A 144,179-nucleotide genomic window follows, 5' to 3' on the forward strand; every position below is an offset into this window, starting at 1 on the left:
TGTATCACATAGGAGATTCTGATAAGAGCCCACCAAAGGCATATTTGTCTCCACATAATCACAACACCTGAGAGGTGTACCCCAGAACCTCTTGCAATGTGACACTATGATGCAATTAAGGATAAGCTCATGCAAATATGTTGTCTGCAGATTGCACCCCACCATTGAAAGGGATAATGGGGTCCACATTGTGTCCCACTTTGATTGTGCCTTTATAAATATTTCTTATAATACTACTTGGGTTGCTTCTCCCCTTAATCTTCGTTCCCTACTGCAATGAAGTGCCCAGTACTTGTAAGAGATTTAGCTGACATTTATGTTTTCATTTATTATTACATTCATACCCCCAACTTTTCTCTAGGAGCTCAAGGTGGTGTACGCGATTCTCCCTCTTCACATTTTATCCTCAACAACACCCCTGTGAGGTAGGATAGGTTGCGAGACGGTGACTGGCCCAAGGTCTCCCGGTGAGGTGAGTGGGGGGGGATTATTTGCACCCCTGTCTCCCAAGTCCTCGTCCAGGGCTCTAGCCACTACACCACACCAGCTCTCTTCATTCTTTACGGCCCTCCTTTCTCCCTGACCTCTCCGTGAGCTCCTCACGGGCTTAGAATGCCCTGCTGGATTAGACCAAAGGTCTGTCTAGTTCAACTTCCACTTTCCAATTGTTTGGTGCTGGAGGAGACTCTTGAGAGTCCCATGGACTGCAAGAAGATCAAACCTATCCATTTTTAAGGAAATCAGCCCTGAGTGCTCACTGGAAGGACAGATCCTGAAGTTGAGGCTCCAATACTTTGGCCACCTCATGAGAAGAGAAGACTTCCTGGAAAAGACCCTGATATTGGGAAAGATGGAGGGCACAAGGAAAAGGGGACAACAGAGGACGAGATGGCTGGACAGTGTTCTTGAAGTGAGTAACATGAGTTTGACCAACTGCGGGAGGCAGTGGAAGACAGGAGTGCCTGGCATGCTCTGGTCCATGGGGTCACGAAGAGTCAGACACGACTAAACAACTAAACAACAACAAGGTGCCTAGGAAGAATGAAGAGTTCCCTCCCGTTGATTGTCTCCAACAACTTGTATTCAAAGGTCCACTGCCTTAGTGTTAGTAATTGCACTGTATTTGTTAGAAAATGTATTTTACAAAGAATAAATTGTGTGTTACTTTTTTAAAAAAATATTTATATTTTTCATATATATTTATATTTTTCATTTCATGGATTTTACAATCATTTCTACATTTCAAAACTTGACTTCCTTCCCCTTCTTTCTGTGGTTCCTTACATTTATTTTTAATATATTCTGCATCTCTACATTAACTTATTTATTTATCTTCTTTATGTATATATACTCTGATGTAGCTGCAGGTTATAACAATAATCCTACCAGTGTTTACAATTTATCTGTAAATATTCAATAAACCATTTACATTCTTTTATAAATATTTGTTATCTTGATTTCTTATTCTTCCAGTAAGTTTCACCATTTCTGCATGTTCCATAGGTTTTTGTATCCATTCTTCCTTTTCTGGGACTGCTGCTTCTTTCCATTTTGGTGCAAGTAACATTCTTGCCGCTGTAGTTGCATAAATGAATAAATTTCTATACCATTTAGGTAGTTCTATCCCTATAATTCCCAAGAGAAAGGCTTCTGGGTTGTTGTTTTTTTTACTAACGTTATTTTAAACATTCTTTTCATTTCATTGTATATCATTTCCCAGTAAGCCTTAAAGGTAAAGGTAAAGGTAAAGGACCCCTGACAGTTAAGTCCAGTTACAAACGACTCTGGGGTTGCAGCACTCATCTTGCTTTACTAGTCCAGGGAGCCAACGTTTGTCCGCAGACAGTTTTTCCGGGTCTGCTTCTGGAAACACCATTTACCTTCCCACCAGAGCAGTACCTATTGATCTACTTGCACTTTGACATGCTTTCAAACTGCTAGGTTGGCAGGAGCAGGAGCAGGGACCGAACAACGGGAGCTCACCCCATCGCGGGGATTCGAACCGCCGACCTTCCGATCGGCAAGCCCAAGGCTAAGTGGTTTAACCCACAGTGCCACCCGTGTCCCTAGTAAGCCTTAACCTTACTACAAATAATAAATTGTATTGGGAAAAAGAAAACCTATGTAATATAATGTAACAACTGCAAAATCTCATGACTCCAATTAAGGTCACCGGAATGCGGAATCATTGCCTTATCAATTGGTTAACTCGCTATAAAAGTGAGCCTGTGTGTGTCTTCAGTAAGGATAGGAGGGTTGGTTGGTTGTTTTGCCATTGTTTTGCTCAGTGTGGAGATGCTGTGTCTGGAGGATTGGGTGAAGACAGACAAGCTAGAATGTATTGACTGTTTTGAAGGACTTTTAGAAGCTAGAAGACCCTCTCTTGGGCTCAAGGGAGAGAAACGCATTGTATTGGACTTGATATGCATCAATGCTATTGCTTGTTAATAGTTGCCAACCTGCAAGTAAAGAGTTATCTTCAAAGTCTTGTGTGGGATGTAATCCATTGGTACAGTCAAGTGCAATATTCCTTATTTTCCTAGAGTGGGCACACGCAGGGGGACATCCAGTCAGTCTAACTTCCTGTTCCACTGGTCTGGAGCATCTTCCCCCTGCATGTGACCTGGGAGATGGGTGTGGGTCTGGCTGACTCCATAAAAGAGCCGAGTCACACAGCCATTTTCTCACTTATTGTTTTTCTCATCTTGCTTGCTGATCTTTTGCTGCCATGCTGCTCTCCTGCAGCCATTTCGTTGTCTTAATGTAATTTTGCTTAATATAATTTTGCCAGCAGCACATGAGTTCAGTCTCCATATGAAATGAACTCACAGTTTGTGTAACCACTAAGTAAAGCCTGCCTTTCAGGGATCAAATCGTGAACTGAAATGTGAGTAAACTTTTTGCTACTTTACTCAGAAAGACTCTTGTCTCTTTATGCCATTAAGAGGGATCAAAAGGGGACACCAGAGATAAACTCAACTAAGAGATTCAAACAAATCTTCAAACTAGCTTCCAGCTATATTGAGGGGAATTTGCTCTGCTACATCACTTACAAGCGTGAGTGAAGAAAGGATAATGCTTATCCAATATATGCTTCCCTACTATCTTTAACATTCCCACACATGGAGTCTACTTCATCACTAGGGCTTTGAACATGAAGCTACTGCATTGTTCTGCATGGCTCAGAAAAATAGCCATCCCTCAGAACCAGGAGATCTCATTTATCCTGCAAAATAGAAACGTAAGCCTTCCCTGATGCAGATGGATAATAGCTTATCTATAGTGAGGTCCCAACTGAAGGGAGATTGGAACTTTGGCCTGCAGCTCATGTTCTTAAAACCGACTTGTAAGAAAAATGGGGGACGGGGAGTAAAGCCAGAGTCTGGAGTTCTATATATTTTGGCTGCAGCACAGCTGCTCTAAGTGCATGCACTGGGGTCTATGGCACACACATGGACCGCCACGAGAGTTCAAGGCTGCTGTGCTTTAATCGGTGGCGACGGATGCTCTGGACACTTGCATTGCAAGCCCCCTATGTGGGAGACAACAGCTGCCTCCACTCATGGAGTAAAAAATAATAAGATTTTGTACAATTATTTTAGAAGCCCCTGACAGGCATCCAAACAGAACAAGGGGGTGATTTCACATACTGTGTGCCGTAACCTTATCCACTCAAGTTTGAAAACGAATGGGCTTTCCGTGTAAATCCACAAGACAGACAGTGTGGCCTAGTGGATGATGTCAGGCTTGAACTGTAAAGCCAAATGTGAAGCTCACTGGGTTTCTTTGGGCCAGTCACTTCTTCTTCAGGGGTCTCTCATAGCCAAGTAAGATTGTCTTCCACAAACACTGCTTTAGCAGTGAGTCCTTGGGTGACTTTGGAGGCCAGTTCTGGATCCACACGTCTTTCCACAGTGGGGACATAGGTTTCTGGGCAGGAGTTGATTATGGTGAGGGTTTGCCAAATATGCCTTCCTCTTAGCACATTTCTCCATTTCGTCCTAAGTTCGAGCATCTTCAAAGTCCATGACACCTTTGGTAAAGGCTGTTCTCCAATTGGAGCGCTTGCAGGCCAGTGTTTCCCAGTTGTTGGTGTTTATACTACATTTTTAAAGATTTGCCTTGAGAGACCTTTTTAAACCTCTTTAAACCTCTATTGTTGACCACCAGCATTACACTTTCCATTTTTAAATTCAGAATAGAGTAGTTGCTTTGGAAAACGATAATCAGGCATCCACACAACATGACCAGTCCAACAAAACTGATGTTGGAGAATCATTGCTTTGACACTGGTGATCTTTGCTTCTTCCAGTACACTGACATTAATTCGCCTGTCTTCCCAAGTGATGTGTAAAATTTTCTGGAGACACCATTGATGGACTCTTCAACATTGTTGAAAGGATAAAATGGGGAAGCCCATGTATCCTGTCCTAGTGACTAGACCAGGGGGTATCTAGTGTGCTGCCCACCGGGTGTTGTTAGCGCTTTTCCACACTTGTGCTTGTCCCACACCTATAAAGCACAGGCCTGAGATGTTTCCCTCTTGTTGAGCCAATTTCCCAGAAAAACTCAATTGGAGCAAATGTCAATCTGCAGAAAACCTGACTGGTGTTTGCTCTGATTCAGTGGTAAAGAGCAAGTTTGGGGACAATGGGTGGGACAAGTGGTAAAAAAGGAAAAGGTAAAGGACCCCTGGACCGTTAAGTCCAGTCAAAGGCTACTATGGGGTTGCGGCACTCATCTCGCTTCCAGCCCGAGGGAGCTGGCGTTTGTTCACAGACAGCTTTCCAGGTCATGTGGCCAGCAGGACTAAACCACTTCTGGTGCAACAGGACACTGTGACAGAAGCCAGAGTGCACGGAAATGCCATTTACCTTCCTGCCACAGTGGTACCTATTCATCTACTTACACTGGTGTGCTTTCAAACTGCTATGTTAGCAGGAGCTGGGACAGAGCAACGGGAGCTCACCCCCTCATGGGGATTCGAACCGCCAACCTTATGATCTGCAAGCCCAAGGGGCTCAGTGGTTTAGACCACAGTGCCACCCACTCCTGGGACAAGTGGGTGTGTGGATGAGCCCTTAGACCCCAACTCCCATTAACCAAGCCTGTTTAGGATGAGGATGCATTTAAACCTGAAGAAATAATGAAATTACCCCTTGCTTGTGACAATCAGGCAGCCAGAAAAAGCCTGCTCTATGTTTACATAAATGGTAAGTTCCTTGTTTTCTCTCCTGAAATATATTTTATGTTTCTTTTCTTTTTTAACTTGGTAAAATAACATTTTCCCCCTTGCCTGGTGTGCAGCTGCCCTGGCTTCTTTTGTTGTTGCTATGTTGTCTGTTTGGTGTCCGGTTTCTGGTTCACGTTGCCAGGCCAAGATTGTCTTTACTTCGTTACTACTGCTGCTTGTGTGAGTCATGGCAAGAATATGTCAGGAATGGGTTTCAGAGGCAGATTATCATTAATAGACATTTTTCTGCCTGCAGTGTGGTGCACGCATACCGCCACCCAAAGCGAATCAAGGTTGCCATCACCCCAGGTCCACGGAACCACAGAGTTCAGTCGCTGTGACTGCTTGCTACATTCAGCAGCAAGCAGCAATCGGTGCCGGATTTACGTATAAGCTAAACAAGCTATATATAGCTTAGGGCCCCACTCTCTTGGGGACCCCCCAAAAATTTAAAGGGGAAAAAACTGGATATACATTTCCAAAATATAAGATAAAAAACAAATAAAATTAAACCTGCATACAGCAACAGTGTTTTGTGTTGTGTAGGCTCCTGTGATGTAAGTAATGGGCCCGCCTGCTAGCCTGCTCCCTAAAATATCACTGGTTTGCTCATTTCTATATATAGGGTGCCTACATTCTGCATTTACAAATGGCTTTAGATACCTATGGGACGTGTGTGGCGCTGTGGTCTAAACCACAGAGCCTAGGGCTTGCCGATCAGAAGGTTAGCGGTTTGAATCCCCGCGATGGGGTGAGCTCCCATTGCTCGGTCCCAGCTTCTGCCAACCTGGCAGTTTGAAAGCACGTCAAAGTGCAAGGAGATAAATAGGTACTGCTCCGGTGGGAAGGTAAACGGCATTTCCGTGTGCTGCTCTGGTTTGCCAGAAGAGGCTTAGTCATGCTGGCCACATGACCTGGAAGCTGTCTGCGGACAAAAGCCGGATCCCTTGGCCAGTAAAGCAAGATGAGCGCCTCAACCCCAGTGTTGTCCGTGACTGGACTTAACGGTCAGGGGTCCCTTTACCTTTACGATACCGATTAGGTCCATAAATTACCATATAGCATATATTCAACACCAAAAACAATGTCAATTTGTAGTTGACACAGGTCAGCTGGGCATATAAAGTGCCCCATTACCTTCAGTAGCTTAGGGCCTCATCGAACCTAAATCCGGCTCTGCTCAGGGGCCTCTTGCAGAGGTGGTTTTAGGGTAGCACGATTGGTTCAACTGCACCAGGTGCTGCAACATGACGTGGACCACAGCACGAGAGGTGGAGGGAGGCTGCTGGAGCATAGCTGTCAACTTACAGATTTGAAAATAAGGGGCCTTGAAAATATGGGATCAGCAGCCAAAATAAGGGATTTTAGTCAACCAACCCCTTTCCTTTCCCCCATAACAGTCAATCAAAGGAGCCTCCAAAACAAATCCAAAAGCCCCCCTCCCACGAGATCGCTGCCCGCCATTGTACTCAACCAGCTCCTCTCCTCTCCCCCCACCATGTACCCCCGCCCCAGAAAGAGCTTTTCCCCGGCAAGGGTGAGTGGGCCATCGATGACGTATCCATCCAATTCCAAGCACAGGTATGTTCAACTTCTGAGCCCCTCTGAGCCAAAGGCAGAAAGCCCAGCCAGCAGCCAAACAAAGCCTCAAGCGGTGGTTCCCACAGCACAGCAACCCAGCAAAGGGGATGCAGCAAGGAAAACCACTGTCACCTCTCCGCTGGGAAGCGCTGAGCAAAGGCGAGTCCCCAGGCAACGCGGCCGATTTGATCGGCACAAGGCATGCAAGCTCCACCCCCCCATCGTTCTTAGACTCCTTATTGGGTGAGCAACGCAGCCAAGCAACACAGTTGGAGCCTCCCTCCTCCCTGGCCGGCAGGGAGGGAGGGAGAGGAGTCACTTCCTTTGAAACCCGGGAAATTTAAGGGACATCATCAATAAGGGGCAGCAGCGGGACATGGAGCTGGGATAAGGGAGTTTCCCGCCAAATAAAGGACGGTTAACAGCTATGTGCCGGAGTTCAGCCTTGCGCATGGCGCTGCTGAAATTTGAGAGCCCAAAGTCCGCTTCTGAGTCTTGTAAGTGCGTTCAAGCCAACACACTTGCAAATCCCCTTTCAGACCTTGTAGACAACTTGGAGGAGGATATGTGTGCAGCTCCACACACCTGAAATGCCTTGCTTTTTGTGACGCCTGAGTAGGGCTTCAGAGAGGTAGCAAAATCGTCGCCTAGGTTCTGTTGCTTTAGATTGCAAATGGGCAACGGCATTTGATAAAATGTCACCCTACCTCTCAACTAACCAACCATTAATCCACATTTTCCACATAGAAAACTAGCAGGTTAGGGAGAAGGGTTGCCATACTTTGAAGAGCAAAAAAAGAGGACAACACTGGGCAATTTCTAACTACAGATTGCTATGATGGCTCTCATTTTAAATACCCCTAACTATATGTAGGCTATAGAAGCTGTGATATATTGCTTAATAGCAGTGCTCTTAACTTTCAACGAGAAAATAATAATAATACATGTTGCTCCCTCGCTTGCCACATGAAAGTATTTGGGCTCATGTTCACATCTTTGTGAACATAACTGCACACAGAACAATTTATTAAACTGTTTAACATGTACATTCCATTCATGAAAAATGGCGAGGAGTGGGAGCACGACACATGGGGCTTTTAAAATGGTTTTTGTTTTTTAAAAAATCTTGGGTTACTGTAAACAACAAAAAACAACATCAAAAACCCCCAGACATTTTGCCAAAAATTAAAATCTGCCCGGAAAGAAATTTTAATCTTGAAAAATCGGACATGTCCTGGAAAAGGAGGACATATGGCAACCTTAGCTAGCCTTTGCCCTCACACGGCTGATTTCTTCATGCAGAGAGTTTGCTTGAATGGAGGACATTAAATATTCCTGCATTGGAGGGGGTTGGAGTAGATGACCGTGGGGTCCCTTCCAACTCTACAATCGTATGATTCTATGAAGAACATTCTGCCATATGATTCCTTTGCTGGTCTTCAGGTCCTGGCAAATGCAGTCCACTCTGTGCTGTGAATGCATTTAATAATAATAATAATATAATAATGATTTATTATTTATTCCCCACCCATCTGGTTGGGTTTCCCCAGTCACTCTGGGCGACTTCAAACAGAGTCTTGTGCCCTATTGACTTTTTAAGTTGCTTTAAATAATAATAATAATAATAATAATAATAATAATAATAATAATAATAATAATAATAATAATATATTATTTATACCCTGCCCGTCTGGTTGGGTTTCCCTAGCCACTCTTGGCGGTCTTAAACAAAATATTAAAAATACAATAAAACATCAAACTTTAAAAACTTCCCTAAACAGGGCTGCCTTCAGATGTCTTCCAAAAGTCAGATAGTTGTCTATTTCCTTGACATCTGATGCAAGGATGCTCCACAGGGTGGGCGCCACCACCGAGAAGGCCCTCTGCCTGGTTTCCTGTAACTTTGCTTCTTGCAGTGAGGGAACCGCCAGAAGGCCCTCGGCGCTGGATCTCAGTGTCCGGGCAGAACGATGGAGGTGGAGACACTCCTTCAGATATACTGGACCGAGGCCATTTAGGGCTTTATAGGTCAGCACCAACACTTTGAATTGTGCTTGGAAACGTACTGGGAGCCAATGTAGGTCTTTCACGACCAGTGTTATGTGGTCTCGGTGGCCACTCCCAGTCACCAGTCTGGCTGCTGCATTCTGGATTATTTGTCCAGTCCAAATAGACTGATAATGCTAGTAAGGAACATAAGTAAGAAACCCTTTCAAAGAAGAACCAGAATAAAAACTTTCCAGAATTATCCATGAATGGACATTTTGCTTCTTTGATGACCATCAAGCAGTATTTCAGGGAGTCAACTTCAGTCTCCTGGCTTAACACTGCCTTTGCTGACATTGTTTATGTGTTCCTTGATAAACAGAAGGAGGACTTGGCTTTATGTGGGTGTCAGGGACCCTGTTTTAAGTAAACCATGAGTCTCCAGTGGAGGTTATTTCGAGTTTCCAGCAGAGCTGGACCCCTGGCCTTGTCAAAGTTTCATCATCAACTTCAAAGCCACTTTGTTTTCTAGCAGAAGGAGCCGGGCATTTGTCATTTATGATGACTGCCTTGTATCAAGAAACGGGCTCAAGATGGATTTAAAAAAATTAAGCCATCAGCTGTAGTCTTTCAAAGCACATACAGAAAACTGGAAATTGGAGCGTGTGTGTGTATAAATTAGGACTGCAATATTTTGTTGGAACAAGGCATAGATGAAGAAACTAAAGCTTTAGGCCGGGAGAAGCCAATAGTTCTAGAAGTTGCCGGACTACAAGTCCCATCATCCCTGACCATTGGCCATTCTGGCTGGGGCTGATGGGAATTGGAGGCCAGCCACATCTGGAGAGTACCTATTTATCTACTTGCACTTTGACGCACTTTCGAACTGCTAGGTTGGCAGGAGCAGGGACCAAACAACGGGAGCTGACCTTCTGATCAGCAAGTCCTAGGCTCTGTGGTTTAACCCACAGAGCCACTCGCGTCCCTTATTCAGGTATAGGCAGCCTTGAAATCTTAATCCATTCTAAAATGGTTCACTAATTCAGTAACTAAAGATCTTATCAGAAGCTTTCAAAGATCCTAGAACAGCCTTGGCCGCTTTAAACCAAGGAGCCCACCCTGTAAAAATCAGCAATGAGGATCAAGTGCTGAGTTTTTGCTGCCCTCCAGTGGCGCTGCAGTGCAAATATACAAGCTGTAACAATTTTACTACAGTGGTACCTCAGGTTAAGTACTTAATTTGTTCTGGAGGTCCATTCTTAACTTGAAACTGTTCTTAACCTGAAGCACCACTTTAGCTAATGGGGCCTCCTGCTGCTGAAGTGCCGCCAGAGCATGATTTCTGTTCTCATCCTGAAGCAAAGTTCTTAACCCGAGGTACTATTTCTGGGTTAGTGGAGTCTGTAACCTGAAGCGTATGTAACCCGAGATACCACTGTGCTACATTTTTTTTAAGATTTGCCTTGAGATAGTCTTTAAACCTCTTTTGTTGACCACCAGCACAATGCTTTCCATTTTTAAGTTTGTAATAGAGTAGTTGCTTTGGAAAACGATAATCAGGCATCCGCACAACATGACCAGTCCAACAAAGTTGGTGTTGAAGAATCATTGCCAACACTGGTGATCTTTGCTTCTTCCAGTACACTGATATTAGTTCGCCTGTCTTCCCAAATGATGTGTAAATTTTTCTGGAGACACCGTTGATGGAATCTTTCGAGGAGTTGGAGATGGCGTTTATAAGTTGTCCATGTTTCACAAGCATATAGTAACGTTGGTAGTACAACAGCTTTGTAAGCAAGCATTTTGGTTTCCCTGCGAATGTCCCGGTCCTCAAACACTCTGCACTTCAATCAGGAGAAAGCCACACTCGCAGAGCTCAGGCAATGCTGGATTTTGGCATCAGTGTTGGCCCTTGCGGAAAGGTAGGAGAAGTGATCGACATTTTCCAAGGTTGGTTAAACCACAGAGCCTAGGACTTGCCGATCAGAAGGTCAGTGTTTCGAATCCCCGCGTCAGGCTGAGCTCCCATTGCTTGGTCCCTGCTCCTGCCAACCTAGCAGTTCAAAATCACGTCAAAGTGCAGGTAGATAAATAGGTACCACTCCGGCGGGAAGGTAAACGGCGTTTCTGTGCACTGCTCTGGTTCGCCAGAAGCGGCTTAGTCATGCTGGCCACATGACCTGGAAGCTGTACGCCGGCTCCCTCGGACAATAAAGCGTGATGAGCGCCGCAACCCCTGAGTTGGTCACGACTGGACTTAATGGTCAGGGGTCCCTTTACCATTACCTACCATTGAGTTGGATTTGTGGTGCTGCAGAGGGGTCTTTTTTGTACTTGTTGGTGCAGCACTTTGGTTTTTTGGATGTTGAGTGATAGGCCAAGCTTTTCGTAAGCTTCTGCAAAGATATTTAGGATGGTTTGGAGGTCATCCTCTGAGCATGCACACACTATGTTGTCATCAGCATACTGAAGCTCTATGATGGAAGTTACGGTAACCTTACTATTTGCTTTCAGCTTGCTCAGATTGAAGAGCATTATAGCCCAGTAATGATAGTGAAAAATAGACGCAAACTTAAATTATTTTGTAGGAATACTATTATTATTTTTTTGAGAGAGAGTAATTTGACTAGGGCCTTCTTGGTGGTGGCACCAGCCCTGTGGAATGCCATCCCACCAGATGTCAAAGAGAAAAACAACTACCTGATTTTTAGAAGACATCTGAAGGCAGCCCTGTTTAGGGAAGCTTTTTGTTGAAAGCCGCCCAGAGTGGCCGGGGAAACCCAGCCAGATGGGCGGGGTATAATTAATTAATTAATCAATCAATTAATTAATTAATTATTACAGTGGTACCTCTGGTTACAAACTTAATTCGTTCCGGAGGTCCGTTCTTAACCTGAAACTGTTCTTAACCTGAGGCACCACTTTAGCTAATGGGGCTTCCCGTTGCCGCCACGCCGCCGCTGCCCAATTTCTGTTCTCATCCTGGGGCATCCTAAGTTCTTAACCTGGGTTACTACTTCTGGGTTGGCAGAGTCTGCAACCCGAGGTGTTTGTAACCCGAGGTACCACTGTATTATTATTATTATTATTATTATTATTATTATTATTATTATTATGCTGGATGTCATATACAGCCATTATGCCTTGTAGCCATTGAAAGCCTTATCATTCATGGGTTTGTCTAATCCCCTTTTAAAGCCATCTAAGCCGGTGGCCACTGCCACATCTTGCAATAGCAAACTCCGTAGTTTAAACCATGCACTCTATAAAACAAGTATTTCTACTTGCCTGTCCTGAATCTCCCACCTTCAGCTTCATTGAGTGACTCCTGGTTCTAGTATTAGGCAAGAGCCCTATTCACTTTCCCCTCCAGGCAGAATTGTATGTACAACAACAACAACAACAACAACAACAACAATAATAATAATAATTTATTATTTGTACCCCGCTCATCTTGCTGGGTTTCCCCAGCCACTCTGGGCGGCTTCCACAAAGACCAAAAATACACTAAGATGTCATACATTAAAAACTTCCCTGAATGCCGGGTAGTTGTTTATCTCTTTGACATCTGCTGGGAGGGTGTTCCACAGGGCGGGTGCCACTACAGAGAAGGCCCTCTGCCTGGTTCCCTGTAGCTTTGCTTCTCGCAGTGAGGGAACCGCCAGAAGGCCCTCAGCGCTGGACCTCAGTGTCTGGGCAAAATGATGGGGGTGGAGACTCTCCTATCATGTCTCCCACCTTCTGTGCCTCTCGCACTGCCCCAAAAATCCACAGTTAGAGGCAGCAATGCTTCTGGACTTCCATCCTCCCATTTGTGGGTGCTATTATTAATCATTTCCTCCCACATATTTTATGATACTCCAAATCCTTTACCTCTTCCATTATGTCCAGAATTCAGCCTTAAACTACAAGTGATATTCCAATCCTACTAACAATTTTAACTGTTTACAATTTTCCCAATTCCTTGTTAAAGTTCTGGTCTTCCCGATTTCTGACTTTTCTGGTCATTTTAGCGATTTCAGCATAGTCCATTAACTTCACCTGCCATTCTTCTCTGGTAGGAACTTTATCTTCTTTCCATTTCTGGGCCAGTAACATCTGTGCAGCCGTGATCGTGTACATAAATAGTCTTTTCTGCTCCTTTGGGATTTTGGCACCTAGAATTCCTAAAAGGAAGGCTTCAGGCTTTTTTTTAAAGCAAAGGTTGTGTCAGGGAACTGACAGCGGCTCAAAGGGGAGAGATAGAAGGGGAGTTGTGTTACAGGGAGCCTCCAAAAATCTTGCAAAGCAGTTCCTCTTCCGGCGAGGAGGAAAGCCCCACCTCCAGGGGAGAAGAGGTGCAAGGACCAGAGGGTGCTAGGAAGAGCCTTAACACCGAGCCTGAGCAAGCCGGAGAGGCGGGAAGCACACCCTTGCCAATGCCCATCCTGTGCAGTAGTCTGAGGTGCAGGGAGGGGCAGAAAAGGTTGGGGGTGACAAGACTTTTATGTTGGGGGAGGTACAAAAACAGACCACTCCCAGATACTACTAGCGATTGAGCCAGACATGAACTTATGACGCTCTTCACTGTAAATAAGGTAAAGGTAAAGGGACCCCTGACCATTAGGTCCAGTTGTAACCGACTCTGGGGTTGCGGCGCTCATCTCGCTTTATACAGAGGGAGCCGGCGTACAGCTTCCGGGTCATGTGGCCAGCATGACTAAGCCGCTTCTGGTGAACCAGAGCAGCACACGGAAACACTGTTTACCTTCCCGCCGGAGTGGTACCTATTTATCTACTTGCACTTTGATGTGCTTTCGAACTGCTAGATTGGCAGGAGCAGGGACCGAGCAACGGGAGCTCACCCTGTTGCAGGGATTCGAACCGCCAACCTTCTGATTGGCAAGTCCTAGTCTCTGTGGTTTAAGCCACAGTGCCACCTGCGTCCCTCACTGTAAATAGTTTACACCAAAATAATGCCTATAAAAGACAGGTCGGAGTCTCGAGCAACCGCAACAGCACCTGACAGGTTGTTTTAAACATTTTTTTCAACTCATTATATATCATTTCCCCAAATCGTTTTCTACCTTATAATTCCACCACATATGGTAAAAGATGCCTTCTTTTTCCTTACATTTCCAGCGTACATTTGAGCATGTTTTGTACATTTTTGCTAATTTACTAGGAGTTAAATACCACCAGTACATCATTTTCATATAATTTTCTTTCAGCGTATAACATGCCTCTGAATCCCAGTTTCTGGAGGCCACAGGAAGGGAGAGATGCGCTTGCACTCAGATCTTGCTTGCAGGTTTCCCGTGGGCATCTGCTTGGCCACTTTGAGAAGAGGATGCAGGAATGGATGGACCACTGACCTGATCCTACAGGCTCTTCTTAAGTTCAACTTATGAGCCATTTGTGGCTGGCTAAACCTCACATTATATTCTTAGCTTGCTCCTAGTGACCAGGTCATATGAGGTTCCATCATCGCAGGGCGTGTCCCTCCACAAATGATTTGAGTGATGGTGCATCCAAACATGATCCAGGGCCATGGGAGACCACCCATTCTCCATTTGGAAATGCATACCAAAGAAAAACAGCCAACCGTAGACTCAGTGGTAATATCAATCCACACTTAGTTCTTAATTGAGTACAGATGCACAAACAAACTCTACCCGGGACCTTCCCTTGCCAGGCCATTCCTGAAAATCCCAACCCATCTTTCAAAACGTCTCCCCATTGTTGTTATGGGACCTGCCCGAGAACTGGTGAAGCTTCCAGAAGGCTTGTATCTGGGGCCATATCAATCAAAAGTTCAAACTGAACCCAGCCTTCTGTTAGCAGCAATTTTCTCTTGCAGCGTAGGGACTTGCCCTTTCAATGAAAAGCTTTGTGGATCACAAAGTCAACCAGCAGATGTCAGCATCAGTATAGAGATTTCAGCTGGGAGTTCCAGCAAGGAAGAGAGGTTTAATATTCAGTGTGTCGCTTTTACTGTTTAGCCTGAACAAGGAATCAATTGTTTGGTGAAAGACAACATGTCAATACTGATGGAGTTGGGAAATCAAAGCTAGAAAACGAAAACGAAAACATATACATCCAGCAAACTGTGTGATGCAGGGGTGAGATGAGGCAAGAAGAATCCACTGGGATTTCTGCTGATGATCGCTAAATGATAAATGTTCTGGCCATAGTTCAGAGGTGGGTCTCATATTTTCTAAGCATAAGGTTGCAGGTTCAACTACAGCATCTCCATGTGTAAAAGGATCTTGGGTATCAGGGCTAGGAGAGACTTTGGGGCCTTTGGAGAGATTCTTCTCCAGGCAGTGTACCTCCAGATACTAGATGCTGGACAAAATCAGCAGAGAAGGGCAAGAAGAGCTCAAGAACGCCTGATTTGCACACAGAAGGTCTCAGGTTTAATCTGTGGCATATCCAGTTGAGAGGTTCAGGTAGCAGGTGATGGGAAAGACCTCTGCCCCCAATTCTAGAGAGGTGTTGTCTCCCATCAGCAAAGAGCAATGCTGGCGAAATGGACCCAAGGTCTTGCGTCAGCTTTGTGTGTTCAGAGAAATCGAAGTGTTCTGTTTCACTTTCATTACAGCGAAGAGCGATTCAGGAAAGCTCAGGCTGGCTATAAAAAGACCTAACACTTGTGTCACTTTGAGATTGCTCTTTTGACTTGGCAGAGGTCTCCTTAGCTACTCAAAGCCTAGCAGCTGGCTCATGGCCTTTGTTAGTGGCTGATCTCATTGTACTCGCTCCCAGGCAGGTGTCCGCATAACATAAGCCAGCCTCGCCACCAACAGCTTTCTTAAAATGCTTCTGTGGCAATGGCCTGATGAGAAAACCAACTCCTGCTGGAAAAACAGAGGCAGACAAAGAAAGTTCTTTTGTTGATGGGAGAAATAAATGGCTTTTTGGTCAGAGAAGATGGGAGACGATCACAAATGGTGGATTGGAAGCCAATCTCCTTCCTTCCTTCCTTCCTTCCTTCCTTCCTTCCTTCCTTCCTTCCTTCCTTCCTTCCTTCCTTCCTTCCTTTTATTTAGTTGTTTTTATTAGTAACTCTTAGAAATAATCTATCTTGTAATTAATGTAATGACACCTGTAATGTGGAATTAACTATGGTAACTATGGATATATAACAGATGGATTATGGTAAAAGATGGAGAAAATTTAATCTTAAATATGAAATCCATGGAGGGAAGGAGTTCCGAAGGTTCAAAATAACTTTTTACTTTAATGTTTGAAATGGTCAAAGTTAAAATGTATAAAATTGTGTAAAACCAATTACAAAACTATAATAAAAAAGAAAAAGAAATAATCTATCTTGGATCGATAGATCAAACTGATAGCTGTTTTTCAAAGGGAATCTTCAATCCACCCAGAGGACTTCGCAGCAGTCTGGTGGAAGTGTTCAGTAGTACCTTGGTTGTTAAACTTAATCCATTCCGGGAATCCGTTCTACTCCTAGAATGGTTCAAAAACCAAGGCGCACCTTCCGATTGGCTGCAGGAGCTTCCTGCACTCAATCGGAAGCTGTGTTGAACGTTCAGCCTCCGGAAAACGTTTGCAGACCGGAACACTCACTTCCAGGTTTGCGGTGTTCAGGAGCCGATTTGTTCGGGAGCCAAGCCGTTTGACAACCAAGGTACCACTAAACATGAACAGACAGTCATTTGGGGCTCTTTTCCTTTTAAAATACGAGTGAATTTGGCAGAATCTACAATATCCTGGTCACATTGTGTTCCTTGCTTTCCTAATTGTGGCAGGTCTGTGGACAGTTTCCCCTTTGAAAGAACATATTTCTGTTGTGCAATCTCCCTGCTCTCTCTCCCCCCCCCCTCCAAAAGCTCAACAACTGAAGAAATATTGGTTTCTTAATTTTGGGTCCAAAAAAAGGGTGTCATTTTATACACAGAAAAATACAGTACTCCCAATTCTATTATCCTCTAAACATTTGAGCCAGATTCTGCCTAGGTGCTGCTGGTCCCCAGAGTAAGGGCAGGGTTAGATACAGCGAGGAAGCTGATCCCCCCCCCTTTGGAACAGATTTCAGTGGGACGTGACAGTCTGTTGTTATCTGTTTTTTTCAGAGCAAAACAGCTTGTCCTTTCTAAGTATTTGTATTTGCTTCAGCAATGCTCACCATCCCAGGCAATGATGATTTATTAGCGTCCAGAAAGAATAAGGTCGATCAAAGGCTGGGAACACAGCCCAGCACAACACACCCTTCAATCTGGTAATCAAACTCCCCTTTGCAAAATATATAAATTTTGGAGTGACTGCAGCACACTTGAAAGCAAGCAAGATCTGGTCCTGCCAGGCCCGCCAGTTTCAGTCGCAGGCAACCCATCCTGCCTTTATAGCCAGCTTCACATCAAAGTGCCTCTGGATGTTTCATTAAGATTCCTGTTTGGCAACTCGCACAAACCCTTAAAGCAGAGACAGTCAATGTGGCACCCTGCAGATGTTGTTGAACAACAACTCCAATCATCCTTGGCTGTGCTGCCTGGGGCTGATGGGATTTGTAGTCTAACAGTCACCTTGGCTACCTCTGCTCTAAGGCACAGGTGGGCAACGTGTGGCTATTGCGCCATTTGACGTGCTCCCCAAAATCTCCTTAAGTTGCCTCATTCTTTCACCCCATCAGAATTCCTGTTCGTATCCTCCTTATTTTTCACATATTTTAATTTGTGTGTCCCCCCCCCCCTTCCCCAGCCCTTTCTATATAGTTTCAGAATAATTTTGATTGTTTGGGCATTTTGTCTGATAAAAAATGCATTTTTTAAAAAAAGCATTTTCTTAATTGCAAAAATAAGAAAGCTTTGGTACCAGCTGTCTGAAAATGGCCGCTTACACATTTTCGAACATTTTGGAACAGTTTGGAAGCTGAACGGGCTTCTGGAATGGATTTCATTTGAGAACCGAGGTACCACTGTATAGCAGACCTGAGTTATCTCAATTTGTATGGCTGCTGCTGGCATGAAAACAAAATATGCTCTTTCTCCCTCGGCAGCAGTTTCTGACCAGCAGTTTCTTTACAGCTATCGATCTTCTAGTTGCATGACTCATTTCTCTTTTTTGGGTGGGGGGGGGATGGAGTTACAAGCCTGGTGGATCAGGGGAATGCTGTGGACATAGTGTATCTTGATTTCAGTAAAGCTCTTGATGAATTCCCCCATGATATTTTTTGCTCCTTGCAAAGCTGGTAAAATGTGGGTTGAATGAGATAACTGTTAGGCAGATTTGTAGCTGCTTGACTGGCTGAACCCAAGGAGTACTTATTAATGGTTCCTCATCATCCTGGAAAAAGTGACAATTGGGGTGCCACAGGGTTCTGCCAAACTGGGAGGGGTAGCTAATGCTGCAGAGGACAGAATCAGAATTCAAAATGATCTTAACAGATGGGAAAAGTGGGCCCAAGCTAAGAAAATGAATTTCAACAGGGAAAAATGTAAGCTTTTGCACTTAGACAGGAAGAACCACCCGCACAAATATAAGATGGGGGACATCTGGCTTACTAGCAGTACATGTGAAAAGGTTCTAGGGGTCTTGATGGAACACAAGCTTAACAAAAGTCAAGAGTGTGATGCAGCAGCAAAAAAAGCCAATGCTTCAATAGAAGTTTAGTTTCCAGATCAAGGGAAGTAATAGTATCACTAATACCACTCTATTCTGCCTTGGTCAGAATACCACTCTTAGACCTGTCAAGTGTCCCTATTTTCCAGGGATGCCCCTGATTTAGAGAAGCCATTCAAGTTTCTTATTTGATCCAGGAATGTCCCACTTTTCATTAGGTTGTCCCTATTTTCATTGGAGAAATGTTGGAGGGTATGGAGTTATGCAACCCCCAAGCCCTCTGAAGACAATCCTGTATAGGGAAGGAAGGTTTTTTTTAAAAAAAAGTTTCATGTTTTATTATGTTTCTATACATGTTGGAAGCTGCCCAGAGTTAGACGTGTGGGGTATGAATAGTAAAATTATCATTATGGAATGGGACTTCTTTATTTTAATCAGAGTACAGTGGTGCCTCGCAAGACAAAATTAATCTGTTCCGTGAGTCTCTTCGTCTAGCGGTTTTTTCATCTTGCGAAGCAAGCCCATTGACGGATTAGCGGATTAGCGCTATTAGCGGCTTTTGGCGGCTTTTAGCGGCTTATCAGCTTATCGGATCAGCTGATAAGCGGCTTAGCGGCTTAGAAAAAGGGGGTGAAAGGAAAAAAAAACCCCGCAGGAACTCGCAATACATTTTCGTCTTGCGAAGCAAGCCCATAGGAGATTCGTTTTGCGAAGCACCTCCAAAACGGAAAACTCTTTCGTCTAGCGGGTTTTCCGTCTTGCGAGGCATTCGTCTTGCGGGGCACCACTGTAATGTTGGAGAGTGTGCATTCTGTTCTGCCTCTGCGTAAGGGCAGTAGGGCAGCACCATGAGAGAGGGCCTTTTCTGTAGTGGCTCCCCATTTGTGGAATGCTCTCCCCAAGGAAGCCTGCCTGGTGCCATATTTTTAGGCACCAGGCAAAAATGTTTCTCTATAACCAGGCCTTTGACTGATTAACAGCCTTTTAAACCTACATGGGTGGCGCTGTGGGTTAAACCACAGAGCCTAGGGCTTGCCGATCAGAAGATCGGCGGTTCGAATCCCTGGATGGGGTGAGCTCCCGTTGCTCGGTCCCTGCTCCTGCCAACCTAGCAGTTCGAAAGCACCTCAAAGTGCAGGTAGATAAATAGGAAGGTAAATGGTGTTTCCGTGCGCTGCTCTGGTTTGCCAGAAGCGGCTTAGTCATGCTGGCCACATGGCCCGGAAGCTGTACTCCGGCTCCCTCAGCCAATAAAGCGAGATGAGCACTGCAACCCCAGAGTCGGCCACGACTGGACCTAATGGTCAGGGGTCCCTTTACCTTTCATGAATCTGTTTTGGTTTGTTTTGGTTTCGTTATGTATTTCATGTTCTCGTTTTGCATTTTCATGTTGCGAACTGCCCTGGATGAAAGGCCGGGACTTTTTCCTTTTTGTTCAGCCAGAACTGGCACCTCTCAGGTGGGCGCCATTGCCCTTCTAAGAGAACAAGGGCGCGTTCTGGCACCTATTTTTCTAGAAAAAAGAGCATCATGAAAGGCGGTATACAAATTTAATAAATACAAATGAAACATGAAAGAAGAACACTGAGTTTGTCGGCTCTTGGCCACAGCAGAGGCCGTGCATTTTCTGTCGCCCTGGCTCCAGCTATTATATTAGAAAGGCATCGAGGGCATTGTCTGCTGCCGAATGTTTGCTTAGAAGGAATTCTAAAGGGATTTGTGTTCTCTTGTTTCATGAGCCCCCACGTTTTGATATTGACCTAAGTGGAAGCACAGCAGCTGGTCCTGTCCATCACTGCAAGCAAGTGTGAGGATTCCTGATTATACTTAGTACCCACAGCAGGGACAGTGGCTGAGAGGGACGTTGCAGCAATCCGTGCTTCAGTGGGAAGCCGCCACGAAGGAATATGCCTGCCTTTGGCTGAAGGAGACATATCCCTTTCTCCCTCCTGGATTAATCATGAAAGACGCTCTCAACATTCCACTGGTCCATTTCTTCACTCTTGCGGCCTTCAGCTTGGCTGAGAAATCTCCTAAAGGTTGGTATAAGCAAATGTCCATCTTCTATTTTCTTTGCCCCCAGTTTTATACTTGCTCCGAAGCCTGTGATCGATATACAAGCAGCAGAAATTTTCACGAGGGAACTCCTTTCTCCCAGCACTGTACCTGCGATTGTCTTCGAAGGAGAACCGGTGTCTCTTTTGTGTTTACAAAACTGCCGTATCAGTGGCGCTGTGATGGAGGAAGGAATTTCTCTGGGCTATTTGCGTGGGAAGGCTGCTTATCCTCCGTATCGTGTTAAACACAAGTGATAAGACAGAAACCTTTTTCCTGTGCTGGAATATGCTCCAGCTAACAATCCTTTGAGACTAAGTCCCACTGAACTCTGTACGACTTGTAAGTAAATAGATAAGACCATCAGGCTGCATGAGATAAATCTTCAGAAGTGTGCCAGATAGGAAGATATAGGGATGCTTGAGGAATTTGATCTTTGCCCATTCAGTGCAAGCTAACTGATGTGATTTGTATCTCCCAGACCAAGGTGTGGATTAGAATTTAACACTGCAATTCTATGCTTGTTTGTAAGCCCTACTGTGTTCAATAGGGCTTTCCTCTAGTTAAATTTGCACAGGACTGTAGCCTCATCTGTTTATCCCCTGACTTTGGCACTCCTTGCATGATTCAGCTAAAAACAAAACAAAACAAAACAAAATACGTCAAATATTTATCCCAAAAGCCCATATAGAAATCACATTCAGAGCGAATACACATTTTAAAAGATGCATTGAAATACAGATCGATAGACAGATCTTCTCATATGGCTATATATGTTTCATGCACACAGATCCAAATATTCATTGCAGCCTTCTGAACAGTTAACAGCATTCAATTTCAGTCGGACCTATTCCTGCTTTATACCGTATTTTTCCATGTATAAGATGCCCCCTATTTTGGGGGACTCCAAATTAAGAAAACACCCCTCAGCTCTACCCATGTATAAGACGAGCCCCAATTTTAAACCTATTTTTTTTGGTAAATGCACGTAAAAGTCTTATGCACGGAAAAATACGGTATGTTTTAAATCTACCTATGCATTTGAGGATGTGTAACTATATCTCTTAAATATATGCAATTGCATAGAGTGTCATACCTCTATGGCGCATGATCCAGTTTAAACTTTGACGGACTTCAGTTTTTAATTTTCAGACTTCAGTTTGTAAATGATGACTTCAGCTGACATTTTACAGATCTGTTTAGGGCCCAAGTGACACATTTCTGGAGGTTTGGTGATCCTCCCCCCCATTGTTCTCTATTTTTTAAAGGCAACTCTGAGAGAGGTTGACATTGAAGAAGGAGGGCAAGTCATAGAAAAGGAGGCTGCTTAACTTTCTGTCTGTTCAGCACCTTTTGCATGTCGAGGACTCCTAAGACACCTCTGAATAAAAACACGGTCCACACATCCTTTTTGTTTTGGTTTTTGGCATAATTTTGGCCACAACTTTATTGAATTACAGTATGTGAGTGGTTGCTTAGGCATTGGTTAGCGACTATCTGTTACCACTTGGAGGTAGGAACAGAACGGACAACTGCACCCCTGTGGAAGTCAGTAAGGGAAAACAATTTTGGGGAGGGAATAAAGCTGGGCACCAGGCTCTCCCCTCTCCCCAAATGCTCCCAGGGCTCTTGCATGGCCCTAGCACCTTGCCAGGGGTTCGAACAAAAGCATGGCGAGCCCCTGGATTCCTTTAATGGGATACCCTTGCAGCACCAACCAAAAATTAAACAATGCCTAACCACAACCTTGTAGGGGTGTGGGTGACGCTGTGGGTTAAACCACAGAGCCTAGGACTTGCCGATCAGAAGGTCGGTGGTTTGAATCCCCGCGATGGGGTGAGTTCCCATTGTTCGGTCCCTGCTCCTGCCAACCTAGCAGTTCGAAATCACGTCAAAGTGCAAGTAGATTGTGGGAAGGTAAACGGCGTTTCCATGCACTGCTCTGGTTCGCCAGAAGCGGCTTAGTCATGCTGGCCACATGACCCGGAAGCTGTATGCCGGCTCCCTCGGCCAATAAAGCAAGATGAGCACCGCAACCCCAGAGTCGGTCACGACTAGACCTAATGGTCAGGGGTCCCTTTACCTTTACCATTAACTGCAACCTTTCAAGTTGTTATGATTTGCTACACAGTAAGCAAAACTGAAATGGCACCAGCCAATCAGCCAAATGGTAAAATTCCTACCAGGCCCCTGTTCCAAAGCAAATGACCCCATGACAGGCATAGCAAGGTCAGCGCGAACAAACCCTAAATAAAGTGAGGTTGGGCAGTAATCTGATGTGTGCAGCGAAAAGAGGAAGCTCAACGCTGCGCGCAGGGAACATATATAGCACCCCCATCAATCAAATAAAATTGCAACAATAAATTTCCCCCAGCAACAATTGAAGGTGTCCAATCAAATTCGTGGCCATCCAAACTAACCCGCTCAGCAACAGGGGATGTCATGGTTGCTCCCACCACAACACGTGCTCTCCATGAAGGAGAACCTGCTTTGTCTGTTCAACACCGTCCCCATATTCGACTCCCCATGGCTTTCTCCCCTGTGAGAGAGAAATTTGGAGAGCCTGTACCTTTCCCTACATAGCTGAGAAAGCAGATTGACAGGTGAACTTTTGGGTGGACATATAGCAGAAAGGGGACGCGGGTGGCGCTGTGGGTTAAACCAGAGAGTTTAAACCAGAGAGAACCCCAGAGTTGGTCACGACTGGACCTAATGGTCAGGGGTCCCTTTACCTTTACCTATAGCAGAAAGGGAAAGAGTTAGCAGCCACTTTTCTGCTCTTGGTTACTGCCTGCCAAGCTATGATTTTCATTTAAAAATTCCCCAAAGCACTGGGTGAAGCAGATACTCAATTGCACGTAGCACAGAGGTTGGCCGCTAAGACCATGGGTTGTGCAAACAGTTTTTATCAGTTCAGGATGAACACTACTTATAAATTACTTTTCACATGGTGGTGGGAGGGGGGGAAATGTGCTGGGAGGAAGATTTACACAAATATTTCAAAGAAGTGTTTGTATGAACTTAATTAAAATACTGGCGGTAAGATTGTGCCCACAATCCAACTGCATAATGCTGTCAACAGCTTTTGTAAATAGAAGAGGCTGAGTCACAAGTTGAAAACATTAGCTCCTAATTAGCTGCCTGGCCCACGAAAACTGGTGCCATGGCAGATTTTGTTGTCTAAGCGTGAAGAAAGAAAGAGTTGTATCCAGCTAAATCATTGTGCATAAGGAACAACTTCCATGGGTACAGCAGAGGAGAAAATCCACTTTGAGTGTGGAAATGATTTAGTAGCTGGATGCAACCCCCCAAAATGGATGGCATTCTTTCCTTAACTCTGCACGAAGGAATCGTGATCTCTCAAAGAAACACCCACACTTGAATTATTATTTTTCTTGAGAAAGCCAAAGGATGTCAGGCTTATGTGGATCATCATGTGTCACACAAGACTTTTAAGATGCAAACAAGCTGTCAAGAAAACCCTAGGAATGTCTTTTTTTTTTTGCAAAAAATTGGCTCAGTACAGAGCTCCAGTGAGAGAATGACTATTAGATCCCACATACCCTCCAACATTTATCCGATGAAAATAGGAACATCCTATTGTGGTTCGAGGACCCGATCCCTGCGTAATGGAATGAAAACACGAGGACACGTGATATAAGGTTAATGGGCAAGAAAAGGCCACAACTTTATTGATTACAGCAAGTGAAAAGGTATTGGCTTAGGCATTGGATTACGTCAGCTGACTCCACCCCCTCAGAGAGGGGTGAGTCTAAAACAGGGGGGTTTATTCACCAGTAGGTGGAGCCTGTTGATGCTAATCCAACTATAAGCTCTCCCCTGATGTCACCGAGGGTCGTGCCATGGCCTCCCGCCAAGCAGGCATCGGACAGAATACACGACCGCCGGATTCTTTTAACGGAATACCCAAAATTGAAGGCGCAGGCGATGGCCACACCTAGCCCTTCCACACACCACAAACACATTATTCCAATGCCTAACCTACCCACCAATACCACGAAAGTTGTGACGATTGCTACGAGGTAGGCGAAAAAACCAAAAAGCCTAATGCTAAATGGAGAAATTCCTACCAGGCCCCCTGGACAACCAGGGTGACCAACCTAAGGTCCATAGCAAGGCCAAAAGAAAACTGAGACCCTGAGCTCTAAGGGAGTGGAGGGTGGGTGACTCGCGACGGGACGACGAAAAGTGAGGCTGGAAGGCTGGTGCCACAGCAATTTAGGCTGCTAAACACGCCCCCTTGCAGTGGGCGTGGGCGCCAGCCAGGTTAGTGGTAGGCAGGGGGCTAACGCCTCCTGCTTGAGGCAGAGTCCGGCTCCCGACCACAACCACTCCCCTCTCTTGCAGGAGGAGTCTTTCAATAATAATAATAATAATAATAATAATAATAATAATAATAATAATACAGTCAGACCTCCGAACTTGAACGTAATCCATTCCGGAAGACCGTTCGACTTCCAAAATGTTCGAGTTCCAAGGCACGGCTTCCGATTGGTTGCAAGAGCTTCTGCACTCAAGCGGAAGCTGCATCAGACGTTCGAGTTCTGAGGAATGTTTGAAAACTAGAACGCTTATTTCTGGCTTTTCGGGGTTCGGGAACTGAAACGTTTGGCAACGGAGGCGTTCAAGTTACGAGGTTTGACTGTAAATAATACAGTGATACCTCTACTTACAAACTTAATTCGTTCCGGAGGTCCGTTCTTAACCTGAAACTGTCCTTAACTAGAGGAGCGCTTTCGCTAATGGGGCTTCTTGCTGCCGCTGTGCCGCCAGCACACGATTTCCATTCTCATCCTGGGGCAAAGTTCTCAACTCGAGGTAACCCTTCCAGGTTAGCGGAGTTTGTAACCTGAGGTATTTGTAACTTGAGGTACAGTACCACTGTAACAACAACAACAACAACAACAACAACAACAACAACAACAACAACAACAACACCCACCTAACTGGGTTGCCCCAGCCACTCTGGGAGGCTTTCAACATATATAAAAACATAATAAAACATTAAACAGTAAAAAAACCAGTTCCCTCTGCATGGCTGCTTCAGATGTCTTCTGAAGGTTGAATAGTTACATATCTCCTTGGCTTGGGGGCTGCATAACTCCATACTCTCTAACACTGATGAAAATTGGGGCGTCCTAAGGGAAAAGGACATTCTAGGATCAGATCAGAAAGTGAGACGGTTTCTGTAAATCTGGGACTGTCCCTGGAAAATAAGGACACTTGGAAGGTCTGGATCTCAAGGACCATCATGTGATCTGTTCCCTATGGCTGAAAACCTGAGTAGCGGTGGGTCGATCTCACCTACCGCAACCCCTGCTGAGTGGCGCTTAGAAAACCAAGCAACCGTCCCCCAAAATAATAAATAAAATCCAAAATTGCTCAGTCAGTTTCAAGGCATTCCCAGACCCAGTTCAGATGACGTCTTGTTTCTAAAGGATGTTCATCAGGATTGTGGCAGGATCTGGCTTCCTCTCCAAGTGTGCCCTGAAACACCCTTCCCTGACTGTTGCTGTATTGTCAGCTGATGCTGAGACTTTGGTGACGATGGTGGCAGCAAAGGAGCGTCTCTCTTCTCCCTTTTTGCCCACTCGCTTTCATTTTTAATGGTGGCAGGGAGACAGGAAGAGGCAGCCCTCCTGCCATTGCATAAATAAATGGGTGGGAGGAGAAGGGACATTCAAAGGGGAAGGGAGTTCTCCAGCTTGGATTACAATCCAAGCCAGAGAAGAACTTTCAAGGGGGAGGGTGACCCAGTTCAGAATATTGGTGCGCTTTATGGTGCGCTATATTTGTATCCTGAACTAGGTCTCTGGCAGGGCCGTCTTAAGCATATCTGGCGCCGTGGTGCAAAGCTCCCTCCAATGCCCCCCCCCCGTTTCCCAGAGTTGTCGACCTTTTTTTTAAGGACAGCACTGCCGGTGGGCAGTGGCTGGAGGGTGGTGGGCAGGGGCTGGATGCGGCGGCTCCCAGCTCAGCTGGCTGCTTCGTGCCACGGTGGCCACGGCAGACAGAGGCTCTGGGTGCGGTGCTGCTTCAGCACAGCATGGCAGAGGCGGGCAAGGGTGGCAAGCTGATGCCAGGAGGCACCACGTCCAGCCTCCACCTCTTCCCTGGCGCCCTCCAGAACTTGGTGCCCTGGTGCCCCACGCCACTAGCCTTTATGGGTAAGATGCCCCTGGTCCCTGGGACATTTTGCAACAACATCCCTGGCAATGACAAGGAGCTGCAGTTCCCAGCCTACTCCTGCTGAGCAAACCTGCAAGTTATGCCTTTGCAATCACATATTTTGCGCTCTTCTTTTATATATACATATAATTTTTTATTGGTTTTACATAAACTTTATACATTTTAACTTTAACCATTTCAAAACATTAAAATAAAATGGTTATATCGAACCTTCGGACCTCCCCCCCCCCATCGGAATCTCCGTTACGACCGAGCTGATAAAGCTCATCCTCCGGTCGAGTCCTTCGGAATCCCCTCCGACAATAATTAACTACCTGAGCCTTTGATGAGGCCTCCAGGCATGTTCCCATTACGCAGGGAATCAAAGCAGCAGAAGTGATGAGATTTATGGCTACATCGCTAAGAGTTTTATGGCTAGCTACGCAGACAGAAAAGCAACCATCCTCTCTCTGTGAGAGCAGAGAACAACCGAAACAAACAAAGGAACAGGAAACCAGTAACATCACATCCGTCTCCTGTCTTCCATGAGACTTCCAGCAGTCTGGAATGCAAAACAGAGTCTTGTGACTCCAAAGCACTGCACAGTGGCAAACAAACTAACACCTCCATGGGTTTCCTTTTCCAAAGAAAATATATTCTTTCTCCTTTTCTGCACCTTTTACCATTATCCATCTGTTATATATTTAAAGTTTCCAAAGTTCATTTCACATTACAAGTGTCATTATATCCCTGTCAATGATTTTAACTGTTTACGATATACAATATATGATATACGATATATATGATATACGATTTACAATATCTTTATTGTCATTGTCCCATGGAGAACAATGAAATTGAAAAACTACATAAAACTACATAAAAACTACATAAAACATTCAAAAATGTTTACAGTGGTCTTTTAAGTATATTAAAAATTATTCCAGTCTTTTAAAAATACTTGATCTTCCTGGTTTCTGATCTGTCCCATCGGTCTCTCCATTTCTGCATACTCCATCAGTTTAGTCTGCCATTCTTCTCTGGTCAGCACTTCTCTCTCCTTCCATCTCTGGGCTAGAAGCATTCTCGCTGCTGTCGTTGCATACATAAACAGTCTCTTGTCTTCTTTTGGTATCTCTTCACCTATTATACCTAGCAAAAAAGCTTCTGGGGTTTTTTAAACAAAAGTTTTATTTATTTTTCTAAAAAAAATAAAATATTGACAATTTTCACATAACAAATTATTCAAACAAATCATCTTCATTATTCCCCCCCATTTTTCCCTCCCACCTCCCCAACAAACCCTCCCTCCCTCCCCCCTACGACTTCCCCCAGCTCCTCTTTCTGATTTCTCAACCAATTTTAACTTCTGCATATTATAAAATTGTATACATCCTTATATTATCTATCTACAGTGGTGCCCTGCAAGACGAATGCCTCGCAAGACGGAAAACTCGCTAGACGAAAGAGTTTTCCGTTTTGGAGGTGCTTCGCAAAACAAATCTCCTATGGGCTTGCTTCGCAAGACGAAAATGTCTTGCGAGTTCCTGCGGTTTTTTTTCCTTCCCCCCTTTTTCTAAGCCGCTAAGCCGCTTATCAGCTGATCCGATAAGCTGATAAGCCGCTAAAAGCCGCTAATAGCGCTAATCCGCTAATCTGTCAATGGGCTTGCTTCACAAGATGAAAAAACCGCTAGACGAAGAGAATCACAGAACGGATTCTTTTCGTCTTGCAAGGCACCACTGTACTATGTTAAGCCTCAATAAATTTGTGTATGTTTATTCAAAACCTGCCAAGGAGTCCAACTAAACAAAAGTTTTCTTAAACATTTTCTTTAACTCATTGTGTATCATTTCCCAGAAGCCTTTTACCACTCTACAAGACCACCAAATATGGTAAAAGGTACCCTCTTTCCCTTTACATTTCCAACACAGATTTGAACTAGTTCTATACATTTTCACAATTTTACTCGGTGTTAGGTACCAACGGTACATCATTTTCATATAGTTTTCCTTCAACGAACAGCCTGCTATATTCATGTTACTTTTTTAGTGGCAATCTTTAAAAACAAATCCTCATTGTTATGTACTGAAGTTCTCACCCTGCGCCAGCAGGGGAATACTATGGATAGTTTTCACTCAGGTCCACATATGGAAATAAGGGATCAAAAGTGACGTTCAGTGGATTGGATAGTTACAGAAAGTTGTTACAGTTATGTTGTACTGGAGCTCTATATAAGCAGGCTGGCTGAACCCTTCAGTTCAGTTCGGTTCTGGCCTGTGAATAAACAAGAGCTGTTTGAAGAATCGCTGTGTCGTCTGATATGTTCACCCACAATTTAGCACTCATTACTGAGGATTTCATTAGTGGGATCTCAGGTGGAAGCTGGAGACCCAAACCAGCATGTTACTAGACCCATTTGAATGCATGCCAGGGAACAGATAAAACTGAGAAAAAATCCAACCGTTAGGTTCGACCATCCCTGATCCAGGTCTCATCCATGCTTAGGGCTTTCTAAGAGACTGGTGTTTTGACTCTCAAGCGTAAACTTGCCTCACTCATGATGCCCATTTGGTAATTTATCTGTAAGGAGGGCAGTGTTTTAGCATCCTTGGATGGTCAGGGGATTCTCCCATCTGCTTGTAGCATTCTCTGTTGTGTGCTGTAGAGAAAGTGCAAAACGGATCTGTCAGCAATATCTAATTCACCCGGCACTGGTTGGATGTCTTTGGCAAACATACATTGAAAGAATTGTTTGCTGTGTGCCTTCGTACACCAAGAAAAGGAAAAAGAATTCGCAGGAGGCGCCCTTTTGATCTCCATTAATCATAACTTTGTGACAAGATATAAAAGTATTTACAGTTCTCCAAGGCCTTGGATTAAACAGGGTGTTATATATATATATATATGTATTTGTCAGCTGTCTCACAAAATCTGCTACACCTCCAAAGAAAAAGAAGCGAAGTATGCCCTGTATTTGGGAAAGGGGGGAGAAAGTCAACTTTGTTTGCATTTTAACGAGAAAGTACCTCATTTGAACCTTGCAAAATGGAATACAACTACCTGTCAAGTAAGAAATTCTCCTAATTTTCTGGTGCAGTTCTCTGACCAAATAATGTAAATACAGGAAGGTTTACATAAAATTGCCCCCATTCAAGGAAATATCACTAGAGCGCATCATATTAGGGAAAAACACTAGGCAAAAAATGTGCATATTATTAGTCAAAACAGCATAAAATGGATTATTAGGAGATGTTTGCATCAAAATGCTGATGCCAGTTCTTATCTCTGAAGTTCTAAATGGCCTAGGCCTAGGGGGCATCTTCTGCCGCAGTAGATTCATCTTCTACACTTAATATTTTTTAAATGAGGTCTTGCTCATTTCTTCCATTTTAGGTTTTGCACACATCAGCAATTAACTGAGAATGGCATTGCAAAATTTGGAGGAGTGCCAGTTTCAGAGAAGTGTGGTTTTTGAAGGATGGCTGTCTTTCAATTCATACATTGCTTTGTAAAGTGTGCATTGGGTAGGATTGCCTTTAAAACTGAACTGAATGGGGGGGCACCGGGGGCGCATTGGAAGATGGCCGACAATACCATCTCTCCGGCTCACACAAGGTAATTAAGAGGCTGATATGGGAGTATGCAGCTTCCCTTGTTGTCCCAAGAACATGGGGAACACTGCCTTGCCTGCTGTAGCCATAAATCACCCCCGGATTCGAAAGAAGAGGGTGAGGCTACTAAGCACAAAGCCCTTGTGTGGGTCCGGCTCTTCCGGACGCTGTCTCTGATCGTGCACTGGCTGCAGCAGCTTGAAATAAACAATTAGAAAGAAGCAAATGCACATGTTTCAAGTGAAGAACGGGAGTGAAGACTGCTAATTGAAGTGACCTCTGTGAAAGTAGAGTGACGGGTTGGATTTAACGGAATATAGCATGAAGAAGATACATCAAAGGTTCAGTATGTCGGAGCGGGACTGGATGGGGGAAAAAACTTTTTTCCTTTTCTTCTACGTGATTAACCAATAACCCCTCCCCAAGAAAGAACCGTCGCATAACTGACCTAAGCAGGATGATTAAAAACTGTGTGGAAATGAATTACTAACCAAAAGTTTGGCTTATGGAGATCGAGAAAAGAACAAGGGCTTTTGATGACGCAGCAATAAAAAGGGAGTCGCCATCTTGGCAGGTTCTGTCAAAAGATTGATGATCGGGAGGAGGAAGCTTTGTTTTCATATTGGCTTTCTAGCAGAACCTCCTCAGAGGACTGAGAAAGGGAGTGACAGACCTGTGAAAATTTAACGAGTAGACGGTAAGAGTGTTTTTCTTTATGGAAGTGATGAAATACGGTAGCTGTCTGAATATAACTCTTGGACGAATAGAAAAACCCACACAGGATTATAAATTTGTTTCAGCCCGCTTGTGGAGACTATCAGAGGTCACAAAGACAAAGAGAAAGGAAAAATATATGAAAATAACAAGAAGAGATGTGAAAAACAACAAGAAAGGATTGGATAGAATTGTGAACATTATTTGGACAGATTTGTGGACATTAAAGCAGCAGCAACAAGAGGATTGGATCCCTTTCAGAACTTGAAATATGAGTACCCCCAACAAAAAATTTAAAATTCGGCTTTGTAATTTGGAATTTATGTGATTTGATTTGATTGGTCTGTTAATAAAAAATATTTTTTTTAAAAAAAATAAAACTGAACTGAACGGAATTTCTCCCTCATCCCAAATTACCTGATTGTCTCTTCATTGTCCTTTATCTTGATAACTTTCAGTTGGGTGTAACTGGTTTTGTCTTCTAATTTGCCCTGAGGGCTTGCTTTGTGCATAAAAGACAGGTATATTTCTTTTGAGTGAACTCAAGAGTCTACCATGAACGTGACTAGTGTTCTTAAGCCATCTTTCTTTTTCCTCCTTCTGTTTGCAGCGCCCATCATCGCTGCTTCTCTTGAAACAGTGGATGCCCAAGTCGAAGAGGTGGCCATCTTTGAGTGTGTAGTCGAGGCTTATCCTCAGGCAGAGATCACATGGACTCGCAATAACATTCCCATCAGGTAAAAATTACATGGGCAAAAGATGTTGGCATCGCCACAAATGAATTAGCGAAAACCGATGCAAAAATACTGTTATAGATTTAAGGAGGCGATCCCTCCCTAAATCCTAGAAATTAATAAATGCTAGGATTTGGGTTATTTGGGATATGAAAGCAGAATGCAAGCTGCAGAGGAAATCCTGGCCTAGCTTATGCAAAACAACATGACTGAGCTACAGTGATCAAAAGAACAATCCATTAACAATACGAGAGAACTCCTTCTCCCTTGCCCGGAGCATAGCTGTCAACTTTTCTCTTTTTTCGTGAGGAATCCTATTCGGAATAAGGGAATTTCCCTTAAAAAGGGGGAAAAGTTGATAGCTATAGCCCTGGGGTGTGAACCGAGAGTGGGGATTTGGAAGGTTGCCAGGGTAAGTGCTCTGGGAGCAAGGGTGGCTGAGAGGAAGGAGGAGGAAGAAGAGCTGAGAGCCATCTTGGGCAGGTTGGCTGAAGGGTGCCTGCACTGCTTTGCGGGTTACCAGCACCTCTTGAAAGGACTATGGTGTAAGATCTGGACTCCTTCCAAATAAAATAAATATTTTATTCATTCATTCAATTTATACACCACCCTATGCCCGGAGGTCTCAGGGCGGTTCACAAACAAGACCACAACATATAACATCAAACCAAAAACAATAACTCAATTAACGCCCCCCCCCCCAAAAAAGAGCCACATTCTAAAAGGAGATTTGATGTCAATAAGATCAACCACAGGCCTGGTTAAAAAGGAATGTTTTTGCCTGGCGCCTAAAGGTGTGTATTGAAGGTGCCAGGCGAACTTCCCTGGGGAGAGCATTCCACAGACGGGGAGCCACTGCAGAGAAGGCCCCGTTCTCGTGTTGCCACCCTCCGGACATCTCGAGGAGGAGGCACATGAAGGAGGACCTCAGAAGGCGATCTCAGGGTCCAGGTAGGTTCACATGGAAACAGGAGGTCCTTGAGGTATTGCGGTCCTGAGCCATTTAAGGTTTCATAGGTCAAAGCCAGCACTTTGAATTGGGTGAATAAACCATTTTTTCTTCATCCCACAACGGTCTCTGCCGTGTCTTCAGTTCTTCAAAGGAGCACAGATCCAGTGTGATTACCTGGGACCCCATGGGTTCTTGCCACTGCAACAGAGAGAGGCAGGCACCCAACATTTGTAACCAACTTAAGCTCCACAGCTATTTTTCTGCCAGTTATTACTCCCCATCCTAAGTTTGTATTTGCTGGTGCCGCACATTAATTTCCACACATTTTTGAAAAAAAGAAAATAGGTGTACGCCTATTTCACATATCTGAATGTGATAAGCCCACATTTCACAACAAGTGAATAAGCTCAGGTCTGTAATGCGCATCTTTTAAAATGCCCCCTTTAATGCACTTAAATGTATTTTTCAGGTTCTTTGACACACGGTATAGCATAGAGAAAAATGGGCAGCTCCTGACGATTCTGAGTGTGGAGGAAAGTGATGATGGAGTCTATTGCTGCACTGCAAACAATGGCGTAGGGGTACCGGCAGAAAGATGTGGGGCATTGCAGGTGAAAATGAGTGAGTATACACACCCCATACTGAACGTAAAGTTGGTTTTGTCCTCACATGGAAAAGAAAACAGGGCACAATATATTATTTGCCTTAATACTATATGGACTCAACTACACTAGTAAAAAAAGAAGAAGTTATAAATGTGTTATAACACCGTGACACTGGAGGGCACTGTGAAATTTTCCATTGTGAGCTTTAAAACGTTTTTCCCCCAGAGCGTTTTTTTATAGCTGTGTAGATGCAGCCTTTGTTTCAGTCTCTTTCTGCCCTTGTGATTTGGGACATGGTTATGAATTGCTCATAGCTGTGGCAGTTGCCTCATGAGACACCCAACTTCAGGGATGCGTAGTCAGGATAACTTACAGTGAGCCAGTGTGGTGTAGTGGTTAAGAGCGGTAGTCTCATAATCTGGTGAACTGGGTTTGATTTCCGGCTCCTCCACATGCAGCTGCTGGGTGACCTTGGGCCAGTCACACTTCTCTGAAGTCTCTTAGCCTCACTCACCTCACAGAGTGTTTGTTGTGGGGGAGGAAGGGAAAGGAGGGTCTGGAATGCTTTCTAAAGGCACCGTGCCAGCCAGCTGCCATTCCGGTTTTGCCTCCTTGTCTCCCATTATTTCCCAACTTTTCCCTCATCTGCCTCTGAGCTGCGACCTCCCACAAACCCCTGTTGTAAATCTATACTGTCTCCCTCTTCCTCCTCCCTGGAAGAGTCAGCCTGGGGAGGCGGTCTCCACCATTCCTCCCCTGCCCAGTCCCTGACAGGGGTTTAGGGAAACCTTTGTTTCTGCTCTGAACTATAAGAAAGTGAATATACCTATAGCACAAATAGTGAGAGGAAAACAGGGCTGTTGTCTCCCCCACCCTCCTTTTTATAGTCTTACTTGACTTTTGAATATGTGGCAGCTATCGCTATCTCCATCTCATTTTGACCTTTTTTGTTTTAGAACCCAAAATAACCCGCCCACCTTCCAATGTGAAAGTAATAGAAGGTCTAAAGGCTGTTCTTCCATGCACTACGATGGGGAACCCCAAACCTTCAGTATCGTGGATCAAAGGAGAAAATGTTATAAAGGTGAGCAACCCATTTCAGGTGTGAGTGGTGGCTCTGGGTTCAAAATACCCTTATTGACCCATCGTCTGAAAGCTCCTTAGCCCTGGAGTAAAACAAATCCCTTCCTTTCTCACTCTGGGCCTTTTTTTGTGGCAGGAAAATGCTCGGATTGCTATTCTTGAATCAGGCAACTTGAGGATTCATAATGTTCGAAGAGAAGACAGTGGCCACTATTGGTGTATGGCAAAGAACAGCCTTGGGACGGCGTACTCAAAGCCTGTAACTTTGGAAGTGGAAGGTGAGTGATCCATCATCATCATCATCATCATCATCATCATCATCATAAATTTTTAATTATACCCCGCTCAGAGCGGCTAACAACAAATCAACAAATTTAAAACACTTTAAAATACTTAATTATAAAAGCAGCATAAAATACAGTATAAAAACATGAATAACATTAAAATTCAAAAATCAAAAATCAGTTAGATAATCCCCAGGGCTAGCTAGCTGAGTTGGTCCTACTTGGGCCAGCGAGGAGGCCAGGGGAGAATTAGCTGTGGGGTCTCAGAGTGGGTGATATTCATAAAAGGGGAGGGGGAGGGAAGGGAAGGGAAATAAAAGATTAGGCTGAATTCAAATAAAAGGCCAGGTGGAATAACTCTGTCTTACAGGCCCAACGGAAGGAGATTAAATCCTGAAGGGCCCTAGTCTCATGGGACAGAGCATTCCACCAGGTCAGAGCCATCACTGAAAAGGTGGTGGAGGATAATCTGACTTCCTTAGGGCCCGGGACCTCTAAACTATGATTATTCATGGACCTTAAGGTCCACCTATAGACTCAACTTTGGATCCAATGTCCATTTGGAAGAAAGACCTTGGGATATTGAGCCTAAAGACTAGCCTAGTTTTCAGGAGGGAACTGAAAGTGAACCACTCAGTCTATTCTGGGAAGCTCAGCTTTGTTACTATGGAAATTCTGAATAAAGAAACTTTTCTAGGAACATACATTTGGGGATTCCTCTCATGCCATTGCTACTAGCAGGGTGTAAATTAGAGCCGTTCTAAGATATTTTGGGGTGATGGGTAACATCCGAATGGAGTCTTCTGTGAAGGTGCCAGAGAATGAGATCACTTCGATTCCACTGATATGTTGCCTTTCTGACAAGGCACTCGAGGCAGATAAGCAGTTTTGTAATATGAAAATAAACAAATGCTGCAAATGATAGAACAACAGAGGTGTCTCGGGCTGACAAATGGTCTCTTGAGGAGCTCGTGACACAAGGTCCCTGGCTTGAACCTCTTCATTTTTGCACTCTTGCAGGGCACACAGGTTTTAGGTACCCTAGGAAAGGTAGGGGAGAAGGTACCTCAACAGTTATCTCAATAGTTCCGTCAAGAAGTTATGGCATGTACACGCTGCCCCAGATTCCCTAATTTCTGCCTTCCTTCAGAAATTATATGGTTACTGTCAGCCCTGAAGCTGCTCCACCTTTGCTTCCAGGAACATCTACAACATGGGTGGGGAAATCTGTGGCCTTCCTGAAATGTAGCTGGAACAGAACTCCCATAATCCCTGCCCACTGTCCCTGCTTGTCTGGGCTAATAGTAGTTGGAGTTATGCAGACAGTTGGAGTTCTACAGGTTCCCCATCCTAATCTAGATCTTCCAGCCACGTGGACTAGACCATACTAGCAGCCCATCCTTCTACGTCACTAACATGCCACATAATCATATTAGCAATGATACGTAATCACACGGTCTGAAAAGAACTGAATATGCTGTGAGACGCGGGTGGCGCTGTGGTCTAAACCACTGAGCCTAGGGCTTGCCGATCAGAAAGTCGGCGGTTCGAACCCCCGTGACAGGGTGAGCTCCTGTTGCTCGGTCCCTGCTCCTGCCAACCTAGCAGTTCGAAAGCACGTCAAAGTGCAAGTAGATAAATACGTACCGCTCCGGCGGGAAGGTAAACGGCGTTTCCGTGTGCTGCTCTGGTTCGCCAGAAGCGGCTTAGTCATGCTGGCCACATGTCTGCGGACAAACGCCGGTTCCCACGGCCAGTAAAGATGAGCGCTGCAACCCCAGAGTCGTCTGCGACTGGACCTAATGGTCAAGGGTCCCTTTACCTTTTATGCTGTGAGAACAATCACAGAGATAGAAGCAAACACACCTTATGGGTAATGTATAAGTGGAACCAGAATCAGCAATTTCTCGGCAGTAGCCATTGGCTTTTATCTCTCTAAATGAGCCTTCATGTCCTCAATCCAATATTAATTGGCAGAACTTTCTGACTGTAGCTGGGGAGGAAGCATTTTGAGGTCCATCTTGGGCACTCTGTCATGTTGGACCCCTGGCAACTACAGTGGGACCTTGGTTCTTGAACTTAATCCGTTCTGGGAGTCCGTTCAACTCCTGAAACCATTCAAAAACCAAGGTTGGGCTTCCGATTGGCTGCAGGAACTTCCTGCACTCAAGCGGAAGCCACATTGGACCATTGCAGAGAGGCCTGGCATCGTTCAGCCCCTCACAATTAGGGGTCTCAACTCCTTTCCCCCATACTTTGGGGGGGAGGTGAAGTAAGGTGACTTCAGCCGCATAGGAGCTGGAGCCTATGATCACCACCCAACCAACCAACCACGACTGCTCTCAGTCTTCTCTTCTTCAGGCTTAACATAGATATGCCTACATTTACAAAAATAAGAAAGTTTTTATTTTTATGGTACTTCCAGCTGTGACTACTTTCCCCTGTGCATAAGCATTCATATTTGATAATGAGTATACCAACTAACCTTGCCCATCTCTCTTTAATACTTTCCTATAGATTTTTATTATTATTTGAAGTTGGCAGCACTTTTACAACAATTTATTTGCTTCTAAATGTACAAAATATTCAAATTCTGAACACTATGTCCTTGATACATTCCTCCCCTGCACTTAAATGATTTCTTAATTTATAAAACTGCCACTAATGGGGACGGTCTGCTTCAAAATAATCTCTTTAATTCACTCCGATTAATGCACAGACTGTTCTGCTCTATGTTGCAAAATCATACAAATATGACGCTTCACTTGAAGGGTTTATCTGCTTGCAGTACTGGAATACTCATTCTAAATAAACAATGACAAAAGGGATACAGACTAAAGGCCTTAAAAGTCTTCTGCAGATGTTCCAAACTTGCATTGCTTCCCCCCTTAAGGAATTATGATATTTTAACACAGCTTCTGTTTTAATTCTGCCTCCTATCAAAATTAAGCATTGCACTTAAGATGCGGTCATGGCAGTAAGTAATTTGGTAGGTTTTTTTAAAAAAAAATGAATATATAAATTGTGACATATGCAGGGCTTGTTTGTTTGGAGAACTTGGAACATTCATCTCTTTTATCAATTTCTTTGTTGTGCAGCTCTTAATGAGAGAAATGCAACAGACGGAGGTATTTTCAGACCATGTGTGCTGTGTTTTAGTGTTTATAGCATTAATGATCTTTGCAGTGGCAATATTCCAACCCATCAACTCTGTTTGGTTGATGACACTAACAACAGCTCAATGGAACTGATGGAGGAAAGAGAACATAGGAGAAATCTGGCATGGGCGAATCTTGCAAGTCACTGTCTACTCGGTAGAACTCCATTAATCAAACACGATTTAATCTAAACACCACATTGCACAAGTTCATTCTGTGCATTCACTGTGTATTCACCCCACAGAGCAGTATAAATGTAACCTCGCGTGGCTGCCATACCCATTTATCCAAATTTCCAATTATCTGAAGAATTTGGAAGTCAGCCAGGATAAATGGCTGTGCGTACCTCATTGGGAAACGGCTCCCTCTCGCACACGCAATCTGCATGGTTTAACAAAGTGCATGTCTTAAACAGGGGGCTTTGTAACAATTATGGTGATGCATGTGGGTGTCACGAAGTTGTGGCAGTCTCAGAACCTCACGGTCATCCGCAGGACTGTGCTCTCCACATTACAAAATCCAGAGAAACTAGAGAACTTGTTGGGCTCAGTCCAGCATGTAGCAAAAGGCAAAGTCTGTGTGAAAAGGACTTGATATGTGGGCATGCATGATGGCACCTAAATGACTTCAGCAGATCTATTCTGGAAAACAGCCACACAAGAAATATGTAAAATAACTAAGCAAATATTAGACATCGGCCCTACTAAACATCTTCCAAGACAACAATGCCCATTTACACCACAAAGAACTCATAATCCACCTACTTTCAGCAGCCAGAAACACCATAACCAGACACTGGAGAGACCTGTCAGGAGTAAGCATGGACCAATGGTACCAAATAATATGGGAAACAGCCCTACTAGAAAAATTAACCAATAAACTGAAACTGACACGGAGACAAACAGAAGAAGACGCCTTTACCCAATTATGGCTCCCCTTTATCACATACACAGCCCAACAGGACAATGACAATAATCCACCAACAGCATACGAATCAATATGGCTAACCTGATCCAAAACACCCACCCACCCCACTCACACACAAAAACAAACAATCACACCCTAGGCCAACCCCAACCTCTCTCACCACCAAAGGAACACAAGTGAACAGCACAAGCAACGCTGACACCAAACCCTACATACATTAAGCATAACAGAAACATCGCCATCCGACCCCACCCCCACCCATCTTCCCTCCCTCCAGCCCTTCTTTTTTTTCCCCTCCCCCTAATGTCTCAACAAATGAAACGGATTTGTAAAAATGTTACACGGAAAAAATATGAGAGACATTACACTTACTTCTGTAAAACAAGAAAATCTTTAATAAAAATTTTTTAAAGAACAAGAAAAAAGCAGATCTCGAAAGCTAAACACCCCCCCCCCCGCTTAATCATTAGTCCTTGGCAGGGGACATGCAAGAACTGCAACCTTCACAATGAAGCTCAGAGAAAGGAGAAGGTCCTTTAGCTTCCCGGTCTCTTCTCTGGACCACGACCAGGTCTCTTGACTGTTGTGTTTCTTCTCATGCACCCAAGTCGGCCCCAAATTCCTTGCTTAGGGGAGTTAGATAAATGTCCGCATTAAACTTGAGGGCATGTCGCTTCTCAAGTTGTCCAATGTGTATCTCCAAACCCTCATTTGCTGTGTTAACAGAATGTTGGGCTTGGAACAGGGGGAGGTTTTTTGTATGTGGAAGTTGGCAGTGAGAGGGTACTTAATATTTCCCACGCGAGCCAGTTCTCCCCCCGAAAGGGCTGCATCTGGTTATTTTTGCCCCCTCAGCTGGCTTGAGTTCAGTGCTGGAGACCAGTAAGGAAAAATAAATCCATACAGCCTGGGGTGTATTTGCAGGGGAGAATAATTAGTGTTGGTGGAAACTGGTATCCCCTAATGTGCACTGGTGCTTTCTTTGTCCAAGGAGATCCTTGGAAGACTATGATGGTATATAAATGTCATAAATAAATTAAATGTTATTGGAGAGACGAGGAAAACACAGTGGTTCATCTCCTTTTGTTGCTGTGTCTGTGGTACCTGGGGAACAAATGAATTTTTGCTTTCGATCAGAGTGAGATTTCAGGCCCAGCCTGTGTCTTTGGCCTCCAACAGATGATGGGCCCAATCCACCGAGCCCTTCTTTTACGAAAGCCTTTCCCTGCCTCCACTTCTTTTAGCAGGAGGCTTCCAGATTGACTGTGTGAACTTCACAAGTTACTAGGCAATAACTTAGTAGATAGGTAGCCCCTTGCCTTTTCCTGTAAGACCTATTACAGTCGTTAAGAGTCGTCAAGAGGCTCTCTCAGCTATCTGCCTATCTCCCATTCCCACCACCCTTCTGAGTAACACCCCTCCCCACCTTCTCACTATATAGAAGGATCTGGCAACTTCTGTTTCAGTGTATCTGAAGAAGTGTGCATGCACACGAAAGCTCATACCAAGAACTAACTTAGTTGGTCTTTAAGGTGCTACTGGAAGGAATTTTTTTATTTTGACTAGGCAATAACTTGATCTCCTGTCCTGATTCACTTAAGACTTTGGGGCCCCATCAAAACTTTGCAGTGATGGTTGTTGTTGCCATTTTAATTATTCTTTACTATTTCCCTGAAGCATATGGATGGAGATGCAGAATGCTGTTGGGGTTTTTAGTCAGCCCTGTAATATTTGCCGCGGCAAACTTTACAAAGGACAGAGTGCGGAGAATTAAACAAAGGGACTTTAAAGCTTTGTGCTTTAAAGTTTTGTGTCTGAACATTATTATTATTATTATTATTATTATTATTATTATTATTATTATTATTATTATTATTTTCCCAACGTGGCGTATTGGTTAGAGCAGGGGTAAAGGTAAAGGGACCCCTGACCATTAGGTCCAGTCATGACCAACTCTGGGGTTGAGGTGCTCATCTCGCTTTATTGGCCGAGGGAGCCGGCGTACAGCTTCCAGGTCATGTGGCCAGCATGACTAAGCCGCTTCTAGCGAACCAGAGCAGCACACGGAAACACCATTTACCTTCCCACCGGAGCGGTGCCTATTTATCTACTTGCACTTTGACGTGCTTTCAAACTGCTAGGTTGGCAGGAGCAGGGACAGAGCAACGGGAGCTCACCCTGTTGCGGGGATTCGAACCACCGACCTTCTGATCGGCAAAGCCCTAGGCTCTGTGGTTTAACCCACAGCGCCACCCGCGTCCCATGGTGGTATATAAATGTTATAAATAAATTAAATGATAATAATAACTTCCCCACGGAAGCCCGCTCTTTAATGCTGAATCAGAGCAAACGGGCAATCCACGAAAACCCGAATTGCTACAGTGTTAAAGAGTAGGTTTTCCTAGGGAAAGGCGCAGGGCAAAACAAACAACCAAACAAACAACCAACAGCAATGCTCGGACTCAGAGCTTTAAAGTGCAAACCTGTGCCTAGAAACCGCAGGGCCAAAGGGATGAATGGATAAGTCCAGAGTCCTGAGACATCTTTGAAACAATTATTACGGTGTACTATTTCCTGGACTTGAGTCATCAGATGCTCTCGACAGCTGAGCCAACAGACTTGGCTTACCTTTAACTTTATACATGCGGCTAAAGGCTCCTTTACGTGCACAGAACAAGGTCTGGCATGAAAAGAACTTCCTCCCTCATTTCCTTAGGAAGGTAATTCGAACACATCTTATCCTTCCATGCACTTGCCTTTAGGGATTTGCTGCTGCGAATATAGAAATGAGTTGTTGTATTACATGGGTTTTGTATAGGGACGCCAGACAAAAATTCTTCACATTTTGTTTCGGTCTCTGTATTATGGATGTGTCTAAAGAGGTTTCTTCTGATATAATCTACTGGTGGAATACATGCAGTATGATTCCCCACCACCACCGCTGCTAAATGAATCTGCAACCTATTTGATTTACAGGGGGTGGCTTGATTCTGTAAGGCAGGGAAGGGGAATGTCTGTTCCTCCAGATCAGGGCAGTCCAACACACATCCCGAGGGCCACATGTGGCCCTTGGGGCCTTTTCTGGCAGCCCTCTTTGCCTGCTCAAGCAGTAAAAGTTGTAAAAAGAATAATAGAATCATAGAGTTAGATGACCCCAAGAATCATCGAGTCCAGCCGCTTGCAATGCAGGAATACACAGCTGTCCCATATGGAAATCAAACTTGCAACCTTATCAACACCAGGCTCCCACTGGCTGAGTTATCCAGGCATGATCGGGGATGCAATTTGTATAATTTATTCATCCAACAGAAGCCAGCTTTTTGACACAAACCTTTATTTTAGCATGTTACATAGTTTTGGTATTTCTTTTGTAGGGTATGCATAATTCTGTGTACAGGACTGTAGAAAACACAAACACACACACACACACAGAGCGGACCCTCCGGTTACATAACTTTCAGGCTACAAATGCGGCAAACCCGGAAGTGTATTCTTCTGGGTTTTGCCACATGCGCATGTGCAGAAGCACTCTATCATGCGTGCACAGAAGCAGGCCTTTGGTTATGGATTTTTCAGGGTGCGCACAGACCCCCAGAATGAATTATATCCGTAACCAAAGGGTCTACTGTATATGCGCAAAAGTACAACAAACTGACATCTTGGTAGTGGCGCCCTCCCTGTGGATGAATGCTCTCCTATCAGATGTCAAAGAGATAAGCAACTGTTTAACTTTTAGAAGACATCTGAAGGCAGCCCTGTTTAGGGAAGTTTTTAATGGTTGATGTTGTATTGTGTCTTTATTATTTTGTTGGGAACTGCCCACAGTGGTTGGGGAAACCCAGTCAAATGGGTGGCATATAAATATTATGATGATGATGATGATGATGATGCTTTTTTTTGCCTTCAGTAATGATTTGGATTTACCTTGGATTAGCTTGACTTTCAGCTGTTTGATGAGCTTTCCGACAGAGAAATCCCCAGAGTTTTGACCAGTGGCTGACCATGAATATTAACCACAACTTTGTCTTCTTCCATATACAGTTTTCGCCCGAATCCTGAAAGCCCCTGAATCCTACAATGTCAGCTTTGGCTCTGTGGTGACGCTGCGATGTGCAGCAACAGGCATTCCAACCCCTACGGTGACATGGCTTGAAAATGGAAAAGCCGTAAGTGTCTTTGCAGTTGCTGGGAACATGTGTGATTCTTCAGCTGAGGTCTGCAGGCCACATGCTGTCAGCTGGACCTTGAGGAGGCCGGGGAGTAAAAAAGGAAACATGCAAGAAAATGCCAAAGGCTTTTGCAAAGTAAATAGCAATGCTGAATGAAAACTCAACTCTTTCTACCTTCCAACGGAGCTAGACTGAATGATCAGCCCTGTATCAGTTTTGACTGACACGTAACTAGTTGATGTGAAGCATGCACAAACCTGGAATAATAATACTAGTACTAATTATTTAAAAATTTTCCAATAGCACCTTAGAGACCAACTAAGTTTGTTCTGGGTGTAAGCATGCACACAAAAGCTTATACCCAGAACAAACTTAGTTGGTCTCTAAGGTGCTACTGGACAATTTTATTTATTTATTTCGACTGCGTCAGACCAACACAGCTACCTATGAGAATCTATAATACTTCTTCTTCTTCTTTTTTTTTTTAATTATTATTATTATTAGGTTTCCCCAGCCACTCTGGGTGGCTTACAGCATATATAAAAACACAGCCAAATATCGAACATTAAAAACAGGGCTGCCTTCAGATGTCTTCTAAAAGTTGTGTAGCTCTTTATCTCCTTGACATTTGAATGTCTCTCACACTTTCATTCATGCTTCTTTTTCATTCATCTTGCTTGTTCAGTGCAGCCGCATACCCTCCAACATTTCTCCAATGAAAACTTGGGATGTCCTATTTCATAATAAGAATAATTTTATTATTTATAACTCGCCCATCTGACTGGGTTTCCCTAGCCACCCTGGGCGGCTTCCAGCATATATAAAAACATTTTTTTTAAAATAAAATTTTAAAAAACTTCACTATACTGGGCTGCCTTCAGATGGCTTCTAAAGGTTGTATAGTTCCGTATCTCCTTGGCTCTGGGGTCACATAACTCCATGCCCTCCAGTGTTTCTCTGATGAAAACAGGGACGTCCTAAGGAAAAGCGGGACATTCTGGGATCAAATCAGAAACTGGGAAACAGCTTCTGTAAATCTGGGGCTGACCCTGGAAAATAGGGACACTTGGAGGGTCTGCGAGCCGGATAGTTTTGCAGCAGCTACAATGCAGGAAAATATGTGAAAATATGTGACTCGCCCAAAACAAGAACTAAGAAAACGGTCCTCAAGACATCAGAGGTTATGAATTATTAGGCTAAGACAAAATAAATGGAGGTCTAGAAAGAGTCACTGCAAGGTGAGGTGTGCTCACAGTTTTAACTCAGGGGGTTTCCCAGTTTAGCCAGTAGAACATGAGATCCTTACTCAAGTATGAGGCTTTTCCATTTTCCTTTGACCTTGCAGAGAAAACATTTGGTCGGTTGAGGAATCAAAAATGGTTTCAGGTCGGCCTTCCTGTGCTGATCTATGTACGTGCTTGGTTGGTACGTTTATGGACATTTATTATATATGTAAGACTTTAAAATTCTTATCACAGCACGAACATAAGCCACACGCAAATATAAGCCGCACCTTTAAAATTGAAGTGGGAAAAAGAAAAAAATAAGAAAAAAATGACCAAATATAATTATCTGGGCCTGGCTCCCAGGGAGGAGAGTCTGCAACTGGGCATGCAAACATACGCCCTTTGTTAGCGATGCTCTGGCTCAAGTGCTGATCATTCTGTAGCTGAAACTGCACCACCCACCCAGAAGAGTGCAGAAGTACAAACAATCACTGAGGGAGGGGTAACCCCATGAGAATATACTCAGGGGACACAGAATAAAGGTAAAGGTAAAGGGACCCCTGACCATTAGGTCCAGTCGTGGCCGACTCTGGGGTTGCAGCGCTCATCTCGCTTTATTGGCCGAGAGAGGCAGCGTACAGCTTCCGGGTCATGTGGCCAGCATGACTAAGCCACTTCTGGCGAACCAGAGCAGTGCACGGAAACGCCGTTTACCTTCCCGCTGGAGCGGTACCTATTTATCTACTTGCGCTTTGACGTGCTTTTGAACTGCTAGGTTGGCAGGAGCAGGGACCGAGCAACGGGAGCTCACCCCACCGCGGGGATTCGAACCGCCAACCTTCTGATCAGCAAGTCCTAGGCTCTGTGGTTTAACCCACAGCGCCACCCGCATCCCTAGAATACACACAGAATACCGTGTGTCTATTGGAGGTGGGGAAATAGAAAATGAGATTGATGGGGATTGAATGGAATGAAAGTGAACATGTCTGGCTGGAACTCTGAACAGGAGCACTTTGCCCTGCAATCTTTTGTTGCAGGCCCCACTTGCCCTTCCCTAATTTTGTTGAACTTTGTTATCAGTTACAAGACATTGCTCTCTCTCTCTCTCTCTTGAAGGAATGCTATGAACTGAGAGCATGGGGACCCGCGATAGGGAAGTATCAGCTTTCCCGCCAAAGTTCCGCTCTCTGCATTCTTTTCGTCAGTGGAATGGGTGTAAAACTGGATCTGAATTTGTAGCCTAAATATATACTTGATCTTGTCTCAAGTTTAATTCCTAAATTGATTTATTTTTATTTTTTAAAGGATTAAAAAAAGGCGATTTCTTGAGAGTGAGTGACAGGATTTTTGTACGAAATAAATTGTCATAATTTACCAGGGTCTCACATTTCACGTTGAAAAGCTGCCCGGACTTAAAAATGCAGTCCCTTGCAATGTTCACGATGTTTCCTGCAGCTATTTTCTCCTCGTTTCCACGGTGCAAATGGCAAAGAGTGCAGCGATTAACTGTCTTTCAAGCTGGTCTGAAGTTAGCTGTGCCAAGGCAGTAAGGGATTGTTATTACCTAATGGGAGCTTGGCGACAGAGCTTACCCCTAGAACTGAAGCTCTTTTCAATTCTCCCTGCGTTTATTTCCCTGTCCCTGTGAGTTATATCAGCGAACGTGGCAAGGAAAATCTCCTTGGCTGTGTGGTCCAGGCTAAGAGCGAAGCCTTCTGACTCAGCCTTCCGAGTTCTCACATTTCCTTTCCAAAATCTGCAGCCAGGACGGAAAGCCACACACACACAAATTTCCCTGACTTGACAGGGTCCCTGTAAGACGAAGAGGAACAGAAGGGAAAGGAAGTTTGAGGGGCCATGTTGGCGCTACCAACTGCCCATTCTTAGGTGTTAAAAAAAAGAAGGGCCAAAGCCCAGAAATTATCACACTGCAGAATAGAGGTTTTAAAGGTCAGAAGTAAAATCTCTCACTGCCTCCATCTCTTCCCCTTCTATTTGCCAGGAGGTGATGGGACCAGTGGCCATGATGTTAGTTTTTTTGATGTTGAGCTTCAGACCATATTTTGCGCTCTCCTCTTTCACCCTCATTAAAAGGTTCTTTAATTCCTCCTCACTTTCTGCCATCAAGGTTGTGTCATCTGCATATCTGATGTTGTTAATATTTCTTCCGGCAATCTTAATTCCGGCTAGGGATTCATCCAGCCCAGCCTTTCGCATGATGAATTCTGCATATAAGTTAAATAAGCAGGGAGACAATATACAGCCTTGTCATACTCTTTTCCCAATTTTGAACAAATCAGTTGGCACGACTAAAAGACTAAACAACAACAACAAGGTCAGAAGGCCTATACCTCCATTGCTCCCTCTGATTATTCTATACCCAATTCTCTCTCTCTCATCATTTTTATTTGATTTTACAATGACCACTCCCCACATTAAATGGGGGGCACCCTTTGCTTTTCCGGGTCTCCTTCAAAGGTAGCCCCACATAGAGCGCATTGCAGTAGTCCAAGCGGGAGATAACCAGAACATGCACCACTCTGGCATGAACCCAAAGATATGAGGGCCATCTTCAAATATCTTAAGGGCTGTCCCATGGAAGATGGAGCAAGCTTGTTTTCTCCTGCTCTGGAGGATAGAACTCAAACCCATGGCTTCAAGTTGCAAGAAAGGAGATTCTGACTAAACATCAGGAAGAACTTTCTGACAGTAAGAGCTGTTTGACAGAGGAACAGTCTCCCTTCGGAGGTGGTGGACTCTCCTTCCTTGAAGGTTTTTAAGTAGCAGTTGGATAGACATCTGGATGCGTTATCTGATATTTCTGCATTGCAGGGGGTTGGGCTAGATGATCCTTGGTGTCCCTTGCAACTCTATGATTCTGTAAATCTGGATCTGGTCCACATTGTCATATGTTGTCATAAGCGTGGAGGAAAACCTTAAATGCGTTGCCGAGTTCAGCAGAGTTCCCAAAAATAGACCAGAGGCAATAGCCATAGCTGTCAACGTTTCCCTTTTTTAAAGGGAAATTCCCTTATTCCGAATAGGATTCCTCACAAGAAAAGGGAAAAGTTTACAGCTATGGCAATAGTACTTCATTCAACAGAGCTTTACTTGTGCTGAAGGCAAATGTAGTGTAATGGTTATCAAAGCCAATACAATGAGGTTTGGCTCAGTCCATACAAAATCCAGTTGCAGCATTTATAAACTTAACTCATAATAAGACTAAACCTTAGCACTAAGCATCCTATGTACAGAAACAGAAACACCACACCAGAAAGAAGAGAGAGAGAAGAGAAAAGGTAAAACCCCAGGCTCCTTCTGGCCTATATTTATAGTCACCATGACCTTAATTGGGAGAAAACTAATTCAAAGCAGCTGTACTCAGCTTCTCTGAAGGTATAACCCAAACAATCATTAGCCCTTCTGCCCCTGCTTCTCTCATACAGAGAAACTTTTAGTAGCTTCTAGAATTAATCAGAATAGGAAAGCATAGGAAAGATCTTTACACATGAGATCAATACTTTCTGCACTAAGAAATGCAATCTGACACACATGTCTCGCTGAAAGTGCATCATTGACCTCCTCCTTGACTGCAGGGAAATCTGCCTTTATCCTATCGCAAATAAGGAAAAACAGTTTAAACCTGGGACTTTATTAAATCTGCTGCATTTCCCTCTGACACTATAACACCTCAATGAACTCAAGCAGAACTGGGTTCATGACCTTGAGGAAATTGCTTCTGCACACTAAATCCAGAGAAGTGATTTCTGACTAAAAGAAAGACTTGGTTAAATATTTTGATCAACGAAATATTTAGACAGAAACGAGAAACCTGACAACCTGTGGATTAATTGACACCGGCCCTTTTTCACCAGACCAACTTCTGGCTTGTTCTTGTATTTGTACAAGCATGCCTATTAATGTAGGAAATATGTGCTCCTAATGAAAGCGAACAAGTGACTCTAAATGCTGGTGTGAATCAGAGCAGGCTATAAAATATCAGCGTTAAATCCCTGGCTCTTCAACACCTTCTCCCTTATTCGTTTCCTAGGCAAGAGAGCCACATTAATGTACTAATATTACAGGTTTAAATCATTGGTCCCAACCTTGCAGTCCATGTCCCCCCTTTGCAAGCAGGTTGGTTATTTATAATTAAAAACAGTCATAATCTACCATGATACATATGAAGGGACCACGAGAGTAATCTAGTCTGAACCCCAGCAATGCAGGAATCTTTTACCCAACACGAGACTCAAACCCACGACCTTGAGATTAAGAGTCTTGTGCCCTATTGACTGAGCTATCCCTTATTAAGTTGCTTCTTAAATAATAATAATAATTTATTATTTATACCCCGCCCACCTGGCTGGGTTTCCCCAGCCACTCTGGGTGGTTTCCAACAAAATATTAAAAATACAATAAAACACCCCGGCCATAATAGGTGGCGATTTTAATGCCCGCACAGCAGCAAATTGGGACTCGCTGACCAAAGCCAAATGGTGGGTTACCCCAAACCTTGATAATTATGATCTGGAACATATCATGAGGAGAACTTCTAAAGACCAACGAGTTAATGAGGCTGGAGTACTCCTCTACCAAATGGCCATCCGTTTAAATCTGGTCCCCCTAAATGGCACATGCCTCCCTGATATTCCAGGGGATTTCACTCACCTGAGTGTTAAATCAAACAGCGTCCTCGATTACCTGCTGGTCTCCAGTGATCTACTTAAGTGTATTTCCACCTTTAAGATCGAGAATGTACAATCTAGTGATCATCTTCCCCTTGTAGCCAAGCTTTCCTTGAATTGGCAGTCGGAGGCCTATAGACATGCAACCCAGATGGTAACCGACGTATCTCTCCAAGTAAGAGGAATCAAATGGTCGGAGACCCAGGCTCAAAGGTATCAGGAATTCTTTCAAAAAGAAATCCTCGGGCCCCATCCCTACATAGGCTCTGCCTCAGACGAGCATAGCATAGTGTTGAAACGCTTCCACCATCATACGACTGATCTTACGTCCTTCTTCAGGTTACCACCCAAAATATTAAATCGAAACGAGTATACTTACGGTGCCCCCTGGTATAACTCTCAGTGCAAACAAGCAAGACAGTGCCTTCGTGCTATATATAATGTATATAAGACCTCCGATGCATCTACTCTGCCAGCTAGTTATGCACAAGCCAAGCAAGTTTACAAACGCACGCAGAAAATTGCCAAACGTGAGTGGCAACATAATCGCTGGCAGGCCTTGATTACTGCTTCAAAATCACATAGATCCAGGGAATTCTGGTCTCTGATTAACAGAAGGGTGAGGAAATACCCAAGGGCAGTCATCCCTGCACCGACATGGGAATTGTTCCTGAAGAAATGTTTCTCACAGGCAGATGCTCCCTCCGACCATCTGATGCATCTGTTTTCCCACCTACCTATTTGGCCTCCCACCGATCCTGACGAAATAGCCAAGCTAATAGCCCAGCTGAAATCGGGCAAAGCCCCAGGGCCCGACCTGATCCCTGCTGAAGCCATCAAACTACACCCAAAATGGTGGGCTGGCATCTTGGCCAAAACCTTCGACGCAATCAACGCTTCTGGTCTCATCCCCAAAATATGGAAGGAGGCCATTATAGTACCAATTCATAAAAAAGGTTCTCCAATGGAGCCGGAAAATTACCGTAACATCAGCCTCCTTTCGATCATAGGGAAAATTTATGCCAGCTTTCTGCTGACGAAACTATTGCGATGGGTAGATGAGACTAACCAGATTGGCCACGAACAAGCAGGGTTCAGAATTAAACGCTCTACAACTGATCATGCGATAGTTCTTTACCATCTGGCACGGAAGTACTCCTCCCCTCCCCGGGGCTACCTGTGTGCTGCCTTCTTAGATCTTAAGGCAGCCTTTGACAGCGTTCCTAGAAATATTCTTTGGGAGAAACTTGCGAAACAGGGCATCGATAGAAGACTCTTATGGCTTATAAGTCAGCTCCACGAAGGTACCCTTGCCAGAGTGAGACTTACTCCTGCGGGCGACCTCACAAATTCGATACCAATAAACAAGGGAGTGCGCCAAGGATGTATATTGGCTCCCTGCCTATTCAATCTATTCATCAGCGACATGCGAGCACCCCTAGTCAACTCATCTCCAAGTATACATGCGCCTAGACTAGCGGATTACCGCTGTCCACTCCTTTTATATGCGGACGACGCGGTAATTCTATCTTATACACGTGTTGGACTAACCAGAGCTCTGAAGATCTTTGCCACGTATTGTCAACTCAACCAATTAACCATCAATCATGCTAAATCTAAGATTCTGATTTTCGCCAGAAGTCGGAGATTATACGAATGGAAGCTTGGTAGAGCAAAAATAGAGCAAGTCCTAAAATTTCAATACCTAGGAGTTATTTTTCAATACAATTTGGGGTGGAAAGCACATATTCAACACCTACTTAACAAGGCCAAAACTCTGTCATATGCGCTCCTCCGATTTTTCTTTTCGGATGGAGCTTTGCATGTTCCCTCGGCCCTAAAGGTGTTCAAGGCAAAAGTGGTTCCCGTGCTTGCTTATGCTGCCCCGCTCTGGGCCGTGATGACAGACCTTGCTCCTCTTGAGACTCTGCAAAACCAATTCCTACGTCGGCTCCTAATGCTCCCCCTGTGCGTAAGCAACGCAGCCATGCGACTAGAATTGAAGATCGCATCCTTAGAAACTTGCCTGTGGAAGCAAGTCTTCAATTATTGGTTATCATTGTGGCATAGATTACCAGACCATTACCTTGTCCAATGCTTATGGCGAGATGAATTCTCCAGCCTTTGGACTAGTAGAATTCATGCCAAACTCCTGAGCTATGGAATCTCTCCCTTAGATTCCCTAAAACTAGATCAAATCACTGCTCAAAGACTGATCCGCCAAAGACTGGATGACATCGATTTACAGAGAAATTATACGATGGGGGGAGGTGTTTGTTCGCCCCAGAACATTGGTATCACTTTAACTTACTGCGTTCCATCATACCTCTCCTCCCTTTCGACTGTTGCCCATAGGCTGGCCTTCACCAAAGCGAGGTTTAACGTTTTTCCCTCCAATGTCCTGAGACATAGATTCTCAAAGGGCCAAGCCTCCGCCATGTGCGAATGTGATAAGGAGACGCCGGAGTCGCTTCAGCACATTATGTTCACTTGCCCCTTATTCAAGGTGCCACGGGCAAATTTGTTGGGATCAATCATACAGAAACTAGAGGGTACCCCACCAAAATTCCACCTTGCCCAAATCTTGCAGGATAAGGATACCCATACGACCCTGAAAGTGGCTAGGTTCCTGGTCGCTGTCCTTACCCAAAAGCATTGCCAAGGAGCACCACAAGCTAATTAAGGCGTAGTATGCCATTCCATCTTATAGTATTTTATTGTTATAGTAGTGTTTTAGCGGCTGTTTTTCCCCACGTGCACAGGCTGTTATTTATGTCTTGTTTTTATCTGTATGGGCCTACGGCCGTAATAAATTATTATTATTATAAACATCAAACTTTAAAAGCTTCCCTAAACAGGGCTGCCTTCAGATGTCTTCCAAAAGTCAGATAGTTGTCTATTTCCTTGACATTTGATGGGAGGGCGTTCCACAGGGAGGGCACCACTACTGAGAAGGCCTTCTGCCTGGTTCCCTCAGGCTGAACGATGGGGGTGGAGACGCTCCTTCAGGTCTACTGGGCTGAGGCTGTTTAGGGCTTTAAAGGTCAGCACCAACACTTTGAATTGTGCTCGGAGCCAATGTAGGTCTTTCAGGACCTCAGAAGATGATCTCAGGGACCGTGTAGGTTCATAGGGGAAGAGGCGGTCCTTGAGGTATTGTGGTCCTGAGCCATTCAAGACTTCATAGGTCAAAACCAGCACTTTGAATTGGGCCCGGAAACTAATTGGTAGCCAGTGCAGTCGGACCAGGATCGGTGTAATATGCTGAAACCGTCTTGCTCTGGTGAGCAACCTGGCCGCTGAATTCTGCACCAGCTACACTTGTTTTGCTTCTGTATTCTGATGACCTGTGGTTTTTACGCAATACATCTGAACCGTCGCTCATTTGTCTTAGGTCTCAGCAGGATCCATCGTAGAAACCGTCAAAGACAGAGTGATCGATTCCAGGTTGCAAGTCTACGTCACCCGGCCGGGTTTGTTCACCTGCATAGCAACGAATAAGCACAGCGAGACTTATGGCACAGCAAAAGCCGCAGCCACTATCAACGTATCAGGTATGCTTTTAGAGAAAGAGGCACTTGTGGGGGAATCAAATGTACTTCAACTTCTGTGTGGAGTTTTGCTCACACACAGAGAGAGACGTCATAGAAAGTTGAAGGGCTTGGCTTCCTTGTAATTTGCAGCAGGATAAATTTGATCTAGGAGTGCACCTCATTCCCGGCTGTTTCTTCCTATATTATTACACTTCAGAGTTTGGCACAGCTATAATTTCCGACATATTTGCTGCCGTCCTGGTTACGGTGTCCCAAGACACTCTGTAAACTCATCCAGGAGAAGGAAGTGAGGAAGCACTATATTAATATCACCTAACAGCCATGTGAAAATAGTTCAGGGAGGCATGAACATCTTGAGTATTACTTACATGAACCGGGGACAGGTTGGTCCCAAAGGAAAGTACAGTGGTACCTCAGGTTAAGTACTTAATTCGTTCCGGAGGTCTGTTCTTAATCTGAAACTGTTCTTAATCTGAAGCATCACTTTAGCTAATAGGGCCTCCTGCTGCTGCCATGCCGCCGGAGCATGATTTCTGTTCTCATCCTGAAGCAAAGTTCTTAACCTGAGGTAATATTTCTGAGTTAGCGGAGGCTGTAACCAGAAGCGTATGTAACCTGAAGCGTATGTAACCTGAGGTACCACTGTATATGGAATACCAAAGTGTTCAGGAAAAATGTTGTTGTCTCCCCCCCCCCCGCCGTTTCCCATTCTGCTCATAATGTGTACAACACGACAAGGTGCAAAAATCACGCCGAGATTACTTTGATCTTGTGTGTGGTCTTCATTTATTTATTATTTGTACTTCGCTAAATGCTCCCAGTAACACACACACACCCCTGCCCCCCCCCCGCAAATGCCACAATTCAAGTTAAGGCCGAATAAAATAATGAAATAAAACCAACATCAAAATGACCTGGCAGAGCTGCAGAGCACAGCAATGCGGGGGCAGAGAAGACATCCTCTTGACCAAAGGCCTGGCTAAAGAGGTGTGTCTTGACCAGTCCCTGAAAAGCATGCAGTGATGGTGCAAGACACACCTCAGAGGGAAGGGCAGTCTACAACTTGGAGGGGCCACCACAGAGAAGGCTGCGCCTGCTCAAACCCACAGAGCATGGCAGCATCAATAGCTGGGCCTCCTCTGCTGACCCATGCAGCTCAGCTCAGGGCGCCACATCAGATAGTTTTCTGAAAAGTGATAAAACATGACGACTTGTATAGCTCCCCTAACTTCCGCCGGGAGCAGTGAGGCAGCAGAGAGGTGGGCAAGGTGCAAATGTATCGCCCTGACCTCCCTGCTGGTGAGGAACGGGAAGGTAGCATAGTGCCAGGGCCATCTTAAGCATATCTGGTGCTATGGTTCAAAGCCCCCTCCTCTCGCCCCCCCCCCCGTTTCCCAGAATTGTTGAACTTTTCCTAAGCCTTTGCGGGTATCGCTCTCCTCCTGCAGAGGCAAGCTGCACACCCGCCAGCCATATGGTTGATGGGGCACAGCTGGCAGGCATGCAGGGAAAGGGGAGGCTGCTGGCAAAGCCGCACAGCTCCCCCACTCGCTGCGGAGCCCCTGAGAGGCCAGCGCCCTGGCACAACGTGCCAGTAAGCCCACTAGGAAAGACGGCTCGGCATAGTGCCTTCACCGCCCATGGCAGGCTGCAACCCTAGACACATTTACTTGGGACACGGGTGGCGCTGTGGGTTAAACCACAGAGCCTAGGACTTTCCAATCAGAAGGTCGGTGGTTCAAATCCCTGCGACGGGGTGAGCTCCCAGTGTGGTGTAGTGGTTAAGAGCGGTAGTCTTTTAATCTGGGGAACCGGGTTCACGTCTCCGCTCCTCCACATGCAGCTGCTGGGTGACCTTGGGCTAGTCACACTTCTTTGAAGTCTCTCAGCCCCACTCACCTCACAGAGTGTTTGTTGTGGGGGAGGAAGGGAAAGGAGAATGTTAGCTGCTTTGAGACTCCTTAAAGGGAGGGAAAGGTGGGATATCAAATCCAAACTCTTCTTCTTCTTCTTCTCCTCCCGTTGCTTGGTCCCTGCTCCTGCCAACCTAGCAGTTCGAAAGCAGACCAAAGTGCAAGTAGATAAATAGGTACCACTTCAGCGGGAAGGTAAACAATGTTTCCATGCACTGCTCTGGTTCGCCAGAAGCAGCATAGTCCTGCTGGCCACATGTCCCGGAAGCTGTACACCGGCTCCCTCGCCCAATAAAGTGAGATGAGCACCGCAACCCCAGAGTTGGTCACGACTGGACCTTTACCTTAAGTACCATCAAACTTAACGTGGAGTTACTTCTGAGTAGATGTGGAGAGAACCGGGCTGTTTAAAGCCTTGTTGATGTCCAGTACCACCCCTTATCTGGTCTGCTTTAAACCAGGCAAGGCTAATGATGTCTGTATTCTCTGCCCCTTTCTCCCAAAACTGATGTGGGAGACAGACAATCGGATCCCTTTGTGGATTTTCCGATTTGCTCAGCGGGCATCACACAAACTGTCGTGGAAGTGAACTGAAGGGGGAAATAGACATACAGAAAATGCTTTGGGAGGATTTTTTGTTTTTGCCCCTATGGGACTCCTCATCCAGCTAGAGATCTGTTTCGGAAGCTTGCTTCTGTGCCTCTATTCCTGTAACCAAATCAGGAGAACAATTTCTTCAGAGGGCAGGGGTAAAACTAGGCTTCATTTCACCCAAGTGAAAGACCCAGTTTGACTCATGATTTATGTATAAGCTAAGCAAGCTATAGCTTAGGGCCCCACTCTCTTGGGAGGACCAAAAAAATTTAAAGGAAAAAAACCTGGATGTATATTTCCAAAATATAAGTTAAAAAACAAATAAAATAAAACCTACCTACAGCAACAGTGTTTTGTGTTGTATAGGCTCCTATGATGTAGGTCAGGCATAGGCAAACTCCGGCCCTCCAGATGTTTGGGACTCCAATTCCCATCATCCATGACCACTGGTCCTGTTAGCTAGGGATAATGGGAATTGTAGTCCCAAACATCTGGAGGGCCGGAGTTTGTCTACACCTGATGTAAGTAATGGGCCACATCTGCTAGCCTGCTCCCTATAATATCACTGGTTTGCTCATTTCTATATATAGGATGCCTACATTCTGCATGGACTGGTTGCATGGCAACATGGGCAAATGGCTTGAGATAACTATTAGGTCCATAAATTACCATATAGCATATATTCAACACAAAAAACACTGACAATTTGTTGTTGACAAAGCACAGCTGGACATCAAAAGGGCCCCATTACCTTCAGTAGCTTTGGGCCTCATCAAACCGAAATCCGGCCCTGCTCACATACACTGCACATTTGCGTACACAGGCAGGAGCCTCAATGGTGCCCCTCTAAAGGTTTCACCCAGGGCATAAAAACCCGGCTAGCCCCCCTGCCCTCCCTCTCCCCAGCTACGGCACTACCAGAAGTTATTTTTATTCTCTTCTCTCTCCCTAAGAACTTAAAAGAAAAACGCTATAGAGCTCTTCTAAGCTTTATTTGTGTAAAGATGCAAATCTATTTTGAGTATAGCACAAACAGCCCTTGCCATTTCATCTCTCTTTTTCTCTCTTTCCTCCTCTCGCTCCCTCCAACGCAACTGTCTTCTTCGGATGGACCTCACTCTTGCGCCATTAGAATGGAGGTAAGGGTCACCTGGGGATGGATTTTGTGTGACAAAAGATTGTGTGACACGACCAGGGCAGATGGAACCACCTGCTAAGCAGGTCACAGACCTTTTCCTGCTGGGGTAGAAATTAAGGATATTGGAAGCTGCCTTTCACGGAGTCAGACCTTTGGTTCCTCTAGCACACGGGTAGGCAAACTAAGGCCTGGGGGCCAGATCCGGTCCAATCGCCTTCTGGCCTGTGGACGGTCCAGGAATCAGCATGTTTTTACATGAGTAGAATGTGTGCTTTTATTTAAAATGCATCTCTGGGTTATTTGTGGGGCATAGGAATTCATTCATTCCCCCCCCCCCAAAATATAGTCTGGCCCCCAACAAGGTCTGAGGGACAGTGGACCGACCCCCTGCTGAAAAAGTTTGCTGACCCCTGCCACATCATTGGCTCCATTGACAGGCTCACCATGATTTCAGACAGGTTCCCCTCCTTGGATGATGCTAGGAGTGCTCTACCCATTAGATGTTTCTGGAAAATGTGCGGCTGCTCTTAAAAGCAACAGCCACAATCTCCTTCTCATCTCCCGTCTGAAATGCCTGATGTGAAACCATCCCATGGTGAGTTACCCCACTCAGGGGCGTAGCAAGGGGGATGCAGTAGGTGCGGCCCGCCCATAGCTGTCAACTTTTCCCTTTACTTGAGAGGAATCCTATTCGGAATAAGGGAATTTCCTCTTTAAAAAAAGGGAAATGTTGACAGCTATGGGCCCGCCCCAGGTGTCCCCACTGAGGGGGGGGGTGACAAAATGGCGGGCGGCACCAACCACTGGGCCTGTGCAGCGCACCCGAGCCAAGGGTCTTGGGCACCCGCAGGCTCCACTCTGTCTCTCCGCTGCCTCCCAACTAGCTGTAGGGCGGCTGAGGCCCCGTGGCATGCCCCGTCCCTAAGGGCACCGCGTGCCCCATCCCTATGGGTGCTGTGCGCCCCACCCCTATAGGCAGTTCGCCCTGGCCCTGGGCGCACCACCACAGGTGCCAGAGAGGATTCCTCCGCCGCTGACCCCACTCTTGCTAACAGCAGTCTGTGGAGTGAAGGGTTTTAGGGTGTGACGAATTATAGGGAGCAGTGGAAAGGTGAAATTCCCATCACCACTTGGCAAAGGGAGGAAATGAGAAGCTTGCAAAGTGTTACAATGCACTAGGCTTTAAGTTACTGATTGGTATTCTCTCATTGGAGTTTATCTTTGCAAACTCCTTCTAAGCCTCTTAAACCAACAGCGTTTGGAAGGATGGCAGGGATTAGGTTCCCTTTGGTTTCGAGCTAATATGCTTCAATTGTTATAGCAACCCATTGCTGTTGTTGGAGAATACAAGTCAAGCCAGCGTCAAATGTATTTGTTTTTAGCCGTAAGCTATTGCAGAGCTCTGGATAAAAGCAGAGGTAAGAATCAAAGTAAAACAAATACAGAATCCGACCAAAATAAAAACGAAAACACCAGCATTGCAAGACCTACTCTTGATACAGAGACCCAAAATGAAATGGCACCAGATTAATCAAACCATATGGATCTTGACAATATCTAAGCACATTTCAGTCACAGCCAGGGCAAAAGTTGTGGATTGTGTGCCTCTTTTCAGTGCAAAGATGGTATGGGATCTCCTAGCAAGGACTGTATGAAGAATTTGACTGGATCTAAAAAAAGGGAAACACATTTTTCAGTCTCAGGTTGATAATGTCAGAAAAGACTAAGATGCAACCTTAGTGTTGGCCAAAATAAAGTAATTATTCATCTCTTACCTTTTTTAAAAAATCCAGCTTTGTAATTGCTGCCCTAAAACTGATAGAACAAAAGCAAATAATTCATGGAAAAGCCTTCAGGATGAATCATCTTTCTAATCTTCCGAAAGCATGTCATTTGTTTAACTGAACTTGACTGGATCTATTCCATTAAACAAACATTTAAGAGCATGTCTTCAGGAATTTTCAGTTACATAAACCAACAAGTTGAAAAAACTATTAAGTACACACTTTGTTCTGCCTAAAATATGCCGACTTGAGGCCTTAAATAAAACTCAAGACATGCTGTTACGAATACTTAGGATGGCTGTAAAGATCTTATTCTGAAAAGATTCAAAGTTGATAGATCCATGTCGTTTTACCAGCACACCATTCTTGTTGGCATTTAAAATTTAGGCAACATATTGTTACAATGATTTTTTATATTATTATTAAGCCACACTTCTATTACAGAACAAGGTACTACAGTGTAAAAGGGATGTTCAAAACCAGGCAGAAACACCAGTAAAATTACCGTAATTTTCGCTCCATAACACGCACTTTTTTGCTCCTAGAAAGTAAGGGAAAATGCCTGTGCGTGTTACGGAGCGAATGCACTCGACCGGAGCCATGGCTGCCGTCAATCAAGCAAAGGAGCCGCTTGCAGGGCTTTGCACGGCTCTAGCTTTGCTTGCTTTACAGCCAGGAGGAGGGGGAGGAGCTGAGGAGGAGGGAGGGAAGGAGAGCCATGCCAGCAAAGCGGGCAGCAGCCGCTTACACGCGAGGAGGGACAGACGGGAGCCATAGCGAGCCGGAAAAAGCGCCGCGTAGCCAGCAACAGCTGCTGCAGCCTCAGCTAGCAAAGGTCCGTGCGCTCTCTAAACGGAGCAATGAGGCTGCAGAGGGACGGCAGGCACAGGAGGGCTCTGAGCCACGAGCGCAGTGAAAATCAGTAAAAAAGTTTTTTAAAAGGCTGCTGGGGACAGGAGGGCACGGGATGAGGGAGAGGGGGAAATTACAATTCTCCCAAGCGTCTCAGCTGATCCGCTGAGCAGGACTTGGGTTGCAGGGGATTTGCCATTAGCTGCGTAAAGCAGCAAAGAGGGAGAGAAGGAGGAAAGCGGGAGAGGAAAGGAGCTGCTTACACTGCTGTAAGTGGCTGCTGTCCGGTTGGCTCCTTTAAAGCAACAGTGCTCTTTCCCTCCCCCCTCCCCGCTCAGCTCTCCGAAAAGCTCCTTCTCCACCCACCCCACGCGAGCTCCTTTTCCCCTTAGACCCCTCTCCTTCATCATTAGCCGCATCCTTCTCCACCCACCCCACGCGTGTTGCTTGTCCCCTTAGACCCCTCTCCTGCATTATTAGCCACATCCTTCTCCACCCACCCCACGCGTGTTCCTTGTCCCCTTAGACCCCTCTCCTGCATTATTAGCCACATCCTTCTCCACCCACCCCACGCGTGTTCCTTGTCCCCTCTCCTGCATTATTAGCCACATCCTTCTCCACCCACCCCACGCGTGTTCCTTGTCCCCTTAGACCCCTCTCCTGCATCATTAGCCACATCCTTCTCCACCCACCCCACGCGTGTTCCTTGTCCCCTTAGACCCCTCTCCTGCATTATTAGCCACATCCTTCTCCACCCACCCCACGCGTGTTCCTTGTCCCCTTAGACCCCTCACCTGCATCATTAGCCACATCCTTCTCCACCCACCCCACGCGTGTTCCTTGTCCCCTTAGACCCCTCTCCTGCATTATTAGCCACATCCTTCTGAACACACCCCACACGTGTTCCTTGTCCCCTTAGACCCCTCTCCTGCATTATTAGCCACATCCTTCTCCACCCACCCCACGCGTGTTCCTTCTCCCTTTAATACTTTTCCTTCCCTCCCCACTTAAAATGTGGTTACAAAGCATGGATCCACATGGATCCTCAGGATTTTTGCACTGGGTCACCCCAAGTTCACCATCAGATCATATAGCATATGCATCGCTACAGCCTGCACCAAAACACACCCACACACCCACTGTTTCATGGGGCTGCAATGGCGCAAAAACATGGTTACAAAGCATGGATCCACATGGATCCTCAGGATTTTTGCATTGGGCTACCCCAAACTCACCGTCAGATCACGTCTGTGGCCACAGCATGAACCACAAAAATCATACATCCACTGTTTCGTTTAGAATATTTTTTTCTTGTTTTCCTCCTCTAAGAACTATGTGCGTGTTATGGTCAGGTGCGTGTTATAGAGCGAAAAATACGGTAATTCAATGAATGCAAGCGCTGCATTTGTGTGCATGTATCATTCATGAAAAGGGACTGAGCTACACACAGGAGAAACATTAATCTTGGCTCGTCTGCTATGTCCACGGGGACATTGCACTGCTATCAGGTTACTGTCGTGATGAATCACTTCCTTTTCTGCAAACACGAGCAAAATTTTTTAATCCAACCCTGATCGTATCCCAGAAGAAATGGAGTCAAGGGAGAACGTTGCAACCTTGGTATGGAATGCTGAAAGAGAGAGAGGGAGAGAAAAAAAATCAGTGTCCCTACAGCTGGGAAGCATATTTACACATATTGAGTGTTGGGGAAACCTTGAGTCATCTTGTCAGTGGCAGGCAGCTCACATCCTTCAAGCAAGTAAGTTGGTGATGGAAATCAGCCGAGGGAAGGAAATTTTTTAACAGAGGTGCAGATAGCTCCTTTGGCATTTCCTAATATTTGGGACTGATATAAACTGAACTCTGTGACCCTTGTGTGATGATGATGATGATGATGATGATGATGATGATGATGATAATAATAATAATAATAATAATAATAATTTATTTATACCCTGCCCACCTGGCTGGGCTTCCCCAGCCACTCTGGGGGCATCCAACAAATATTAAAATACAGTAATGCATCAAACATTAAAAGCTTCACTAAACTGGGCTGCCTTCAAATCCCTTCTAAAAGTCTGGTACAGTGGTACCTCGGGTTAAGAACTTAATTCGTTCTGGAGGTCCGTTCTTAACCTGAAACTGTTCTTAACCTGAAGTACCACTTTAGCTAATGGGGCCTCCCACTGCCGCCGCACCGCCAGAGCATGATTTCTGCTCTCATCCTGAAGCAAAGTTCTTAACCCAAGGTACTATTTCTGGGTTAACAGAGTCTGTAACCTGAAACATCTGTAACCTGAGGTACCACTGTAGTTGTTTATCTCTTTCACATCTGATGGCAGGGTGTTCCACAGAGCGGGTGTCACTACCAGGAAGGCCTGGTTCCCTGTAACTTGGCTTCTCGCAGTGAGGGAACCGCCAGAAGGCCCTTGGCGCTGGACCTCAGTGTCTGGGCAGAACGATGTGGGTCAAGACAGAACGAACAGCAATCATGCTTCTAGTTAAGTATGATCCTCCTGGCTTTTCTTTCATGTTGAGTTGGCGAGGCAATGAAGAGACCCATCTTTGAATTTCCATTTTCAACACTCCCTTGCTCTATAACCAGTTAGGCTTCAGAATGCCTTTTCTCTTCCTCTTTGCCTTAGAAACAGCCTCTCCCATTAGCCTTCACACATACAAGTAACATGCTGAGAGTGGAAGGGGCTTACCTGTGCTGGCCCCGCCCACTCCCAAAGTCACTGTCCTTGCTGGCTTCACCATCAGCAATAAAATAAAATAAAATGTACCGAAGATAGAGGTAAAAACGTAACTATAGCAAATAAATTTTGGGGCTTTACGTCAATAATCAAATAATAGATCTTATTCTAATTGCCCCTACTAAAAACTTTGCAGTTTTTGCTGTCACCTGATCATCTTGATCTGCCAAGAGAAAGGACACCGTGACAGTGGTTGAGCAACCCAGCATGGACCACAGTAGAGGGGTAATAGCCTCACTCCTCAAATCTTTATAAAGACTGCAAGCCAGAAGGACATTAGCCACAGACTCAGTACTGCCAGCTCCACAGGGACATAACCGTTTTTCCAGTGGAATTTTTTGAAATTGACCCTCAAGTACAGCCGAAGGCAGTATATTCAATCTTGCGAAAGTGAAAACGCGTCTGTATTTTGGAATTGTTAAATTTTGCAAATAGGGTGACAAAGTGTCAAAATGACTAGGTGGAAAATAATCATACCATGGACAAAATTTCCTTATTGTGGCCAGATTATTCTGTCACTCGATATCATAGACATAGGCTCTGTCTGGTTAAATTATTTGCTTTACGGAAGCCCGGTGTTACTAACTGTTGTGGTGATCAACCAGAAAAGTAAAGCTTTCGGCTGACAATTTTAGTCCAAGTGCTCTCATGACAATCTTGCAATACTAAGGGTGGTAGGCCAGTGGGGTTTAAATTTAGGCGAAGCCAATAATTAAATGTCCTACGCCAAGTCTGTAATTCAACAGAGGTGAGATTAGTCTCCAAGTACAAGGAAGCATTTGGAATGGAACAGAAGCATTTGGATGGAGCATGAAAAAATTGCCTTAGGAACTTAGACTAAACCCATGAGGCCAGGGCCCTGCAGGATTTAATTTCCTTTCTCAGGGCCTTTAAGACAGAGATATTCTGCCTAGCTTTCAATTTGGACTTAGCCTGATCTCCCCCCCCCTTCCTTCCCTCCCCTCCCCTTTTTATGAAGATTACCCGCTCTGGGATCCCACAGCTAATTCTCCCCTGGTCTCCTCACTGGCCCAAATAGGACTAATTTAGCCAGCTAGCCCTGGTGATCATCTAATGTTTATTGGATGGATTTCCCCCCTAAATTGATTTTTGAATTCTGAATTTATTGTTATTCACGGTTTTTACTGTAATTTATGCTGGTTTTTTTGTTGCATCAATTAAGTGTTTTAAAGTTGTTGTTAGCCGCCCTGAGACCGGTTTTCTGAACCGGGAAGGGCGGGGTATAATATAAAAAAATATTATTATTTATTATTAAACAGCTTCTGTAGATCCAAAGGGAATGCCTGTCCAGATCTGAGCCCCATATAATAACTGTTCTAGGGGTTTAGCTTTAAACACTTCAAGTGCTGATGGTATAGTCTGCAGATTTGTCTGCACGATTTGTCAACACTCAGAAATCCCCCCGTGTGTGTTTTTCTCTTCCCCATCAGACTCTACAAGGGTGATACAGGCTACTGCAGCACATACCGTGGAGAGGTGTGTAGCTCTCTGTTGGCCAAGGACGCCTTCGTTTTCTTCAACGCCTCCTATGGAGACCCAGAGGAGACCCAAGAACTGCTTGTCCGCACAGCGTGGGCTGAGTTGAAAACAGTGAGTCCCTTTTGCCGCCCAGCCGCTGAGTCCCTGCTGTGTCATTACATCTTCCAGGAGTGCAATCCCTCCAGGATCGGAGCTGCTCCAAAACCTGTTTGCAGGTAACACAAGTGAGCAAAACAAACAAACCTGATCCTCATCCCGCCCCCCAAAATTTCACCGCATCCTGCAGGAAAGGGTAGGGTACGCATGGAGAAATACAAAGAAAAATGTCGTATTTTGGATATTACATTCCAAATTATATTTTGGAATTCCAATTATATTTTTCCCCAATGCGAGTTGGGGAAAAATTTCCCCCTCAAATGTGAGTTGCTTTGAAATCAGATTATTTATTAATTGGCTATTGGCGTTGACGATGACTGCTGTGTATAAATATTGCTATGATTGTGCCTAAGTAGATGTGGAACAGGAAGTTAAGTTTTAATCATTAGTACTATCCATTATTGGAGACAAATTGCAGACATTGTATGCTAGACATTCCTGAGCATTTGGCAAGGATTGGCTTGGGGTCTGTTTCATTCCCACCACCCACCACCCCTGCCTGGAATGCTGCAAGTATCCTCAGCTAATTAGGGGATCAGGCCCAACGAACCGCATTGGCTTGGGTTACTTTGGTCATTATTCCAGATCAAATGCACATTTCATGACTGCGTTTCTTATGGCATTGATCCAAAGTGCTCAAAAGATCGAATCTGCTCTGTGGCATTTCTAGTTGCTTTCCTCTGGGCCTCCCCATCCACAACTGCTGTCATGTCATATCACAGACCGCTTTTGCCAATCCCCAGGGGTTCCCAAAGTTATTTGCTATTCAGGAACCATCCTGAAGCGAGAGCCTTGCTGGGCGTGCCGTACTTGGAACCAATCAGAGAGCTCCTTGGATCCCAGCCAGCAAACCCTTTCATCCAATGAATATATGCGTTGACTCATAGGTCATTCTGAAAACGTTAAGCCTTCCTAAATCCATCCTAAAGCAGGGCTTTCTCCCCAGAGGCTTGCATGGGGCTGACCAGCCGCTGCTACCACCACCTGTTACTTCGAGTGAGAAGTGTGGCTTTGTGTTTTGTTTATAAGAGCATTTATCGGGTCATTTTTAGATGTGACCTCCAATAAATAAATAAACAGTCCTGTGCAATTCATTCTTTCCATCTAACTCTGATTTCCCCAAATAAAGTGGGCAACCAGCAAGCCCTTGTTTTCATAGGAAAGCAATGAACCTGCCAGTGCTCCTTGCTATCGATAGAAATCAACCTATATTCTTTCGTCGTTGTTAGTTAATGGTTGGTGTATAGCTATTGCCTGGTAGGGAGCCAGTCGCTAGCATGTAGTGAAGAACTGGAAGCTGTTCTCTTGTATGAACTTCCTGAGTTATAACAGCCATGGGGCTTGTACCTGACTGTTTGCTATAAAGTGGGGATGGGATGGGTTGGGAGAGTGGGGAAGGAGGGAGTAAGTTGAGTAAATCCAGATATGGACTCTTCCATACTGTTCCATAGCGATTACCCATGGAGGCCTGGTTCACTTGCTACTTTCAACCATGGTTAACATCTAGCCATGGTTGGCTTCCGGTTCCTGTCTGCCTTAATGGAGGCACCTCCCATGACAGCGGGAGATCATTGGCAAAGAAAAAACAAGGATGATTGAGGGTAATTATCCTTGCAAATTCCCCCCAGGGACAGGGGGGATGGGCTCCACTTGCGGTTCGTCTCAGTACCTGGCTGTCGCTCTGGCATGGAATGCGAGAGGCAGGGAGGCGCTGAGTGCAAAAGCACTTCGCCTGCCAATAACCCCCCAACGCCGCCATTAAGAAGCAGAGGTTCTTCTGTTAATTAGAGATTAATTTAGCCATGGTTTAACATGAAGGATGCTGGTGCATTCAGCTGAAAAATCCCTGCTTCACTCCGTCACTGACCCAAACCTGGGTTGGCGGTTTGTGGCTTTCCAAAAAAATCGCGAGTAATAGCCAAGGTTTGTCGTAGCCTAACGCTCATGGTTTGTTGCTGGAAATAAACCCAAAAGCTGGGTTTGGACCAAGTGATATGCCGATGCTTCTGGTTTGCTGCTCCCAGTTCATCAGGACCAAGAACAAAGAGGGGGCTTTTGAGCAGTGCTCACCAGCCCTGCTCATTCTCATTTATAATTTCTCATGTCAACATGCCAGAGACTGTTCTGGAAACCAGTTGGTCTCAACCAAAGCCACACTGTCTCTCCCTCTCCCTCTGCTTTAGACAGACACTTTCTCAGGGACTGTCTAAACGGGCTTTGTTTTTGAGTTTTGTTTTTAATGTCAAACCAGAATTTCAGGAGAAGCACCATAATGTTCTGTGCTACTGCCAAATCTTATCCTGAGAATGGAATTTTAATTTCTTTAAAGAAGAAAGTCCTATGTGAATATGCTTACAAAATCACAGGACAAAACCTGTTAAACTTACGTGGGAAGTCTTTCCTTAAAGAGAAAGAAGCGCAGAAAACCAAGGAAATATTCAAACTATATTCTTGTCTGATCTGTGGAGAGGGCCTGGTGGCGTCAAATGCTTCTGGTAACGTTTCAATGACGCATAGAGTACCCAAATGCATCACATGCCAGAAGCAACTTCCATTGAAATCAATGGTAAAAGAGTAGGGCAATGGCAGTGTCTGGCCAGATACTTAGCTAGCATTAAAAAAAACACCGGCGAAGCTGGCCAAAATGTATAGATTAAAGAATAAGACATGCTGGAAATGTGGCGAAGTGGGGGGAGACCTGTATCATATGTGGTGGTTATGCAGCAAGGTGAAGGCCTTTTGGGAATCAATTTATAATGAGCTTAAAAAAATATTAAAATATACCTTTCCCAAGAGACCTGAGGCCTTTCTGTTGGGTATAATGGGCAAAGAAATAAAAAGCGAGGACAAATTAATATTCCTCTACGCCACCACAGCCGCAAGAATTCTGCTGGCACAAAATTGGAAGTCGGAGGCTATACCTGGCATAAGCGATTGGCAGATTAAAATGGTAAATTACGCCGAGCTGGATAGACTAACAGGCAGGTTACGTGACCAAGATGAACAGAAATTCAAGAAAAATTGGAGTAAATTTTGGAATTATATTGGAACAGATTTATAAGATGATCTGGCGGGGAGAGAAAAACTCTATCAGCGACAATCTTAAGATTAAAAATAAATACGCAACCATGGAATTTATTAGAAACCTACCAAAAGGGTGGAGGGAAGTCAAAGATCTGACAGACTACAAAACAGTTTCTATCTTTATGAATTTTTATGTTTAATTTTTGTGTGTATAAAATGGGAAATGGGAACAACAACTTATGTAATGGTTAATTTGCTTGATATGTAAACTTGTTTGTTTATTTATCTTTTTTGTTTTTTACTAAATACGAATAAAAATTTAATGCAAAAAAAAAAAAAACAGAATTAATGTAATCTGTACTGATTTACGCCACATGACGACTTTCTTGTATGCTGCTGGCTGTCCATAGTTAGGGTAATATTGTCGCCGTCAGATCATTGACTGTGCATTCTGCTGTTGTTTGTGAAACACTCTAGAGAGCACTGCCTTGCTGTAAAGGATCTCTACTGCTTTAAAGAATGGCTTTCGATGGAAGAAAATGCCCGCAAAGGAATCTATAAGCCTGGATTGATGTTGCTTACCCTTCCCAAGTGCAACAGTCTTCCCAGCATACAGCAGGACCCCAATACTTGCACGAGGATCCCACAGTTTGGTAAGCAGTTCAATAAGTAGCCTGTTGTCTCAACAAATTTATGTGGTGTAAACTTTATATTTTTCCCCCCTGAAGTTTTTTTTAAAAGTTTTCCGAAATCTCACACAAACATTTCAATACATAATAAAAACGTTTTTTACTCCTCACCCCCTTTCTCATCGTGTTTTAATAGATGTCTTCTATCTATTAAACCTTAACAAAATTCCTATCATCTTCAATCCCTTTTGTTGCTCATAATTCAAATCCTGCTCGCCTGCTCATCATATAATATTATTTCTTTAAATAATCCAAAAAGGATTTCCATTCTTCCACAAAAACTTCGCCATTAGGTTCTCTTATTTTAGCGGCTAACTTTGCCAGTTCTGCATGATTCTTTGACTTGCTTGTCCAATCTTCTTTAGTGGGTATTTCTGCTTCTTTCCAATTTTGTGCGTAGAGATTCCTACCTGCACTTGTAACATATGTAAACAACTTAATCATCTTTTGGGGGACTTCTGTCCCTATAATCCCTAAGAGAAAAGCTTCAGGGTTGTTGTTGTTGTTTACCTCATCATATATAATCCCCTGCAATGTCCTTGTTTTCTTACAAGTCCACCACATATGAAAATAGGATCCATCTATATGGATGACAATAGAGATGGTGTTGGACTTTCGGAGGAAGAGAGGGGAACTAGCCCCGTTGTATATCAGGGGGAGTTGTGCGGAGAGAGTCTCCTCCTTTAAATTTCTGGGAGTTTACCTTAGTGAAGACCTTACTTGGAGAAACAATAGAACTCAGGTGGTTAGGAAGGCCCAACAGAGACTCCATTTCCTCAGGGTCTTGTGAAAGAACAATGTTAAACAACAATTGATGACCTCCTTCTACCGGTCCACAGTAGAAAGTGTCCTCTCATATTGTATCACAGTGTGGTACGTTGGCTTGAAAGCCACGGACAGAAAGTCTCTACAGAGGGTGGGGAACACAGCTCATGATATCATGGGCTGTCCCTTGAGTCCGCTAGATGACATCACAAGGGATCGTTGCCTTAGGAGAGCGAGAAAAATTCTCAGGGACGATTCACACCCTGGCCAGCACCTCTTTAATCTTCTACCCTCGGGCAGGAGATATAGAAGTATAGTCAGTCATCCCAACAGGCTAAAAAACAGTTTCTTTCCGTGGGCTGTTAGGCTGTTGAACGGAAGATAATATAGTGCAACTGACTTTCAGGGTTGGTGTGTTGTGCGACAAGCACACAGAGGGCAATGAGATTGGGTGTTTTTTGGGGGGGGAGGAAGGCTTGGTTAATTTCATTGTACACAGGTTGTACACTGACAATAAAGGTATTATTATTATTATTATTATTATTATTATTATTATTATTCCAGCAGTTATTTAGGAACCTCCTTATACCTTTTAGCTAATTTATTAGGTGTTCATGGGGTGTAAACTTTAAACTGAAGCTGAATGCTGCAACCCCTCTAGAGTTGCTATCTTAGCTACCATCCTGGAGAACTTGCCTGGAGTTCCTTCCCGGTTTGCTTTGGGAAGCAAGACTGCTTTTGCTCCAGAGCAGGCAGGAAGCGCAGGAGTGTCAGAATCTCAATGCCTTTAACAGCATTGCTTGCTAACTCTTCTGGGCCAGGAACCTGTCAAAACTAGCCCTGCTCCACCCTCCTGTGAAATAACCTAAATTTTAGCATGTAGCATGTGAATGTGTTTGAGCCACCTTTAATCTAGGGGCTCCGTGACCTTTAGCAACAGCTTGACACACGGAAATCAGAAAATCTTCATGACATGGAAATGTACATCAGACTTTGCAAATGTCTTCAGCATTAGCTGAAGGCACAGCTGTAGCAAGTGTCTGAAAACTGCTGAAACTGGCAACCCCCTAAGCAGAGCATGCGGGTGGGGTGGGGGGGTGGACAGTGCTAACACCGCCAGACAGTGACATTTCAAAATCTTTCTGATACAAATTGATGACATCTTTGTGTCTTTTTCCTTCCTCAGAGCTTAAAAAGGAGGATATAACAAGTGAGTGGCTCTCTTTGGAATCTGCACTTTACCGGAAATGTTTTGTGGTTGTTGTTGTTCTTTTAATTTATCAAACTTTCTGCAGTAACGGTAAATTGGGATGAAACAGGACAATAATAGGGGAATGGTGTTTTGATGACGACGTGGTGCAAAAAAACGTGCATGCCTCGACAGTGCCAAGCACTTTATAAGCTGCTGTGTGGAAGCACCCAGTGTTGCACTAATATAATGAGAATTATTATATAGCCTGGTGTTTTGTTATATTCATATTTATTAAATTTGTGTACTGCCCTATACCCACAGATCTCATATGACTGTAGGGCATTAAATTTGATTCCATGCCAGCAACCATGTTTCTGTGCTATATTTTTGGATGCGGTCGAAGACTTAAAGGGTGATAAGGAGGCTGCTGAAATGGGTATTTGTGGCATTTGGCAGGCGGGCAGGGGAACAGAACATAAGCAGAGCTTTGCTGGATCAGGCCAAAGGTCCATGTAGACCCTCTTCTCACAGTGGCCAACCTTGTTGTGCCTGTGGGAACCCTGCGAGCAGGAGCTGAATACTAAAGCACTCACCTTTACCAGACTCATGCTGACATTTCCCGACTCGGCTACTCCTAAAAAGCTCCTGAAATATAGGGCCCTCTTACAGGACTATAATATTGAGTTGAAGGGAGTTTTTAAAGACACAGAACGAAAACAACTACTGCCAAATTTGTCGTATTTCTGGACTGACCCCGGGCAATCAATGTCCTCTTTGTTGGAGGGTCCTTGCCCTAGGCCCGTGGTTCATTTGGCAGGGCCGTTAAGGATGGATACGTGCGGTGCACCCAGCCGTAACACTCCCTTGGAGTGGAAAACCTTAGAGCAAAAAGGCCAGCTACATAAAGAACGCCAGCCCAATCTAGATAAGTCAAAGACAGGACACTCCAGTAGCCCCTTGGTTGATCTTGAAATTCACCATCCATTACCCCGGCTGGAACCCGATCAGCCATCACCAAGTGACGCTCCTCCCAAGGGAAACGTGACACACCTTTACCTGTGATTTCCAGTGACTGGTAAAAGGACATTCTAAGATGTTCAGCCCAGTTGTTGTCCATCAGGAGGGCATCGAGATAGGGGCATGGCCTTCTGTTCAGCCCAGTGGGATGTGGCACCTTGCTTTACGATTCCGTTTTCCTCTGTTTCTCTTCAGCAACTTGTTACAAAGGCAATGGGTTAACCTATGAGGGTCCTGTCAACGTCACAACCTCTGGGATTCCCTGTCAGAAGTGGAATGAACAGGTAAGAAGGTTTATTTGAAGCTGGAGGGCGGTGATGGTTTAAAGCAGACGAGGCAGAGTCCAGTTGGAAATCACCAGAACTCATCAGTTCTGGGATCTGTCAAGTGGGCGCCATTGCCATTATAAGAGAACAAGGAAGACGTTCATGGTGAGTTCTGGCACCTCTTTTTCTAGAAAAATAGCACTGACTTGAGGTATACCTGGGAGCCAGTGGTACAAATCACTTCCATGGAAGCAGGTCCCATCGTCAACCAGTCCGTCAGACATTTGATTATTGTTTTTCAAGATGCCAACAGAATTTAACTCACTCTGAAAAAGCATTTGTTTTCATTATTCCTTGTCACCAGGTACCCCATTCACACCGGAAAACCCCTCTGGCTTTCCCGGAGCTGTCCAATGCAGAAAACTATTGCCGCAATCCAGGGGGTGAAAATGCACGGCCCTGGTGTTACACGAGGGACTCATCTGTGAAATGGGAATACTGCAACGTGCCTCATTGTGGAGATGGTGAGAAACCATAATGTACAGTTTATAGCAAAAGGTGCCGCTTGGGTGTTGATCTTATTACGCATTGGTCCAGTCATTTTCATTTCATTTCTTTATTTATTGAAATGCATTTCTGAACTGCTTAATGTTGAGAAATCTTTAAACCAGTAGCCCCGGAAGCTGCAGATGCGTTGCTTCAGAATGTTTAGCACTGCGTATTTTTTCTACAATATGTGGTGCGTCCAGTTTTAGCTGGCTTGTTTTGAATCAATAAATTGTGCTGAGAGATGTGGCAGGGGTGCCGTAGATCTGAGCTGCGTAGCGCTATTGATAGCTTTGAGCCAGTCTGCCAGATATTGGAATGCAGAACCACAAATCTGTCTCCCCGTCTATTTCTGATGTTGAGGCTGTCAGCACCGTTACTCATGTCGCCAAAATTGCACCACCTGCATGCACACACTGGAGGCCTCAGCAGGCTTAGGGGAACTCCAGAGTTTGCAGAAGTACAGAAAATCTATAAGAGGGCAAATACCTAAGTGGGGGAGAACCCCCAAAACGGTCCAGTGAGCATTCAATGTGCTCAATAACCATGGAATGTTGACTGACTCAATGAACCTTGTGGTCCCTTCCAACTTTACAGTTTTATGATTCTATGACAGCTGCAGCAGGAAAACTGATGGGTTTTAGTTTTGTTTTTTTAAGAATGGAATGGTGTGTAGTTTCTGGGACCCTGAACATTAACATTTACACACTGCAACATTTTAGTTTGCAAGAAAAGATACCGTAAAGGAGAAACTGCTCAAGATTTAGAAAGATTATAGGGTTTAGCAGATTATAGTCTCTTATCTATTACATTTCTAGCCTTCTTGCTAATTCACGATTCCATATATATATATATATATATATATATATATATATATATATATAATCACACTGTTCAATGAGAAATAGGCCCCATCATTAGAGAAGATTGGAAAACGTTTATTGAATATATGGGGGGGGGATTGTGTATACCTGAAAACTTTGGCAGCATTAAGATAAATTCAACAGTGTAAATAAGTTTTGATGGATGCAATAATGAAATACTGAATGGTTTAGCTTTTGTAAAATATGTAGGGATTTAGGGTATGCAAAATGAACCTGGAAAGAGAAGAAAGGAAGTCATTGATATTTTAAGGATGTTTAAATAAATATTTTAAATTTTAAAACAGCAAATTTAATAAAAATCATATACACAAGAAATAGGACCCATCTGCACTATAAACACACCCTCCAACATTTCTCTGATGGAAATAGGGATGTCCTATTCCATAATGAGAATAATTTTATTATTTATACCCCGCCCATCCAGCTGGGTTGCCCCAGCCACTCTGGGTGGCTTCCAACATATATAAAAACATTTTGTTGTTTAGTCGTTTAGTCGTGTCCAACTCTTCGTGACCCCATGGACCAGAGCATGCCAGGCACTCCTGTCTTCCACTGCCTCCCACAGTTTGGTCAAACTCATGCTGGTAGCTTTGAGAACACTGTCCAATCATCTCGTCCTCTGTCGTTCCCTTCTCCTTGTGCCCTCCATCTTCCCCAACATCAGGGTCTTTTCCAGAGAGTCTTCTCTTCTCATGAGGTGGCCATAATAATACATTTAAAAAACCTTCCCTATACAGGGCTGACTTCAGATATCTTCTAAAGGTGGTATAGTTACTTATCTCCTTGGCTCAAGGGTTGCTAAACTCTATACCCTCCAACATTTCTCCAGTGAAAATAGGGACGCCCTAAGGAAAAGCGGGACATTCCAGGATTGAATCAGAAATTGGGACGGCTCCTGTAAATCCGGGACTGTCCCTGGGAAATAGGGACACTTGGAGGGTCTGTATGCAGGGTTCCCTGAGAAGAGGAATTAACCATTAAACCACCCTGGGAATTGTCACTCTTTGATGGGAATAGGGGTCTCCTCATTGATAGAATACATGTATAAAAGCTATGTCTGTGCTAACTTAAAGGTAAAGGTAAAGGGACCCCTGACCATTAGGTCCAGTCGTGGCTGACTCTGGGGTTGCGGCGCTCATCTCGCTTTACTGGCTGAGGGTGCCGGTGTACAGTTTCCGGTTCATGTGGCCAGCATGACTAAGCCGCTTCTGGCAAACCAGAGCAGCGCATGGAAACACCGTTTACCTTCCCGCCTATTTATCTACTTGCACTTTGATGTGCTTTCGAACTGCTAGGTTGGCAGGAGCTGGGACTGAGCAACAGGAGCTCACCCCATCATGGGGATTCGAACTGCCAACCTTCTGATCGGCAAGTCCTAGGCTCTGTTGTTTAACCCACAGCGCTACCTGTGTCCCACTGTGCTAAGTTAACATTTATCAAATAAATAAATGGCAAGCAAGCACTCTCAAATTCCCTGTTTCCCTTTCAGCATCTTTGACCCAGGAAACGACGAAGTTGACTGCGGCTCCTCCACGTTTCCCCTTCGCCCCCTCTTCTTCCCCAACATACTCTATGACTGTCATTATCTCCATCATCTCCAGTTTTGCGATGCTGATCATCCTTGTGATCCTGGCTCTTATTTGTTGCCGGAGGCGCAAGCAGCTGAAAATCAAAACAAGGTAAGATCTGGGGCTTCCCTGGTTGCAGCCTCCTTCAGAGAGAGATGCCTTTAAGTAGAACTCCGGGGGGGGGGGGGGAGAGAGAGAGAGAGAGAGAGAGAGAGAGAGAGAGAGAGAGAGAGAGAGAGCGCTTCACGAATCATGAATTGTGCAGGCTGTTTATGTTAGCCAGATTTAATATGTTTCCCTCCATGATAGTGAGAGGGAGATATTTAGCTCTCCCAGAATCAGAGCGTCTCTGCAAATGTAATAAACAGGAACCTGATACTTTGGAGCATATTTTCTTTTCTTGTGATTTTGGCATTTATGCCAGAAGACAATTATTAGAGGCCTTACAACTCAATAGGCTGACTTCTACGCTACCAACGGTTCAGAACCTGCTTTCGGACAGTAATGATCAAATTACTTTAATAGTGGTTGAATTTTTGAGTGCTGTCCATGTAGAAAGACTGGGCCATTATAAAGAGATTTAGTGGTTGTATTGTATTATTTATGCAAATTGATTTTCTTTGGAGTTAAAGATCTGACTGGGACAAACCTTGTTATGTTGAGCTTGTATTTTGCATAATTTGTATACAGTGTCTGTTTGATAATGTGTGGTTTGCTATGCCTAATAAAGGATATTTGATTTCATTTGAGAGCGCTTCATTCCATTAATTTCAGCTTTGAAATGGTGCTTACAGTTGAAACTGCAGCGCTGATTTATTTTAATACAAAGGAGGGGTACTTCTCTTCCATCGCCGGGGAAAATAATTAGGAGCAAGGGCGGCAAAGAAGACTTTGGCTCACCAACGTTGTGTGTGGTTTGTTCAGCAGAAGGACAGTCATAATCATATTTAATCAGAAGTTCCACTTGGTCTAATGTAATGACAGCGCTTAGGATTCTGCATGTAGAAAAATGGAGAAGTTCCCACCAAAGAAGAATGGATAAACAGAGTGATGGATTAAGTGGAATTTTCAGTTAAATTGAGAGAACCTAATGAGGATTGTTTTGTGGAAGAATGGAAGCCCTTTTCAAATTATTTAAAGAAATACTATAGCACGACGAATTTGCATGCAGGATTTGATCTATGAGCAACAGAAGAAATGAGAGATTATTGTATTGTTATTATGGCATAAGAGAGAGAGAAGATAGGGTGCAGCAAGGGGGAGAAATAAAAAACAGTATGGAAAACGAGGCAGGAAGTAGACAAAACAAACGAAAAAATTATTATTTATTGGAGCGTCCATGTGATTTTTTTGAAAATTTAATAAAATATAACTGGGGGGGGGGAGGATGAAGAAGTCCCAGTTGGACTAATAGTTCTTGTAGTAGAGCAGAGGTGAGGGACTCATTTCAACCCAAAAGCTGCCTTGCCTAGGGAGCAGCCTTCTGGCATCCTAGTGGTAGGCTGGGCGATGGGTGCAACTCTTGCCTTTGCAGAAGAGATTACAGTCCAACTATGCAAACGTCAGAGCAACATCTGTCCATGCAGGAAGTGAGGAGCATTCCAGGGAGCAAGAAGTGTTCAAGCCCAGACAAAAGATCTGGAGGGTGTGTGGACAGGATCAAGGAGGCGGTGGGGTCTAAAGAGGGTCCCGAGGGCCAGATAAAGAGGCCTGGGAGCCAGGTCAAATACATGTTGGAAATGTAAAGAAAAAGAAGGGACTTTTTAATCACATATGGTGGGAATGTAGAGAAGTTTAAAAATTTTGGGAAATGATATATAATGAATTGAAGAAAATATTTAAAATGACATTTGTAAAAAAGAAGAAGCATTTTTGTTAGAGATTGTAGGACAAGACCTGCCAAGGAAAATAAAGAATTTATTTATGTACACTACAACAGCGGCAAGAGTCTTGATAGCACAAGAATGGAAGAATGAAGAAATCCCGACAAAAGAACAGTGGCAAGAGAAATTGATGAACTATGCAGAACTGGCTAAACTGACATACAAATTGAGAGATAAGGACAACTATGACTTCAAAGAAGAATGGGAACTTTTTACAAATTACTTAAAAAGACAACAAAATGAACTGGACTCCTTGGCTGGTTTTGAATAAACATACACAAATTTATTGATTGTTAACATAGTAAAAGGATAATATAAAGGTTTATACAATTTTACAATATGCAAAGAATAATATGTGTGGAGAAATCAGAGGAGCTGAGGGAAAACTCAGGGGGGTTGTTGGGGAGGTGGGGGGAAAGGGGGGAAATACTGAATAGGATATGTTTCGATATTTTGTCATGTTGAAATTGCTAATAAAAAGATTATTTTTTTAAAAAGAGAGAGGCCTGGGGAGCCACATGTGGCCCTGAACCCTGAGGTTCCCCACTCCTGAATAGTGCAAGTGTTTCTGTGCCAAGTAGAGCACTTAGAATCATAGAATCATAGAATCATAGAGTTGGAAGAGACCACAAGGGCCATCGAGTCCAACCCCCTGCCAAGCAGGAAACTTGCTGTTTCCATTGTGAATATGAACTCAAGGTGTCATTGCAAGTCATTGTTCTCATGACAGGCGATTGGTTGCAGCAGCCAGCAGGAGATAGGCAGTGGCAATTGGCTTTGTGATTGGTTGCTGTGCCAAGGGCTGGTGATGATTGGCTGTGGTTGCGGCAATTGGACATTGCCGCCTCGGCAGTGTCGAGGCGTGCTTGCAATTGACTGTGGATGTGTGGGGTGGGCAGTTGGGCTTTTTCCACCGAGCGTTCAGACGATTGGTGCCCAGGGCAATGAGTGTGATTTGCATTGGTGGGCAGGCTGTAGAGCTGTAGATTGGTGGTGGTGACCCCCCCAAAAGAATCTCTATAACACTTGGCGATCTCCCCCCCCCCCCAAAAAAAAGCTCAAGAACTCTGGACAATTCCCCCCCATCTTTGTTGCGGTCCCAAAAAATAGGGGTTGTCTTATACATGGGGGTGTGTTATACACGGAAAAATACGGTATTTGGGTTAAAACGCATACAAAAAATGATATTTTAGGATAAATGCATGAGCTGTGTCTATTGTGGGAAAGTGCATTTAGAGGGTAATGTGAACATTATGCACTTCTTTTTTGTTAAAAAAAATCAGATTGAAGCAGAAATGGGATGGAAAGGATTTATGAATCAGCACGTGCGAAACGATTGTGGACTAGAAATAGTCAGGCCTATCTATGCCTAGTTGAGGCTGGGTCACAACAATTGCTCATATTAAAAACAGACTCGTGTCATTGGCTGACGTAATGCACATTTTGACCCTTGACCTTGAAACCCTTCTCTCCCCATTTTGGTTACCACCTGTCTAACAGACATACTGAAGGCATCTTGCCTTCGCGCAAGAACTTCTCCGGTAACCATTTTCTATGTTTGTTCTTGAACGATTCTCTTAAATGTGGTAAAAATAGGGTTTAAAAATTTGCTCGAGAAGCTAGCTAAGCAGAATAGTCAAGGGGTCGCGCCAGCCCTACCATTAGGCAGAGGGAAAAGAATATTTCAGGGAAGGGGAGATTCTCAGTAAGATGTAGAAGGGCATTGGATATGGGCAAGGTTAGATTACAATAGAGCAGTGTATTTTAGGAGCAGTTGTTGTAGTTACCTTTTTATAACTCATAATAACTATAGCAGTCTTCCCAACTCAAGGCCACATAGCTGCCCTTTGCTGAAGTAAAGGGAAAGTATTTTTGGCACATTTGACTTATGTATATAGGCCAGTTTAATTGTCACTCAGTGTGAAGAACTAGGAATACAGATGTTCTTGGGGACGAAAGGGAAGGGATGGCACTTCTTCCTACATAAATTGTACCCCTGTCAACTCCTGAAATAAAAATAGCTTCATACAGATATCCCATCCTTTATATATTTTTCATGCACTAATTATTTCCACATACACCTCTCTGCAGACTGACTACTACAGTTGATGGTTTCGAAAAGTTGCCTGCTGGTGCTATTTGATCTCTCAACAAGGGTCTCCTATTTTAATTGTTGCTGTTTCAATGGCATTGTTTTATTGCATATTTTAATTATGGATGCTTACGTTTTGATGTTTTAATAGGATTGTTTCTTGTGTTTCTTTTTACTTGTGGATGCATTCAATTACTGAAGTTTATTTTTAATACTTGTGTAATTGATTTATTTTTTTTACTGGTAAACTGCTTAATATCAACAGCAACATCATCATCAACTTTATGCTTGCTGTAATCTTGCAACAAATCTTCCATCCATTGTTTCAGGGAGTCAGCACCCCCAGCCCTGACAACACTTCCTTCTGAGCTCTTATTGGACAGATTGCACCCCAATCCCATGTACCAGCGCATGCCTCTACTCTTGAACCCAAAGTTATTCAGTCTGGAGTATCCACGGAACAATATCGAATATGTGAGAGATATTGGAGAAGGCGCTTTTGGCCGGGTCTTCCAAGCAAGGTAAATGACCAGCTGTCATCTCTGGTCGTTTCTGTTTACATGAACCCCAATGTTAGACACGTTTTCTGTCTTCGTTTCTCTATGTTTCGAAGAATTAGCTAAGCAAAGAATGGCCATTGCCCCCAAAGGCAGAGATCAAAAAGGCACTTAACTTGAGCTGAGGCATGTGCAGAAAACGGTGATGCTCGTGGTTGCCAAACCACATGGGCCAGCCTTGCAGCTGTGTTGCTCTCCTGGAAGATTTGTTTTCAGATGGGCAGAAGGCCATTCTCAGGCATTTGACAATGATGTGACATTTACTGTATCCACACTGCAGCTGTCACACTGCCACATGTCCGGAGCGGGCGACGCGAGAACTGGAAGTTTGCTTTGGAGACTGGGACTTCCTATAGCTACTGGGTAGTAAAACACCCTGACGTTTCAGCAACAGCTGGGCAAGTTGGCTTGGGGATGGCTGCTACATCTCCCCAGGCAGGCATCTCCTTCTATATAATGCCATACATAGGGACAGCACGGAGATGGCATCCCCATAGGCGTGGCCATGGGCCAGCTCAGACATAAATAATCTCAGCTGAATAAAGGGGGGTTTATTAAGGCAAGAGGGAGTGCAGGTGCCACTCTGAGGCTGTCAGTTTCCCTTCCCATCTCCTTCTGAGCCCCATCTTGAGGCCAGATACACTCAGATCATGCTAGGACATGGGAAAGGGATTTCTAAGCAGGGCTCCTGAGCCTCATGTGGGAATATTCAGGGTGGCAGGAGAGGATATATTGTTTATTAATATCCTTCCTAACTTGCGCTAGCAAGTTTCTTTATGTGGCACATTCCCCTTTCTTACATATACAGCAGATAGCTGGTTGCAGGCTTGTGTAAGCCTCTCACTATTAAACAATTCAGTCTGTCTAAGATTGAATTAGGAGGGACACGGGTGGTGCTGTGGTCTAAACCACAGAGCCTAGGGCTTGCCAATCAGAAGGTCAGCGGTTCGAATCCCCACAATGTGGTGAGCTCCCGTTGCTCGGTCCCTGCTCCTGCCAACCTAGCAGTTCGAAAGCACATCAAAGTAGATAAATAGGTACCACTCCGGTGGGAAGGTAAATGGCGTTTCCGTGCACAGCTCTGGTTCACCAGAAGCGGCTTAGTCATGCTGGCCACATGACCCAGAAGCTGTACGCCAGCTCCCTCGGCCAGTAAAGCAAGATGAGCGCCGCAACCCCAGAGTCATCCGCGACTAGACCTAACGGTCAGGGGTCCCTTTACCTTTAAGACTGAATTGTGCATTCCTGGTAAGTTCCCTTTAACCCCTCTTAAAAGAATAAAGACACAACAATCTTATTTAAAGTCAATAAAAGAAGTTTACTCACATCAGTTCACAGTTGGATTCCTGAAGGCAGACTTAGTTACAAATATGTACATGTGGATCTACCCCATATGGGGAATAGTCCCAGTGCTTCTGCTAGCTAGCAGAGCACTCGTAGCTAAAAAGCTGGTCCAACAAAGAAGAGAGAGAAAAAGCGAGAAGGGAGAGAGTGCTGCATGACTCATCCTTTTGTTACCTGGACAGGTAAGGTCACGCCCACCTCTAGTCTCATGCAAGGGAAGGATGCTCCAGCCCAGGAGGAATAGGAATTTTCGACTGGCTGGACCAACATCCCCTTGCATGTCCATTCTAGGAAAACAAGGAATGTTGTATTTGACTGCTCCCAGTGGATTACATCCCACACCTCGGATGGTGGTTAGGCAAGCAGCAGAGGAGCAGGCACAGTGCCCGTTCTGGCACCAGTTCCATGGTATAAACCCCTTCACTTGTGGCCCAACTGTCTTGTGATGGGGACTGCAAGGGTGCAGGAACCTGCTGCCACTGGTAGGTTAACAAGTGAGCATCCTTGTTGCTGCCACAGAACCAACATGGCACAAAGGAGGCTGAAGGTTTGGCAGGCCGGGAATTTATCCTGGCCCTGGTTGCAGTGCCAAGCGCCGCTATTGGGCAGTTGGTCTCGCACCCAGGGGACGATCTCCAAATCCTGCCGCTATGGGCTGATTTGGCAGCAGGAGGATGATCCGGCCGGCGATATGCCATCTCACAATGGAGGCCTGGGGCCCTCCCACAAAACCACCCACCCCAAAAGGGGCAAACGGACATATTTGAAACACCATTGGAAAAGTCTGCAAACACCCCGTTCTGCCCCTCCGCTGCCCTGCCCCATTCCGCCCCCTTTTGTGACATTTTCCTGACCTTTTTACTTCCAGGTTTGGCACGATGGGCATGTGCGCAGTCACACACGTATTGAATGTGTGTAAATGGGGGGTTGCCTGTACATTATCTGCTGCAGCACCGCAGCAAGCGAAATAATGTAGTTATCGTCAGAAGCTGAACTGCAGTAGAATGGAAACAGCGCTGCAAGCGATGACCCTGGTTCAGAAAGGAGATGGGTGCCTCCTTCTATTCATACCTGTACCTCTGCGGTTGCCACCTGTGGACATCAAAGGGAGGCAGAGGCAGAGAGAGTTATGTACAATAGCCAGCAGCTGACACACAAAGTCCTCAGAGCTAGATGAACAATTGGTGTTTATGAGGCAGTGAGAGAGAAAAGTGAATGGCGTCACCAGCCAGCAAGTTATTCCTTAGGTTATATATGGGAGATGCTGCTCTCTGCTGTCGGGGACAAAGAATGTCACACCACGACGGGACGGGCAAGATCCTAGATATCAGCTGAGCAGCTCATTCCATCCCATTCTGGTTTCACTGTCACACAATCCTGAATTCTTTCTCTCCCTTTCTCTCCCATTGTATGCCATTATGGCAAGCATTTGTACACATTTTGTGAGCATGTCTTCCATAAAACCTGCACTTTTATTTATAACACACACTTCTAAATACTTTTCTGTGTAATCACCAGTAACTGATGCATTTTGTACGCATCTTTTGCATGAAAAATATGTATTTTTATATATAATACAATACAATACAATACAATACAATACAATACAATACAATATAATACAATACATATTTTATATGTAATATGTATTTTTCATGTGGGTGCACGTTTTGCTCTCTGAAAATGCATGGCAAAAGGGATGCTCTCATTTTCTGCAGCTGCACATGACTTTTCTCTCTGCCTCGTTCCTTTTTGTTCTCCTCCTCTCTTAGGGCTCCTGGACTGCTTCCTTACGAGCCATTCACGATGGTGGCTGTGAAGATGCTCAAAGAAGAAGCCTCGGCGGACATGCAGGCAGACTTCCAGAGAGAGGCGGCCCTCATGGCTGAATTTGATAATCCAAACATTGTGAAACTTTTAGGTACCAAACCTGACATCTTCTTCTTCTTAAAACCATCAATATGCATTTATTATTGTTATGGAACCCCTGCTTGTCCCACAGCACTGGCTCAAAGATGCAGGCAGACTAGGCAGCCATCTTGGGTGACATATTGAGGAAGCAGTTGCCATACCCAAAGCAGCAGAACATGGAGTCTGGTCTCTTGTGCTGCTTCTGACTTGGTTCAGGTGACACAGGGAGCCAAACTGCGGCTTACCAAGACTGCCATTTTGCTCTTCTGTGTTCCTTTCTAACTAAGCTAAGGTTTGACTTAGTTTTTCACCCGAACTGGAACTCATGGCTAAGGACTCTCTTCATCAACTGCAGGACGTGGGTGGTGCTGTGTTCTAGACCACTGAGCCTCTTGGGCTTGCCAATCAGAAGGTTGGCAGTTTGAATCCTGGTGACAGGATGAGCTCCCATTGCTCTGTCCCAGCTCCTGCCAACCTAGCAGTTCGAAAGCACACCAGTGCGAGTAGATAACTAGGTACCACTGTGGCAGGAAGGTAAACGGCGTTTCCATGCGCTCTGGTTTCCATCACGGTGTCCCGTAGCACCAGAAGCAGTTTAGTCCTGCTGGCCACATGACCCGGAAAGCTGTCTGCGGACAAACGCTGGCTCCCTTGGCCTGAAAAGTGAGATGAGTGCTGCACCCCTAGTCGCCTTTGACTGGACTTAACCATCCAGGGTTCCTTTACCTTTTTATCTTTTATCTCATCAACTGCATGCCATAGCCAAGAACAAAACAGCGTTGTGCAACCCAGGCCTCTGACGCATCTGGCTCCGTGTGTGAAACTGATAAATTAATTCATAGAATCATTGAGTTGGAAGGGACCCTGAGAAGCATGTAGTTCAACCCCCTGCAATGCAGGAATATGCAGTTGTCCCATAAGGGAATCGAACCTGCAACCTTGGCATTATCAGCACCACGCTCTAACCAACTGAGCTATTGGTTTAAAAGAGGTTAAAACTCATTGAAACTCAATTAAAATTGTGCTATCTGCAGAGCTCCAGAGCCAACTGCCTAACCTGTCGCCATGTTAAGCGGAAGTCCTTGATCTATCTGTCTGTGTGTGAACTGAGTGTTCTCCCAGAATCCTTTGCAAAAGCAGAGCTGCCTCTCCTTCTTTCTGATAATGCCTAGAGTAACACAATGCATGATTTGATGTTATCATGCTATGCCTCCTTTCTCCCCGTCAACATCATAGGTCATTGGGCTGGTCAGCTGCAAATCTCTCCAAATGAATATGACTGGTTCTAGTAATCAATCCAAACAAGGTTTATTTTGCTAGAAATATTGTCAAGCCAGAAGTTTTTTTTGGTTTTTTTTGGGGGGGGGAGGTGTTACAGAGGGGTTTGAAGTTAGTTCCTCAGGCCAAAGCGACTGTGTACATTTCAGCAGGAGAAAGGGGAAACAGGAAGTGGACACTCAGTTGGAGAGATCCCTTTGTTTATTATCACCATGCTGGATAAATTAGGAAAGGCCAAAGGAATCCATCAGTTTCATGTTGCGGGGGTGTGGGACTGTTGAACATCACTTGACCCGAGAACCCTTTTACGTGCACACTTCTCTTTTAGCCTAGACCAGCTGTTTTGGAAATGTGAAATGTCTGTGTCCGTCCCGTCCCCTGTGCCCCCAATGGCGAGAAGGAGTGAAAATTCAGCCTCAGTGACTAAATGGGACAGAAATGTCCACCAGGACATCAGAGGCTTAAATGTACTTGCACTCTTTGTTCACTTTTCATACTCCAATTTTTAGGTTTAATACGAGCTGTGTAAGGCTGTATACTTCAGCAATTCATATTTCAAAATTGCACAATGTAATCATTTAGCTCATTCCAGTGGTTAATGCTCCAGCAGCTGAAATCTGTAAAAATCCTGAACAGCTATTAGCTGGCATTAAAACAAGATATTTGGACATGTGGGAGAAAACCATAAATGTAGCCAGAGATCTGTTAGCAGGAGCACCTATTGTACGAAAGAGGCAAGCCGCTTTTAAAACAGAACAGTGGTTAGGCTGTTTGGCAATAGAAACCAAAAGAGCAGTATATACCCCTACTTTATGTACGGCTCTCACCAAGGTGCACAGACCCTTTGGGTCCTAAACATTAATCTTCCAGATGAAATGAATCAATTGCTTCCTTTTTTGGGGGGGGGTGTGTTATGGTGAGACATTGTATTTTACATGTTGTGTTTCTGTGCTTCAAGCGCCGGGCCTTTCTACAATTCTGTTTTGCTTTCTCGCTCGTTTCTTTGCACATGTTAGCAAATTCAGGACCTCTAGGGCTCGACCTCCATGTAATAGGAAGGAGCAGGCATAGTTTTGTTACAGCTTTAGCATTCCTTATGTATTTGTAATTTTGGGAATTGTCAGTGCCGAAGAGCATTCATGCACAGCCTTCAGAGGAAAAACAACAACCAGGGAAGAGTGTTGTGAGCAAGGCTGCACATTTGAGAGGGCCCAGGCAGGAAGGGACTGGTGATTCTCTTCCCAGCAATGGTCCTAACACAATTAGTACATACATTGGTGCCATGGTTATTCACACAACGCTAACACATTTATTGAGCCATGCAGTGGCTTTGTAGGACGCAACTTGCCCTTCCAGCAACTCAGTATCATAACATGAGTTATCGTTGATCTTGTTAACAACAGAAGCAATAAAACTCCTAAAACCCAGAGTTTGAGTGTTGGTAGTTGCAATACCAAGTTGCAATTCCAATTAACCAGTTGAGGAAGCATTTTATGGACTTCCTTTCTTAAATAGCTAACTGCTGGACATCCTCTGTAGGGGGGAAAAGAACCTATAAGATTGTTATTATTTAAATGCCTGCACATCATGGCACATTAAATAGCACATTGCTATTGCCGACAAACTTGTTGGCCTGCAAGCAAGCAAATATTTATTGCATGTCTATCCTTGATTTCAGGGGTGTGTGCTGTTGGAAAGCCCATGTGCCTACTTTTTGAATACATGGCCTTTGGGGACCTCAACGAATACCTGCGCAACCGATCGCCACGCAACCTCTGTAGCCTAAGCAACAATAACCTTGACATGCGGATCAGGCCCTCGAGCCCCAGCGTGCCTGGTCTCTCGTGCACCGACCAGCTCTGCATTGCCAAACAGGTGGCAGCTGGCATGGCCTACCTCTCGGAACGCAAGTTTGTGCACCGCGACTTGGCCACCAGGAACTGTTTGGTGGGAGAAAACATGGTGGTCAAAATTGCAGACTTTGGTCTCTCCAGGAATATGTACTCGGCAGACTATTACAAAGCCAACGAGAACGACGCCATTCCCATACGATGGATGCCCCCCGAGTCCATCTTCTACAATCGCTATACGACTGAGTCTGACGTCTGGGCCTACGGTGTGGTCCTGTGGGAGATCTTTGCCTTTGGCCTGCAGCCCTATTATGGGATGGCTCACGAGGAAGTCATCTATTACGTGAGAGACGGAAATGTCCTCTCTTGCCCAGATAACTGCCCTCTGGAGTTGTACAACCTCATGCGCCTGTGTTGGAGCAAGCTCCCTTCTGACAGGCCGAGCTTTGCGAGCATCTATCGCATTCTGGAGCGCATGTATGAGAGAGCAGTGGCAGCTGATCATGCATGAGCTGTGCGACCAAGGGCAGCTTTTCATGGCCTCCTCTTTTGAATGACTAAGCTTGGGTGAAAGAAGGAGTCTGGACCTCAATATATCAGCAGGATCAATTGTGCCAGCACAGTCTTTGTAGTTGCTGCTTAGGCAACATTCCCAATAGGAAACTGAAGCAAGTGTGGTTGTTGACTTGAGTGAAGGCCGCAACTTCAGGAAGCGTCACAAGTGTATTTTGAAAATAACCAGCAAGGACACTATTCTTGAAATGTCATTTTTGTTTTCCGTTTTCTTTTAAAACTTTTTTTTTATCACGACTTTCTGTTATGCCAAAAACCACGACGTTCAAAAATAAAATCCACTACTACTAAAACAAGATGAGAGAATAAGCTAAAAGCAGCAGCAGAATTTCAAATACAATCAATTGAAAGAGGAAATGAAGAGTTTTTTTGGGGGGGGCATGTTGGATATTATAGCAGGAGCATTCAGAACAATTCCAAAAACCCAACTCCTTCCAGAGCAGGAAGTTCTTCACAGGTGATTTTGAACATGTGTCTATATCTCATGTCTTGATTTATCCTGAGTGACAACATTGCTCAATCTGATCAGGCAGGCAAGAGTACAGGATTTCATCTTGTATGTATTTTATTGGAAAATTGCTTCCAAAATGTGTTTATTAGAAGAAATTCGCACTGATGCGAGGGTTGTTGTTGTTTTTAATCGCAAATTTGCTGCAGAAATATGGAGAACTGAATTTAAGAATGGAGAAATCAATTCCTTGTATACACCCTGTTCCACGAGAGACCATTTTAGATGTCAAAATAAAAAAATTCCTTCCAGTAGCACCTTAAAGACCAACTAAGTTAGTTCTTGGTATGAGCTTTCGTGTGCATGCACACTTCTTCAGATACACTGAAACAGAAGTTGTTTCAGTGTATCTGAAGAAGTGTGCATGCACACGAAAGCTCATACCAAGAACTAACTTAGTTGGTCTTTAAGGTGCTACTGGAAGGAATTTTTTTATTTTGACTATGGCAGACCAACACGGCTACCTATCTACTACATTTTAGATGTGTGGGTTAAGAACAGAAAAGCACTGATCGATGTCCTGCAATTCTAACCCCCTTTAAAACCTCGTTCATTTATTTTGTCTGAAAACGGAATACACTGTATGTACTTACTGGCTGCAAATCAAATGAACATGCACGTATATTTCTGTGCATCCATCACAGGAGGCACAGAATTTTCGGGAACTTTAGATGTGGGGAGGGGGAGCGATGTCTTGTGTAAACAAACAACTTGGTGGTGAATGAGCAGAGCTATACACCACATGAAGCCAGCAGGGTTATGTGAATGAAAAGAGCGTCATTCACTCTCCTTGGTGGTGAGATCATTGCCTTCTAAATTACCTTCTAAATTTATCAGTTTTCGTTGGGGGAGTTGGATTCAGTTCACAAGACAGGGATGCCAGGGAATAAGGCAGTCGGAGTTGGGTTACAGCGAAGGAGACTTGGAAGTCTTTGGTACCCTGCTGATCATTAACAAGATGATACAGCATGTCTCCCAGAAAGGAACAGCAGGGGAACGGGAAGTTCTTAACATCCAGACATGTGACAGTCTGTTGAGAGATACGCCAAGTGCACTTGACCCCTAGAGAGAAAAGCCTGCAGAACTATGGAGTGCCTTGGGGTCCTCTTAGCTGCCGTTTGCAACCACCACAAAGTCCCAAGGCACATACTGACAAATGGTCAGGGACCACAGCTGCCCTGGTTGCAAGGCCTTGAGCAAACACGCAGTTACCCAGACAAGAATGCCTTTGCACATAGTCAGATAAATGTGTAAACTTCCTCAGCTGAAGTTTAGGGCCCTGCCCAGGACTGGAAATTTCACGCTCCCATCTCTGTTAGTCATTTCTCTCTGTTCCTCCACCATAATCAGCTGTCAGCCAGCACTCAATCACACCGTTCAAAGTCTGAGTTAACTCTTCATTGCGTAGCAAGACCCCTCCCCCTTTGTGAAATGAAGACACAGGACACTTTATTTAAAGTTAATGGGCGTAAAAGTCCACAACTTTATTGATTACAGGAATTGAGAGGTATTGGCCTTAGGCATTGGTTCCTATCGACTACCCGGCTTCAGCCCAATTGCATGAAGACCGGGAAGGGTTAACCACCAGCCGGGGGAGTCCTGCTGAAGTACGCCAACTAGGATCCCCCGGGTGTCACCACTCGGGGGCGTGCCTTAGGCCCACACCTCCATAGGCTTCGGACAGGGCAGAGCCCCCCAGAGTCCTTTACCGGACTAACCTTTGCTTTGGGGAAGGTGATGGCACTTCCTCCCCCTTCATTTGCATAACAATACCCCTGCCAATGCCTAACCACCAATACCAGGAAAGTTGTGACGTTTGCTACGAGGTAGGCGAAAAAACCAAATGGCTGGAAATTTGCCAGATGGAAAAATTCCTACCAGGCCCCTTGCGGCGACCAACCGGAGTCCATAGCAAGGTCAGGAAGCTAAACCTAAGGGAGGGCAGGGTGGGAAACCGCAGCAGCTGGAACAGGGAAGAGAGGAAAGTCCCCGGGTGCACCAGCCTTAAATGTGCTAGGCCACGCCTCCCCGGCCCACCGATTGGCTGGCCGGGGCGGTGACGCACCCGAGGATTCCCCTACTCTCGCGGGGGCTGAGAGCCAGCCCCCGCGTGCATGGGGAGGGGGTGGGCCTGCAACCCCACCTCCTCTCCAGCTCAGAAGTGGCTTTAGCAAAAGCACAATCTCCGCACACTTAGCTGAGGCTCAGGCCCTATGAGCACAGCAGCTCATCCCCAGTAGGTCTGGCTCCATGAATCAGCTGCCAAGACTGAAAGTTCCTGCCTCCCCACTGCCATCTATGTCCCCTCGTCTCCAGGGCTTTCCCCAAGCAAGTGGAGACTGCACCTGCATGCAGTCTGCCTCTGCTCTGCCCTTTTCAGCTCTCTTCAGGTTCTGGGAGACAAGGCGGGAGGGAAGCTTGTTATAGCAGGAAGGGGAGACCCCTGTGACTCTTCACCAGCCTGACTCATCTCTGCCTCTTGGCTTTCCTCCTCCCACCCTCTTGCTTCAGCTTCTGCCTCTGATTCTGGACTGCTCTCTGCCACCAACTCCTCCAAGCTCACGAAGCCCTGTTATCTTTTCATCTTCTGACACCTTCTCTTCCCAGTCTTCTCCCTCTGGCCACTCATCATCGTCCCCCCCACCATTTCCCAGACTCTGAGCCTTCTTCTCTTCAGGGTTCCCTAGCTGGTTCCTCCCACCCACTCTTCCAGTTTTTGACATCTGTTGTGATATGGAATCTCTCAGCCCTTCTGCGTGTTGTGGAGCAAAGAGATTTTTTTTTTCTTCCTCTCATAATTCTAGAACTTGGAGGCATTTACTGAAGCTGAAGGTTGTAAGATTCGGGAGAGATATGGATGACAAGTCTATCAATGGCTTGATGGCTATATTTCCACCTCCACTTCTCTGAATATTAGTTGCTGGGAAGCCCAAATGAGGACAGTGCTGTGGTGCTCAGGTCCTGATTTCAGGCTTCCGGTTCGCCACTGGGAGAACAGAATGGAGCAATGTGTGAATTAGAAACAACAACAACATGTGAATATTATTGAGATTTCCAGGCACTTCCATCCCTGATCTCAGCCTTTCCCACCCTGGTGCCTTCCAGTTGCTGCTTTTAACTTCCACCTTCCCTGACAGTTGCTCATGCTGGCTGGAGCTGATGGGAGTTGTGTTTCCCAGGTTGGGAAAAGCTGGCCTTTCCAATCTTGCACCCTGTGTCCAAAAGCAGACCTCTCTAGGTGCTGTCTGGAAGCTCAGAAGCAGGGTCCAAAGGCAACAGTTCATCTACCTTGCCTGTCAAGGCCACTTTTGGGTCCCAGTAGGGATGAGGGCAACACATAACGTTGAACATCTTCTGCATCTGGAATGGAAAACCTGCCGTCTTCTGGAAGTTGTAGAACTCCCAACTCCCATCAGTCTCAGTGAGCATGTCCAATTGTCAAGGATGGAGAGAATGTTAAGCTAACTTTGGAGGCCACAAGTTCCACAGCCCTGTTTGGCATCCTTCCAAACTGGCTGCTTTAGCCAAACACGGTGCTCTACATATATCTTTAAAAAATCCAGCTGGGTCTATACACCAGCAACAAAGCCTTTATCTCAATGTTATCTCATAAACACAGTGCTATAAACACTCTCTTGGATCCCGGAGGAGGACAAGCTGCAGCATCTCAGTGGCCATCATGTTTTGCCAGCGACCTTCCATGACACAAACCATTGCGCCAAGCAAAACGAGCGCGTTGTTTATTTTGAACCATATGTTGACTCAGCACGAAGCAGCACAAATATTTTTCTTGGCGAGCTCACTGCACTATGAAGCAGATGCTTCAAAACAATGTTCCTTTTTCCACACCAGCCTATGTCGAACAAGCCCAAGGGTTTACTTATTGGACGGCAGTGTTTAAAAAGCGTTGGATAAAATATTATGGTATACTACATACTAGGCGGTTTAGAAAGATAAGCAGGTTTTCGACATGAAAACAAGAATATATGGTTCAAACAATAATGAGCTCAGAACAAGATTCTGATTCAGGACAGAGGAGTTTGGTTTGTTTTGTTCTGTAGTGGGGAATCTCAGGCTCAGGAACTGAGTGTGGCCCCCCAGGCCTCTCTGCCTGGCCCTTGTGACTCTTCCCAGGCTTCACCCCCTCTGTGGCTGTTATCTTCCCCTCCTCAAATGTTTTTGCCTGGAAGTGTGCTAATGACTTTTGCTTGCGTAAGGTTAGGTGTGAGTGTCTGGAGGCAATTGGAGGGTGGATGGTGGCTAACAGATTGAGGTTAAATCCCAACAAGACAGAAGTATTGTTTCTGGGTCACAAGGGATGGGCAGGTGCAGGGGATTCCCTGGTCCTGAATGGAGTAACTGTGCCCCTAAAGGATCAGGTGTGCAGCTTGGGAGTCATTTTGAAATCATAGATGTCCATGGAGGTGCAGGTCAATTCTGTGTCCAGGGCAGCTGTCTACCAGCTCCAAGCTGAGACCCTACCTTGATCTTTAAAGCCCTAAAATGGCCTCGGCCCAGTATACCTGAAGGAGCATCTCCACCTCCATTGTCCAGCCTGGACACTGAGGTCCTCCTCCAAGAGTCTTCTGCTGGTTCCCTTACTATGAGAAGTGAAGTTACAGGGAACCAGGCAGAGGGCCTTATTGGTAGTAGCACCCTCCCTGTGGAACGCCTTCCCATCAGATGTCAAGAAGATAAGTAACCATACAACCTTTAGAAGACATCTGAAGGCAACCCTGTATAGGGAAGTTTTAAATGTTTAATGTTTTGTTTTGTTATGCTTTATATTCTAGAAGCCGCCCAGAGTGGCTGGGGCAACCCAGTCAGATAGGCAGGGTACAAATAATAAAATGATTATCTTTATTAGACAGGGAGATAGTTGTTCCAGACTATTCAATGAACTTCCTGGCTAAGCAAGGATTTGATCCTCAGTTAGCCACATCTGCTGCCAACAATCCAAACACCACAGTAATCAGTATTTCCACTCACAACATTCTCCTGTTGTATATATTTGTATTCAGACTTGGTGATGAAGGCCAAGATTCTCTCTCCTACAGTATAAACATTGCAGCCAATAATATGTGCCATTGGCTTCTTGACCTCCTCTGGGAGCAAGGGTTTTGCTCCATGATTCAGCCACAGATGGCTCTTTGGATGAGAAGGTGGTTAGATTGCCATTCAGAGTATAGCCAATCCTAGCACACTGTCAAATTAGGCCCAGGAATGAGAAGGCCCCTTCGCTTTCGTTCACTCTCATGTTCCAAAGAGTGTCCCACCCATTAAGGCCCCATTAAGTTACTAACCCATTAAGAACTAACCCATTAAGTTAGTTCAAAAATATACTGGTTCTGTATCTCATTGCTTTGTTTCTAATGATTAGGCATTTATTCCAGAAAAATGCCTAGCTACGATAAGAAAAGATGTTTAAAGTGATTATACCTTTTAAAAAAACAAAAAACCTGAAGCTTTTCTCTTAGGCATTATAGTGATATAAGTTCCAAAACAATTATTAAGCTGTATATGTATGCAACTAGGATTTTGCATGCACAAACATCGAAGGAAGAAGAAGTTCCCACCAAAGAAAAATAGATAAGTATCGCCATGGACTATGTGGAATCAGCAAAGCTAACAGCTAAAATAAGGGTGTATCTACACACAGGGGGAAAACCCTCACTATAAATAAGTCAGAAATTAAATCGTTATAACAAAAGAAAAAAAGTGCTATGGAAAATTGCTAAGAATTTTTTTTGCTTTACTGAACCATCTGGTGTTGCACTTTTATAACACATTCAGAACACTGTTTTTTGACTAATGTAGCTGAGTCCTAAGAAAACCTAGTTACGATTGTTTTGTGGAAGAACGGAAACCTTTTTTGGACTACTTAAAGAAATATTATACTACTATGAATCTGCGAGCAGGATTTGAACTATGAGCAACTGAAGGAATTGGCTATTTTTCTGAATCATGCAGAGTGACGCAGCGGTTTCACCCTCGAAGCCCTAGTGATGGAGTAGACTCCACACACAAGGTTTTGAAGATGACTCTTCATGGCAACTATTAACAAGCAGTGCTATTTATGCATATCAAATCCAATGCAATGCATTTCTCTCCCTTGAGCCCAAGAGAGGATTTTCTTGCTTCTAAAACTCCTTTGAAGTGGTCCACAAATTACATCTTGTCTGTCTTCACCAATTCCTTCCAATGTCTCCACACTCTGCGAAACAATGGCAAAACAACCAGTCAACTTCCCAACTCCCACCCAGACTTCCTGGTTTAGTTATGGCTTCCTAAAAGAAGAGGTGAAGGGGCTGCAAGGAGGTGGGAAAAGCTTGAGATTTGTTGTTGTTTAGTCATTTAGTCGTGTCCAACTCTTCATGACCCCATGGACCAGAGCACGCCAGGCACTCGTGTCTTCCACTGCCTCCCGCAGTTTGGTCAAACTCATGCTGGTAGCTTCGAGAACACTGTCCAACCATCTCGTCATCTGTCATCCCCTTCTCCTTGTGCTGAAGACCCAACATCAGGGTCTTTTCCAGGGAGTCATCTCTTCTCATGAGGTGGCCAAAGTATTGGAGCCTCAGCTTCAGGAGCTGTCCTTCCAGTGAGCATTCAGGGCTGATTTCCTTCAGAATGGATAGGTTTGATCTTCTTGCACTCCATGGGACTCTCAAGAGTCTCCTCCAGCACCATAATTCAAAAGCATCAATTCTTCAGCGATCATTGGCTTAATCAGCTGAGATATTATCATCTGAATGGGACCAATGGCAAGCTGATTTTAAGACACACACACCCCTCTGCTATTTAGTGAGCATCTCAACACAATGAACAAGGCAGATTTCAAAACAGTCCAGCACCATTGCTGCAGAATTTCCCTTCATTTCCCAAAAAAAAGTTGACCTCTTATACTTTGGCTACCCTACCTGCAACATCTGCTTCGTGTCCCATGTTGGAAATAGTTCTGTGACACGAGGTGATTATGTATGTGCATTTTCGAGAAACACTCAGCTTCACCTGAAAGGTTCGCCATTGTATTATTGGCTTCAAGGGGAGCAGAAATAGTGTAACGCTGACAGTTTTTTTGTTTTTAAAATCCCACCTGGGACTCCCAAGTTGTGGTTCTTATAACATTGGCGGTTCTGCAAGATTAAGATTTATGGCTCCAAAGGCAAGGAGCGGCAGAAGCTTTTCCCGTGCACTCACAGACTGTTAACACAGATTTATGAATTGTTTCATGCTATTGCTAAAGTTACATAAATGTGGCCTGTGGCTGACCTTCCTTGGCAGCTTCCCGGGTTTGCGACAGGAGATCTATTCATTACAAAAATGTGTTGGGATCCCAACCATTTGACTGATCCTAGACACTCGTTTTTCAGCAAGCTGGACACAGCAAACACCCTGAAGCTCTCCTCTGTAGAATGTCACTCCCTGAGAGTTGCATCCTTCTCCTGGCAGATGCAAGGCATAAGAGGGCTTCAAAACACATGCGCGCACAAACGCTTTCCATAAGAATTCCCAAGAGAGCAAAACATGATGTTCAAGTACCTAGGAATTCCACAGCGCTTATTGGCAAAAGGAGAAAAAACAATTCTGTACCTTTCTCCCTCTCTCCGATCAGCTCCAGAGGGGGCACCCAAAACAGATCTAGTAGGGAACATGGCGGGACAGGGGGAGAATGTTCCATTGCATAAGGAGAAATTATCGCACTGATGGAATGTTCTGTGTTGAATACAACTGCCCCATCCCACAAAAAAATGTTATTTGCTTTAATAAACTTTGTTTTAAAAAGGACAGCTTTACATTGATTTTCATCATCTTTGCAACACTCTGAACTTCTCTCTATTTTTTTCCAATGAGATCAGTCACCATTGTGGTTAACAGAAATATTAATTGACGAGCTGCTTCCTGGCAGGAGATATTCCCCATCAGATACACTGCACCTCAGGGTGGGGCGACCTCATCCTGAGACACAATGATTTTCAAGAAAAAATATATAATAATTTATAGTTTTGGCCTGTGTGGCTTTTTAAAAAATCCTCCATGGCTTAGCTATCTGTTTATTTCATTCTCTCGTGTTTCCCGAACGTTCTAAATGAAGTTCTCCAGTTTTAAAGGGGACCAGAGTTCAAAAGATCTCCTTCCAAAGTTGATATCCAACAATCCTTGTGTGGCCTTTCAGACCACACAGAAGCTGTTTTATTGCACGCAAGAGGCAGGCTTCCAGAGGCGGCCGAAGGCCAAACAGGCAATCACAGAATTAACCATAACTGTTAAGCATAGCTCAGTGCTAGAGGACCAGCTTTACAGGCAGAATGTTGCAGGTTCAATCCCTTGCATCTCCAGGTGGGACGGAGAGGGACCTTTTGTCAGAATCCCTGGGAAAGTGCTGCCCTACACAGCAGTAAGTTTGTGCATTTAATGTTGGGAACTATTATGAGATATCTGTGTTCAAAAGTCAGAAATTGGGCCCAGCTACCAGAATATTGGGACGCGGGTGGCGCTGTGGGTTAAACCACAGAGCTTAGGACTTGCCGATCAGAAGGTCGGTGGTTCAAATCTCCATGACGGGGTGAGCTCCCGTTGCTCGGTCCCTGCTCCTGCTCACCTAGCAGTTTGAAAGCATGTCAAAGTGCAAGTAGATAAATAGGTAACGCTCCGGCGGGAAGGTAAACAGCGTTTCCGTGTGCTGCTCTGGTTCGCCAGAAGCAGCTTAGTCATGCTGGCTACATGACCCGGAAGCTGTACGCCAGCTCCCTCGGCCAGTAAAGCGAGATGAGCGCCGCAACCCCAGAGTCGTCCGCGACTGGACTTGATGGTCAGGGGTCCCTTTACCTTTACCAGAATATTATAAATAAAAGTTGATATTAGATTATTATTAAACACAGCTTAAATTTAGCGTACAGTACACTTTCATATTGTCAACCTCAGTTCCAAACCATTTCACACATTGCCATATATGAAACTCTGGGGTCTACACGGATGTCCTTATTTTATCGGAGAAATGTTGGAGGGTATGGAGTTATCCGACCCCCGAACCATCTGAAGGCAGGCCTGTGTACAGGCCTCCTCCTCCTCCTCCTCCTCCTCCTCCTCCTCCTCCTTCTTCTTCTTCTTCATTAGGGCGTCCCTATTTTTATCAGGAAAATGTTGGAGGATATGCATTTTTGGTTCCTCCATAATGTGGGAACGTCTTTTGTGATTCAACCAACCTACGTTATTCAGTTATTAAAATAATGCTGAAATTGGGTGGAATCCCTCCCGTAATGACTCCTACACCCCCCTGGTTAACAAACAAATTAGATTTACATTATTAAACCAAACAGAGGGGGAACTGGTAAAAACTAGAACCGCTTTATAATTCTGAAATCTTTTTGTAGCTCCAGCACCACATTGGTAATGTGTGAGTCAGTCTTCAGCACACACTTTTTGAACCACTTTTTCCCCCCTCCCTAGAAAGGATGTTTCAGCAGGGAGTGTTGAGCAGAGCAGAGTTAAAGTTTATATGAAATTCAGGGGGGCATTTCATCACACAACCAGCTTAAATCCAAGAAGCCTAGGTGAATTTAAACAGCACACATTCTCCTGATACCTTCACGTCAAGTACTGTTACATGAACTTCAAAGGAATTTTTAATAAAACCGTAACATCTTTGATCTATATTTATAAAACTGAGCTCAAGTATAAAATGGATCATGTAAAATAGAAAAGCACATATACGCAGGGATTAACACTGGAATGTGTGGATGAGCTGCCTGAAAACTGAGCCAAGAAAGAGCAAACACACACTTTAAAACCAAGGTAACACATTATAGTCCTTCCAACAAGTTTCCCAATCTTCTTTAAGGCTTGATTTAAACATCTATCCAGCCGGGCAGGTGACTGTGGGCACTTTGAAGCTGTTGGTATTTTTGTGGGTGAGATTCAACAGCATACCTGCAAAATCAATTTTGTGCAGTTAAAGTGGATTTGGTGCTATTGAACAACAAATCTGCTTTTTCCAATGGATTTTTTCCCCAGGCATGGGGAACTACATTGGAAAGTGTGAAATAACTACTGTTATAGTGTGAAATAACTACTGTTATAACTACTGTATAGCCTTCCTGCAAACAAACAAGGATGAACACTCAATAAACGGGTCATCTGGAAGTGACCTGCTTAAAGCATAGCCCTAAGAAGAAGGCCATTTATTTGCCTTCTCATGCTATTTGGACCATGCATCTTCACAAGTTTTTTGCTCCACTCAAAAGATGCAGATTGTGTATGCTCAATACAGTGGTACCTCTGGTTATGAACTTAATTCATTCCGGAGGTCCGTTCTTAAGCCAAAACCGCTCGTAACATGAGGTGCGCTTTCGCTAATGGTGCCTCCTGCTGCTGCTGTGCTGTGACTTCCGCTCGCATACCGGGGCAAAGTTCACAACTGGGAGCATCTACTTCCGGGTTAGCAGAGCTTGTAACCCGAAGCGTTCGCAAGGGGGATGGTATGTAACACGAAGTTCCACTGTATGCTGTCCCTCTTGTCCATGCAAGGGGGATGCCTCTTCAAGTAATTTTGGGCGCACCTTTCCGTGTGCTTGGAAGGAAGTTGTGGGTTTTGGGGACACACAGAGAGAGGAACAGCCACTACCATTGCTCAAACAGAAGCTGCTGCTGCTTTTGCACACTAGAACTGTCAATGACTTCTGTAAATAATGCTGCTGCAAAGAAGGTGATAATAGAAGCATCTGCTGGAGCAAACAGCCTTCCATAAATGGAAGGACCCATTGGAATGAATGCACTTTTGTCACATTTATACAAGATGCATCCCTTATGAGTCAGAGGTTGTGTGTTCATTGGGAGTTGGGGCTAGCACAGTTCTAAGAAACAGATATATTACACTAAACGCAATCATGCTACAAGTCTTAAAGGGACACAAAGATGGGGTGGATCTGGAAGAATTCTTGTGTGTGATGTGCACAGTCAACTGGTTTTTAATCTTGACATTTGAGAAACCATTTGCTAACCACTACACTTGGCCTTTCTATTTTGATCTAGCCTGCCAGATTGTTTATTTCTTCAGAGGTCGCTCTGTGCGAAAGATCTGAGAGCAGCCTTGGAATCTGCATTTCTGCTACCGAGAGAGAAGAGGCATGCCATCATATTAAGAGTTGGTCCTTAGGTGGGCCTCCCTTCTCCCTTGAGGATCACCTCCTCTTTCTTCAGCGACATACTGAAGTGTTGGGCTGCCTTTGGGAATAGAATTACTAAGAACATTCCCAGTTCATTCATGCTTGCCAACAAAACACAAGCGGGGAGGGAGTTCCTTATGAACGCTGATAAACAAGCAATGGAGTTAACATTCTCTATGGCTGCCCACAATGTGCTTTGATGTTCTGTGTTTGTGAGACAGTAAGGATGGCTCTTGTAGGAGCAGGTGACCCTACAACTCATAGGGCAGCACAAGGAGGAGGGAGGTGCAGTGACATGCAAGATGGGTTGAAGGTCTGCTTGCTTTTCACTAGAGAAGATTTAATGCTACAGCAACAATCGCAGAAGAGGTAGATGAATAGTGAGGTGAAGCTAGGGATGAGTGCATCTGTCAGTTTTGGTTCCTATCGGTTTCTCATCTTTCAATCTTAAGCTCAGTTCTTAACATTTCCATATCAGTTCTTGGGTGTGAGGTTTTGTGTTCCCTTTGTGTATACATTACAGTACAGTCGTACCTTGGAAGTCAAATGGAATCCATTCTGGAAGTCCCGACTTCCAAAACGTTCGAAAACCAAAGCGCGGTTTCTGATTGGCTGCAGGAAGCTCCTGCAGCCAATCAGAAACCGCGGAAGCCCCATTGAACATTTGGCTTCCAAAAATAGTTCGCACACCAGAACAGTCACTTACGGGTTTTCAATGTTTGGGAGCCAAAATGTTCAAGAACTAAGCTGTCTAAACACCAAGGGATGACCGTAGAGTCTTGCCTACACATCTTATTGCCACAACTGTTCTGGATATAACTACTTTTCTACTTATTTATAAACTGCTTAATTGCCAAAGTGGCTTCTAAGCCATTTATACGATTTCTATAGTTGTAGTATAGAGGAACATTTTAGTTCTGCTTAGTTGAGGGATGCCAAACAAATCCAGTGAATGATGACAGGCACATGTACATCAAACATTACATATTCATCGAGAGAACTTTATTAGTGGCTTAGCATGGAGGGCATTTTAAAAAAAAATTCTAACAGTCTGACTTCTTCATTAGGAAAATTACATAAGTAAAGAACAATGGGTTCATTGCTTTTAATTTCATTTCATATTTGCCATCTCACAAACTTTTGGTTAACTGGCAGGTGATTTCTGGGTACCTTTTGGTAGGATGAGCCACACTTCTCTGTTACTTTCACTTAGGATATCACTAAATATTCTATGTTTGTACATACTCTTTACCTTTTTGACATTGCTATACGTTGTTCTTAGAAATCTACATACTCTACCTCACAAACATGGTACTATCTTGAATGTATTGCTCCAGAACATTAGAATGGGGGATCTATTTTAAGCAAAGGTCTCAAGCAAATGTTCTGTCCGATGTACACAGATTCTCAGCACAGAAGGCCTGCAAATTTGTTACTGATGTAGCGAGCTACACCAATATCACAACGGTCCCAAATTCTTTTTTCCTTTTTTTTAACCCTTAGCCTTTGCTATAGAGCGCTCTTTATATTTAATCTCCATCAAGAGATTACAGTAACAAAAGCAAAGACTTAACTCTAAGTCCATTTTTCTAAATAACAAATCTTGTTTGTAGGAACGGAATACTAACACATTTTCATTGTGATACTGATTTATGTTGCCTGTAAAACAAAAATCAAAACCAAACAAATTGGACTTTGAGTCAAGGAAATAGTTGGCTGACAAGGAAAATTAGGGCCGAGGTGCAAAAGCACTCAGAATTTGCCACCTCTTTCTTAGGTAGCAAATGTGGGGTGACTTTTTTGTGTGTGTGGGCGGGGAGGGGTGACTGAATTGGTTCATCTGATTTCCGGCGAGAGTTGCCTACCATAGTAAGATTGCCTTTTCCTTCATCTTAAAATACACTGTCTGTGAGGGTGATGGTGGTGGTAAGTTCCATCTCTCTACCCACTGCCACTTGAAACTTAAACCTCAATGAACAGAATATGAGATCCAGTCCTGGCATGAGTGGAGAGAGGCCTGCTGTTGCCATTCTCACAGCCAGTGGATTTATAAATAAAGAAAAGACGGCGATATCCCCACTAGATTAAGCATTCCCCACCAAAACTAGATAAATCTGTCATCCCCCTCAATCCTGTCACAGGCTTTTTTAGGGCGAGTAGGAGGAAAACTGGCCACATACATCCCAGCCCTAAGCAATATGAAAAATCAAAAAGAAATATCTCCCACTCTGTGCAAAACAGCGAAGAAAATTCATTCTTTTAAAAAAAGTTTTACTTTTCCCCAAAAGTAAAATCCCTTTAATTAGAAGACTTGACACTACAAAAACACTTAAAAAACATACACATGGTCATGCTTCACCTTAGCCAATTTGAAGGTGGCTCTTTCAGAATTTTATAATCCACCATAAGATCTGGCCATGAGAAACTTCTTAAAACTTCCAGTATATGTCACGCAGATTGCTTAATTCCTTACTAAAGAATGGTAAATGTCTTGGGGGCAATATATCCAGTCACCAAACAACTCTTAATTCCCACCGATTTCAGTGTGAGAATTAAGCACATCCATATCTGTAACAAGCCTGCTTCCAAACTCTAGTAAATCAAGGGAAAGACATTCATTTCCCAGCCGCTATATTGACAACTGTAGTAGTAAAACAGGTGTTTTTCATTGTTATTGGCAGTGTAACTAAAAATGACGTTTACAACAGGTTTCTGTCCTTGCCCTGAAAATGTCCATCACAAAGCATGCTGATGGGGATAATTATTAATGAAATGCATTTTAAAAACAACAACAACGAGGAAGCCTAAATTTCTAAATGAGAAGGCACTGAAGCAGTTATTAAGCTTAATTAATTGGAGATGCTTTCAGTTAGGGCCATCACAAAAATATCATCTGATGAAGGCTAGTTATGAGTAGCTTTAAAAATGGCTTTCCCAAACGTTTGTCAGCTTCCCAGTGTAAGTAGCTTGTTTTCTACTTTCACCATGCAGAAGATAAAAACAAAACAACAGTGAGGCTTCTAAAGACTGGGCAGTTTTTGTGGACTGGGCACTGGTGAATAAAGTACTATCGTCCATTAGTGATTAAAGTAGAGCTTAGTAAAATTGTTATTTTCCTTTGCTTCCAAGACCTCCAACAATGTTGTCAATTGTTTTATAGCTAGTAATCCACCCAGCACTAAATTCTCATGTGTGGGTGTCTTGTTTTTGTTTCCTTAAAAAAAGGAAAACAAAAAAACCCCTTTCAGTTCAATTTCAAACCACAGAGTGATCATTACTACACACTCCGGCCAAGATCGTGTGGTTGAGCGATGAGGCAGATCGGTCAGAGCCTTCTGTTGGGCCATTGGCATTTTCGTTCCGCTGACAGCAAAGGATCTGTTTGAAGGTGGCGCTCATTTCCTTGTCCCGGTAAGAGTAGATGATGGGGTTCATGGCAGAGTTGAATTCAGCAAGTAACAAGAAGAATTTTTCATATGCCAGGACATTGCACTGTGGGCAGCAAACATCGAGGAGCAGCAAGACTAATCCTGGAGTCCAGCAGATTATAAAAGCACCTGGAATGAAGAGGGAGAAATAATATATATGAATATCTCACGAGTAAGACTATGGGCTAAACTGAACACCTCAAGCATAGACAAAAGATTATTATATCTGATTAACTGCCTTTATAAAGACACTGTGCTAAAAGTGTGTTGCTCTACAAATGGCCAACTTACAGGATCTGTACCAGCCACAAAGGGTGTCAAGCAAGGATGCATTTTAGCTCCGGCACTCTTTCACCTATACATAAGCGACATGGTCCAGTGTCTAACATCTCCAGAGTTCCATGCCCCTAAACTGGCCTCAGAACCAATCTCTGTACTATTATATGCTGATGATGCAGTTCTCTTATCTCAAATAAAAACAGGCCTAAAAAGATTGATAAGAGAATTCTCAGTGTATTGCCAGAGAGAACACCTGGTCGTAAACTATCAGAAAACCAAAGTTATGGTTCTCTTAAGAAAATATAGGCCCCACAGTTGGCATATGGACAATCAGCCAAATGAACAGGTCAAAGTTTTCAAATATTTGGGCCTTATCTTCCAGTCCACGGGGTCATGGGGAGCACACCTTTTCTGCATATACTGTGATGCTTTACTGTTGCTATGGCCATTGGCTAATGTGAATAAAGTTTTATCTGTCTGTCTATCTATCTATCTATCTATCTATCTATCTATCTATCTATCTATCTATCATCTATCCATCTATCTATCCATCCACATATTCTGAACACATTCACCACGTTTTAAATATTATGCCTTTCCTCCAAGGCGCTCAATGCCACACATGGTATTCAGTTATGTTCATTACTTTCAACAGGTCTACTTTGAGTGAAGACCAGTTAATCCTCAGCTTTGTGTGGTAGGCTAGGCTGAGATATTGATTAGCACAGAGTGCTTCAGGACTAAGCAGGGATTTGAATCTAAGTCTGTGGTAAGAATCTAGTATCTTGGTGCTGCCCAGGTATTTTTAGAAGCAAAAAATAATAATAAATACTACGATTTTTAAATGGACAGTGTAATTTATAAGTTTGGACCTGTCATGCCAAAAATTGGCTGAAGCTACACCAAAGTCATCTTTGGGTCTGCCATTTTGATTCAAAATGGTGGCCAGCATCCCAAAGTTGTCGAAGACCTCCCCCCACCCCCATTGGGAACTCTCATGCCTCAAGAAGCGGCTAAACCTACAGAGAACAGACAGACAAACCATATTCCAAAATACATGTTGTAAACCTCCTTGTGACCATTTTTGGTGAAAGGTAGTATAGAAATCTTTTGAGTAAACAAACAAGCCTCAAAGTAGGAATGAACCCATTTCATATGCCTTTCAGGGAAAGTTTGCAAGACACATTCAGTGGAACATGGGATTTGATGGAATGGGGGAGAAGCAGGGGGATTTCTGATCCGCGTCAGTTTTGTATAGGTTGGTTCACTTCTGTCCTGTTTCCTCATAAATACAGTGGTACCTTGGGTTAAGTACTAAATTCGCTCCGGAGGTCCGTACTTAACCTGAAACTGTTCTTAACCTGAAGCACCACTTTAGCTAATGGGGCCTCCTGCTGCTGCCGCGCCGCCGGAGCACGATTTCTGTTCTCAACCTGAAGCAAAGTTCTTAACCTGAAGCACTATTTCTGGGTTAGCAGAGTATGTAACTGAAGCCTATGTAACCTGAAGTATATGTAACCTGAGGTACCACTTATGTGAATTAAAAAGTAAAGCATGAAAAGTCACATTTAAATTAGCATTTTATCGCAAAATACATTTTACACATGTATTTTATCTCAACACACGCATTTCTAAAGGTATTTTATCCCAAAATACGCCATTTAAAATACAAATGACATTTCGGTGTCCCCCCGCCCCCCCGCCAATAACTGCACCGCAAAATTTGGATAAGTGTGGAATCTAAAAGGTAGGAATGTTCCAACCTGTATATTCATTCAGCTTGCCCAAATATGCTGTGGTATGGTCCCCTAAACCTCAGGGTGTTTGCAGCCCCTTTTATGCCAGATGGCAGTGTCTTCAACTCCTCTTGGCCCGAATAGCCTCAGCTCATCATAGGGTAGGGTAGAAGACAGCTGCTCTCTTTCTGCTCCCTCCTACAAACCAATAGCCACACTCAAAATCTTCCTTACAGGTGTGTTTATGCCTGCTCCACTACACCTAAGCTTGCTTTCTCCAGCCTCGTCACATATGCAGACCAAACAAAATTCTCCTCTAGCCATAATAATGCCATTTTTCCTGAGTGCTGTGAGAAAAGTAACCCTGGTACAGTGGTGCCCCGCAAGACGAAATTAATTCGTTCCACAATTTTTGTCGCCTAGCGAATTTTTCGTCTTGCGAAGCACCAAATCCCATAGGAATGCATTGAAAATCAATTAATGCGTTCCTATGGTCAAAAAAAGTCGAAACAAAGCCAAATTTGGTACAACAACAGTTTATCAACTGCTCTTTAAAGTCACACATACTGTAAAGAGCAGTTCAAAAATTGAAGGGAAAATAAATTAACTTTATAAACAAAACATGTCTTTGTTTTTAGACAAAGGAAACAAAGCCGCGAGACGTTTTCGTCTTGCGAAGCAAGCCCATAGGGAAATTTCGTCTTGCGAGGCAAATCGAAAACGGAAAAACCTTTCGTCTAGCGAGTTTTTTGTCTTGCGAGGCATTCGTCTTGCGAGGTACCACTGTACTCTTGCATTAATCAGATTTTCCTTTTTACATGCTTTTGCAGAGGTGGCCATATGAAATGAATGATTCTATCAAGGACTGAGCTTCCAAGATTCTGAACAGATGGCCACTTACTATAAGTGAGCAAAAATCAAATTTATTATTTGACTTGGGAACATACCCCTTCAAAAGAACTATGTGGATTTCTGGAGCACAGCTTCTCAACATCTATTAAAATACCTGCAATATAGATAAGCAAGATTACCTATTGTCCCCACATTTTGGGGGTGGGAGGCGATTTAGCTATTCCTTGAAGGAAATAATAATAATAATAATAAATTTTATTTATATCCCGCCCTCCCCAGCCGAAGCCGGGCTCAGGGCGGCTAACAACAATAAAACAGTACAAAAGTACAACATAAACAACATTCTAAAATCATTCATTATAAAAATTAATTAATTCAAGCCACTGGCAACCATTGGGCCAGAGCTCTGCGAAGATTGCCGAGGGAGGGAGTCAGGCTGTGCCCTGGCCAAAGGCCTGGTGGAACAGCTCTGTCTTGCAGGCCCTGCGGAAAGATGTCAAGTCCCGCAAGGCCCTGGTCTCTTGTGACAGAGCGTTCCACCAGATCGGAGCCACAGCCGAAAAAGCCCTGGCTCTAGTTGAGGCCAGCCTAACCTCTCTGAGGCCTGGGACCTTCAAGATGTTTTTATTTGAAGACCGTAGGTTTCTCTGTGGGGCATACCAGGAGAGGCGGTCCCGTAGGTACGAGGGTCCTAGGCCATATAGGGCTTTAAAGGTTAAAACCAGCACCTTAAACCTGATCCTGTACTCCACCGGGAGCCAGTGCAGCTGGTATAGCACCGGGTGAATGTGATCTCGCAGCGAAGACCTCGTAAGGAGTCTCGCTGCAGCATTCTGCACCCGCTGGAGTTTCTGGGTCAGTCTCAAGGGCAGCCCCACGTAGAGCGAGTTACAATAATCCAGTCTGGAGGTGACCGTCGCGTGGATCACAGTGGCTAGGTCAGGGCGAGAGAGGTAAGGAGCCAACTGCTTAGCTTGGCGGAGATGGAAAAATGCCGCCTTTGTTATAGCTGCAATCTGCGCCTCCATGGAAAGGGAGGTGTCGAAGATTACACCCAAACTCTTAACGGACGGTGCTGGCACTAATTGCGCCCCCGCAAGAGATGGGAGTTGCCCCCCCAATCCCATATCGCCCCGTCCCAGCCACAGGACCTCTGTCTTCGAAGGATTTAGCTTCAACCGGCTCCCACGTAACCATCCAGCCACAGCTTCCAAACATCTGGTCAGTGTGTCTGGGGCCGAGTCAGGATGGCCATCCATCAACAGATAGAGTTGGGTGTCATCGGCATACTGATGACAACCCAGCCCAAAACTCCGAACAAGCTGGGCGAGGGGGCGCATAAAGATGTTGAAAAGCATCGGGGAGAGTATCGCACCCTGAGGTACTCCACACACCAAGGAGTGGCGCGATGACAATTCCCCCCCAAGCGCCACCCTCTGTCCCCGACCAGAGAAACTGCTGTATTGAACTGTTTAAGCAAGCCAGAGGTAACATAACAAGAAGGTTGTTGGTGGTGTATGCATAGGAATAGTTCAGTTGGCAGAGCACAAGACTCAATCTCAGGGCCATGGGTTTGAGCGCCACATTGGGAAAAAGATTCCGGCATTCTAGGGGCTTAGATGGCCCTCATGGTATATATTCCAACTCTAAAATTCAAATATGATTTCGAATATTTCAACACATGACTGAAAAGCAAGAGCTGCAACCATCTTGAAATGAAATCTATACGTAAATAAGGCATTTGAAAGAATACAGCATGCTACCGACTCCTGGGCCAAAAATATGAAAAGGATCAAAATGGTTGTCTTGGTCCACAGTGGATCACCTCTCAGCATGGAGATGCTGGAGAACAAGGCTCTACACAGCAGGTTAATTCCCACAGAAGCCTTAAAACAGAGGTATTCAAGCAGCTCAATTGCCAGGGGCCCAATGCCATGACAGATCCCATTGCTGACAGTCCATTGGCATACATAGCTGTCCTCTTCCCCAAAGGTAGGTTAGGCTGAGAGTGAATGACTGGCCCAAGCCCACCTAGTGAGCTTCATGGCTGAATGGCGACTGGAAGCATGGTCTTCCAGGTCTTATGGTGTCACGGTCCGGTTCATGGGTGATCAAAGTCCTGGCAGGGGACGTCAGGACCGGGGGCAAGATGGCAGCGTCGGAGCAGGAACGGGGTTCCAGAATCCAGGAGTCAGGAAGCCAGGAGTCAGAGGGTCAGGAAACAATGAGTCACGAAGTCAAGGGTCCGAGGATCAAGAAGCAAGGCAGGGAACATGTTGCTGTGGCAAAGAGCCGAAGGGAAAATGCTGACCTTATATCCCTTCCTAGCTCTTGCCACCAGGTGCTGTGAGTTACCAATCGGCCTCACCTGTGAGGCCGCGCCTTGCTTCTTCAGAACAAACTTAGGAAGGCCCCAGTCCTGCAAAGTCCTACTGGTCACAGGGCCTGGCTCCTGCGTGCACACCTGACATATGGTGACATTCCAACCACAACATCACATTGATCTGAGGCTACTTAGAGTGTTGCTGCTGCCACAGCCAAGTAAATCCTCTAGGACCTACTGATAGATGAGGAGGCTTTCTCAAGAGCACAATGCCTAGGGACCACTCAAACCTGGAACTGGTCCCAGTTCTCAGAATAAGAACAGCTCCATGAAGAGCAGCTCTGTAAACCAAACAGACTGAAAGACTGTTTTTCCATTGTTATGTTTCTTCCCCTGCAATGTGCAAATATATGATATGGCATGACTCACTTTGCATGACACGACAGCTAGATTCAACATGCCTGGCCACTGCTGTGGACAAACTAAGACCCAATTTAAATGTTGCACCAGGGATGCGAGAAAAACCCATGTGAGGTTCTATGCAAGTTGGTATCTCACTTAAATCAGGTTATGTCACTCATGCTTGCAGCTTTACTATATTATGGATCGAGGATCTCTATAGGTGTTCAATACATGGTGACTGTGGTCTGGGTCAGTTGAAACATGAAGTAGCAGGTAGGATGCCATTAAGTGTCTTGTTTTCTTTTGGTTTTGTTTTACATTTCCAGTGTCATCTTAATCTCGGTCCCTGCTTCTGCCAACCTAGCAGTTTGAAAGCACGTCAAAGTGCCAGTAGATCAATAGGTACTGCTCCAGCGGGAAGGTAAACGGCGTTTCCGTGCGCAGCTGTGGTTTGCTGGCCACATGACCCGGAAGCTGTACACCGGCTTCCTCGGCCAATAAAGCAAGATGAGACCCGCAACCCCAGAGTCGTCTGCGACTGGACCTAACGGTCAGGGGTCCCTTTACCTTTACCTTTAAGCTTGTGCTCTAGATAGAACATAGTGGAGGTTCTTTTGCTTACAATATGCAAAGGGTTCTCCAAGGATATGAAATCTGAAATCCAAAAGCTCAAAACTATCCCGTTTCAACTCTTGTACTAATTGCAATGGGACAATATTCTTATTTCAAATGACAGGGTAAGAGTCTGTTTGAAAAGTTATCCAACAAACAGCTGAAGTATCTCTCAAGCATGACACATTTTATTTTTCTTATGGGGTAGGATTATCTGGTGACGCAGGAATGTGCCTGCCCTTTCCAAATCACACACCACGGGGAGTCTACTATTCTAGGCTACTCCCAGTTCCAAAATATTTCATCCCTTATTCCTGAACATGAAAAGTAGATCAGCATTTTTCATGAACCAAAAAAGGATTATTATTTTTTTGTTTCGCTTGGAGAAGGAATCAATGAGGCAAAACTAGAAGGAATGAACAGATGGTGCCAAGGTAATGAAAACCTTAAAGGTGAGCATGGCAGAAGGGAAGTTATTTCAAGGCTTTGATAAAAAGAGAGAGAGAGGAAGCATTAGAAAGGGCTCAGTTACTCCTACATAATTTATACCTCCTGGCTCCTAGGCCTGTCTTATCCTTGTAATCCAAAGGAATCTTGTTTTTATCATCATTGCTTCCAGATTCCTAAACAAGAGATAATAAGGCATGGGAAGAATGTTTGCAAATCCAAAGTTGTGGACCAATTAGCTTCATCCATGGAGAGAAGCAATGAAGTCTAATGGGCATGGCTGAGTTGGGATCCCTATGTAGGCTTGAGAAGATGGATGGGATAACAATTGGATTGATACGTGTAAAATAAAATAGGTTACCTAATTCATTCACCACCTGCTCAAGACTGCCTGTCAAGTAGCTCTGGCCTACTGTGGGCTCGCCAGTTCTTTGAACATATGTTGCAGCAATTAAAAAGTACCTCTTTATACTCTGACTGCAGTTGGGTTGGGCCTAACCCACAGGTCAAGGCAAAGTCGTGTGAAATTGACCCTAATGACCAGTCACACAGAGCGAGGGGGGAATATGCCTGAAGCTTTTCCATGAATCCAACTTGGGAGTTTCTTCTCCATGTTTCAAACTAACATTTATTTCCGTCACATGTTTTGGGACAGGAGTGACGCTCAAAAATACTTATCAGCATGCTTAGCATTAAAAAAAAAAATACGGAGAAGCCAGAAACATTGTATTAAGAGGACGGTTTTTGCACAAAATAAGGTTCTGGAAATATCCCTCTGCTGTGCCACTGATTTCTGCACAAACCATATCACATTATATTCTAAGGTTCACAGTATAGCTTAGGCAACACCACTCACATCTGAGCTGAGCTAAGTAACAGGCTTCACACATATAGTGGTACCTTGGTCCTCGAACTTAATCTGTTCCGGGAGTCCATTCAACTCCCGAAACCATTCGAAAACCAAGACACGGCTTCCGATTGGCTGCAGGAGCTTCCTGCACTCAATCGGAAGCAGTGTTGGACATTTGGATTCTGAAAAATGTTCCCAAACTGGAACACTCACTTCTGGGTTTGTGGCATTTGGGAGCCTATTTGTTCGGGAGCCAAGCCTTTCAAGTACCAAGGTACCACTGTACATGTAATGATTTTTATTTTTTAAAAGAACCCATTAACACAGTCTTCTTTTATGGAGCAAAAAGTCATAGTTCGTAGGGTGCCACGTAGAATGGAATTTATATTTCAGTATCAATTGGGGAAAACTGAAAACACTTCAAATGCTAGGGCTGGATTTCTTAATGACGCAGGCAAAGTAAGTTTTCATTCTTCAGTTAACAAACTGAACTGCTTAGATAAACAGAGGAACTTTAAAGAGGGCAGAAGTATTTGAGTTAGGACAGTCAGGGTTTTCAATGGTATCTAAAACCAGAAAGATAATGTGAAACTAATGTTATGAATGAGGCCCAGCTGTTGTCAAGACAATTTGAAGCATTTACCCACTACAAAAGTTATAATGCAGTCCCCATGGAATCCCATCCCTGCCAAAACTCTGACACTAACAGGAAGTGTTTGTGTCTTTATCATCTTTTATCAGTTAAACAACTTCTCTGCTATGCTGCTTCAGTGCAAATGCTATTTAAAAAGTCCGAGATATGGCATTAAAGCATATGAGGCATTTGGCCAGTGTTGGTGCCTATAGATTATGACACGAGTTTTAATTTGATGCTCTATGAGCAGCCAACTGGGGTTAGAAGGGGACTATTCTGCTGTTTTCAATTTCTGCTGGCAATGTGACTATACTCCTGAAATACACCAGAATAGGAGATATAGTTAATGTAGAGCAATCTCAAGTTAAAGAACATCAGGAATAGTGGTGAGCTGGAAAGAGAGGGTTGAGTTTCACAAAAAAATTCTCCCTTCCTCAGCTATTTTTGTGTGAAAGTGTTAATGGGGTTTACTAAAGCAACTGGGCTGCCACTCTTTGTCTTCCTCTGTTGCACTGCATTGGCAGTTTCTTTGGTTTCATCAGTGATGGGCCAATACATTTGGGCAAGTAACTAAGGCATCCCAACTTTGCCCTGTTGAGAAGGCAACCAGGCCGACACATTGCCATGTCCCTGCACCATTCTGATGATGATCATTACATTTATATCCTACGTTTCTCCAAGCAACTCAATGTGGCGTACATAGGCTCACAATAACCATTTAAGTACGTCAGGAGAGAAATTCAATTTAGTTTGCATTTAAAGGTGAATCCAGCTACCTTGCACTTTCTGAAGCAATACATGAACTGAAACACAGGTCTTAGTATAACCACTACATGCGGTGGCGCTCTGGTCTAAACCACTGAGTGGCTTGCCGATCAGAAGGTCGGCGGGTTGAATCCCGGTGACGGGGTGAGCTCCTGCTGCTCTGTCCCAGCTCCTGCCAACCTAGCAGTTCGAAAGCACGCCAGTGCAAGTAGATAAATAGGTACCACTGTGGCGGGAAGGTAACCGACATTTCCATGTGCTCTGTTTTCCGTCACAGTGTTCCGTTGTCCGTTGTGCCAGAAGCGGTTTAGTCCTGCTGGCCACATGACCCGGAAAACTGTCTGTGGACAAACGCCGTCTCCCTCGGCCTGAAACAAGATGAGCTCCGCAACCCCAGTTGCGTAATGAGGGAAACGGCACGAGGCGGCAGCACAGAGGGAAATCACAATAACGGGAAACAGCCATAGAAAAAGAATATTGGGCTTTTTTTGGGGGGGGGAATAAGACTGCAATCCTACATGCACTTACTATTTAAAGAAGTGTGACTTAATTCCAGGTGGGTATGTATAGAGTTGTACTACATGTCTTATTAAACTCAGTAAGGCTCATCTCTGAATAGGTTCCTTTAAGGTTGTCTCAGTTCTGGCCTTGTGGGATGGAAAATGGCGGATGTCAGGATAAGCTGGAAGTTCTAAGGTTTTAGTTTGCCACACAACACAATAGACCCTAGCTGTTACTCCTAGCCATGTGTTTTTGTGTAACTCAATGTACTTCTTGCTCTATAAGCTCCTTCAGTATAATGGAAGTTTGGTTGCTTCCAGATGGGTGCTTATTGTTTGATCGGTGCTCCTCGTGCATGGAAATTCCCCACAGCTTCCATATGCTGGCATCAAACTGGTAGTCTGTATTTTCCCCTCACTTAATCCTGATAGACGCTTTCCACAGAAAATACAACCAGTTGTTTTAAAAGGGAACCTGTTGCCAAAAACCCATTTACAACATCTGTACGGTCCTTCTACAGCACGCATCCCCAAACTCGGCCCTCCAGATGTTTTGGGACTACAACTCCCATCATCCCTAGCTAACAGGACCAGTGGTCAGTGATGATGGGAATTGTAGTCCCAATACATCTGGAGGGCTGAGTTTGGGGATGCCTGCTCTACAGTATTAAGCTCCAAGCACCCTTGGTGCTGGCAACCCATACATCTGGATACTCTTGCTAATTCATTAAAAATGTTGAGGCATAAGGGATCTTGCGTGAGTGCAAGCAGTTGCACTGAATGATCTTTCAGCTTTCTGAGATACTACCACCTGAAAAATGTGGTTGTTGAAAAACGAGCATGAGGAAATTAGTGCAGCACTTTCTGTCTTTGGCACGAACCAAAGTACTGCCACTCATTAGGCATCAGCCAAAATAAAGGCAGGCCAATTAAAGGATGCAGATTACAGGCCTGGGAGCAGAAGGAATTCAGGGAGCCATTCATCGCTTCTGAGCTACAGTGTTGAACTGGGTCCATTAATTTACTGATAGCTGAATCAAACAATGCTCAGCGGTTCCACATTTCTAAGCACTGTTTTGGAAAGCACCGCATCCCTGTAAAAACACAACATCTAAAAGGGTTGCCATCTAAAGCTGCTCCTTAATGCACTGATGGAGCTGACATTTTCCCACAGCAAACAACAATGGTCTAAAAGGGGCGTGCTATTTGGGAGCAGTTATGGACCACTGGTGTTAAGTTTACGGCATGTAATGCCTTAAGAGAAAACATTATGAAAATGATCTACAGGTGGTACATGACTCCGTCTAAGTTAGCAAAGATCTATCATTTGCCCAATAACAAATGTTGGAAGTATAACGAAACGGAGGGAACTTTCTATCACCTTTGGTGGACCTGCCCGAGGATTAAGGCTTTCTGGGAAATGATCTATAATGAAATTAAAAAAGTTATGAAGAGAACCTTTAATAAGAAGCCAGAAGCATTTCTCCTGGGTATGGTGGGCCAAATGGTGCCAAAGAAGGATAGAACTTTTTTTATGTATGCCACAACAGCAGCAAGAATTCTTCTAGCAAAGTATTGGAAGACACAAGATCTACCCACGTTGGAAGAATGGCAGACGAAGGTGATTGACTATATGGGACTGGCAGAGATGACTGGCAGAATTCGGGACCGAGGGAAAGAGGCGGTGGACGAAGATTGGAACAAATTCAAAGTTTATCTTAAAAACTGTTGTAATTTGGAGAATTAGAGGATCAGGGTTATAAGAGATAAAGAACTACAGTTGTTTTAAAACCTTTTATGGAAGTTAAATCTACGAGTTAGAAATAAGTATAATACATAAGGGTTGCTGAAAAATCATGAAACAAGAATGCAGAAAAGGGGTGGTACGGGGAAGTCGTTTTTGTGTTTATCTATGTTTTTGTTTTTGTGATTCTTTTTTTTTTATTTATGGAAAACTAATAAAAATCTATTTAAAAATAAAAAATAAAAGGGGCGTGCTATTTTCAGAAAAATGGCAAGCAACCCTCTTTTTAAAACCATTCCCCAGATGAAAACATGTAACTTAGGCAAGCTGAATAGCTTAAACCACCTTTCAGGGTTTAATCCAAATACATTCAAAACACTACAAAACATTTGCCAATTTTGCTTTAAGGACAACAAATACACCAGCCCTGTGAATGCAAAGATATTTTGAAATCGGGGCCACTGCTGGAAGAATCCCCGTGGCAATGAAGCAGCAACACAACCATGTTATTGCAAGATCTATGGCTCGCCACAAGAGGTCACCTGAAGCACAAAGTGAAAGTCAGAAATAATTGGCTCAAAGGCACTATTCACATTTGACTTCTCAAGTGTGTGATAAATACGGTATATCTAAGAGCTTTGCCATTTCTCTAGTTTATCCATCACAGGGCAGGGGGGCTACTTTTAAAACCGTTAAGTTTTATATTTGCTACTATTTTTAAAAAATCCATCTTAAAGTTCAGCAATATATTATTATTATTATTATTATTATTATTATTATTATTATTATTATTATTATTATTATTATTATTACAGATTCCTTACTGGTGCCGCCTGGGAACTTGACCCGAGGGCAAAATTCAAAAGCAAGTCTCTTTGAGTAATCTCCATGCTCCTGATGGGGATGCCCTTGCTTCCATTTGCACCAGTGAACTTCTGGGTAGATTTGAATATAAGCGACAAACCCCAAACTATAAGGCAGCCTGCGCACTGGAACAAATTAAAACCACCTTTCTTGCTTTTAAAAATATAGGCCTGCCAACATTTCCCTGTGTTGTTGAAGTATCGTATTTTACTAATGCTTTCATGTCATATTGACATTCAACCCAAAGCACATATTGGTCTATATTTAGAGCCAGCTCTTTCTGAGCTTTTATATAAGGACTCAGTACTGTACCACAAAGTTTGGACTCCAACTCTCATCAGGCCCCCAGCCAGCATGACCAGTGGTCAAGGATGCTGGGAGCCGCAGCCCATAAGCACTTGGAAACATTCCCCACTCCTGCCATATAAGAACAGTGTTAGCAGTCGGCCAAGGATGCGACTCAAGAGCTAAGGTACAAAGGGGCAGTCCTGTGCATGTTTAATTGCAAGTAAGGGACGCTGGTGGCGCTGTGGGTTAAACCACAGAGCCTAGGACTTGCCTATCAGAAGGTCAGCGGTTCGAATCCCTGTGACGGGGTGAGCTCCCGTTGCTCGGTTCCTGCTCCGGCCAACCTAGTTCTAATTAATATTTTCTGCAAGGAGGAGGAATATATCAGAAAAAAATAATACCTCCTTTAAGAATGTATGGGTTCAGTGGTGACCCTGCAGTAGTTTTCCTTATTTGAAAGCCTTTATTCAGTCTCTGTTCTAGAAACAGTCCATTTTACAACTCATTTTACAACTCATTTTTTGATATTTTGATATATATTTTTAAAGAGGGGTTTAAGTGGGTCAAGCACAGCCTGTAAGCCCCAACGCACTCCTTAGCATTCCAGAGTTACTATGGAAGTTTTCCACTAAAGAGAGGGGGTTTTAAATGTAAGAGCAGCCATGCCATGTGGAAAAGCAATGGAGGCTCCTAATGCTTGGTTGAGCTGAAATAACAAGCACTGTTGATGAAAAACCCAGCTAAAAAGAAATTAAATAGTTCTTCTCTATTCAGCAGCCATCCACTCAAGAATGCCTTTTCTCCAGCTTCAGGCTTTGCCTAACTCCGTAAAATCTTCTGGAGATGTGCTATATCTCAGGGATGGTGGTTAATTAAATAATAATAGTACTACTATTAATAATAATAATAGGCAGATGAGTGCAAAAAGAATTCACCCTAAAGGGGGGGGGAGCATAGTGCACAGAGGCCAAAAAATACAGCCACCAAGGAATCTTGCTGCAGCTTACACATCTGTTTCTATCATTAGAATTGTAGCTGCTACTCATAGAACAATAATTTTTATGTCCTTATGGGTTTGCCTGCAATTTAGATGGCAAATATAATAAGAAACACTGAAACAATAACATGAGGTCATGAATTAACTGTTCAAGGGCTGACTCAAGATTTGCTAAGACTTTAGAATGTTGCTTTAGCACACTCTCAGTTGCTTGGCACTGATGATACCCGTGAAAATAGTATGCAGATGTATGTTAATGATGTGTACCTAAGCTTACAATTCAGCCACACCCTCTTTATTTTTGATATGGCTCTTCTGCCTAGAATTCCCACAATGGAACTGAGGAGTTTTCCCACACCATTAGTTATAGACTCTGGTCCAGACTTCTATCATTGCAACACTTCTGTACTGCACCTATGACATTTTCTGAAAGCTCTTAATTTTATTTGGGAGGAAATATACTTCTTTCTGGACCATAAAGAAGGCTGATCGCTGAAGAATTGATGCTTTTGAATTATGGTGCTGGAGGAGATTCTTGAGAGTCCCATGGACTGCAAGAAGATCAAACCTATCCATGCTTAAGGAAGTCAGCCCTGAGTGCTCACTGGAAGGACAGATCCTGAAGCTGAGGCTCCAATACTTTGGCCACCTCATGAGAAGAGAAGACTCTCTGGAAAAGACCCTGATGCTGGGGAAGATGGAGGGCACAAGGAGAAGGGGACAACAGAGGACGAGATGGTTGGATAGTGTTCTTGAAGCTACCAGCATGTTTGAATATACTGTGGCAGTGGAAGACAGAAGTGCCTGGCGTGTTCTGGTCCATGGGGTCACGAAGAGTCGGACACCACTAAACAACAACAACACTTCTTTCCCTGATGCATCCTCACCTGTTGTAAACCTTGTGTCAACTGCTCCATGGGAAAGTACCATAGGCTCTCTATTGCTGGAGGAACCTCATTTCAGAAGAGCATGAGATGTCAACTGTCCATGGTTCCTTGGACAATTTTGAATGACAGATCATGTGAGAATGAGCTGGTGTGGATATCCAAAGATTATTAGATCTTCTTGGCCCTTTAGTTTTGTTTCGTTTCACAGCTTGTCACCACATCTTTCTCTTTTTTTATGAGTAGCAACGCCACAGAGCCTTCGTCACCTCTGAAAAGACAGCTGCTTTCCTATGGTTCCATTAACACACAGTATTATCTTTATTTTTAAAAGCCAACAAAGCATCACACTGCCAGATAACACAGAATGCTCATGTCATGACCTAACCTTCCCTCACTCCAGTCAAATACTCACTTTAGCAATATACCACCTTTTAAAAATTTAAAGTAAATAAGAGTTGAAGGAAAACATAAGCAGGAACTCGATCAGTTCTGACATATTCACTGTTAAGCTGTGGGTGAACATATCAGACGACACAGCGATTCTTCAAACAGCTCTTCTTTATTCACAGGCCAGAACAGAACTGAACTGAGGAGCTCAGTCAGCCTGCTTATATAGAGCTCCAGAACTACATAACTGTAGCAACTTTCTAAAACTATCCAATCACTGAACGTCACTTTCGATCCTTCATTTGCATGCAAACTATCCAATCACTGAACGTCACTTTCGATCCTTCATTTGCATAACTATCTACAGTATCCCCCTGCTGGCCCAGGGTGAGAACTTCAGTACATAACATTCACAATTGGTAAGTGGGGTGCCACAGGGATCTATCCTGGGCCCGTTGTTCTCCAACGTCTTTGAAAATGACTTGGATCAAGGAATTGAGAGGGTGCTCATCAAATTTACAGATGACACCAAACTGAGAGGGTTGGCTAATGCCGCAGATGACAGAATCGGAATTCATGATGGCCTTAACTGATTGGGGAACTGGACCAAAAGGAACAAAATGGATTTCAATATGGACAAATGTAAGGTTCTACACTTAGGCAGGAATAACCAGCTGCAGAAACAGAAGATGGGAGGACACCTGGCTTGCCAGGGGTACATGTAAGGAGGATCTAGGGGTCTTGATAGACCACAAGCTTAACGTGAGTCAGTGGAGTGTTGTAGCAGCAAAAAAGGCTAATGCTATTCCAGGAGGACCTTTGTGAAAGTAAGAGCTGTTTGACACTGGAACAGATTCCCTCAGAAAGTGGTGGACTCTTTCACTGGAGGTTTCAGGCAGATGTTGGATCTGTCATGGATGCTTTAGTTGAGATTCCTGCATTGCAGGGGGCTGGACTAGATAAGCCTCAGGATCCCTTCCAACTTCACAATTCTACAATTCTATGGCCGTTGCCATTAGTAATCAGGAAGGGTTGACAAAACAGGAACAGACATCAAAACTTAAAGCTGCTGTAGTGCTTTCCACTCAGTTGCAGCAGCACCTCTTGAAATTCTTCCCATATATATATATATATATATATATATATATATATATATATATCTCAATTCACTGAACAGGTTTCCATGACTTCATATAGATACTTTACTGAAAATAACTAACTTCCACTTATGTCACTAATCCTCACTGAAACTATGAAAATGTAGCATTTCCTTGAGCTGTACAGCAAACAGATAGTAAGGCCTGCATGGTGAAATGTCAGCTTCAATCTGCTATGACAGCAAAGGGTTCTTGATTGCGGGGGGAGGTTGGAAGTGGGAAATGGTCAAAACTCCAGCATGCCTTGTTAAACTCTTTCCTATTGGAATCACCCTTAGCTGATGTGTCACACTGCTGGAATTACTGGGTCATCAAAAACAAAGCTTTCTTTTTGTGCAGGAACGCAATAATGAAGGTGTACCGGCACCATATTCAACATCTTAACTTGTAGCTTGTCAGGAATAAAAGTGCTTGTACTATACTTTTGGGCCAAAAAAGTAATTTTCTATAGCTTTGCATTGAATTAATTATTATTGTAAATCTCCTGTAAAGGTAAAGGTACCCCTGACCATCAGGTCTAGTCGGGGACAACTCTGGGGTTCTGGCGTTCATCTTGCTCTATAGGCCGAGGAAGCTGGTGTATGTCCGCAGACAGCTTCCGGGTCATGTGACCAGCATGACTAAGCTGCTTATGGTGAACTAGAGCAGCGCACGGAAATGCCGTTTACCTTCCCACCAGAGCGGTACCTATTTATCTACTTGCATTTTGACGTGCTTTCGAACTGCTAGGTGGGCAGGAGCTGGGACTGAACAACAGGAGCTCACCCTGTCACTGGGATTCTAAGCATTGACCTTCTGATCGGCAAGCCCAAGGCTCTGTTGTTTAGATCAAAGTGCCACCCGCGTCCCTTTACCTTCTTTTAATTGATTTTTCCTTTACAAATATCAACATTAGCACTCATCACATTTTAAAATGGGCAATTTTTATAATATTTCTCCTAGTAACAACAGATATGGATTAACTGGATCTTGTACTTCATTGTTCCAACAAATGATAACCAAACTCATTTTTTTTCTACAAATATTGTCATTCATTTTGCCTTCTTTTTCTCTAATTGTGCCTGTCAGCTTGACCATATATAGACAATTTCTCATACCTTAGAAATCCAAGTGTCTATAGATGGTGGTTTAGGTTTCCCCCCATGTTTTGACAAATTAGCATTCTAGCTGACATTAATAAATAAGACCACCTTTTCAAAATCTTCCTCAGATGTAGTAGCTCTAAGATAACCAAACAAAATCCCAACTTGATCCCATAACCAAGGATATTTCTTATTTATTGTAAAACAGCTTGCCAAAAGGTCTTAATTATACGACATTCCCATAACACATGATCTGTACAGGACGCTTTACATCTCCAACAATGATCTGTCCAAGTTGGATAAATTCTATTCAGTCTGGCTGGTATTAAATCCCACTGAGTGATTGTTTTACTAAGAAAAATCCTGAAGATTCCTACAGAAGGTAAATCATGGAATATTTTTCCATATCCATTTTTCTACTGGTATTATTCTTAGAATGTCTGCCTTCCATTTTGCCTGGTAATGGTTACTAAGCATTTCTGATTCTTCAATGATTTTACAAATTTGTTCTAAAGTTCCTGGCAACTGATTTACATTTGTAATTAACAGTTCAAAAATTGTGTAATTTATTACTAACCTGTATCTTCTTTTAAGTTATTTAACATATGCTTTACTTGTAAATACTGGAGAAAACCAGCTGTTCTATTTGGTGGCATTTTGACTAATTAATCTTTCATTGAGGTTCTTTGTTTGACCAGCCTACTTTGCTTTCAGTTTCGCAAGTGATTTCAAACTAAACTATTAGGTGAATTATTGTTAACAATAACGATGATCAGGCAGCAATGAAAACAGGTAATATAAAATATAGGAGGAGACTAGGATACATGCTTTTTAACAGAACATGTGGATATAAAATGAAGCTATTGTGCAAAGGAAAAAACCATTCTCCTTTCTCTTTCTCTCACTCACTCACACACTTCAAAGTACTTGGAATACCCACTCTAACAGACATTCTTCAACTGCAGCTGTGCAAACAATGATCTGCTCCATTGGCCATTCAAAAACCCTTACAAAACCCAGTTATCTTCCAAAATCTCTAGGAACACCAACGCTGCTGTGTCAGAGGTCCTCTTGGGAGCCAAATTCAATAAGGTGAATCTTTTATGAAAGACAGTGGTCCCTATCTAAGCCAATGTGCACATATATATATATGTCTGTACAAAATTTATTCATGCGACGCATTATTGCAATTGACTCAGTATTCATCTCATAATTTAAGTCGCTGTGTACAATTATTTATGGTGCGAAGCGTGTAAACAGAGACTCCCTCTCCCTTTCTTACAGTACCGAACCTCAGATCGTCCACTGGAGCTGAAGAGTGATGAGATTCAAGACAGACAAAAGGCAGCGTGCAGCGAAACTACAGAATTCAGTACCACAGGATGTGGTGGTGACTTGCTCATGCAAAGTAAAGCAGGAGAAGGCTATCAATGGTTAGTAGGATCAGAGGCAGCTTGCCTCAGTTACAAGCTGTTGGGAGACAACAATATGAGTGATGGCTATTGCCGATATGCCTTGCTTTGACCTTGTGTGGGGGAGGGGAGGTGTGGCCATCACCTGCCCCTCCATGCTTAAGGGTATTCCATTAAAGGAATCCGGGGGTGTTGATCTAGTCTGAAGCCCTGCTGGGGGGCTAAGGCCTTGACACGACCCCGACGGGAACACCAAGGGGAGCTTGAGTTGGTGCGCATCGACAGGGCCCCCACTATCGGTGGCTTACCCTTACTGGGACGACCTGCACAATGGGCAGGAGTCAGATATAGTCAGGTCCAATCAATGCCTAAGCCAATACCACTCACATTCTGTAACTTTAGCTAATGGGGCCTCCTGCTGCCGCCGCACCACTGGAGCCCGATTTCTGTTCTTATCCTGAAGCAAAGTTCTTAACCTGAAGCACTATTTCTGGGTTAGTGGAGTCTGTAACCTGAAGCGTATGTAACCCGAGGTACCACTGTAAAGTTGTGGCCAAAATTTGCCCAAAAACATAAACCTAATATGTGTGTCCTTGTGTGAGTTATTTCCAACGAGGGGGTGGCTGTGGGGTCTCAACACGCAACAATATGAGTGATGGCTATTGCCGATATGCCCATGGACTGCAAGAAGATCAAACCTATCCATTCTGAAGGAAAGCAGCCCTGAGCGCTCACTGGAAGGACAGATCCTGAAGCTGAGGCTCCAATACTTTGGCCGCCTCATGAGAAGAGAAGACTCCCTGGAAAAGACCCTGATGTTGGGAAAGATGGAGGGCACAAGGAGAAGGGGACGACAGAGGACGAGATGGTTGGGCAGTGTTCTCGAAGCTACCAGCATGAGTTTGACCAAACTGCGGGAGGCAGTGGAAGACAGAAGTGCCTGGCATGCTCTGGTCCATGGGGTCACGAAGAGTCGGACACGACTAAATGACTAAACAACAACAAGTATGTGGGCATGGTTGGCACATAATGCTAAGCCAGTTTAATAAGCCATGGTTAATACTATGTGCAAACCAGGTGAAAATATTAGTAATAGGGGTGCCTCAGAAAATGCCCTCCCAATGACAACTGTTCCAACACCCATGTATAGCATTACAAAGTTTTTGTACTGTGTGATGTGGCCAGTCCACTGCAAATTTCCTCCATGCCCTGTTAGTGGCATGAGACAGAGATGTGTTTAAGTGGCTCCTGGGCTGCCTAGCGAATGTACTGAGTGCATTTTTATTTGTCTTGGAAATTCCATAAAACAAACAAACAAACAAAATAGTCTTTTAACACCTGAATCCTGGACAAATTTACTCAGAGGGCCTTGGATCCAGGAAAGGATGCCTAGTATTTCAATCTGCTTGAAGCACAAGTATACTGCACCAACAATGTTCCCGTAAGCTCTCTTTTCTAAAGCACATTTCAAATTTAAAACTTTTCTGCTAGGCTTTGAATCAGTGGCTGACCAAGGTCCATTTTCATGCCTATGTATGCTATATAAATCAATTTCTATGTAAGCCCCAGAGCAAAGAGGCACGCTATGGAGAAGGAGTTTTATGTTCTCCATTACTTTAGCTATTTCAAAAGCAGCCTTGTTAAAAAGAGAAAAGAGCTCAAACTATGAAATCATTTCCTTCTGTTTAAAATATTTTATTCTGAGGGGGGAAAACACAAAAAGAGCATGAAGGGGGGGGGCATCTCTTCTGTTTTGACTTTGCCCCAAGATTAAACATTTCAGCAATTCTGTGGGATGATGCAGTGTGCCAGCTCCCGACTGCTCCAGCCAGAGGTTCAAGTCATCTTAGTCATAAGTCAAAACAATGAACCCTCTTGTGAAACTCGATTGGATCCCACATCACTCATGCTACCAGGAGCAGATTTCCCCCCATCTGGAGAAGGGAAACCATCCTATTGGAGCAAAGCAAGGCTGTAAAAGAGACGGCAGGCACAATGTTAGGCATTTACTGGGCAGATAAACAAGATTCTCTTGTTTGGCCCTTCTATGAGTACAGAGGGGATGGATGAAAACACTTTTCTGTTCATTGGAAAGATCCGTGCCCCCACCCCTCAACTATACTAAAAAGGGAATTACTTCAGAGAGAAAGAAAGAGAAGTTGCCTGTATACAATGTGGGTTTAAATGGATTCACAGGCTCTTCAAAAACGAAAGCACTTAACCTCTGATCTTAAATTCATTGCACAAAAGCACATCTCCATGACATGAGTGCAGCTTCCTTTTTGAAGAGCCACCATATTCTATACAGGGACGCGGGTGACACTGTGGGTTAAACCACAGAGCCTAGGACTTGTCAGCGGTTTGAATCCCCGCGGCGGGGTGAGCTCCCGTTGCTCGGTCCCTGCTCCTGCCAACCTAGCAGTTTGAAAAGCATGTCAAATTGCAAGTAGATAAGTAGGTACCGCTCCAGTGGGAAGGTAAACGGTGTTTCCGTGCGCTGCTCTGGTTCACCAGAAGCGGCTTAGTCATGCTGGCCACATGACCCAGAAGCTGTATGCCAGCTCCCTCGGCCAATAAAGCGAGATGAGTGCTGCAACCCCAGAGTCGGCCACGACTGGACCTAATGGTCAGGGGTACCTTTACCTTTACCTTATATTCTATATATGCAAGTGAAGATCCTATTTTGATTGTTGTTAGGACGCCTCCTCTTTCAATATCCAAAAACTATTGCGATGGCTGAATGAATTGCAGCATCTCCCGATTACGTTCCTAGCTGTGTGAAGGGAGAACTCACACACTTCTTCATTCTGTCACATGCAGGTCATGACTCTAAGGCATTCTTTGCCATACATTCATGCAACAGACATTAAAATGCCATTTATCCAGTAATCGGATTTGGTGTATACCTAATTCTCCCAATATAAAAAGAGTTAAGGCAGCTCAAACTTTGTTTAAAAGCTAGCTGCAGGGACTTTTCCTTTAAAAGAACACAAATATTTATTTTCCCCCTTTCCTCCTTCGCAGCAAGAGCCTTCATTTTGTCTCAGATAACAGATGCAACAACCAGGTGCTAGGGCAATGGAGAAGCTGAAGTACTTCTCTCTCTCTCCACACAGTATTGTATACAAGGTTTACTGATGCATAAAGCCAAAAGTTTATTTGGAAAAATCCATGCAACATGTGGATAAACATTCAGTAATCTTTTCCACACGCATGTCTGAGAGCATATATTAGACCTATTTAGCTTTTCCAAGACTAGGAAATACAGTCTTGGCAGAGTCAGATTGCTAACATTGCCATTCATGCTGTACAGAAAGAAATGCCTGAGGTAGAATGCAGAATTTTCCACTCATTTGCTCTTTCAATGATGGCAGCTCTTTAAAAATGAGGGATAATTGGCAGCTTGACCTTCTACTCGGGAACTCCATTAAAACATTTCAGTTTGGATGAACCGAAGTGCTTGATAAGTTATGGAAGTCTAAATCTGAAAGTCCAAACAGAAAGTATTATTCTCCCACTTCTCTGAAGCCTACTAAACTGGTGATGAACACCATACAGCCATGCTTCTGACACTAAAAAATAATGTATACTTGGGGTACTATTCAAATTTGTTAATTGTCTGAACAAAAACTACAGCTTTGGGTTGACAGGCAGATATTGGGTAGCCAGTACAATGTGGTGCTTAGAGTCCAGTTTCAGACTAGGACTGAGGAAGCCTAGTTAAAATTCCCACACAGCCATAAAACTCACAGGGCTAGTCATAGTCTCTCAGTCTAACCCATGGGTAGGTAAACTAAGGCCCGGGGGCAGGATTTGGCCCAATCACCTTCTAAATCTGGCCCACGGATGGTCCGGGAATCAGCGTGTTTTTACATGAGTAGAATGTGTCCTTTTATTTAAAATGCATCTCTGGGTTATTTGTGGGGCATAGGAATTAGTTCATTCCCCCCACACAAAAAATATAGTCCAGCCCCCTATAAGGTCTGAGGGGCAGTGGACCGGCCCCCTGCTGAAGAAGTTTGCTGACCCCTGGTCTAATCTATCTCACAGCACTGTGAGGATAAAATGGGGAAACCACATACAGCACCTTGAGTTCATTGGAAGAAAGGTAAAGAATATAAACCTAATAATAAACAGTGCTATACAGTGGTACCTCGAGTTAAGTACTTAATTCGTTCTGGAGGTCTATACTTAATCTGAAGCACCACTTTAGCTAATGGGGCCTCCTGCTGCTGCCGCGCCACCGGAGCACGATTTCTGTTCTTATCCTGAAGCAAAGTTCTGAAGCACTATTTCTGGGTTAGCGGAGTGTGCAACCTGAAGCGTATGTAACCTGAAGCATATGTAACCCAAGGTACCATTGTATTCAGATATGATGTGACAGATCTCAGTAGCTATTTATTCTCAATGTGTTCAGAACTCTGTAGAAGTGTTTACAAGTTTTTAATTATAAAATTGCTTAAGCTTTCGTAGAATTCTAAAAAGATGGTCTCAGGAAACCATCAAACACATTTCTTTCTTCTCCTTATTAAAGAAAACTACTGTATTGGCCTGAATATAAGCCACACTTTTTCCCCAAATTCCAACAGTGAAAAGTTAAAAAGTGGCTTATATTCATGACCTTACGCCACCTGCAAAGCGACATGGCTCCCCCTCCCCGGAGAGCAGCCTGGGACAGTGGGGCAATGGCACACAGTCCGCCCACCGCTCCCAAGCTTCCCCTAAGCCATTGGAAAGAAGGAGGAAGGAAGCAGCCCAGGTATTGTCTTTTCTCTCTCTCCCCCCCCCCCAATTTAAAAGGTGCGACTTATTTGCGGGTACGGCTTATATTTGGGCCAATACGGTAATGTTTTTATTTTATATATTTAAAAGTAATTATCACCTCTGAAAAACCAGGCAACCTCTTCTTGTAAGCCATCAAAACAACATTTGCACTTGGCATCCCCTGGTGTTTGTGTAAAAGGTAAAGGGACCCCTGACCGTTAGGTCCAGTCGTGACCGACTCTGGGGTTGCGGTGCTCATCTCGCTTTATTGGCTGAGGGAGCCGGCGTACAGCTTCCGGGTCATATGGCCAGCAGGACTAAGCCGCTTCTGGCGAACCAGAGCAGTGCACGGAAGTGCCGTTTACCTTCCCGTCGGAGTGGTACCTATTTATCTACTTGCACTTTGACGTGCTTTCGAACTGCCAGGTTGGCAGGAGCAGGGACAGAGCAACGGGCGCTCACTCCGTCGCAGGGATTTGAACAGCCAGCCTTCTGGTCAACAAGTCCTAGGCTCTGTGGTTTAACCCACAGCACCACACGCTGTTTAAACATCCCACTCATGTTTGTGTAGTGCAGTCTTAAACATGCTTATTTAGCTCCCATCTGCGCTATGTAATGACTGCTTAAATTGGTATAATACTGCTTTAAGCACATAGTGCAGATGGGGCCTTAGATAACGACCAGGTGGTGGCGCTCACCTGACCCCAGGTTGTCCGTGTCACTTCTGCTTTCTGGGAAGTAGAGGGGCAAGGCGGTGGTGAGGTGCAAATGCACTAGCAAGAGTGCCAGACTGTTGGTCTGGCTCTGTTGGTGTATTTGCAGTGTTGGCCTTGCCCCTGCACCTCCACCTTCAGGTGAGTGGCAGTGATGCAACAGATGAGGGATCAGGTGAGTGTTGTGGCTGCACTATGCCATCCGCTACTGCTTAGAAGTAAGCAGTACTTCTAAGTGTAGCACAATCCTGAACTTGTTTACTCAGAAGTTAATCCAACTCAAATCAACAGGCCTTACACCTTAATAAGTGGAATTAATTTTTTCCCATTTGTGTTGATATTTATGTTCTGCCTTTCTGTGCCAAAGGCCAAGTCAACTTAGTATCTCTCCTTGAAATTAGTTTTCACTCAAACACCAATTCCTGAAAATCCTCTTCTTTAGTTTTAACTTCCAAGATTTTTAGCATAACACGTTCAAACAGCTGCGCAAGTTTCCTGTATTCCTTACAATATTGCTTGCAGATATGTTAAGGGGAAAAGAGGGATAATCTTCTTTTCTATAGCTAGCAAAGTTATTGTTAACAGTTTCATAAACAGAAGTACATCTCAGTCCCACAGACAATAATTAGTAAAGGATAATGGACCATGATTAAATTCACATCCCTGTGCATGTAAACACTGGAGAGAGACTGTAAAATGAGGGCTGATGCTGCTGAGAGCTATGTGTGTGTTTAAATATTTTGAAAGCCACAGCACGTGCTGGCTCCAGTCCTAACAATTACTATCAAAACAATGTAAGAATCATCACTGTTACTTAGTGAGGCTTAGTCGGGTATGACTAACATTAACATGCAAAGCCTTTGTTATATTTTCAGCAGGGGAAAATGAGCATTTCACTCCTATTAACTGCCTGAATGTACATCCAGCTTTCAGAATGTAGTTATTTTCATACTGAACCAACAGAATAAAAGGATGCTGAATAATAGCCAGCAAACCATCTGGCGTCAAGACATGCTAAACTGCATATGCTAGGCATTAACTATCAAACAAAAAGACCCAAATATAATATCTTCAGATAGTTATTTTGTTGTATACCATACCAGTGCTGAGGGCCTTCTGGCAGTTCCCTCACTGCAAGAAGCCAAGTTACAGGGAACCAGGCAGAGGGCCTTCTCAGTAGTGGCACCCGCCCTGTGGAACGCCCTCCTCCCACCAGATGTCAAAGAGAAAAACAACTTCCAGACTTTTAGAAGACATCTGAAGGCAGCCCTGTTTAGGGAAGCTTTTAATGTTTAACAGACTATTGTTTTTTTAATATTTTGTTGGAAGCTGCCCAGAGTGGCTGGGAAAACCCAGCCAGATGGGTGGGGTAAAAATAATAAACTATTATTATTATTATTATTATTATTATTATTATTATTATTATTATTATTAAACATGGAAGGGCTTTTCTTATGCCTTAAAAGTTAAGTGTCCCTTCCAATGAGCAAGGAGGAAGCAAATGCAGTGAGCCTCCTTTCCACAGTACAGTGGTACCTCAGGTTAAGAACTTAATTCATTCCGGAGGTCCGTTCTTAACCTGAAACTGTTCTTAACCTGAAGCACCACTTTAGCTAATGGGGCCTCCTGCTGCTGCTGCGCCGCCGCCACACAATTTCTGTTCTCATCCTGAAGCAAAGTTCTTTACCCGAGGTACTATTTCTGGGTTAGCAGAGTCTGTAACCTGAAGCGTCTGTAACCCGAGGTACCACTGTACTTTAGTAGCATCAATAGCTGGAGCTCATGTGGAAGGCCTTCCACGATTGCAGCGGCACTTCCACCTGCATGATAAATGCTGGATACAGCTGGGGTGCAGGACGGAGGGAAGTTAACTCTGTAACTTGTACAATTTAGAATGCTGGTGTTAAGTGTTGGTGAAAGTGATCTTATAAAAATAGGAATGCAAACTGAGCAAGTCATTCATCCCAGCAGTATATGACTTGGAAGACTTAGGAATAAACAGTCACAGAACAAGGCACAACTGAAATGTGTATTTTACATCATGAAATACTTTTAACACTCAGCATTTTCTTGAAATGCAACACAACAAGAGTATTGGCGGGGAAGGAGTCCTCCATCTTCCCAGCAAGGATTGAATGGTGTCCCATTTGGGATGGCTGTGAGAAAAGAAAATCTGCCAAACGTACTCACCAAGCACAATGACCACAGTCTTCAGAAGACTCATCATGGTATCCCGATTCCTACGTGGTCCAGAACTGTGCCTAGACATTCTCATAGTCCTCTGGCGCACGTACCCAAAGATATGAGCATACAAGACCACCATCACTACAAAGGTGACCAGGTTGAAAATAGCCCAGAAGACCAAGTAAGAGTCACTATAGAGTGGTGCCATGTTGGAACAGTGGGCGAGGTCACAGATGCAATTCCAGCCCACACTTGGTATGGCGCCCATGACAATAGCCATAGTCCAGATGACAACAATTACCACCACCACGCGCCGATTGCTCATCCGGGTATGTAGCTGCATGCGGAACACTGTGATGTGCCTCTCAATGGCGATAGCCAGCAAGTTGGCAACAGAGGCTGTCAGGCTAGTGTCAATGAGACCCTGGCGAAGGAGCCAGGTGCTTACAGTCAGTCTTCTAGTGTTGGGTCCTGTGTTAAACATTAGGTAAAAATATGCCAGCCCTGCAAAGAAGTCCGCAGCAGCTAAGTTAGCCATTAGGTAATAAATAGGAAAGTGAAAACGCCTGTTGACGTAGATGGCCACCATAACTAAGAGGTTGGCTAGCATGATGAAGACACATACTGTAATCCCGAGGCCCATCACAAGCTTGCTCACAGTGTTCCATTCAGTGGCTAGGTACTTCCCACTTCTGTTGTAAAAGAAGGCAATGGTTTCGTTGTAGTAGCACTGGGGTTCGCTCATCACTGTAGACTGAAAAGAAGGAGACAGAGCAGAATTAGAAGTTAGGCTGTGGAAGTACTGCAGTGCTAGAAAACTAAAGACCACAAGAACAGGCAATCAAAATCAAAGAACAAAACAACAACTATGGTTGTTTTAAAAAAAGAATGTATGGAAAATGACATGTTGGTGGAGCTGAATCTGTCTAATTTAACAGGTGGTATACTATATGTCAGATCTGTAGTCACTGGTATCCATTTCAAATTTACCAGTTTTGTTCTAGATACTATTAATATATTTCCACAAGAAGTATATGCATTGAATAGGGATGCTGGTGAACCTATCTGGGCTCAGGTCTGGAAACAATACTTTGCCTCCAAAAAAAGAAAAAGGAGAAAAAACTCAACACATTCCCAAGCCCCAAGTTATAATCTGAGTCAGAGCAGAATTCCCAGTTTCACTCCTACCCTTCACATCAGTCCATGCAATTCCCAACTCACCTTCTCCATCCACTTTAAAGATAACTTACCAGGCTGCTGAAGGTGAGAGAAGTGGTGGGGCAAGGGGGGAGAAATGTGGGGAGGTTTGTGTCACATAACTATGTGCCAGGACCAAAGACCTGGTGGACCGGACGGACCTTGGGAGAAGCTGCAGGAGATGGAGCTCATATGCCCAAGAGACTTTAATCTTGTCCTGGAGGGATAGATTCCTCTAATTCTCTCCCCCCATGTGCTTCTGCTTCCACTGCCACTGACTTGGCCAGTTATCCTTAAAGAGAAGGGCAGTCCAGGGCATGACAAGACTGGGTTGGCTTGGGACTTGTTTTGGAAATACTGTAGCTCAACTCATTTCTGAGCTAACCTGACATGAGGGAGAGGGAGCTTGCCCATCTTTAATAGTAATGTGTAGTATTGAACAAAAGTTACCTCTATGGGTAAAAAAATATGTAACAGATAAAAGCCTTTCGAGCTTAATTAATTTCCCACCTTGCTGCCTAGTCAGTGGTCAAATAGATTGCGTAAGTATTACAAGTCACTGGAAGAGAAAATCCAGCTACCGTATTTTTTGCTCTATAAGACGCACCAGACAATAAGATGCACCTAGTTTTTGGAGGAGGAAAACAAGAAAAAAAATATTCTGAATTCCAGAAGCCACAACAGCAAGAGGGATCTGGTTTCTGGGATAGCCTCTTGCTGTTCTGATTTATGGGATAGCTGCACGCAGCCTCTCCCGGGCAGGGGGGTGAAGGCTCCCTAAAGAGCTGTGCTCCCTTCTCCCTCATGGGGGAAAAGCCCCCAAGAGCCGCACACATGCTCCACACAGCTCTTTAAAGGGAGCGTTGAGCAGAGCCTCCTGCCTGCATTCACTCACTCCATAAAACACACACACATTTCCCCTTACTTTTTAGGAGGGGCAAAGTGCGTCTTATAGCGCGAAAAATACAGTAATTAGGTTTCACACCAGTGCTGCATTAACTGTCACCGCGCTACAAATGTTAAAACTTTTGTTAATAAACAGTTTTATTGTATTTTTCTATAGGTACAAAACAAGGAAAGCAACAACAAAATCAAAGGAGGGGAAACATAAAAAAGATAAAGAACCAAACATTCCCTTAGGCATGTATGGCACAAAAGGATAGCAATGAATGAATAAAGTAGTTCAGTTACATAGCACCCTCAGAATTAATGTGAGGAAAACAAAAAGTGTCCTGACAATTTAAATATATATCATTCCAGTTTATGTGGGGTAGCTTCTCCCGTACAAAGCTAAGGAACATCTTTTGATGAAATTGTTGCATGCTATCAGTTAGCGAACTCCAAGTTTCCTCGCAGAATTATAGTTCTAAGGCTTCTTTAAGAAAAGGGAACAACTGCTAAACTAGTTTTGTCTGTAATGTAACTGTGCCTTCTAGTGTGGCCATATGTATGCATGCTGTAAGTAATTAGAGAATGCAATGCGTAATAGATTTCTTCTGGCAAGATTACACGTAAGAACATCAGTGGATTTCAGTTTCTAGCTAAAAGACTATGTGGAACTAGCAAGTCTGAAAACTATTCAATGGAAATCTTACAGGAGCTGAAAAGTCAACAGGAGTATGCAATCTATCACTGCCTCTGTAATAGACTAAGTTATTTGAAAGGCTTCAGCTAAGAATATCCCAGCAGACAATATTGCCTACTTTTTTCAAAGTTAATTACATTTGTACCTTGGAAGTCGAACGGAATCCATTCCGGAAGTCCGTTTGACTTCCAAAACATTCAGAAACCAAAGCCGTGGAAGCTTTCAAAAATCATTCGGAAACCAGAACACTCACTTCTGGGCTTTGATCGTCCGGGAGCTGATTTGTTCGAGATCCAAGGTATGACTGTATAAGCAACAATTTTTATTCCGAGACAATGCTGTGAACAGATCCTGATTACAGAATGCAATTCACTGGGTTTGCTACTCCCTGCTGTGTTACCTGTTTATGGGTGGTATTTAAAGGGGGGGGGACCCTATTACTTAGATGCAGAAAACGTAAATTCTCAAGCCTGCTTGCTCTATCCAGCTGCATTTATGCCACAAGGTGCCATAGGAAGGCACTGGACATAGTAAAAGATCCATCGCATCCTGGTCACTGTCTCTTCGAGCTCCTGCCGTCGGGACGGAGATACAGGACGATGAAGACAAGAACAAGCTGTCTTAAGAACAGCTTCTTCCCCAGAGCGATCTCGGCCCTGAATGGGAAGCCTGGACTTTGAAAGTCATCTAATCTTCCTTGCTGTTTTATACTGTATTGTTTTAATTAGTGTTTTTATAGTTGATTTGATTTTGTGTGGAGTGCCCTACCTGGGTGGATGGAGCAGCCAAGTAATTTCGTTGTCCCCGAGAGGGGGCAATGACAATAAAGATATTATTATTATTATTATTATTATTATTATTATTATTATTATTGCATGACAGTAAACCTTAGACCAGGGGTCAGCAACCCGCGGCTCCGGAGCGGATACTAGCGAGGGGAGGAGGCGCATTGTGCGCCCCGACACTCCCCACTGTTTTAAATGTCGCAATGGTTTTGCGGCTCCCAGTTTTATTTCTTCGGTCCAAGTGGCTCTTTTTGTCTTAAAGGTTGCAGACCCCTGCCTTAGACCGTGGGCAGAGGCAACATGAAAATTTCATTTTATGGAATCCATGCTGTTCCCTTCTGCTCACACTGTCCCTTAATGTTTGTTTATCTTTTGCACCAGCTATCTATCTCCATTATCCTCTGGTTCTCTTCATTCATTCCATACGCATAATAAATTTGTGTATATTTATATTTAGACATTTTAAAAGTACCAGAACATACCACTTTCAGTCATTCCCACTATTTATACCATCCCCTTTTGGTTTTGCAAGGACAGATTTGCACTGTAATGGGCTGGGAGTCAAACACTTCTGTCCTTGGCAAATATGTACTGAGTTGTATGTCCCCTATATTGCCTCGCTCACTTCAAGTGCTGAAAAGTCACAATAACCTAACAAATAAATAAATAGGAATGAAGAGCTGTAATATGAGAAAATTGGATTGTGGTTTGCTGCTCTTCTGATACGCTTTGAAAACTTGCTACTGTTCCTAAATTTTGGTTCAGAGCAAATGGTATCTAGGTTGGATTTCAGTAGAAATATATTTTTAAACCTTGAAAATTCTAGTGTGGGTTAGGAACTTTTTCTTCTTTGTGAAAGGAATTTAAAAATAAACAAACTCTAAATACAGTCTATTCAATAAAATATAAGATACACAAACTGTAATTTATTTTAAGAAAACAACAGTATGCCAAATAAGATTACATTATCCTTCAGTCATTGATCCAGCAGCTACTATTCCAAAGCAGTCAACAACTGCAAGCAAACAGTTCTTCCAACTATAGTATTATGTAAAATATGGCCACAGATTTGAACTCCAAGCAGAAGGCATTTTAAGACACCATCTTCTTGATTCTGTTTACTTCTTTTATAAAAAGCAAACCAACTATTAGCCTTTGAAGGAAGTTCTGGTTTCAACATCTTGGTGTTTGAATCTTGTCTTGCACCTCCTTGCTAGTATTTTAGAAAGCAGAATATTATTGTCCCTATCTTCAAGGACGAAAGGAAAAGTTCAAGAAAATCCCATTATCTATTTTCTCCTATTTGCATTTTAGTTTGAAACCTGAGTATATAATATGCACCAACTGTCGAAGAATGTCATATGAGCTGGACAGTTGTGTGTGACAGAGGAGCTTGTGCAAAGTGTGCATTACCAAAAAGGGATTTTTAGCAACTGGGAGTCCGTGGAAACAACTGTGTGTCAAGGAGGTCAGAGACCTCTTTGGAAGCTATGATTACAAACCATAAGAGACCCTGTTGGAAGCTATGATTACAAACCTCCACAGACTGCCAGGAAAAAACCAAATAGGGTGTTGACCTTCCTTACTATTTATTCATTGTAAAATTACTACAAAGGAACAACAAAATGAAAATAGCTTGAGAGAGAGAAATAGAATATACACAAGGAAGTCACATTGTCCTTAACCCTCAAATGACTTTTTTCTGAGAAAGAGTGAGGGAATAGCCTAAACTCAAAATGCCACATTCCCTAAGGGCTACTTCCAGTATTTTATCACTGTCATTTATACAAATAACATAGCACACTCTTTCATCAGGGTTGACATTGTGTTAAGCTGAATCCAGGGGCAGCATACAAAAATAGTGGTGGCCAAGACAGTTATGACCCACACGACACACACTCCCAAAGAATTTATGTAATCAGCAGAAACCCTATTGTGCTCATCTGGGTTACTCTATCTCTTGCCCTCCCTCCTACCACACTTCCTTTTCTGCTGTGGTGTCAGAAAGCCAAGCATGGGTCTCATTCCCTGTCACGCTGCTTCAGGCCAGAAAAACAACAACACACTGCCTATTCTGGCCTTATATAATCAATCAGGCTATGATTTTTAAATGTGGCTAGCATTCTCAAACTCACAGTCTCCAACTATGTAATAAAACATGCTAACCATTATTCTGTGAATTGTTCAGCAAATAGCAAGCGAGAAGTCCATGCCCCACACAACTGGCTTGTAGGAAAGAACCTCCAGAACAGCAAGTGGGGGAGGTATAACAACAACAACAACAACAACAACAACAACAACAATTTATTATTTGTATCCCACCCATCTGGCTGAGTTTCCCCAGCCACTCTGGGCGGCTTCCAACAAAGATTAAAAATACATTAAAATGCCACACATTAAAAATTTCCCTGAACAGGGCTGCTTTCAGATGTCTTCTAAATGTCAGGTAGTTGTTTATCTCTTTGACATCTGATGGGAGGGCGTTCCACAGGGCAGGCACCACCACCAAGAAGGCCCTCTGCCTGGTTGCCTGTAGCTTTGCTTCTTGCAGCGAGGGAACTGCCAGAAGGCCCTCGGCGCTGGACCTCCGCGTCCGGGCAGAACAATGGGGGTGGAGACGCTCCTTCAGGTATACTGGACCAAGGCCATTTACGGCTTTAAAGGTCAACACCAACACTTTGAATTGTGCTCGGAAACGTACTGGGAGTCAATGTAGGCAAGATTGTTCTGAAATGCTTGTGCAGTGGAGATGTTCAAAACAGTGCAAAGTTGAGTAGGTTTTGCACATCACATTTAACCACAGTTTATTTTAAACATTTGCTCTTCTTCAACTTCAGAGAAACAAACCACAAATAATGAGAAGGCCATCTTGTATTTTGTTTCCTCTGGTACACCAGGAGTAGGGGTGGAACAACTTATTTTAAATTATGGTTTAAAGTGATGTGCAAGTGGGTTTTTGAGTGCTACCTGGTTTTTGTAGACCTACACTCCTCAGTATGAAATACCATAACACTCAGATAGTAATGAACAATCAACTTGTGAAACTCATAGAATGGCAGAAAAAGTAAGCAAAGCCATTATCCAGACCCCATTAAGTTATATTTCCTTTGGACAGGAGACAGAAGGTTTTAGGGGGCATGATCACACCACTAAACTTTTTACTTTTAAAAAAATCCTGGCAATATACTAGACTCTTGCAAACATAGATGACATTCAACTAAGGTTTACTTGCTTTGATGAACCTTCCCAGGGGAAAAAAATATGTAAACAGCATATACAACTAAGTAAACAGAAATCTGAGGCCTTGGGAAAAATGGGTTTTCTATCAGTGACCCACTGAGGTCAGGTCAGGCAAGGAGACCACAATTTCATTACAGCTTTAGTGTTCAATATATGCATTACGTGCTAACTATTCCACATCACGGAGGGGAAAATACTTGGCATTCTATAAAGCATTGCTTTTGGAGGCTGCCCTGGTTGTTTCAATTTGTTTGCTTTTCACATATTTTCCATCTTATCTTAAGCCACTACAATTCATCTTCATGTAACTTTGGAAGGTTAATCATTTGGGGGTGGGGGTGGGGTTTGACGGGAATGAATATAAAGTGCAATTACTCTGCTGACAAGCATATTCTGTAACAGGCATACCAAAAGCGAAAAAATGCTGTCAGAGGCTTACTTCTCAGGATACACTACTCCTTAGCAATAACATGCACTGTCTACACATTACAGAATTTCACGAACATCTTTATCAGTTTACAGTTTATCAACTGTACATTTCACAGTGACAGTTTATCAACATCTTGGATATATGTTTTATTTCAAAATCATCTGAGAAAGGCTTCCATCATTTTGTCCTTTAAGAATGGATATAGACATTTCACAAAGCTATATCTGTGTTGGCCTCTAGCCAATTTACCACCTGTACTGCAAAACTAGATATGGTTCTACCTATACTACATTTGCAAAATGTTAGCTGAATTAAGTTAAGTCCCTCCCCCAGCCCCCCAAAAACACTTCAGAAACCCTACCAGCGGTGGTAGCTAGAAAAAGCTTAAAATATGTCACAGCTTGGGGTCCTTTTCAGCTGACCAGCTGTCAACTCTTGCCATTTAGTATGGTACATGATTGTTTTACACGAGAGCTTAGAAATGTAAGCTTGACAATTGCACAGACTTAAAAATTTAGCAGCAGAGCTTAGTAAAAATCTTGTAACTGTTTCTGCTTACCTCAATTAGCTGTGGTTGTGTGATCACAGAAAAGGGAACTTCGGCTGAAGGGTCTGCCATGGTTAGTGGTCTGTTAAACCCCTTCCTTTCACGTATCAGATGTTTAAGTAAAGTCTTGAGGTTCTGAGTCAGTTCTCAATCATGCTGACATTTGGGCCTAGAAAACAGAAGGACGTTTTAGGACCTTAGAAAAGTCAAAAGAAATTACTAGATGGATTAATGCGACAAACCTGTGTGAATAATCATTTACCCCCCCAAAAACAACCTAAAACTAAGTGAAATACCATTTTTTAAACATGAAATAAGAAAGTTGAGCATAAAAAGACCAAGTGCTACTTTCAACAGCCATTTTCATCCAACATACACAGCAATACATTATTTCACACAAAGAGAAATCCTACATAGATTTCAGAAATCCTTAAAAGATGCATATTAAAATTAGATTTCAGAAAACCTTTAATGTGCTAAAACTCCAGTTAAACAAAGCTGTAACTGCAAAGGATCTTAAGTCTTTTGAGATCCCAAGTATAGTGTGCCCCAATTTACGCTGGGTTTACATTCTGGGGAGTGCACCTAAAGCCTAATCCACATACTGTATAGTCAAAACACAGGACTGCCAAAGTCTTTTTCCTCCTGGGACGCACGCTCCCTTTCTCTTTCTCTCTCTTTTTTTGCTAAGTGCATAGAGCTAAATATGCGTAATTTGCAGGCTTTCTGTATACAAATTTGCAATTGCAAAGCATATTGCAGAATTGGGTGGTGGGTGTACCAGCACCAGTGTAGGATACAAACTATCCCTTCGATTTTGTGCTGCAGCCACTGCAACTCAGCTCATATTTGGCACAGCTATATTTATGAAAATCTTTAGATATTTCTATGCAAGTAAAGTTTGTGTTTTCGTTTTAGCCAACTGAAAAATCCTGGGTATTGAAATGGGTTTTGCTTCTTTGAGTTACTAAAGTGCTGAACTCTGTATGCACTCCTGGCATCCTTCTGGACCATCTAGAGGAGCTGGGAGCAATGTTATGCAGTGGTTCCGCTCCTTCCTCCTGGGCCATGTCCAGAAAGTGGTGTTGGGGGATGAATGTTCAGACCCCTGGGTTCTCACTTGTGGGGTGCCTCAGGGTTCCGTCCTCTCCCCCATGCTTTTTAACATCTACATGAAGTTGCTGCGAGAGCCCACCTGTATGGAGCTGATACCCAACTCTACCTCTCCTTCAAATCAGAACCAGTGAAGGCGGTGAATGTCCTGTGTGAGTGTCTGGATGCGGTTGGCAGATGGATGGTGGCTAACAGATTGAGGTTGAGTCCTGACAAGACAGAAGTAATGTTCTTGGAGGACAGAGGGTGGGCAGGTTTGGGGGACTCCCTGGTCCTGGGTGGGGTAACTGTGCCCCTGAAGGACCAGGTGCACAGCCTGGGAGTCAGTTTGGACTCACAGCTGTCCATGGAGGCACAGGTCGATTCTGTGTCCAGGTCAGCTGTTTACCAGCTCCATCTGGTACACAGGCTGAGACCCTACCTGCCCGCAGACTGTCTCACCAGAGTGGTGCATGCCCTGGTTATCTCCTGCTTGGACTGCTGCAATGCGCTCTACATGGGGCTACCTTTGAAGGTGACTCGGAAACTACAACCAATCTAGAATGTGGCAGCTAGACTGGTGACTTCCACTGGGATCACATAACACCGGTCCTAAAGGATCTTCACTGGCTCCCAGTACGTTTCCAAGCACAATTCAAAGTGTTGGTGCTGATATTTAAGGCCTTAAATTGCCTCGGCCCAGTATACCTGAAGGAGAGTCTCTACCCCCATTGTTCTTCGTTCAAGGGTCTTCTGCTGGTTCCCTCACTGCGAGAAGCCAAGTTACAGGGAACCAGGCAGAGGGCCTTCTCGGTAGTGGCACCCTGCCTGTGGAACACCCTCCCATCAGATGTCAAGGAGATGAGTAACTATATAACTTTTAGAAGACATCTGAAGGCAGTTCTCCATAGGGAAGCCCTTTACAGTGGTACCGGGTTACAGACACTTCAGGTTACAGACGCTTCAGGTTGCAGACTCTGCTAACCCAGAAATAGTGCCTCGGGTTAAGAACTTTACCTCAGGATGAGAACAGAAATCGCGGCAGCATGGCGGCGGCGGGAGGCCCTATTAGCTAAAGTGGGACCTCAGGTTCAGAACAGTTTCAGGTTAAGAACGGACCTCCGGAATGAATTAAGTACTTAACCCGAGGTACCACTGTACAGTGGGTGCAATGAAACCAACTTGCTCTCTCTCTCTCTCTCTCTCTCTCTCTCTCTCTCTCACACACACACACACACACACACACACACACACCTCAGTGCTCCAAGCCACAATCTGAATGATCATCTGACTTCAGTTTGTATCTAAAGATTCCACAAAGAATCTTCCAAAGTAAAGGATTTTAGACAATCAAGTATTTTTCAGTTGAGATTGTCTGAGTTGCAAAGCTCAATAGCTCACTGGCATTAGAGAACTTACCCAAGTCTATTGAAACCGAGCTACATATCACTTCAGTGAAGATTGCTAACAGGTTTCATGTAACGGCTGCAAAATGTGCAGATACAAATGCATGGAACTTAATTCCATGACAGCTGACAAATTCTTCAGCGAAAGTGAGCTCCTGCAACAACCTTTTGCAGGGTATTCCCAAGCCCCAACAGAACGCTCCTGTTCAGGACACCAGACAGCCTTGAACAGAAGCTTTGTACTACTGTACTATTTATGGCTTGCAGAGAGCATTTTTTTCTTTCCACTATTTCTGTGCTGTTCAATAAAATGTTAAATGTGTTGGTATCAGAGCTTGCTTTCACCCTTCACTCAGCGCAAGCACTTTATTTCTCTATAGGAAGTTGGGGAGCATAGGGTGATTTTTTAAAAAACCTCACACCCCCCGTTTCCTCCGTTGTCCTTTTCTTAAAATGACACTTAACACATTCTGTGTCTCAGCTGCCCTCAAACACAGACTTGATTGCTAGACTTGCGCAATCTGCTGACTTCTTGAAATATACTCAGTCGAGAAATTTCTCTTTAGATAAACATACCCAGATTCAGTTCCTTCCTAGCACTATGTTACTGATGCTCAGGCAATGCTAGTTTATTACCCAGGACATTCTTTCCTCTGATTTGTTGTTGTTGAAAAAAAAGTTGAGAACTTCCCATACTGATTATATACGGGCATTAGCCCATTAGATAGATAAGTGGTATTTGCCATGGTGCTCATAGTACAGATTGATTAGCACCAAGAAGGGTCCTTTCTTTAAATATCTTTCTAGCATTACTAGCTGGGACGCAGGTGGCGCTGTGGGTTAAATCACAGAGCCTAGGACTTGCTGATCAGAAGGTCGGTGGTTTGAATCCCCGCGACGGGGTGAGCTCCCGTTGCTCGGTCCCTGCTCCTGCCCACCTAGCAGTTCGAAAGCACGTCAAAGTGCAAGTAGATAAATAGGTACCGCTCTGGCGGGAGGGTAAACGGCGTTTCCATGCGCTGATCTGGTTTGCCAGAAGCAGCTTAGTCATGCTGGCCACATGACCTGGAAGCTGTACGCCGGCTCCCTCGGCCAATAAAGCGAGATGAGCGTCGCAACCCCAGAGTCGGTCACGACTGGACCTAATGGTCAGGGGTCCCTTTAGCATTACTAATGATGCCCAGGGAGAGCCCTGATTTTCTGAGTCAGATTTAAACACAAACCAACAATCTTAAGCATCACATGCCATGGTGGAATCTACTTCTGCCTCCTTCTTACACACAGTTGTTATAACACATTTTCTTCAGTGTCCTACACACTTCCCAATATTCCATGAGCAAGGAAACTTTTTCAGCCTGAAGGCCCTATTCCCTCATGGAAAATCGGGGGGGGGGGGCAGGGCCAGAAGCAAAATGGGGCGGAGCAATGTATCCAACTCTTGCCTTTGTAGTTGGCTGTAAGTGAGAGCTGGACCATAAAGAAGGCTGATCGCTGAAGAATTGATGCTTTTGGATTATGGTGCTGGAGGAGACTCTTGAGAGTCCCATGGACTGCAAGAAGATCAAACCTATCCATTCTGAAGGAAATCAGCCCTGAGTGCTCACTGGAAGGACAGATCCAGAAGCTGAGGCTCCAAGACTTTGGCCACCTCATGAGAAGAGAAGACTCTCTGGAAAAGACCCTGATGTTGGGAAAGATTGAGGGCACAAGGAGAAGGGGACGACAGAGGACGAAATGGTTGGACAGTCTTCTCGAAGCTACCAGCATGAGTATGCCTAAACTGTGGGAGGCAGTGGAAGACAGGAGTGCCTGGCGTGCTCTGGTCCATGGGGTCACGAAGAGTCAGACACAACTAAATGAGTAAACAACAACAACAACAATATTCTAGCCACACACACAGGGTAGAGGTTTCAATTCTCCATCTAGCAAAGTGAGAAGCATTATCAGAGTTCAAGGCCACATTTCAGCAAAAAATACTCGAGAATGATGAAGAGCAGGGCCAGTAAGGTCTATGGCCTGAGAAGAGGGTCAAACAGGAGACTGTAGGGCTACATTCATCCATCAGACCTGAGGTTCCCAATCCGTCATTTTTTTCCAAAGGTGCATTATTTATTGATATTTTTCAAGCATCGTGGTCAGGAAGAATTTTATTTTTCCTATTAGGTGTGGAAGGATAAATAAATGCATGTTCCACTAATGCTTCCAGGTTTGTTTGGAAAGGCAAAGTACCCAAAGGGCAAAATAGCATGTTCTAGGAGTGATGACCTTCCATTCCTGAACTCAGTTTAGCTATTGCACCTCCATTCTTCTCCCTCGCCTCTACAAACCACAGCCTCTCCCTTGACCTAGCAAATCTGCAAGATTGTATCAGGTCATTACCCATGAGCTCTCACTCAGTCACTTTGTATAATTGTTCATATTCATTATTTGGTTCATCCTCACAAGATATTTCAAAACATGCACTTCAGCATTAAACTGTTCTGGAGTGCACAATTTGTGAGCCACCAAACCAAACATAGCCCACCAGCTATTTTGGCAGCCAACCAGGAGATCCATAAATCTCCTATTTTTTCTACCTAGCGAACAGCTAAACAAGAGCGTTTGAAAAAACACTTTGCCAGTCCCCACTCATTGCTGGATAGACTGTCCAAAACAGGCCTGCATGGTCTACAAAAATTTGTGAAACAATAGAAGATTCCCTCTATGATTCCAGAACCACTGGACATGGCTCCTGTTGTGGAATTAATCTGTATATTGGTTTCATTCTGCCTCAATATCTGTGAAAATGTGATTAATTATTGTTAAGAAGATCTCACCTACAGCTGAATACCTACAAAGCCGCCTAAAACTATATGGCCCAATTAATGTCCGTGAATATTACCAGTGCTAAGGTTCTAAATGTTGTTCTTGTTGGCGGAATCTGTCTGTCTTGGGAGACAATGGAGAAGTGCGCCTTTGGGGGTAAAGTCGAACTGTTGGAATTTTACAGAGCCTATTGTGGTTGTAGAGATGGATACTGGAGAAAGGTGTTTGGTTGCAGCTGGAGCCGATGAAGGCATCCAGTTGTGCTGCTGCAGATGCGCCACAGTGCTTCTTCCATTAGTGCTCCTCCCAGCAGTCTTTCCTCCTCTGGTCACTGCTATGGATGCACGATCTGTCTGTGTCCAGGCACTGCAGTTGTCTGCAAGGAATTCCCACACGGCAGGGCTGATATTGCCAGCTTTCATGTCATGTTTGCAGACATCTTTGTAACGCAGAGTTGGTCTGCCAACGAACCTGGTGCCTGAAGCCAACTCCCTGTAGAGCATGTCCTTGGGGATCTTACCATCTTCTATTCTGTGGACATGACCAAGCCAGCATAGATGTCACTGAGACAGGAGTACGGACATGCTGGGAATGTGGGCTTGGGAATGCCCATCTTTGTTTGAGAAACTGTCTTGCCATGTGATACCCAAAATCTTCCCGACGCAGCACATGGAAGGCGTCAAGGCATTGCTCCTGGTGGTTGACCACGACTCCCTTCCATAAAGTAGTGTGTTCAACACGTAAGCCTGGTAGACTTTCATATTGGTATTGGACATCAACATCACATTCTTCCATACCCTTTTGGAGAGGCAAGCCATTGCTGTAGCTGTCTTGCTAATACACTTGTCCAGCTCAGCATCAATGAAGAGGTTGCTGGCAAAATATGGTCAGTACCAAAACCAAGTTCCTTTTTAATGACATCATGGATTGGTAACCTTTCATATTCAATTTATGATGTGGATAGTGTAGTTCTGCTAGTGTGGACGACTGGAGACCAATTAAACTGGGGTAGACAGCACCTTGCCAACAAAGGTCTGTATAGTTAAAGCTATGGTTTTCCCAGTAGTGATGTATGGAAGTGAGAGCTGGACCATAAAGAAGGCTGATCGCTGAAGAATTGATACTTTTGAATTCTGGTGCTGGAGGAGACTCTTGAGAGTCCCATTGACTGCAGGAAGATCAAACCTATCCATTCTGAAGGAAATCAGCCCTGAGTGCTCACTGGAAGGACAGATCCTGAAGCTGAGGCTCCAATGCTTTGGCCACCTCATGAGAAGTAAAGACTCCCTGGAAAAGACCCTGATGTTGGGAAAGATGGAGGGCACAAGGAGAAGGGGATGCCAGAGGATGAGATGGCTGGACAGTGTTCTTGAAGCTACCAACATGAGTTTGACCAAACTGCGGAAGGCAGTGGAAGACAGGAGTGCCTGGCGTGCTCTGGTCCATGGGGTCACGAAGAGTTGGACACGACTAAACGACTAAACAACAAGGCATCTGTTCTGCAACTTGTCCAAAATACAATTCTCAGGAACTGGTACAAGGAAGCTACAACTGAGATGTAATTTTCAAGTCTGTTCTATAGCTTAAATTTGGAATACTTTTTTCAGAAAGGAAAGCCACAGATTCTTCAGAAATTATTTATCTACATTTGGAACTGAGGACTTTATTTTAAAGCCCAAATATAAATATGGCCCCCCAAAAGTTATGCACAAGGGATTTTTTCAACCTAAGAGGTTCCACAGCCTTTGTGGAAGTCACCAATTAGAAGGTCAGTCAATACAGGCGACTCCCCATTTACAGGGGGGGTTACATTCCAAACCCAAAGTGTGTGTCGGTCAAATTGCATAAAATAGGGAGTCCAATGTATTTTCTTTCAGGAAATTTATTGAAGCCAGAGGCTTCTAAAGTTCCTGCAGGTGCTGTTTCTGAATCCAATGGTGTTTTTACTTTTAGGTTTGGTTAAAACCCTTTAAGCTGGGAAATGAGTAGGAGAATGGGCATTAATGTAGCAACTGGCTATAAAAATACATTATACTGACTTTTACAAATAAGTAGGTAAGTAAATTTTTATTTATACCCCACCCTCCCCAGTCAAGACTGGGCTCAGGGTGGCAAACATCAAATATCAAATACATTAAAACACAATCAAACAATTAATTAAAATACAGCTTAAAATTAGAATCAGGATAAAATTAAATGACTGCCCATGAATTACAACCATAGGGGTCGGGAACCTCAAGTATTCATCAGGGCTAGCTATCTATGTTGGTCCCACATGAGCCAATAAAAGGGCCAAAGAGGTAATTTACAGGGTCCCATAGAGGGGGGTCAAACTGGGCCCGGACTGAAGGGTCTTGCAGACCCTGCGGAAGGATGTCAAGCCCCACAGGGCCCTGGTCTCCTTTGACAGAGCATTAAACCAGGCTGGGGCCAAAGCCAAAAAGGCCTTGGCCCTGGTTGAGGCCAGTTTAACCTCCTTGAGGCCCGGGATCTCCAAGATATTATTATTTGCAGACTGTAAGGTCCTCCGCGGGGCATACCAGGAGAGGCGGTCCTGTAAGTATGAGGGTCCTAGGCCGTATAGGCCTTTAAGGATTAAAACCAGCACCTTAAACCTGACCCTGTACTCCACTGGGAGCCAGTGCAGCTGGTATAGCACTGGATGAATGTGATCCTGTGGCAAGGACCCTGTAAGGAGTCTCGCACTGGTATTCTGCACCCGCTGGAGTTTCTGGGTGCAGACGAAAGGCTTTTATGCAAAGCGGTAATTTTAATATGTAATACATAGAGAGATTCCCTAAGTAGCTGAATAGCATCTATACTGGGCTGCTAATGACTTTTAGAAAAACAATTAAATAAATGGCAAATATTACTAGATTGATTCCTGGGAGTACACAGAGCTTTTGACCATCACTTCTTGAAGCATCCTCTTATCTATTTCCTTTTATTGTAAAAGCCCAAGCTGCCAATCCAACACCACTGCAAATGGAGCTGGGACACTTACAGGAAAATTAAGCTTTCAGTTAATTGTTCAGTAACTTTTGCAGAAAAGTTGCAGCACTTCAGTAATAAGTATGTGGCTTCTCTGCAGCAAGAATCCTTCGGAAATTCATGTTATTTCAGATCCTTAGAACTGTTTGGGGGATAAAATGAGATCAGAGGCCTGCTGCAAATGGTGATTTAAAAACAACCAATGACTGATTAATGCATGTCCAGAAGATGTGCAATTGCACACACATGTACGGTGCAGAACTTGGAAGTGACCTGAAAATGTCGCTCAACATGTCATAAAAAGGGTATAATGGGGGCATGACAGAACAGGGTATAACAAGGGCCAGGAACAGAAACCCCATATGAAATGGTCACCACCTGTATTTATTTTTCGTGCTCTGGTGGTGGGGCAGCAGCAGGAGGCCCCATTAGCTAAAGTGGTGCTTCATGTTAAGAACAGTTTCAGGTTAAGAACAGACCTCTGGAACGAATTAAGTACTTAACCTGAGGTACCACTGTACTGCATTTGCCAGCTCTACAGAGGAGTTGCTCAAAGTGGCATACAATAAAGAGAAACATAAAAGCAACAATGATCCACCCATGAAAACACAAATGAGAAAGAGCAGCATAAACAAAAACGCTAAGAGGAGCACCAGCAATCAAAGCATTAAGTAGCAACAGAATCAAAAGCCTGTTTAAAAAAAGAGTATTCTCAATTGCTTGCAGAATATAAATAAAAACATCTTTGGTTTAAACCTTTAAAAAGTAACTTGTGAAGAGGCTTCAAGTAACTTTTTTAACATCAGTAAACGTTTTGCATTTCTCTGCAAAAATGATACTACCATTCAACATTTCTTCCTCCACCCCACAGGAATACATTTTGTATTCACAGAGCAGCCTGTGCACCATACATGACACCAGTCAAATTATGAATTGATGCTTTGTGCACAGATATGGAAAACAGCACTGTTGTGAGCTATTAGTACTACCAAAATGCTTTTCAAGCTCTGCTCCCTAGAATTTATTTACCGTATTTTTCGCCCCATAGGACGCACCGGCCCATAGGACGCACCTGGTTTTTTTGGGGGGGGGGGAATAAAGGAAAAAAAAATTATTTCCCCCCCAGGTGCGCTGTGCTAAGCCCGAAGCTTGGAGCATGCGGAGCTCAGCACACCCCAAGCTTCTGGGTGCCGGCAAGGTCTCCGCTAGCCGTGGGAGAGCCGCGCGGCTCTCCCAGGGCTAGCGGACCGCTGCGCTAATCCCGAAGCTTGGGGCGTGCAGAGCTCACCGCGCCCCAAGCTTCTGGGTGCCGGCAAGGTCTCCGCTAGCCGTGGGAAAGCTGCGCGGCTCTCCCAGGCTAGCGGACCGCTGCGCTAATCCCGAAGCTTGGGGCGTGCAGAGCTCAGCGCGCCCCAAGCTTCTGGGTGCCGGCAAGGTCTCCGCTAGCCGTGGGAGAGCTGGGTCTCCCACGGCTAGCGGATAGCTTCCTGAAGCCTGGAGAGCGAGAGGGGTCGGTGCGCACCGACCCCCCTCGCTCTCCAGGCTTCAGCGAAAGCCTGCATTCGCCCCATAGGACGCACACACATTTCCCCTTCATTTTTGGAGGGGGGAAAGTGTGTCTTATAGGGCGAAAAATACGGTAAGCAAAAAGTTGCATCAGAAATGAGTAGGATATTTTAAGAGCTCAACAAATGGGGCTGTGCAGGTAGGCAGTGAGTGAGGCCTCTGAAGCAGATCACATGGTATAGACAAGTTGGTTTGAATTAAGGCAGTCCTTCAACTAACCCGATCTTAAACCACTTAGGTCTTTAAAGGTACTGTGGTATCTCGGGTTAAGTACTTAATTCTTTCCGGAGGTCCGTTCTTAACCTGAAACTGTTCTTAACCTGAAGCACCACTTTAGCTAATGGGGCCTCCTGCTGCTGCCCCGCCGCCAGAGCACGAATTCTGTTCTCATCCTGAAGCAAAGTTCTTAACCCGAGGTACTATTCCTGGGTTAGCGGAGTCTGTAACCTGAAGCGTATGTAACCCGAGGTACCACTGTAATCACCAGCACGTTACACTGGACACAGAAACGTATTGATAACCAGTAAATAAAGGCACAGTGTGTCCCAACTGTCTACTACCAACCAGTAATCAGGCACATTTTTCTGAAGAAACGTAGGAAGAACATCAGGCCAAGGGTTGATCTATTCCAGCACCCTGTTCCCAGTGGCCAAACAAATGCTTATGTGAAGCCCACAGACAGGACCCAGAACCTTGTACACAGAGTCTCTAACAGCTAGCTCATTCGTACATGATTTCGTCTAATCCAGTGTTTCCCAACCACTGTTCCGCGGCACACTAGTGTGCCACGAGATGTTGCCTGGTGTGCCGCGAGATGTTGCCTGGAGGGAGGCGGGCGAGTCGGGTGGCGAGAGGCGGGGCGGCGACGGCGAGGAGAGGCCGCCCAGCGTGGGGCTCTCGCCGTCTGCCTGCCTGGCTGCCTGCGAGCTCGGCGGGCAGCGCCTCCGTCCGCAGCGCCCGCCTCGCGGCTCTCATTCCCTGCCAAAGATCACCCAGCCAAGCCGCGCTCTCCTTCCTGCCTCGCTTTGCTGCCTCCTCCCCCCCCCACCCCCAAAGCTTGGAGGTTCCCCGGCAAGGGGGAGGGGAAAAAATTGAAACTTACACTTT

At 44.2% G+C, this 144,179-nt stretch overlaps 2 protein-coding genes across 2 annotated transcripts in view; one reads left to right on the plus strand and one right to left on the minus strand.

Moving 5' to 3' along the window:
- Positions 1-20,087: 20,087 nt before the first annotated feature.
- On the plus strand, positions 20,088-85,064 carry MUSK (muscle associated receptor tyrosine kinase). The gene is made up of 17 exons (XM_081175951.1): positions 20,088-20,403; positions 31,547-31,673; positions 33,092-33,243; positions 34,184-34,311; positions 34,447-34,588; positions 42,721-42,845; positions 52,157-52,316; positions 52,513-52,579; positions 62,805-63,068; positions 66,511-66,686; positions 68,674-68,697; positions 69,892-69,980; positions 70,327-70,486; positions 72,882-73,071; positions 77,265-77,456; positions 80,609-80,757; positions 83,704-85,064. The coding sequence occupies exons 1-17, from the start codon at positions 20,325-20,327 to the stop codon at positions 84,384-84,386; spliced, it is 2,907 nt and encodes a 968-aa protein (XP_081032077.1). The 5' UTR covers positions 20,088-20,324; the 3' UTR covers positions 84,387-85,064.
- Positions 85,065-97,101: 12,037 nt separating this feature from the next.
- Positions 97,102-144,179, minus strand: part of LPAR1 (lysophosphatidic acid receptor 1) — a 59,937-nt gene continuing 12,859 nt past the window's right edge. The window contains exons 2-4 of the mRNA XM_081176807.1: positions 133,225-133,381; positions 125,435-126,182; positions 97,102-99,678 (exon numbers count right to left, since the gene is read on the minus strand). Coding sequence (XP_081032933.1) covers positions 99,377-99,678; positions 125,435-126,182; positions 133,225-133,284 — 1,110 coding nt within the window. The 5' untranslated portion in view covers positions 133,285-133,381 and the 3' untranslated portion in view covers positions 97,102-99,376. The remainder of the gene's footprint in view (positions 99,679-125,434; positions 126,183-133,224; positions 133,382-144,179) is intronic.

The sequence above is a fragment of the Podarcis bocagei genome (genome assembly GCF_964188305.1).
Source record: "Podarcis bocagei genome assembly, chromosome: 17".
Taxonomy (NCBI): Eukaryota; Metazoa; Chordata; class Lepidosauria; order Squamata; family Lacertidae; genus Podarcis; species Podarcis bocagei.

Excerpts from the sequence above, each read along its gene's own strand:
- MUSK (XM_081175951.1), top strand. The coding sequence starts at position 20,325 with ATGAAAGACGCTCTCAACATTCCACTGGTCCATTTCTTCACTCTTGCG. Across the intron at positions 42,846-52,156 it reads GGCTTGAAAATGGAAAAGCC|GTCTCAGCAGGATCCATCGT; the intron begins GTAAGTGTCTTT and ends CATTTGTCTTAG. Across the intron at positions 63,069-66,510 it reads GCTCCAAAACCTGTTTGCAG|AGAGCACTGCCTTGCTGTAA; the intron begins GTAACACAAGTG and ends GAAACACTCTAG.